This window comes from Mobula hypostoma, chromosome 26 (genome assembly GCF_963921235.1).
Source record: "Mobula hypostoma chromosome 26, sMobHyp1.1, whole genome shotgun sequence".
Classification (NCBI taxonomy): Eukaryota; Metazoa; Chordata; class Chondrichthyes; order Myliobatiformes; family Myliobatidae; genus Mobula; species Mobula hypostoma.
The window spans coordinates 33289121-33406438 of record NC_086122.1 but is presented as its reverse complement, the minus strand read 5'-3'; the positions used below and the strand labels follow the sequence as shown (position 1 = coordinate 33406438).

The window sequence follows — 117318 nt, the reverse complement described above, 5'->3', positions numbered from 1 at the left end:
ATTGGGCTTAGTTTCCAGGGGCTTAGCAGTTACCTTAACAGGACTTTCCCTCAACAGAGGATCAAACTTCAGGTATAGAGACTGCTTTCTGAAAGCAGAAGCATGAAACTAAATGAATTACAATAGAAAAAGCAGCTTCGGTTAAACTAGTTTGATTTTGCAAGAAACACTCAGTGTGCATTTGATTACTAACTTAACTAGTTGGGCACAACATTGTGGGCCGAAGGGCCTGCTCCTGAGCTGTACTGGTCTATGTTTTCAGTTCTATGTCAAGTTTACAGCATATTGCTCTGAACAACTGCTTAAGCTTCACATAAGTACAATAGTATCTGTTTTATTATTGCATTATAATTGTAAATTACTATTGTGTATATTATTATTCCGCACTTTATTATTAGTTAGGTCTGCACACTGCTCTGTGTTTTTAAATGTTGCAGTTGTAATGAAAGAATTGCCCACTCAGGATCAATAAAGTAATTATTATTATTATTAATAATAATAATTTCCAAAAGGGGATGTGGCAAACCAGAGGATGAAACTGCAGAATTGCCAGAATACAATTATGGTTTAGGGAATTAACATGAATTTTGATAGAACAACTGGGAAGAAATTAATTAATTTGGCAAATAAAGAGTCACGGATTTGAAACAATAAACTAAAGGGTTTAAGGGGAAATGCATAATTTCATGCATGCTTGGGACGTTCAAATGTTGCGCAATCAATTCTCCCCAGTGCTGCACTCTGCCAATATCAAATTAATCTTTTGTTTTCAAAATTCACATTCTAATTTTGAAGTCCCGGTTGGCCTGGCATCTTCTCTTTCCTTTGACTCTCTGTAACTTTCTTGCTGCGTCTCTAATTCAGGCCTTTAAGTCTCCGATTTTAATTTTGCCATTTTTGGTGATCGTGCCCTCAGCCCCCTTGTTCCTGTGTGCTCACTAATTAATTCCCTGAATCTGGCTGCTTTTATATATATCTATATCTATCTATCTCTCTCTCTCTCTCTCTCTCTCCTCTCCCAACCCACCACCACCACCGCCACCACCTTTAAAGTGCTCCTTATAACGTCAAAATACTTTGACCAAATTTGTTGTTGAATTTAATTTAATTTTTAATTTAATAACTCGCCTGTGAGGTGCCTTGGGATGTTTTGTAACTTTGAAGAATCTTTAGAAATAAGGGTTCTACTTTGCAATGCTGTTTCCTGCCTACATCCCTTTGAAGATCTCTGGCTATCCATCCCATAGGATGATGATGCTTCCTTTCAGTCAGTTAGTGGGATGGTACCCCGCTCCTCAGAAAGGAACAGCGTGTGCGTGAATGGATTTTAGGTGAGTAGGGGGTTGCACAGGTCCAGACCCACCCTCTCGACATCCCCTCCTGGATCCAGCAGCATGGTGGGGTTCAAGACAGCTGGGGGAGGTTCTGTTGCAGTGAATGGCCAGACCAAGCTTCGATGCAAGGGATGCCCTTTCCGCGCTTCACAGCACGTGTTTGCTAGATGGCCGTTGACCCTACGAAAGGGTTCATCCGCCCTTTGACAGGTCTTGTTTTTCGTCCTGCAGGATGTCTAGCCACCCTCCTCACCAGACAAGCCTGGTGGTGGACCATGCGACGGGTGGTGCTGGGTTACATGGTACCAGTAGCATGGTACCAGATTGACCAGTGACCTGACAATCTGACAACCTTTGAAGATAAGGGTCTGATAAACAGCAATGTATACAAGGGTATTGGCACTCTTTTTAAACTTTCGAAGAGTTGGTTGCAAGAAAACACGTAGAATATACCGTCCACATTTGATCAGCAGGGAGCAGTGACAATCAAGTTAAGGTTTTGTGCTAAGAACTCGGTTTGAGGAAATATGACAAACATTCCAAAAACTACAGATGCTAGAAATCTAAAATAGAAGCAGAAAATACGGGAAATTGTTGTGTATTTAATATTACAGTAATATTTAAGTCATCTTGTAAATATGTTGTTTGATTAAGCATTCTTTGTAGTTTATATAATTACGGGTTATATGTATAAATACGTAATTGCATACGTCATGACGCTACCACGTGATATGTGCGCGCCTCGCTTGAAATAAAGATCAGACTAACACTCGCATCTCTCGGCTCTTGTTTTCCTTTGAGATAGTTGAAAGGTTTGAAGTTACAAGACATTATAAACACGAGGAAGTCTGCAGATGTTGGAAGTCCAAGGAAACACGCGCACAAAATGCTGGAGGAACTCAGCAGCGTCTATGGAAGTGAAGAAACAGTCAACGTTTCGGCCCGGGACCCTTCAGGACTGGGAAGAAGGGGGAAGATGCCAGAATTAAACGGCGGGGGGGGGGGGGGAAACGTGACGATAATTAGAATTGCATTAATGCAAAACTCAAAAATTCCACTTTTCCACTCAATTTTCTCACCTTCACATTTTCCTCTTCCCTTTCTGATACAGTACTCTTGATCTCCAGGGGACAGACTAGCATCCACATCCACTACAAGCCCACCACCTCTCACAACTACCTCGATCCTACAGGTAGCTACCCACTTCAACTCTGCTTCCCACTCCCATTCAGATATGGCCATACATGGCCTCCTCTACTGCCGTGATGAGGCTAAACTCAGGTTGGAGGAGCAACACCTCGTATACCGTCTAGGTAGTCTCCAGCCCCTTGGTATGAACATAGAATTCTCCAACTTCTGGTAATTCCCTCCCCCTATCCCTATTTCACTCTGCCCCCTCCCTCAGCTGCCTACCACCTCCCTCATGGTTCTGCCTCCTTCTACTACCCATTGTGTTTTCCCCTATTCCTTCTTCACCTTTCCTGCCTATCACCTCCCTGCTTCCCCTTTATCTTTCCCCTTACTAGTTTTTCACCTGGAACCTACCAGCCTTCTCCTTCCCACCCTCTTCCCACCTTCTTTATAGGGCCTCTGCCCCTTCTCCCTACAGTCCTGACAAAGGGTTCCAGCCCGAAACGTTGACTGATCGTTTCCACGGATGCTACCCGACATGCTGAGTTCCTCCAGCGTGTTGTGAGTGCAGCTTTGACCCCAACATCTGCCGACTATTTTGTGTCCTGATGAAACCTCCCGCAAGGACTCTGTTCCATTCACCAATTCCTCCTCCTCTATCGTTTTTGTTCCGATAATGAGACATTCCACACAGGTGCCTGTGAGACGTTTTCCTTCTTTAACCACGGCTTCTCCTCTACCAGAGCACCAAATTACACAGAGCTCTTGGCCACACCTCCGTTTCTCACCTCTCTGCTCTCACCCCTTCTCACTTTCTACGGAGTAAGTTTACCTTCCTCTGGTCTCTATATTTGACCTTTCATCTTTTGCACTTTCCACCATCTCCAGCAAGATTCCACCATGAGACACATATTCCCCTCCCTCTCAGCATTTCATAGGGATTGCTTCTCGATTCCCGCCATTGCCTGTAAGTTCTGTCCGTGATCCTTGTGGGGTTCCTCCAGGTGCTCTGGTTTCCTCCCAGATTCCAAAGTCATGCAACTAGGATTAGGGTTGGTAACTTGTGGGTGTGCTGCGTTGTGGCCTAAAGCGTGGTGACACTTGTAGGCTGACCCCAGAACAATTCTCGCGGATCTGATTTGACGCAAATGACGCATCTCACCGGCATGTTTCAATGTGCATGGGTTTTCCCCGGGTGCTCCGGTTTCCTCCCACAGCCCAAAGAGGTACCAGTTGGTAGGTTAATTGGTTATTGTAAATTGTCCCATGATTAGACTAGGATTAAATTGGGGCTGTGTGGCTCGAAGGGCCAATTCCATGCTGTATCTCAATAAATAAATTAAAATAAAGCTAATCTTTCCTTTACATCTTCTTTGTCTACTCTTCTATCTACCACTCCACATTTTACGGCATTATCCTGTGCAACCACAGGAGGTGTACTCTGGTCCTTTTACTTTTTCCCACTCCTCAGGATTTTAAACATACATTCCAGGGTAAGCAACTATTCAATTGCACTTCTTCCAATCTTACTTACGTACTCACTGCCCATTATTCCACTGGCATTTCGGGCAGCAATGAGGCTCCTCCATCTCTGGCGGTGTTCGGGGCTTCCTTCATCGTGTCAGTAGCTTCCTCTCGATTCTCACCACTGTCAAATCATGCAAGTCCCGGAAGGAGACTCAAGAATACCGTCGCACTCAGATGTAGACGGATTCTTCATTGCTGTTTCTGTAACAATTTTGTATTACTATTGAGGGTTGTTAGCCCTGAGCTGAACCCCTGAACCTGGAGGTCTAGTGGACCACTCTTAGCCTGGCCTCTACCCTTTGACCTGTCTGGCGTGGGTGATCCTACCAAGAGCCAAAGCAGAAAGCCCTGACTCCAGCCAACATAGCTCTTTGGGTCATTAAGGCACGCAAGCCTCCAAGCCACACTAGATTGGAAGAATCTCCACTTGGGGTTTCTTCCAATTTAGTACACTGCATTCTATGCTCAAGATGGTGTCCATCTCCCCATTGTTGAGAGATGGCTTTGTGGGGCATCTGCACTCCGACTACAGACATGACCCTTAGCTCCCAGTTGCCCAACATTTTAATTCACTGTCCCATTCCCACACTGATCTCTCTTTCTGTGACCCAGTGTAACAATTCACCTCCCATCTGTGCACAATGCAGCCTTCGAAGTTTAATATTGAATTCTTTTAAGTCTGGATAACTTTCTTTCTGTTTGCATAAGAAGCATTTCTGCTTGCCATTCCTTTTTCTTTCTTCCTGTCTACAGTCTGGCCTGCTGAGCACATCTCAGTATACCACAATCGCATCAACAATAAATTATCTGTCTCACCAACACTTTACTGCTAACTTATATCTCTCTTTCTTAGGATTGATTAACTGTTTCTCTTTCCACAGATGCTTTCCACATAAGATCCACCGAGATGCAACACAGAGCGTCATAGGAAGTCATTCCTGCCTGTGGCCATCAAACTTTACAACTCCTCCCTTGGAGGGTCAGACACCCTGAGCCAATAGGCTGGTCCTGAACTTATTTCCTGGCAAAATTTACATATTACTATTTAACTATTTATGGTTTTATTACTATTTAATTATTTATGGTGCAACTGTAATGAAAACCAATCTCCCTCAGGATCAATAAAGTATGACTATGACTATGAATGCCTGATCCTCTTTTTTTTTTAGCAGTTTCCGTTTTGTTTTTGTCCTACATACTAGATCCACCAACTTAACATTAACTCATTGTGCAGACTTAGAAGCTCGATGGGCCGATAAGCACCCCCCCCGCCCCATTTTGCCAGCCAGTGGTGTAGTGGCACCCACACCGGACTTTGAGGCAAGCGATCCCAGGTTTGAATCCGGCCAGCTCCTTGCGCACTTTCTAGCTGGGTCGAGTGTCCCTAAAAAACAGACAAAATACTAAGGAAACGGCTTAGTTTGCCACCTGATGTGCCACGGGGCGCAGAGAGGAACACCAAAATGTCCCCATTAATTCATTACAACTCATCCTATAAGCCAGTCCCTTTGTTCTGCATGTCTGTCCTTCATTTTCTATCCCACTTTAACTAAATTATGTGTCTCTTTTTCTGAGTTCTGATCACAGGCTCAAAAATTGGTTGTCTATTCATAGATGCTGCCTGACCTGCTGAGTTTTCCAAGCATTTTCTATGGTAATGGGAAATACTACATTTAGTTTTTGACAAGTGACAAGCAATTAGATTCAACAAGTTGTATGTCTATTCCTTTTCCTAAATGATGAGCATGAGAGAACTTTAGATTCCATAAGACATAGGAGCAGAATTAGGCCATTTGGCCCATCGAGTCTGCTCCACCATTCCATCATGGTTGATTTATTATCCTCCTCAACCCCATTCTCCTGCCTTCTCCCCATGTGGAGTTAAGCAATTGTCTAATATCTGTGGTGCAACTGGAATGAAATGGCTACAGTGTCTACTTGTGTGTTACTTTGAATCGACAATAAGCGTATGGACATTGAGCACATCTACGTGAAACGCCGTTGCAGGAAAGCAGCGTCCATGATCGGGGACCCCCACCACCCAGGACATGCTCTCTTCTCGCTGCTGTGATCCAGGAGGAGGTAAAGGAGCCTCAGGACTCGCACCACCATGTTCAGGAACTGTTCCTAACCTTCACCCATCATACTCTTCAACCAAAATTCACTTGCCCCAACATTGAGATGTCCCCGAAACCAATGAACTCTCTGTCAAGAACTCTTCATCTCATGTTCGATATTTATTGCTTATTTATTTTTTATTATTATTATCTCTTATGATTTGCGTAGCTTGTCTTCTGAACTCTGATTGAACCCCTAGTTGCTTGGTTTGTCATTGATTCTGTTATGATTATTATTTTATAAACTTATTGAGTATGCCCACAGAAGAATGAATCTCAGGATCGTATAGGGCGACATATACTGTATGCACTTGGTTACTAAAGTTACTTTGAACTTTGACTCAGTAAAGGAAATAAACTGTTTAAAATAAGTACAATATCTTTATTCATGATAAAAAATAATATGGAACAGCAGGTGGCAGCAAAAGGAAGGGAAATGTGGATGGTCCTTAAGGTGTGGGTGGGTTGTGGCTCTACGAACAAGCAGTGAGATCTTCGTGGGCGAGGGATATGTAATGAGGTAGTTCAACATAGAACAGGGCAGGAGCAGGCGGGTGAGTGATGTAAGCGGGAACTGCATTAGCAGCAGTGAGGTACAGAAGGGCACTTGGCAAGGTTAGTCAGTGAAAGAACAGTCAAGTATAAGTGGGAAGAGGGTGTGGGTGAGTACCGACGCTCGAGTGGGCAGCTGTCGTAGGAGGGCAATAATGTAGGAGTGACCAAGTGATGTGGGTGAGCTGTGAGTGCGCCGAGAGGCTTGGCCAGGCAGGGGAATCAAACAAACAGTCCATTGGCAGTAATGATGGTGGCTGTGCTTGACTGGTTATAAAGGATCTCCAGCAGCAGCTCACTCATGTCGGCTGCTCCGATCACTGGCCTGAAAAAGAGTTCTGTTATCAGATCAGCACTGATGGTCTTCAGGCCGGAGATGGTAATTAAAACGTGGGCAAAGCGGCTGTTGTCCTTGGAAGGAAGAGGCATCAGGACCTTGTGGAGTACACACTGTGCCTCATGCTGAAGGCTTTCAATGTAATCTGGAGCTTGGAGTCCAGGTAAATCTATAAAAGATAGAAGCACAAGCAAGATCAGATGCAAAGCCCATGCAATGGAGCTAAAGGCAGCTGGCCTATGAAGAATCAGAGCATTTTATTGAAAGGATCTGACCTTCAAGTTGGTTTAGAATTTGTTTCATCTGTCCGAAATGAATATCATATTCATTTAATTTGTTTCCAGGATACTCAGTGATTAAATCCATTTTTAGGTTTAACACCATTTGACCCTGAGAGGTTACATCCAAAACAGAGTCCCTACTTGAATCCTCATTTGGGTTCGGCACCACAGTAAGGATTCATAACCAGAAAATCAGGCAGTTTAAGTTGTGCCCTGTTGATAATGCAGAGGACCCAAACACCCCAAAAGTGGTGGAAATACTGAAGAACAACGAAAGATAGGAATTTTAAAAAATACTATCTGAAATTATTAATAAATAATCACACAACCCCCCAAAACGCATAATTATTTTTGACAATATCCTTGACAAAAGTTGACAGTACCTCCAGACTGTGAACCTTCAGCTCAAACTACTGCTAACATACAGTATTATTTACTTAGTACGACAAAGAAGGGTTCAGTCCATTGAATCTGTGCCAGCCCTCAAGAACGCAATCCCAACCAAATCCCCTCTCATTTCTTTCCCCGTCGCCCTGCAACTAACTTCTCTCTCTGACACACTCTCACACTCACACTCAACTCCCTGTTGATGTTGATTTTGCCACACCAGCTAGAGTAGTTTGTATTAGCCAGTTAACCTACTGTCACACGTTTGGGATTTGAAAAGAAACCTATGGAAATTCACACGGAGAACACAGCAACTCTACACAGATAAAACCAAGCCCTGGATGCCAAAGCAGTGAGACAATAGCTCTAACTACTATGTCACCCCACTGCTAATGTTCCAGTCACAGTAATGTTACTGTTGGACTCCTGTAAACTAATTTATTTTGTGTAAACACACACAAAGAGCTGGAGGACCTCAGCAGGTCAGGCAGCATCTATGAAAATGAATAAACAGTCGACATTTCATGCCGAGACCATCTATCAAGACGGGAAAGGAAGGGGGTAGACACCAGAATAAAAAGGCTGTGGGGAGGAGAAGGAAGACAAGCTAGAAGGTGATAGGTGAAGCCAGGTGGGTGGGAAAGGTAAATGGCTGGAGAAGGAGGAACCTAATCGAAGAGGAGTGCAGACCATGAGAGAACGGGAAGAAGGAGAGGCACCGGGGGGACACGATAGGCAGGGGAGGAGAAAAGGTAAGGGGGGGGGGAATTACCATAAAGAGAAATCAATGTTCATACCATCAGGCTGGAGGCTACATAGACAGAGTAGAAGGTGCTGCTGCTCCAACCTGACAGTGGCCTCATCATGGCAGAAGACGAGGCCACAGACTGACATGATGGAATGGGGATGGGGATAGGAATTAAAATGGTTGTCCACCGGGAAATTACACTTTTGGTGGAGAGTGGAGGTGCTTGACAAAGTGATCCCCCAATTTACGTCAAGGCCACATTGGGAGCACCAAATACAACGGACAATCCCTATATTTTTGGTGTAAATATGGCACTATTACAATTCCTTTAGTTCATTACATATACTAGAATAAAGAAAAAATAAAGAATATTAAGTTACCAGGGTTGAAGAGGATTGCTCCTTTCAGATATGCATACTCTGTTGGATTCAGATCCAAGCCCCACAACTTGTGCAGACACATTTTAACTCTCTGCACACCAGCAAGCGTTGGCTGCCTCCTTTCCTCTTTCTCAGTCTTGATCAGGCCTTGCCCATTCAGCAGGATTCTCTTCAGCATACTGTGGCCTGGGGTCTCTATCACGTCAAAGCTCACTCTCTCCTGGGCCAATCCCAACAAAAACAACGGGGTCCAGCAGTTTTCCAGTAACAGCAACTGGTCTGCTCTGGGAAGGTGGTGGAACGAAGGAAGGTTCTTCATAAAACTTACTGTTTTCACCAGCACGTCGGATACCATCTGACAGGTAACCTGTGGAGTTCTCAGACAAACAGTCCGCCTAGTTTCACAGGAGCAGCTGTGATGTGAGAAGTTCAGGTGTCTCTGCTGGCTCAGGATAGTATATAAGATTGCACTCTGTCTCACTCCAGAAACGCATTGGCATTTATCGAGCAGAAGACTGACGCAAGCCATAACCTCCTCACTGCCAAGTTGAAGTCTCTCTGAACTTATCACTCAAATAGCACTACGCGATGATATTAGCAGCTCAATACAGTTATGACTTTAACTGGAATCTAAAGTCCCCAGCTTGCAACACTCCAATGCAATTGTTGTCATAGATGTGCTATGAAGGATTGGCTGAGAGAAGATCAAATATACTTGTCTCCAGCTCTCAGAACACTAACCTCCACGAGCACCGAATGAGCTGGCTATATCTGACTCTATTTATAGTCAGTTCCCCACATTGTCTAAAAGTGACCTTGGCTTCAAGAGGCAAAGCAGCTTTCATTGACAAATAAACTCTCAGCGGATAATTGGCCATGCAACTTGTTACTATGGCGCAGGCAAGCAGCAGATTTTTTTTCAGTGATGCATCGGATCAGACAGATGGAAGTGGCTTATCATGATAACCTGATGTCATGTAAATTGACTTCTCACCCACCCCGTACATTGCACCAAGGCTGCACGTCGCCATTCACAGGACTTTCATCAGGCAAAGCATGCATACTCAGTTACATAAGCATCCTAATTAGATAAGGATTGTTTCCTGTATGTAGTTTTGTAAACACCTTGAAGGAAGTGAACTCATAAACAATTTTACCTGATGTCAGATAACTGAACAAATAAAACAACCCTTCTCACTAAATAGTATTATTTATTGTCAATCTTAGCTGAGTACATTAGCATCAGAAGCTTGTGAGTTACATTTACTGTCAAGCTCTTGCATAACCTCATATATTTCAATATAATTCCTCTTAATTCTTCTATATTTAGAGATTACGGGCCTGCCGTACTCAATTGTTCCTCCAATGATGACACTTCGTCCTAGGAATCAGTCTAGAGAACACTCGCTAGAGCATCTTCAGGGCAAGTACATCTTTATCCAAGGAGTTTGAGGAGATTTGGCATGTCACCAAAGGCACTTGCAAACTTCTACAGATGTACCTGTAGGTAATGAGAGACATCGATCGTGTGGATAGTCAAAGGCTTTTCCCCAGGGCTGAAATGGATAGCACGAGAGGGCGTAGTTTTGAGGTGCTTGGATGTAGGTACAGAGGAGATGTCAGGGGTAAGTTTTTTACACAGAGAGTAGTGAGTGCGTGGAATGGGCTGCCGGCGGTGGTGGAAGCAATAGGGTCTTTTCAGAGACTCCTGGATGGCTACATGGAGCGTAGAAGAATAGAGGGCTATGGGTAAGCCTAGGTTGTTCTAAGGTAGGGACATATTCGGCACAGCATTGTGGGCCGAAGGGCCTGTGTTGTGCTGTAGGTTTTCTACGTACTGTGGAGAGCATTCTAACTGGCTGCATCTCCATCTGGTATGGGGTGGGGTGGGGGAGGTGTTGCTATGCACAGGATTGAAGTAAGCTGCAGAAAGTTGTAAACTCAGTCAGCTCCATCGTCGGCACCAGCCTCCCCAGCATCCAGGGCATCTTCAAGAGGTAATGCCTCAAAAAGCAGCTTCTTTCCCTCTGCCACCCGATTTCTGAATGGACATTGAACCTATGAACACTACCTCACTACTTTTTTATTTTTATTTTTGCCCTACTCACTGTAATTCAGTTTTTATTATTATGTATTGCAATGTACTGCTGTCGCAAAGACAACAGATTTCACGACATATGCTGGTGATATTAAACCTGATTCTGATTTTGATCATGATGTAATATTTTAGGTGCGTTCTCACCAAAGCCCTCTACGGTTTTTCAATATTTCCTTACTATTATGCACCTTGTTCTTTCTAATAAACTCCAACATTCAATTTGCGTTGTGAATATTTTGCTGTGCTCACTTGCCAATATCTCAGCCTTCAATGGAGGCCACTGGGGCGACAACGGTCAGCAGCCAGGTTGGTGGCGCTCAGACCCACATGGTCAATCTTCACAGAAGGACTATGTTTGTGTGGCTGCTCTCCTCGTATGCTGACAGAAAGTTGTTTTCCACATTCTGAGACTGATGTGATTACTGGACTGTCGGTCTCCTTCAGCGTTTCTGTATTTTCTTTCTTGAGCTGATTGGCGGCTGGGTGATCTGTAAGTATTTTATGTGTGGGGAGGGTTGGGGGTTTTGATGCTACTGTCACTGTTCTTTTCTGTGAGTTGGGGGGGTTGGTGATTGTTACTGTCACTGTTGTTTTTCTATCGGAGAGGGGTTGGGGATTTGTTGATATCGTCGCTGTTTTTTTCTGCGAGTGAGGGGGTCAAAGATTGCTACCGTCACTTGGGTTTCTGTGGGGTGGGGGTGGGGGATTTGATGCTATTGTCGTGTTTTTCCTCCGGGGACGGGGAGGGGTGGGGGAATTTTGAAGTTTGTCAGTTTTGTTTCTTTTTCTTTTACGTGCTGGAGGGGGAGTTGATGTCTTTTCTTTCAACCACTCCCATGGTCTTTCTATATTTCATGGCTATGTGGAGAAGACAAGTATCAGACTTGTATTGTACATGTACACTTTGACAATAAAATGAACCTTTAAACCTTTTTGAATCTTTTCGTTTATAACTCTGTATTGCCTCCAAACAGTTAAGTTGTTTGGGCATTTCTATTCCCAGCAAAAGGGATAATTTCCCTGCATCATACTCTGCCAGCCATCAGTTTTATCCACTCATTAAAAATGCCTGTATTCCTTTATGTCCTTACAGATTACTTCTGCATTCATCTTTATATTGTCAGCATACTTACACTTAATCTGTCATTAATATTGATTGTAAGTACTATCTAATTTCCATACTGATCCCTGAGGAAGTCAACTACTTAAAGTTTACCAAGAAGATGTTCATTCCTGATTTCTGTCTGTTAACCAATATTCAGTACACGTTAATACGTTACCCTCAATCCCACAAAATCTTTATTTTGTGCAGCTTTTATGTTACGTCTTACTGCACGCTTTGTGGAAATCTAAATACTATAAATTATTTGTCTCTCCTTTCTTTACCTTATATCCTCAAAGAATTCCAATAAATCAGTTAAAATATTCTCCTTTCATATAATTAAGTTGACTCTGTTTAATCAAGTGATGTTTTGAAAAGTGCACCACTATAACTTTCTTAACAACGGACTTTTATTATTTTCTCATTTGATATCAAGGTAGCTGGACGACAGATCCCTATTTTCTTTCTCCTTGTTACTTCAAAGTTTCAAAGGTAGAAATAATGTCAGCGAAATGTATACAGTATACATCCTGAAATGCTTTTTCTTCGCAACCATCCACGCAAACAGAGGAGTGCCCCAAAGAATGAATGAGTTAAATGTTTGAACCCCAAAGCCCCTGCCCTCCCCCCACCTGCAAAAAAAAACATCGGCAATGCCACCAAGCACGCAAGCGTGAGCAAAGCAAAGACACAGGCTTGCAGTTACCCAAAGACTTCGCGTTTCACCCGGTATTCGACATCTCACAGGTTTTCTCTCTCCCTAATAAGGGAGGAAGAGATGTCTCCATTTTCCCAGCGAGCAGGGAGACATAACAAACAACTCACTAGTTCACAATGTTAAAAGTCCGTACGTCGCTTTTCTCGAGCTCTGTGCCTGAAGATCGCAAAGATCCTATGTCTCCAGCCCTACAGTCGCAGATAACCCAACTCCCCCGATGGTACTTTTGCACAATGATACCTTAACAGAACATATTTACCTTTCTTAGTGATATTAATTGTTTTTGTGTGCTTGATTTCACTTTTTCCAAGTTTACCAACTATATTTTTGTATATTTTTTATGTGCAGAGTTAAAAAATAACATACAGCTTCCATTATTAATTTTTTGTAAGCATCCTCAAAGGAATCTTTTTCTTTTATTGTCTTCCTTTGAGCTTCAATGTCAGGGATTAAACTTTACCTGTATTATCAGTCCAGTGAGGTCACAGTGGAGTCACGATAACTTGCTTCAGGTTATAATGAATTTGCTTCAAGTTCATTATACATAATTTGCTTTGAGCCACTCTATCTGCTGTCCAGCTAGCTTGATATAAATTTTCAGAGAATGACTGAATCCATTGTTACGGAACGAATTCATTTCCTGTTCTGTTAGTTACTACCTGTTATGCCGTTGGCGTTTAGCACAGGAATGAAGGTCCTCCATCTCTGTCTGTCCTTGGCCATCTTCTCTATTGTGCCCCAAGTGTGGTTCAGGGTCCTCATTTCTGCCTCTATGGTATGATGACAAGTTGACTTTGGTGTCCCACATTTCCTCCGCCCTTCAGATGTCAATTGAAGTGCTGTCTTGATGATGGAGTTGTCCTCTCTTCTCATCAGGTACCCATTCCATCTCCAGCGTCTCCTCATGATGATTGTGGTCATGTTCTCTTCTTGGTGACACTGAAGCAGTAGGCATGGTTGGAGACCTTTCTTGGCCAGAACATACACAGGATATTCTGGAGGTTCATGGTGTGGAATGACTACACCTGGGTACTCAACTGAGTTTCCAGCTCCGATGATTCTCAAGCCAGATTTTTTTGTTTTTGTTATTCAAAGGTATCGAAGGATATGAGGCAAACACACTGGTAGGACAAGGGTATTAAAGGCTATGAGGCAGAAATATCAAGGGTAAAGTAGATATGGTAAAGGCATTGTTCTTCAGCATCTGCCCAGAGTTGTTAGTAAATTAAGTAGCCAGTTAATTAAGAGTTGATATGGTCATTCCATTGGCACAGTCCCTCTGCTGATACAGTTACTCCTTTGGTGGTGTTCTCCATTATCCTAGTCAGGAGCTCCATCCAGGCTCGTTTGAAGAAAACCCTGCCCGATTTCCATCAGCATGTAAACTGTAGCACCGGAGGTCCCAACACACTAGACTGTTGTTATACTGAGACAAGGAATGTGTACTGTTCCATGTCCAGGCTACATTTCGGTCAATCGGATCACTTGGCTGTCCTTTACGTACCTGCATACAGACAGAGGCTAAAGAGTAAAGCTCCAGACGTTAGGACAACCAAAATGTGGTTGCAGGAGGCATATCCCGGATGGGAGGCACCACCAGGAACATACTCTCTTCTTGCTGCTGCCATCAGGAAGAAGGTACAGGAACTTCAGGACCCACATCACCAGGTTCAGGAACAGTTATTACCTCTCAACCATCAGGCTCTTCGACTAAAGGGGATAAATTCATTCAATTTCACTTGCCCCATCATTGAAATGTTACGACAACCAATGGACTCACTTTCAAGGACTCCTCATCCCAGGTTCTCGATATTTATTGGCTATTTATTTGTTATTACAATTATTTCTTTCTTTTTGTATTTGCACAGCTACTTGTCTTCTGCACTCTGGATGAACTCCCAAGTTGCGCAGTCTTTCATTGATTCTGTTTTGGTTACTATGCTGTAGATATATTGAGTATGCCCACAAGAAAATGAATCTCAGGGCTGTATTTGGTGATATCAATGTACTCTGATAACAATTTACTTTGAACGTTGAACTTTCTCCTGCCTACTCCCTTGGCATGGTATCTTTACCCTGACCACTTTCTCAATGCAGTCTCCTCAGCAGCCTGTCTACCTTCCCTGCTTCCCTCCTTTTCTCAGTCTTGGAGGAGTGATGGTGGTGGTGGTGGAGGATTAAATTCCATCTATCATTTTTCAGCCCAATTTCCCAGCTGATTCAGATTCCTCTGCAAGCCATGGTAGCCTTCCTCACTGCCAACTACACCCCCGATCTTGGGGTCATCTGCAAATTTGCTATCCAGAATGTTGATATAGATGACAAACAACAATGGACCCAGCACCGATTCCTGCAGCACTCTGCTAATCACAGGCCTCCAGTCAGAGAGGCCAACATCTACTGCCACTCTCTGGCTTCTCCCACAAAACCAATGTCTAATTCAATTTACTACCTCATCTTGAATGCTGAACCACTTAACCCTATTGGCCAACCTCCCACACTGGACGTTCTCAAATGCTATGTAGGCAACAGCGACTGTCTTGCCTTCATCTACTTCCCTCGTAACTTCCTCGAAAAACTATCCAAACACATACATCTGATCCCTTAGAATACCTTCCAATAACTTTCCCACAACTGCTGTCAAACTCACCACCCCATAATTTCCTGGTTAACGTTTAGAACCTTTCTTAAACAGAGGAACAACCCTGGCTATCCTCTAATCCATGGGTACCTCTTCTGTCGCTAAGGATGATTTAAATATCTCTGCTAGGGCCCCAGCAATTTCTGCAGTTATTCTTGTAGGGTCCAAGGGAACACCTGTCAGGCCCTGGGGATTTATCCACCCTGATTTACTTATACTGTAATTGACTTACTTGTTTATTTATTATTATTATTTTTTTTATTTTATTTATTATTGTTTTTTTTTCTCTCTGCTATATTATGTATTGCATTGAACTGCTGCTGCTAAGTTAACAAATTTCATGTCACACGCTGGTGATAATAAACCTGATTCTGATTCTGACAGCACACTCCTCCTCCTCTATAATCTGTAAAGGGTCCATGAAGTTGATACCACATTGCCTCACTTCTGTCGACCCTGTGTCAGTCTCCTGAGGAAATACAGATGGAAAAAAATTATTTAAGACTCCCCCTTCTCTTTTGGCTCCTCACATGGATTACCATTCTGATCTTCCAGAGGATCAATTTTATACCTTGCAATCCTTTTGCTCTGAACATACCTGAGGAATCCCTTAGGATTCTCCATAAGCTTGTCTGCGAGGGCAACCTCATACCTTCTCTTAGCCCTCCTGCTTTCTTTCTTAAGTGTTCCCCTGCATTTCTTATACTCCACAGCACCTCATTTGTTCGTACCTGCTATGCACCTCCTTTTTTTCCCTTAACCAGGGCCTCAATATCTTTTGAAAAAACAAAGTTCCCTATACTTGTTATCTTTACCTTTTATTCTGACAGGCACATACAAGCTTTGTACTCTCAAAATTTCACTTTTGAATGCCTCCCACTTACCAAGGATACCATTACCAGAAAACATCCCGTCCCAATCCACATTTGCCTGATCATTTCTGATACCATCAAAACTGGCCTTCCTCCAACTTAGAATCTCTACCTGCAGCCCAGACTTACCTTTTTTGCATATTTACTTTGAAACTAATGAAACCTTGTTGGATTTTTTCCCTCTAACTTTGCGTGACTTATCTCTGCAATTGGGTTCACCACTTTTCTGTGCAAGGGAAGTTAAAACTGAAGAAGTTACCTAGTCAGCTGTGACAGAAAGCATGCACCAGGAAATTACCTGATCAACAATTAAACCTGGGATACTATCAGTCATCATTTGGGCCACTGATTGTTCAGTTGAGCATATATAAGAAAAACACAATCCTTGCATTTATATACTGTACTGTATACCTTTTGGTGAGCACATGGCCAAGTGGTTGAGGCATTGGACTAGCTACCTGAAGGTCGTGATTTCAAGCCCCAGCCGAAGTGACGTGTTGTGTCCTTGAGCAAGGCACTTAATCACACATTGCTCTGCAACGACACAGGTGCCAAGCTGTATGGGTCCTAATGCCCTTCCCTTGGACAACATCGGTGTCGTGGAGAGGGGAGACTTGCAGCATGGGCAACTGCTGGTCTTCCATACAACCTTGCCCGGGCTTGCGCCCTGGAGAGTGAAGACTTTCCAGGCACAGATCCATGGTCTTGCAAGACTAACGGATGCCTTTGTATACCTTTTACAATCTAAGAACATCATAAATTGCTTCACACCTAATATATTACACTAAAAATGTATTCTTTATTCTTATGGAGAGGTTCACAGCAGTCAATATTGTAATGCAGGAAAAGTGGCAGCCAATATACACAGAGTAACATTCCACTCTTGGAAACATGACAATAAAATTAATAAACGCAAACAACATACATCATTAATAAAATTAATAACCTGTTTTGGGTAATGAAACAATAAGAGTACAGAACTACAAATACAAAAGTAGAAAACCTTGAAAACACTTAACGTATCAAGCAGCATCCATGAGAAGAGAAACAGAATTGATGTTTTAAGTCAAATATCTCCCGAGTGAGAAAAGAAGTTTTTGAAGTTGGTGAGAGGTTAAGGGATGGAGAGAAGAGGGATAAAGTGCAAATAATGTCTGTGACAAAGTGTAGACCAAAGTTCTCAAGTTAATTATCCTCCAAAAGCAGCAGATGGAGATGGCACAGGAAAATAATAAACAAATTGAGACAGATGGTTAAAGAATTGTTAAAGTTAATATTGAATCCCAAGTGCCGCAATATGTCCAGACAGAGGAAGAAAGATTCCTTGAGAACTTATGATTGGAACAGTGCAGAAAGTTGAACATAGAGAGCTTAGAGTGCAGAGAATTAAAGTGGGAGGGCATTAAAAGCTTACGTTTATCCTTGCAGACTGATGGGAAGTGATCTTCAAAACTGTTTCATTGATATTGATTTTGGGAAGGGTACGATGATGAACCCCTTTTCATCTTCTTCAAATTATGCCATGGGATCTTTCAGATCTATCCCATGCAGGGACAGAGGGAAGTGTGAGAAAACATTGAAATATCTCACTCTATGTGACTCTCTTGAAGACTATCAGCTTTCCGCTGTCTACGATGATATGTTCCTGCTGAATAATTCCTTTAGAGCTATAACTTTATTAGTATATTTATAAATCAATGTCAAAACTATTCAGATTATAATGCTTGGACTCAATTGTAGGACACTACTATGCTTAAAATGAATAAAGCATCAAGGATAGTGATTTGAAAAGCCTGCGGATGCCAGAAGGAAGGAAACACTAAGAAAAATAATGTCAACATATTCTGAGGAGATAGAGGCATGCAAGGCTCCCCACCCCCATTCTAATAACTTTCTGCAGGAGCACTATTGAGAGTTTCCTATCTGGCTACGTCATTGTGTGGTACCAAAGCTGCAAGATATCAGACCACAAGACCCTACAGAGGACAGTAGAAACCACCGACAGGGTGTCCCCCTCCCCTCAATTTGTGACATTTACAGGGAGCATTGCAGATGAAAGGCCCAAGGTATTGTTGAGGATCCCCACCACCCATCTCACAATCTCTCTGACCCACTAGCATCAGGAAGGAGGTACAGGAGCATCAGGACTAGGACTGTCAGACTGGGTAACAGCTTCTTCCCTCAGGCTTTGAGACTACCCTGCCACCACCAAGCTCTTTTCACTTGGACAGTGAGCTGTTGCTGTTGACCTGTGCTGCATACATTTTGAATTATATTTTAGACTATTAACTATTAGATCACAGACTAAAAGGATGGGAGCAGAATTAGGTCATTTGATCCATTAAGTCTGTTCAGCCAGTTCATCATGGCTGATCCATTTTTCCTCTCCACCCTTCTGCTTTCTCCTGGTAACATTTCATGCCCTGACTAATCAAAAACCTATCAAATTCTGCCTTAAATACACCGATTGACCTGGCCTACACAGCCTCCTCTGGCAATTAAATTCAATAGACTTACCAATCCCAGGCTAAAGAAATTCCTCTTCATCTCCATTCTAAATGGACATCCCTCAATTCTGAGGCTGTGCACTCTGGTCCTAGACTCACAAATCACAGGAAGTATCCTCTCCATATCCATTCTATCTAGGCCTTTCAACATTCAACAGCTTTCAATGAGATGCCCCCTCATTCTTCTAAATTCCAGCAAGCACAGGCCCAGAGCTATCAAACACTCCTCAAATAATAAGCCTTTCATTCGAGGAATCATTTCATGAATTTCCAATGCCAGCACATCCTTTCTCAGATAAGGGGCCCAAAACTGCTCACAATACTTCAAGTGAGGCCTCAGCATTACATCCTTGGTTTTATATTCTCATCCTCTCAAAATGAACGCTAACGTTGCATTTGCCTTCCTCACCACCAACTCGTCCTGCACGATAACCTTTAAGAAAATCCTGCACGGGATTCCCAAGTCCCTTTGCACCTCGGATTTTAAAATTATCTGCCCGTTTCAAAAATAGTCTGAGCTTTTGTTCCTTCGACCAAAGTGCATGACCATACTTATCAATAGAAATATTTTGGTTTATGTGCAGTGTGTGTTATATGTTTTGTGGGAGCACCGTGGTCTGGAGGGATATTGTTTTGTTTGGTTGTATAGATGTACAGTCACATGACAATAACCTTGAACTTGACTCCAATCTTGTCCAGAATTGCACAGTAGTGCAAAGGATTTACAGGTCAGTAATACTATGCTACGCACCTAGTTAGAAGAGACATGATGAACTTGGGCGTTGTACCGTGTGCCTGGACCTGCCCAAGGCCTCCACCTAAGGAAGGGCTGAACTTGAAGAAGCGGCCGCGGCTGGAGGCCAACACGGCCTCGGGCTCGAGTTCGACAGGGGCGGCGGCAGGCGGTGCCAAGGCGGCCAGCGAGAACAAACTGGAGGAGAGGCTGTACTCGGTGCTGTCGCAAGATCGAAGAAGATGGAGGTGCATAGCTGCCAACCCCAGACTTGGGACGGCGCCCACTAACTGACTGAATACACTATTTGGTGAAAATGACCCATGTCAGTGTTAATACTCTACATGAGCCACCGAGCATCAATGTTTGACGTAAATTTTATTACCAAAGGACAATATATCACCATATACAACCTTGAGATCCATCTTTTTGTGGGCATACACAATAAATACAAGGAAACACAATAGATTCAATTAAAAAGCTACACACTAGAAAAGACAAACGACCAACGTGCAAAAGTCAACAAATTGTGCAAATATATAAAGACAAGGTAATAATAACAGATAAATAAGTAATAAATAATATTGAGAACATGAGTTGTCGAATCCTTGAAAGTGAGTCCATAGGTTGTAGAATCAGTTCAGTGTTGAGGAGAGTGAGGTTATTCACACTGGTTCAAGAGCCTGATGGTTGTAGGGCAATAATTGTTCCTGAACCTGGTGGTATGGGATCTACGGCTCCTGTACCTCCTCCCTGACGGCAGCCGTGAGTATAGTCTGTATCGTGGGGGTCCGTCATGGATACCGCTTTCCTGTGACAGTGTTCCTTGTAGATGTGCTCAATGGTGGGGAGGGCTTTGCCTGTGATGGGCCGTATAGACTCCTTTTTGTAGACTTTTCCATTTAAGGCCATTGATTTGCTCTATCAGGCCATGATGCATCTATAGAAGTTTTAGATGACATCCCAAATCTCCACGAACTTCTAAAAAGGTAGAGACACTCCATGCCTTCTTTGTAATGGCACTTCCTGTACTTGCTGGATGCAGAGAAGATCCTTTGAAATGATAATTAATTAATCAGGACAAGTCAGGATGAAGGGTCTCGGCCTGAAACATCGACTGTACCTCTTCCTAGAGATGCTGCCTGGCCTGCTGCGTTCACCAGCAACTTTGATGTGTGTTGCTTGAATTTCCATCATCTGCAGATCTGCGCATGTTTGTGATAATTAATTGACTTTATTTCTTACATCCTTCACATACATGAGTAAAATCTTTATGTTATGTCTCCATCTGAATGTGCAATGTGCAAATTACAGTAATGTGTAATAAATTTTATGTACGGTATGATATATAACGTAACAGTCAATATAGCTTAGAAATACAATTGTGTCAGTGTGAATTGATCAGTCTGATGGTCCGGTTGAAGAAGCTGTCCTGGAGCCTGTTGGTCCTGGCTTTAATGCTGTGGTACCGTTTCCTAGATGGTAAGCAGCTGGAACAGTTTATGGTTGGGGTGACTTGGCTCCCCAATGATCCTTTGGGCCTTTTTCTGCAGTGGATGCAAGGGCTACTGGAATGATAGACTTTGAGGCAGGTTACCCTGTTCTTCTTTGGCACTAGTATGACTAAAGCCTGCTAGACTGCTGAAGTGAGCAGTTAAAGATATCGGTCAACACTCCAGCCAGTTGCTAAGCACTGGTCTTCAGTACTTGGCCAGGTACCCCGTAGGGCCAGATGCCTCCTGAATACTCCCATTTTGGGCACAGACACTGAGATCACTGGGTTGCTGGGAGCTGTGGGAGCCTGTGAATATGCCTCTATGGTCAGAACTTGGGGTAAGCTGTTTCTTCTTGCTAATTGTGGCAATCCACAAGGTTCACAAATTCCAAGCCTATGCAGACCTCAACTATTCCCCATTCCATCACAAAAACCAAATCCCACCATGTGGATTGTCCTCATTCCCAACAGTCCCTCCCTATTATGTTGATGAATCTTCGTACAACCGCAATGCAGACAGATCCATTTTTGCCTCCCTTAGTAATAGCAAGGGGGTGGCATTTGTCTGGAAGGCTAAATTTATACTTCCAGGGCAATATCCTCAAAAGTGCTGATGATCTTGTGGTCCCTGGAAGTGATTACATGGGTTAAGAATGCATATGGCGTACTTGCCTTTATTAGTTGAGGTGTTGAGTTCAAAGGTCAGGAAGTTAGGTTGTATCTTTATAAAACCCTAGATCGCATCTGGAGTATTGCATACAATTCTGGTCACCCCCACGGCTGCATGGTAGCGTGGTGGTTAGCACGATGCTTTACAGTACAGTTCGATTCCCACCCCTGCTTCTAAGGGAATGTTAAGATTTCCTCTGGGTGCTCCAGTTTCCTCCCACAGTCCAAAGACAAAAAGACAAACTGGTTGGTAGGTTAACTAGTCATTGCAAATTGTCCTGTGACTAGTCTAGGGTTAAATCGGCGGGTGGGGGGGGGGAGCTGCTGGGCAGCTGGAAGGGCCTATTGAGACTTTGGAGAGGGTCTTGAAGGGGTTTAGCAGGACATTGCCTGGATTAGAGGGCATGTGCTATAACAAGAGGTTGGACAAACTAGGGTTGTTTTCTTTGGAGTGGTGGAAGCTGAGGGGAGATCTGATAGAGGTTTATCTGGGTATGAGAGGCAGCGATAGGGTAGACAGACAATATATTTTTCCAATATCTCGTACCAGAGGGCATGCACTTGAGGTGAGAGGGGGGAATTTCAAAGGAGAAGTGAGGGTCAAGTTTTTTTTTTAAAACACAGAGTGGTGGGGCTCTGGAATGTGCTGCCTGGGGTGGTGGTAGAGGCAGAAACATTGGAGACTTTAATGTAGGCTCATGAACGTGTGGGAAATGGAAAGCTACTGACATTGTGTAGGTAGAAGAGATTAGTTAGCCATTTGATTACTGATTTAATTGGCTTGGCACAACATTGTGGGCTGCAGGGCCTTTTTCTGTGCTGTACTGCTCTATGATAAAAAAAAAAAGAAAACCATAAGATGGAAAATGCTGGACAACCTAAGCAAATGACCAACGCCTTACTGTTACTACCTCATTCTACAGACCTAATAGCTGGAACAGTTTGCGTTGGGCTATTTCAACCAATCCTTTTCACAGTCACCCCCTTCCCCTCGCCTTCTCTCGTGTTGTGCTGTAAATTAAACAGTTCTCTCCTCCCCGGCCTGACGAAGGTTCACACCTCCGAATCGTTGACTGTTCGCCTTCCTGCAAACGCTAATCGACCTGCTCAGCTTCCCAGCATTTTCTGCTTCCATTTCAATCCATTAAGTTTATCTGCACACTGCCCGTGTTCTTAACCTACCTGCAAATATATTATTTTTTTAACCTGTTCTAAGTTCACCGCAGCAAACCGCAGTCACCTATTCCGGTGATTGCAGTTCTGTCTATTTAATACTTTCTCGTGGTTATATCACGAGTTTCGGGGTCAATGCAGTCACTGCATCACTTGGCGTGACCCGGCCTGTGCCTTCCTCCCCCGTTCCATCCACGTTCTCAGGTGAAAGTGAATCCCGGTCCGTGTGTGGGAAAGATTCCCGGCCGGGCTCTCGGATCCCCTTCCCGAATGTTCCAGTTTCCATGGCGACATCCCAAACACTCGCACTCTATTGGTCCGGCGGCCGCGGTCTGGCCCAGCTGGTATGGCAATTGGTCGACGGGCCCGTCCATCAGTCGCGGTAGCACTTCCGGGTGAGCGACTCCGGGCCTACGGCTTGCGGCTGAGTCTAAGCGAGAAGGGAGCCCGATTTCTTTTCTCCCCACCGCGACACCATGGGGGACTCGGCCGCCGAGGATCGTTTTGATGGCATTCTCCTCGCCATGGCCCAGCAGCACGAAGACGGCGTGCACCAGGTATGAGGGAAGGAGGCGACGCTGGCCGAGTGGAGTCCCTCCCTCCCGGCTCAGATCACACGCGTCTCCCCCGGCACACGCACACCGCGCCCCCGGTAAACCTGCTGCGAGGAAAGGCACCGACTTTCTATCTCTCTCCCCGGCAGCATGGTCCCTCTCTTGAAGGCACAATGTCTCTTCCGCTCAATCCGCCCCAGCACGTGGAGAGATTTCCTCCCCCCGCCTCTGGACAATTTACTGATGGGTCCCTTCTCTACCTGTCCCCGGGGATCAGCTGTCGGCCCGGAGAGTGTCTCTGATTAACCACCAAAGTATTCTCGCCCATTTCTTCCGTCTGCCCCCCTCCCTCCCGGGTGGTCCGTGCCGGTGTTTGCTCTGGTCACGTCCACACATTCCATGCCATCCGCAGTCTTTATTCTATCACATCAAGTGCCCAATCCAGCCCTCTGGCCACGCCAGATAATGTTATCCCTCAAACACGAGGAATTCTGCAGATGCTGGAATTTCGAGCAACACACATAAAAGTTGCTGGTGAACGCAGCAGGCCAGGCAGCATCTCTAGGAAGAGGTACAGTCGACGTTTCAGGCCGAGACCCTTCGTCGACTGTGCCTTTTCCTAGAGATGCTGCCTGGCCTGCTGCGTTCACCAGCAACTTTGATGGTGTTATCCCTGTAGGGATTGATTGCCTGTTTCGTGTCTTCTGGAAAGCTCCCTTACTCCTTCCAGACTTGTTGGACCCTTCCCCAAAGTGCAGAAAGATCCACTAGGGCAGGTTTTAACCAAGCTCTCATGACATTAACCGAGGGGTCCGTTGGGAACCCCTGCGTTAGAGCTTTCCCTCTTTGTCTGCAGTTAAACCTGCCCCTGACTTTGCTTGTCAGCAGATATCCTTTGAATCCACTTTCCTTTCAACGTGTGTAAATTGCCTTTCGCTCTAGTAGATCTCATCTCAGTTCTTTTGATGCCAGTGTGGAGCCTGGCATGGCCCACCTGGGCTGGCACGGGCAATCAGCTCAAAGACTCATCAGAGTCAGATGGATGAAAGAAAAAATCTTGAAGGCTGTTGTGGAGAGAAGTGTTCGATTGATCTTGGAGTAGGTTAGAAGGCCAGCACGACATCATGGGCTGAGGAGCCTGTGCTATGTTCAGTATTCAGCATCTTTGTGCACACAGTAAGGCTCTACATTGGTTGGAGTTGACCATGGACGTTGAGTCCTAGCTGACTGCGTGGAAGTTGATAGACAAGCCACTATGCAAATTGGGGAAGTACAATACAGAGAGCAAGCTGTTGTCCATGCAGCAAGCTCCCCCCTCTCCATGCAGCTGATGAATCCAGTGGAACGGCAGAGACCGATACAGTTTGGCACCAGTGGCGCCGCAGGAGTTGCCAGTCAGCCTTCATCTCAACGTGGGACTCCTCCGGATTTTTCCTCAGGGTTTACTCCCAAAGCCTTCCCCATGAATTGGTATAGCCGCAAGGCAGTGGAGGTTTGAGATCAGAGTTTTCCTTCTAGATGAGCTGCCAACCTTGGCTGAAGAACCACATCTGTCCAATGCGCACAATAATTGTTCACCTTGCTTGTATACAACCTCCGTAAACTGTGCTGAATGCGACCATTGACAGGCTAGAATATGCAGTGACTGCAACCTTTCCTAGACCCGCCAACTATTGGAAGAAACACGTTGATTTGGTGCCTATTATGACACCAAGCCATCCCAATGTTCTTTAAAATCATTCTTTTAATATTGGAAATGAATGTGCAGTAAAATCGCACCATCAGCAATGTGATAATTGAATAATTAGTGTTATAGTTCTTTGTTCGTTCATTTTGTGCCATGTCGTATGATGCGGGTGATCATGATCTTTCCATGACCACGATTGTTCTTGGCAAATTTTTCTACAGAAGTGGTTTGCCATTGTCTTCTTCTGGGCAGTGTCTTTTCAAGATGGATGACCCCCAGCCATTATCAATACTCTTCAGAAATTGTCTACCTGGTGTCAGTGGTCACATAACCAGGACTTTGGATATGCACCAGCTGTCCATACGTCCATCTGTCACCTGCTTCCATGGCTCCCCATATGATCCTGATCGGCAGGTGCTATGTCGTGCCAAGGGTGACCTGCAGGTTAGCAGAGGGAAGGAGCGACTTGCACCTCCTTTGGTAGAGATGCATCTCCACTCTGCCACCCATTATAGCTCTTAACTCTAATTTGTGGTAGTGTAATAGAGCTTTGACTAGCGGCCAGTTGGCATTTCGGATTGATTAGTAAGAGCAAGTTAAAGGCAGGCAGGGGCAAGTGCAGTGGCTGTCATCTGAGTGGACATCGAGTGGTGATCTTAAGGCTTTAGCTCTTTGAGGCTTCACTCAGAGAAAGCAAAGGAAAGAAAAGCTCAAGTTTTTTTACTTCCCTTCTTTATATCTGCTTAGCTAGGACAGTAGAGATGTCAGGCAGGATCGTGCAATGCTCCGCTTGTGGGATGTGGGAATGCAGCGAGACCTCCAGTGTTCCGGACGACTACAACTGCGAGAAGTGTATCCAGCTGCAGTTCCTAAGGAACCCTGTTAAGGAGTTGGAACTGGAACTGGATGAACTCCGAATCATTCGAGAGGCTGAAGGGGTGACCCAAGGTGCAGGACACAGGAAACTAGGTGACAGTCAGGAAGGAGAAAGGGGTTAAGGAGAGAGTGCAGAGCACCCCTGTGGCCACCCCTCTCAGGTATATCACTTTGGATACTGTCGGTGGTGGGGGGTGACCTAACAGATGAAATTCACAGTGGTCTGGTCTCTGGCATTGAGTTTGCCTCTGTGACTCAGGGAAGGGGGATAGAAGAGACACGCTGTGGCGATACGGGATCCGTTAGTTAGGGGAACGGACAGACGGTTCTGTGGGCGAGAACAAAATTCCTGGATGGTATGTTGCCTTCTGGGTGCCAGTGTCCAGGATATCTCAGATCGAGTCCTCAGCATTTTTAAGTGGAAGGGTGAACAGCCAGAAGTCGTGGTCCGTGTAGGTATCGATGGCATGGATAGGACGAGTGACGAGGTTCTGCATAGGGAATTAGGTGCTAAGTTAAAGGGCAGGACCTCCAGGGTTGTGATCTCAGGACTGCCACCCGTGCTATGTGCTAGTGAGGCCAGAACTAGGAAGATTGTACAGTTTAATTTGTGGTGTAAGAGGCAGGGCACAAGATACTTGGATCCAGGGAATGTGGGATCCGTACAGAAGGGGCGGTTTGCACCTGAACTGGAGAGGGGCTAATATCCTAGCAGGAAGGTTTGTTAATGCTGCCTGGTGGGGTATAAACTATAGTTGCAGGGAGATGGGAACCAGAGAGCCAAAACAGTGGAGAGATTGTTGGTATATGGGATAAGGTAGCTGAACTGCCGATTGGCAGGTATGTTGTTGCAGACATCACAAAATCATGGCTGAAAGAGTATAGCTAGGAGCTTAATGTTCAAGGATACACATTGTATCAAAAGAATAGGCAGGAAGGCAGAGGGTGGCGTTGCTGTGTTGGTAAAAAATTAAATCAAGTCATTAGAAAGAGGTGAAGTAGGGTTGGAAAGTATTGAATCATTGTGGATAGAGCTAAGGAACTGCAAGGGTAAAAAGACCCTGATGGGAGTTGTATACAGACCCCCAAACAGTAGTAAGGATGTGGCCTACAAATTACAATGGGAGATAGAAAGTATAGAAAATGCATGCTAAAAGGGCAATGTTACCATAGTCAGTCATTATGCAGGTTGATTGGGAAAATCAGGTTGGTGCTGGATTTCAGGACAGGGAATTTCTAGAGTGCCTATGAGATGGCTCTTTAGAGCAGTTTGTGGTTGAGCCTACTAGAGGATCAACTATTCTGGATTGGGTGTTGTGCAATGAACCAGAATTAATTAGAGAGCTTAAGGGAAAAGAACCCTTGGGGACAAGTGATCATAATATCAAATTCACCCTGAAATTTGAGAAGGAGAGGCTAAAGTCAGATGTATCAGTACTACAGTGGAGTAAAGGGAATTACAGAGGCATGAGAGAGGAGCTGGCCAGAATTGATTGGAAAAGAACACTGACAGGATGACGCCAGAACAGTAACCTATCAAATGGTGAAAGACCTCGATAGAGTGGATGTGAAAAGGATGTTTCCTATGGTGGGAGAGTCTAAGACCAGAGGACACTGCCTCAGAATAAAGGGGTGTCCTTTTAGAATGGAGATGAGGAGGAATTTCTTTAGCCAGAGAATGGTAAATCTGTGGAATTCTTTGCCACAGGCAGCCGTGGAGGCCAAGTCTTTGTGTATTTAAGACAGAGTTTGATAGAATTTTGATTGGTCAGGGCATGAAAGGATACTGGGAGAAGGCAGGAGATTGGGGCTGAGAGGAAAATTGGATCAGCCCTGGTGAAATGGTGAGCACACACAATGGGCCGAATGGCCTAATTCTGCTCCTATATCTCATGGTCTTGTGGTGTTAATGGTGAAATAAATATCGGCAAGGACATTGGAGAACACCTCAGCTCTTGTTTGAAAAGTGGAAAGTACTTTTTCATCCCCTAAGAGGGCAGAAAGGCCCTCAGTTTTATATCTCACCTGCTCTGGGCAGCAGGCCTTTAAACTCTGGCAACAAGAATGTAGATTTTCACCACTTGTCGCAGGATTGAAGCTTTGAACCGAAGACTTCCCCACTCACTCTGGTGAATCCTCTGGCACATGAGATGGCCTTTGGTATGCTAGTCTTTTAGTCCACCTGGCTCTGAGCTGCTCTGCGTTATCTCTTTGTCCAGCAGCTGCATCCTTGTTGAGCGGTGGTTTAACTGCTAGTTATGTCGGAATGGATGTTAAATGGGCTGAATGAAATACTTGGTGTTAGATCTGGTATACTAGCAGAGACTGAAATCTAACCCTTCATCGTGCTCTTCACTGGCCAGTAGTAAGCTTTTTTTTTTAAAACTACAAACATAATCAGCGTCAAATATTCTATTCTATTTAGAAATGTAGCCTGGAGGAGGCCCTTCTGCCCTTCAAGCTATGTTGCCCAGCAACCCCCAATTCAACCCTAATTTACATTTACCAATAGACCTACTAACCGATACAGCTTTGGACTGTGGGTGGAAACTGGAGCACCTGGAGAATACCCAAGCATGCATTCCACTGGGAGGACGTACAGAAACTCCTTACAGATGTTGTCGCAATTGGACTCTGAACTCCAATGCCCCGAGCTGTAATAGCGTTGCATTAATCATTGTTCTTTTTCATTTGGAGTATATTTTCAATTTTGATGTGATACTATACTGTGCAAAAATCTTAGGCACATAGATTTTTCTTTAATATAAGGTTTTCAGAGGGCGTGGCCTCCACAGAGCACTGATCCCAACGTCATCAAGGGTGTCTGGGATTACCTGGAGAGACAGAAGCAAGTGAGACAGCTGAAGACCGCAGAAGAACTGCGGCAAGTTCTCCAAGCTGCAACAACCTACCAGCCGATTTTCTTACAAAACTGCGCAACGGTGCACCGAAGAGAATTGATGCAGTTTTAAGGGCCCGGGGTGGTCAGACCAAATATTGATTTGATTTAGTTTATTACTGTTTACTGCTCTTAAAGTAAACTTTTTGATATTTAGAAACTATACATTTTATTATTTTGAAAGCATCTTCACTTTACAAATTTTGTTTTACATGTAATTCGGACTTTTGCACAGCACTGTATGTATTTTAAGTGAGATTATTTATTTGGTGGGTTCTGGGAAACCACGACCAGTTAAATGAATAAAAAGGACTTTGCTTTTATTCTTCCAGCTTGTAGATACATTCTTCAGTTTCCTGAGGCGTAAAACTGACTTCTTCACTGGTGGAGAGCAAGGAGCAGCTGAAAAAGTGAGTATAAAGGTTCTCCTACAGTCAGTGGGAGATCATACTATGCCTCCATTTCTTTCAATGCTGTTTTCATAGTACAAAGGTTCCAACCCTCTGTACAAACTAGGGGACTAAACACAAAATAATCTGCAGATGCTGGGGTCAAAGCAACACTCACAACACGCTGGAGGAGCTCAGCAGGTCGGGCAGCATACATGGAAATGATCAGTCAATGTTTCGGGCCGGAACCCTTCGTCAGGACTCAACGTGCCGGCCCGAAACGTTGACTGATCGTTTCCACGGATGCTGCCCGACCTGCTGAGTTGTTCCAGCGTGTTGTCAGTGAAACTAGGGGACTGCTGCACTGATACAGGGAAGACTCTTTGCATCCCTCCCCCACCCCCAAAGGCCCCATTTGCTCGTGGTGTCTCCCCAGTAGTCTATTGGTGTAATTTTTTTTATAAACAGACTCCTGTTTTCCACAGTTGGTCACAGAGACATTCAAGCGCCACCAGAAGTTAGCCGTACAGGCCCAGATGGAGAAAGAGGTGAAGCGGGAAGCCGAGAAAAAGGAGAAAGTGGAGCGAGCCCTCCTTACAGAGGCCAAGGAGAGATCAGTGACTGAAGCAAAGCAGCCGAAGATCAAGGAGCTAACGGATGAGGAGGCGAACCAACTGCAGAAGGAGATTGATCAGGTGAGCAGATCACTGAGGCCAGTCACTGGAGTTAGCTCAGCAAATGGTTAAGAATAAAGAATCGGAGAGATGGGGAAAATGGTTACTCATTCAGCTTTGCAGGCTGTACACTGAGATTCTTCCACAAGAAAAAATGCTAAGTCTACATTCACCCTGTCAAAAACCCGTGGAATGTTCCTGAAATCTTAACGGGCTCAGTGGCACAGCTGGTGGCGCCACAGTGTTGCAGCGACATGGGTTTAATTGTGACTTTAGATGCTGTCCGTGTGGAGTTTGCTGTTCTCCCTGAGACCACGCGGTGCTCTGCTTTCCTTCCACATCCCAAAGCTGTGCAGGTAGGTGGGAGAACTGGCCACTGTAAATTGCCCGAGTGTGTGTGTGTGTGTGTGTGTGTGAAGAATAGTGAAGCAGGAAAAAGCCAGGAGCCTACTCCTGCTCCTACCCATTATGTCCTTTTCTATACCTCTTTTTGATTTTCTTCAGCCCTCTCTACCAGTTATTTTCCCTTTTTGTCATCAGCACCATACCCTCAAATTTAAAATTAAATTGTCACTGTGTACAACCCTGAGATTCATTTTCTTGTGCGCATACTCAGCAAATCTACAAAATAGTAACTATAACAGGATCAGTGAAAGATCAACCAGAGTGCAGAAGACAACAAACTGTGCAAATGGAAATATAAATAGCAATAACTTAACAAAAGCATGATATAAAGATTCCTTGAAAGTGAGATCAATGGTTGTGGGACCCAATGCTTCAGTGCTTTTATCCAAGTTTTTTATATAAATTGTAAAGCAGAAACTCCAGCACAGTCTCTCTGGCACGTCACCTTTCAACCATATATGCCTCTATTCTCTATTTCCTGCTAACCAGCCACTGATTTTTTTTTCCCCATGCCAAAATGTTCCTTTCCCTGCAACAGCGCATATTTTTTTCACAAGGCGCCCTGGTAGGGTAGTGGTTAGCGCGACGCTGTTACATATCGGGGCGTCGGAGTTGGAATTCTAGCATTGTCTGTACGGAGTCTCTGTATGTCTTCCCTGTGGAATGTGTGGTTTTTCTCTGGGTGCTCCAGTTTCCTCCTGCACTCCAAAAACTTGCTGGGTAGGTTAATTGGGCATTGTAAATTCTTCTGTGATTAGGTTAGGGTTAAATTGAGGTTTTCATGGGTGGGGGGGGTCTATTCTGTGCTATATCACTGAATAAATAAATAACCTCTGATGCAACTTACCATGAGAATTCTGGGTGAAAAAGACAGAATCTAATAGGAGTGAGGAGCAGAGAGTGGACCAAGGAAGAAAGGGAAGGAGGAGGGCACCAGAGGGTTGATGGGCAGGTATGGAGAAGAGAAGGGGTGAGAGGGAAACCAGAATGTACATCCAATATTTGTCACTTATCCACAGTAAATGTTACTTCTCCAAAGGACTCCAAAATATTGGTGAAACATGGTTTCTAAAGCTTTGCCTTTCCCCTTTGCCATACATGAACATCTTTAACAATAGTTTCCAACTTTTCCCCTGTGATGGTTATCTGTAATTTCTTGCTTTCTGCCTCTCTCGCTTTTGAATAAGGGAATGGTGAGTAGGCTGCTGGTAGAGAGAGATGTTGTACTGGTGTTATTACGTTAGGTGTGGTGAAGGTTGTCCAGTTGGGTGTTTGATCTGACAATGTGTATTGGGATGAAGAGGGTTAGGTGTTTTTATTTGGAGATACAGCACGGAATTGGCCCTTCTTGCCTTTCGAGCCACTGCACGCTGCAAACCCTGACAACCCCGATTTAACCCTAACCTAATTTACAATGACCAGTTGACCTTTGGACTGTGGGAGGAAACCAGAGCACCTGGAGAAAACCCACGCATTCCACGAAGGGGATACACAGAGACTCCTTACAACGGATGCTGGGATTGAACTCCAAATTTCTGACACCTTGAGCTGTCATAGCGTCATTTAGCGTTTCTCTTAGGTGTTGGTGTCTACCTCATTGCCTGTGATTTACGCCTTTGCCTCCGCCCCTGTGGAAATGCATACATTTTGATGTCTGCCTTGTGAACTTTTCTTACTGTTCCGTTAAGGACCCTGATTGAAGTGGTATCAGCTCAGGGCTCTCTGAGTGGAGCCCCATGGAACATGTCTTGGCATTTGTAGGTAGATTCTTACAGCTGATGCCAGGACCTGGATGGGTACATCCTTGCCACTTGTCAAGGCATCTTGCACCTTGTCAGCTTCCGTTTCTCCAGCAGGCAAATTTGTGACAGATTTGGACCCTTAATATTGTCACCCAAGCAGTGTTGGATTTTATGGCAAAGTAACATAAGCCAGTCCTGTGAAAGTACCTAGATTTTGTTACTTATAAAATATAAATCAAGGCCTGTACAGTTTGGATGTTATCTGTACTTTATACTTTATTTTCGCCAAACAATTGATACTAGAACGTACAATCATCACAGTGATATTTGATTCTGTGCTTCCCCACTCCCTGGATTACAAATCGATAGTAAATATTAAAAATTTAAATTATAAATCATAAATAGAAAATAGAAAAACGGGAAGTGTTTTCTCAATTTGCTGTGGTCAAATTTGTCCCACTCATGCTAAAATGCATCTGATTTAGAACTTCATCACCCCTTTTAAAGTGAAATGCTTAAACAAAGAAAAGGTGCTTTGTGATATTTGTGCAATTTACATCAGTCCAAATAAATGAGTTTTATCACAAAATGCTTATAATTCAGTACTTTGATAGGCCATCAGAAGTTAAATATGACAGGAATGTTTAACTGTAGCATTCTAGAGAGAAGTGAAGCAGGTGGGATAAGTTCATTTGAACATCTTGGTCAGTCTCGATGGTTGAATGGTCTGCTTCCTGTGCTGTATAGCTCAATGGTCTTTCTTGTTGAAGGTTTCGATCCACTTATGACCACAGCCCGTGTTTTTGAGTCAGTTGCTTGCTGACACAAGTATTGAGGCTGCATTTAAACTAACTTTGCTTTGCATTTTTCATCCAGAAAAAAGAACAAGAAAGTGTTGGGGATGGAATTACAGCCAATGGGGAAAAGCCCTCGGAAAATCAGGATTCAAAGCAGGTAATGGGGAAGCTGAGTCTCTGAGATGGGTCGAGGTTTATTAAATGGGTTCCCGTTTCAATATGTCAGTTCACAACCTCCACTTTTGCCATGATGAGGCTATTTTCAGGGTGGAGGAGCAACACCTCGTATTCTGTCTAGGTAGCCTCTGACCTCATAGCATGAACATTGATTTCTCCTTCAGATGTTCTCTCTCCTCCCTGTCCCTCTTCTCCAGTCCCCCACTCTGGCATCTTACCTCTTCTCCTCACCTGCCTAACATTTACCCCTGGTGCCTCTCCTCCTCCTCTTTCTCAAATGGTCCACTGTCTCCTATCGTATTCCTCCTTCGCCAGCCCTTTACCTTTCCCACCCACCAGGGTTTCCTTATCACCTTGCAGCTAGCCTCCTTCCCTTCTTCCCCCCCCCCCCCCCACACTCCCACCTTTTTATTCTGGCGTCTTTTCCCGTCTTTTCCAGTCCTGATGAAGGGGTCTTGGCCCAAAACCTCGATTGTTTGTTTATTTTCATAGATGCTGCCTGACTACTGAGTTCCTACAGCAGTTTGTGTGTGTTGCTTATTAAAAGGGTGCATCATTTTAAAAACCCACATTTCTTATCTTCGGCTCTTTAGATTGCAGGTTTTTTTTTAATGATCTTGTCTCCGGTCCTTTATTAAATCTCTTTGGGGCTCACACAAATGTTTTTTCTTTCTGTGGGCTCAGATGACTGTATGTGCTGGATCAAAATGGATCAGAGCTTGTGTACTCTACAGTAGAAGTTATTGAAAAGGTTGTATGATTTAATAATCGTCATTGTAGATTGGATGGATGAAAGAAAGCAACTTAAAGTGTGGGTAAAAGTAATTCTAACTACATAACAGTGTGGAGAGTGAACAGGAGCATGGGCTGGCTGGTGTGAGTAGCCTGTTTGAATGTTGTTACTTGTTTCTAAAATATGCCAGAACAGAGTGTATGTGGAAATCTGCTTCTTAAACACTGTCCTGTGGCATTTATCGCAGACAATACAGTCAGGAAAATGCTGAAGTTGAGTATCCTGAGTAAAGAACACTGACTGAGACTCCCTCAAAGTGAGTGTCAGGCTTCGCCGTGCTTCCTATTATGTCCCATCTTCAAGTTCAGTATTTAAAACTTTAGTCCCTTTGGTTCATCTGGTTAAATATTTAATTCTCACTGTGCAATCTGTTAATTGGTTCAGCATGGCTGCTGCATAACCCCTGTGTGTGACTGCCTCAGTTAGTCTGTGAACTGGACACCACAACTAAGACCCTTTTGCTCGTTCGTTTTGTGTCTCGGAATCCGTGTGCCCAGTTGTGGAATGAGCCGAGCTCGCTGGGGATGCTGCAATATGAAATGTGTCCTCTTGGCCCCACGCAAATCTGTAGGCGGAGTCTGAATCTGAAGGCGAAGAGGACGAGAAGGACAAAGGGAAACTGAAGCCCAACGCTGGAAACGGTGCTGATCTGCCCAACTACCGGTGGACCCAGACTCTGTCTGAAGTGGATGTAAGTGTCAGTCATTTATCTTAATGCAGATAGGAGCGGCTAAGGCAGGAAATGATGCAACATTGATATAGAACATAGACCAGGAACAGACCCTTCAGCTCACACTGTTGTGCCGAACCAGCTAAAAAGCAAAGCAAAAGCACCTAAATACTAATCCCTCCTACCCACACCGTGTCCCTATCCCTCCATCCTTACATCCACGTGCCTATCTAAATGTCTCTTAAAAGCCCCTAATGTATTTACCTCCCCCCCCCCCGCTATACCAGGCAGCGCATTTCCAGGTATCCGCGACTCTGATTTTAAAAATCTCGCCCCTCGCATCCCCCTTGAACCTACCCCCTCCCACCTTCAATGATTGCCCTGTGGTATTAGCTATTTCAACCTGGGAAACAGATACTCCCTGTCCACTCTACGCCTCTCATAATCTTGTAAACCTCTCCGTCTCTGTCGCCAGAGAAAAGAAACCAAGTTTATCCAGCCTCTTGTGATAGCACGTGCACTCAGAACCAGGCAGCATCCTGGTAAGCCTCTTCTGCACCCTCTCCAAATGAGGAGGTAATCTTTCGACTGAGGATATGGAGAGGAATTTTGTTGCAAGGGTATGATTATCAACTGATGGTAATATTTCAAAGTATATCATTATCTATTGTTTTATGCAGCAGGGTATTTCACAATTATTCTCCTGGAGAAGTTGGAATGGAAATAAATAAGTTTTGGTTGCCGTGTAGGCTTAGACAACACTGGATGGAATTATGACTGAATGCCCTTTCTGTCATTCTTGTCGGGGTTGTGTTTCCAGCTTCTGGTACCATTCCAAGTCAACTTCAGATTGAAGAGCCGGGACGTGGTTGTGGAGATCCAGAGGCGCCACTTGAAACTGGGCCTGAAAGGCCACCCACCTGTAATCGATGGTGAGATGTTCAATGATGTGAAAGTTGAGGAGAGCTCATGGCTGCTGGAAGATGGAAAGAGCGTTAATGTCCATCTGGAGAAGGTGAGCTGGCATTGGTAGTGGGTAAAGTGAAGCCTCCTCCATATACATTTTTTTGGTCTTTTGAGGGATATGGAAACAGAAAATCAGAGCTGGAAACCTCCCAGCATCCAGTCAGTGTAGCTGTTATAACTTTGTACATTTCAGTGATGTTCCCTGTCATTCTTCAGAACTAATGGATATCATCTCCCTGAACAAGAACAGCAATGCCTCCACTTCCTAAGGAGACTGAGGCAAGCAAGGCTCCCCCTCCCCCTCCCACCACCACCATCTTAATTGAATTTCACAGGAGCACCATTGAGGGCATCCTGACAAGTTGCGTCTCCCTCTGATATGGGAGCAGCAAACATTGGACTGGAAGTTCCTTTGAGAACAGCTAGAGGATTATAGGGGGTCTCCCTACCATCCATCAGGGACATTTATCAGGAGCACTGCAAACACAGGGCCTTTAATATTATCAAGGATCCCACCCATCCCTCCAGCCTCCTCTTTGACTCTCTACCACCAGGCAGGAGACTCCGGTGCATAAAAATGAGAACGGTCAGAATAGGAAACATTTTCTTCCCTCAGGTCGTTTGGCTTCCGCACACCCTGCTGCATCACATTCGAAGTGTCACTGGTTCCATACCTTACACTACTTAATTTATGCACTTTAGTTTGCTATTTATGTGTGACTCATCTGTAGGTTTTTATCCTTGCCTTCACAAGTTATTGTGTGTTATGTGTACCACTGTGCCTTACACCCTGGTTCAGAGAAACATCTCATTTCTATATACATTATATGGTTATATATGTTATATACATGTATATAGTTAAAAGACAATAAACTTGATTTGACTTGATCAACACAGTCTTTCTTCATGTCATTCCATGGTGAACATTTTGTGTACTAACTGGGTCAAAGGTGTATCTTAGATTTGGATATTGTACCCAATACTTTGGTCTCACCAAAGTATTGTGTGGTTTCAGTAAAACATCCTTGTTCCAGTACTAAGATCCTCTTGTAATGAAGGCCAATATATTGTTTGCTTTCTTAATTACTCACTGCACCTGCATGTTTGCCTCCAGTGACTTTTGTACAAGGATACCCAGATCCCTTCATGCGTCAAAATTCCCCAATCTATCACTGTTTAAATAGTACTGTGCCTTCCTGTCAAAATGGATAATTTCAACCACATTTCTATATTGTACTGCATGTGTGAATATATATGCTCATTCATGTGAATTGTTTAAATTGCCAGTAAGCTTTTTTACAAATCCCTAACCAATCATAAATCACCCAGTTTTTGTTATCAACAAATTTCAAAGTTTTACATTTAGTTCTGTCATCCAAATTATTCGGAACAGTCTTAGCATTGATCCTTATCCCACTGGTCATTTCCTGCCTTTCGATTTTTCTTACTTTGTATTTTTTTTTGCTTCCCCTCAACCAATTTTCAATTCATAGAGCAGTACAGCACCAAACCAGGCCCTTTGGCCCATCTAGTCGGTGCTGAACTATTCTCCCTAGTCCCATTGATCTGCACCGGGACCATAGCCTTCCATTCCTCTCCCATCCATGTACTCATCCAAACTTCTCTTAAACGTTAAAATAGAACCCATGTCCACCACTTCTGCTGGCAGCCAGTTCCACACTCTGTGAGGAAGTTTCCCCCTCATGTTCTCCTTAAACATTTAACTCATGACCTCCAGTTGTAGTCCCACCCAACCCCAGTTTATTACAAGCACGAGAAAATCTGCAGATACTGGAAATCCAAAGCAACGCACACAAAATGCTGGAGCAACTCAGCAGGCCAGGCAGCATCTAAGGAAAAGAGTAGACAGTTATCGTTTCGGGCCGAGACCCTTCTTCAGGACTGAGAAGGAAGGGGAAAGATGCCAGAATAAAAAGGTGGGGGGAAACAAAAGAGGCTAGCTGGAAGGTGGTAGGTGAAGCCTGGTGGGCGGGAAAGGGCAAGGACTGGAGAAGAAGGAATCTGATAGAGTGGACCTGGGAGAAAGGGAAGGAGGGAGAGTACCTAGGAAGGTAAAAGGTCAGAGTGGGGAATGGGGGGGGGGGTAGGAAATAGTGTACCGAAAGAGAAATCGATATTCATGTCATCGGTTTGTTACAATAGCAGTGTATGATTCCCAATTCCACATGCTTTAGTTTTGGACAATTACCTATTATATGGATCTTTATTAAGTGGAACTTTCTAGAAATTCAATATGCCGCATAGACTGCTTCTCTTTTATTTATTCTTGTTGCATCTTCAAATAACTCCAGTGTGTTTGACAAATACTGTCAAATCCACTTTGACCTTGTCTAATGCTGTTGATATTTATTGAGTGTCCTGTTACGACATCTTTAATAACTTTACCATTTTTTCCTTGCAGGCTAACTGGTCTCTTACTCCTTTTTTCTGTAGAAACTGGGTTTACGTTTGCATGTCAACCCAGGACATTTGCTCATGTCTCAGTCCTTGAATTGCTTTTTAGCCTAGTAGGTGTAGTGTTTACAGGTAGAGAGTGCCCAGTTGTTGGAGGATCATTCCTCTGTAAAGAAAGGTTAGTCAGAGTTTCCTGATCTGCAAGTGAGGGTTAAAGTCCTATCCCCACTTTGTGACCTGGAAATCCATTTCTGTGAGCGATGTTTACCCTGGTGGTGGGGATGGTGGAGGTGTGAGATGTACAAGGGATTGCTACTTATTGCATTGACTTGGTGCTGAATTCCAGTTCATTTGTATGCTCTGTGTACTTCTTGTTTTCTATTTTCAGATTAATAAAATGGAATGGTGGAACAAATTAGTGACAACAGATCCTGAGATTAATACCAAAAAAATTAACCCTGAGAATTCAAAGGTGAGTATCCTTATCTGCCTCAGTCCTGACCTGTGGTGAGAAAAGAACATGCTTCCCGAACAATGCAGTGACTTTAAATTTTAAATGTTATAATTTGAGCCTTCTGTAATATGCAAAATGCCCAGACATGGTTTTTGTTTATTTTTTGTCTGTGAACTTTATAATCCTGTATATCTTTATAATCCTCTGCACTGACTAAGTGTGAATAGTTAACATCAGTTGTAATCAATTGCTTGCGGTAGTTCAGAAGAATGGGGTTCTCAGCCAGAAAGTTTTAACACATCAAATTTTAAACCCTTGCACCACATTTGTAGCAGAGAACAATTGCACATGTTTTCTTTGAGACATATGGACATTATAATCAAGAGACTATAGGAAAGGTATGTGGCATCCGGAGTTTTTCCGGTTAGCGGGCGATTTCCCTTCACGCCTCTCTGACGTAGTGGAGAATCGTGTACGAGGCAAGTTACAGCAGTGGTTTGCCATTGCCTTCTGCCAGGTGAGTTTCCAAAGAGATCACCAGCTTGTAACCCTGAACAGATGGAAAGCATGCAGGTGAGCCGGCTGGATTCGAACTCGGGACCTTTCGTCCCGAAGTCCAGCACTGATGCCACTACGCCACCAGCTGGGTCCCAAGAGACTATGAGACATAAAAAAAGAATTAGGTCATTCAGCCTATTGAGTCTGTTCCGTCATGGCTGATCCATTTCCCTCTCAACCCCATCCTCCTACCTTTTGCCCATATCCAATCAAGAACCTATTAACCTCTGTCTTAAATGCACCCAATGACCTGGCCTCCATAACTACCTGTGGCAATGAATTCCACAATTTCACCACCCTCTGGCTAAAGAAATTCCTTATCATCTCTGTTCCAAATGGACTTCCTTTTATTTTGAGACTGTGCCCTCTGGTCCTAGACTCCCCCAGCAAAGGAAACATCCTCTTCACATCTACCCTATCTAGGCCTTTCAGTATTTGATAGGTTTTAATGAGATGCCCCTTCATTCTTCTAAATTGCAGCAAGTATAGGCCCAGAGCCTTCAATCGTTGCTCATGGAACTCTTTCAGTCCCGGAATCATTCTCATGGACCTCCTAAACCCTCTCCAATCTCATAAATAAAGGGCCTAAAACTGCTCACAATACTCCAATGCCTTATACAGCCTCAGCATTACGTCCTTGCTCTTATATTCTGGTCCTCCTGAAATGAATTCTAACATTGCATTCACCTTCCTCATCAGAGATTCAACCTGCAAGTTAACCTTTAGGAAGTCCTGCACAAGGACTCCCAAATGCCTTTGATTTTTTTGAATTTTCTTCCCGTTCAGAAAGTAGTCTCTGCTTTTATTCCTTTTACCAAAGTGCATGACCATATACTTTCTGACACTGTATTCCACCTGCCACTTCTTATCCCTTTCTCCGGATCTGACTAAGTCCTTCTGCAGCCTCTCTGTTTCCTCAACACTACCTGCCCCTCCACCTGTCTTCATTTCTCCACAAACTTGGCCACAAAGCTGTCAATTCCATCATCTAAATTATTTGCATACAACATAAAAAGAAGCGGCTCCAACACAGATCCACGTGGAACACCGCTAATCAACAGTAGCCAATCCAAAAAGTATCCCTTTATTCCCACTCTTTGCTTCCTGCCAATCAGCCACTGCTCTATCCATGCTGAGACCTTTCATGTAATACCTTGGGCTCTTGTTTAGCACCCTTGTTAGAGGCCTTCTGAAAATCCAAAGACATAACATTCACTGATTGTCATTTGTCTATCCTGCTTGTTATTTCTCCAAAGAATTCCAACAGATTTGTCAGGTAAGATTTTCCCATGAGGAAACCAATCTGATTTTGGCCTATTTTATCATTTACCGCCAAGTACCTAGAAACCTCATCCTTAATAGTTTTCTCCAACTTCTTACCAACCACTGAGGTCAGCCTAACTGGCTTAAATTTTCTTTCTTCTGCCTCTCTCCCTTCTTGAAAAGTGGAGTGGTGTTTGAAATTTTCCAGTCCTTGGAATCGTGCTGGAACCCACTGGTTCATGAAAGGTCATTATTAATGCCCCCACAATTCCTTCAGCTACCTCTTTTGGTCCGTCAGATCCAGGTGACTTATCTACCTTCAGACCTTACGGTGTCCCAAGTACATCTCATTTGTAATAGTAACTGTACTCACTTCTGCCCCTTGACACTCTGAACTTCTAGTATACTACTAGTGTCGCAGTGAAAATTGATGCAAAATACTTATTCAGTTCATCTGCCATTTCCTTGTTCCACCCGTACTATCGCTCCAGTGTCATTTTCAAGTCAGCCAATATCTATTCTCTCCTTTGTTTTATTCATTATATATCTGAAAAAGCTGTTTAGTATAACATTCTATTTATAAATGATGATGCTTAGATGAAGTACAACAGCTTTAGCTCTGAGACTTTTTCCATCGTTGTTATTTGGGCCACCTCTTATTTAATTTCACTCCAGTTTGTCTTCCTTTCAAAAACATTTTGTACTCTGTTCATCATTGTTTCCCTTCCTCTTCATTAGTTTTAGTCTCCCTATTATGTAATGTACACTCTGATTAGTTTCCTCAAAGGACAATTCTACGTCCCCTTTTGATAATTCCTAATTTATCCTTGACTTTAAATAACCTCCAAGGCCTTGCCTCTTTCCCTTGAACATGTTTACTTTTTTAAAAATAACATTCATCCTCCATCTGTCATCTTTTCAATCTCATTATTGATAAGTTTGTTCCAATGACCTAGGTTTTGTTGGTATTCTTTTCATAATTCTATCAGGATATCTGCCTTCTCCTTTTAAAATCCTTTTTAAGACACTTAAAACCTGCTCAGGTTTTTGGCTCATCATCTCCTATCCTTAACTATTTGTTATTCCAGGTTGAATGTTCTTTTAATCTAGTTGTCACCACTAACAGCTGGCATGCATGAGCTGGAGATTTCTCTAGTTGAGCATTCGAAGAAAGCAAAGCTATTATGTGATTCCTGTCTGAGGTCCATCAATGCCTTTTGCCTGTTCTTTATCCGAGCAAGTAATTGAAGTTATGGGTTGTCTAGTTTTTCATTTTTACTCTGGTTTTGGTTTTCCTTTTGCCAGTCTGAAATATCTGATATTCAAAACGTTGCAGCTCATACTCTGCCTTGTAATAAATCTTTTTATTCTGGCACCTTCGCCCGTCCTGAAGAAGGGTCTTGGCCTAAATCGTTGACTCTTTATTCATTTTCATAGATGCATTTAGTGTGTGTTGCTTTGGATTTCTAGCATCTACAGACTTTCTCATGTTTATATTTGACTGATATGTCCTCCATGCATCAAGTTTAAAATATTTGCCTTTATCATAATTTATGGCCTCTCCAGCCAATGAAATTGCCATCTACTCCAGTCTACTGCTGCATTCCTTTTGATGTTGATGTCACTGTTACATTCCCAGTGGCCTCCATGCTCTGAGCATGGACAATCTGTATCTACTTTCCAAGAAAGATGATAGCAATTCATGCAATTGTATTTTTATAAAAGTTTCAAAATTGCTCATTATGTGGAGTATTTTCTGGGCCATTTTCCCATTTCATAATTTGTGAAAAGATGATAACTGTTCTTGTTGAATAATTCGTTATATTAACCAATCAAGTCTTGTTCTTCTTGATAAGAATAAGTTGATAGTTAGCACCCCACAACCATTAGGGCTCTTCAACTAACTTCACTCAACTTTACTTACCGCATCACTGAACTGTTCCCACAACCTGTGGATTCACTTTCAAAGACTCTTCATCTCACGTTCTTGATATTATTATTATTATTATTGTTTCTCTTTGTATTTGCACAGTTTCTGTCTTTTGCACGTTAGTTGCTTGCCCACCCTGTTGGGTGTGGTCTTTCATTGATTCTGTTGTGTTTTTTGTATTTACTGTGAATGCTGGAAGGAAGTGAATCTCAGGGTTGCATGTGGTAACATTTATGTACGTACTTTGCTAATTTACTTTGAACATGGAGACTTTCCCTTCTGTACCATAGTTATCAGACTTGGATGGTGAGACTCGGAGTATGGTGGAGAAAATGATGTATGACCAGCGCCAGAAAGCTATGGGACTACCCACTTCAGAGGAGCAGAAAAAACAAGACATGTTGAAAAAGTACGTACTCTTTGCAGCTAATGTAAGCTGCTGTATTTGTTAATGGTCCACCACGTCCGAGATACATAGTCTATAACATGCGGTTTGGAGACACGAGACTGCAGATGTTGGACTTTGGGAGCAGTACACTAAACACCAGGAGGAACTCAGTAAATCAGGCGGTATCAATGGAGGGAAATGGACAGCTTTAGGTTGAATGCGTCTGTAGATGCTGCCTGACCTGCTAAGTTTCTTCAGCATTTTGTTTGTTGCTATAACTTGCAGTAGTCAGGGGAAAAGATACAGGATGAATGAAACTTTTGGTAATTTGGTCATTTGGTTGGGGTGTGGCGTGCAGCCAGGTGGGTCAATGGGCATTTGTATCCTGAATAGATGGTTTCAAATATGTTTTGTGTTAGTTGGTGACAGATGGTTTACAATCCAGCAAAGCCAATAAGTGCAGATGTTTAAGCAGGTTTCTCTTCTTGTTGGAGGTATTAATGAAGACTAATATTAGAATTGAAAGGGTTACAAACAACTGAGCTGGTTTAATTAATCTGATTTGATTAGGCTTAAGGTATAGGAACCCTTGGGAGACAGTGATCATGATATGATAGAAGCTAAAGTCAGATGTATCAGTATTACAGTGGAATAAGGGGAATTATAGAGGCTTGAGAGAGGAGCTGGCCAAAGTTGATTGGAAGGGGACACTAGCAGGGATGATGGTAGAACAACACTGGCTGGGGTTTCTGGGAGCAATTTGGAAGGTGCTAGGTAGATACATCCCGAAGAAGAAGTATTCCAAAGGCAGGATGATACATCTGTGGCTGACAAGGGAGGTCAAAAACAACATAAAAGCAAAGAAGAAGAAGGGTGTCCAGAGTTGTCAGTACCACTTCCTGCAGTCTGAGTCAACTTGTACAACCACCACGGAGAAAGTTCAGAATCTGAGTTTGTTTCACAGTCACAAGTCTTGCCTGCCAAGTAGAGCAATTTCCCCCCCGCACCCAGGAAAGATATTTCCCCACAAGAGTAAGAAATCCCCTACAGCGATTAAATCTTTAGGCCTGAATGGGATGGTTAAACATTAATTATGCTGCAGATGTACTCTATAATATATTGTGTATATAGTTGAGATGCATTCTGTAGTGAGTTGGTGTTTATAGCTAAGCAGGGAGGAATGTTGTGTGTTTAATATTTCAGTAGTATTTGAGTAATGTAAATATATTGTTTGATTAAGGATTCTTATTCACTTAAATAATTAATTATGGGTTATGTGTAAAAATAAGCAAATTACGTGCGTCATGACACTACCACGTGATACGTGGTGCGCCTTGTTGAAAGTAAACACAGAGTTAGACTTGCATTTCTGACTCCGTGTCTTCCTTTTAATTAGTTGAATGTTTTAGAAACATAGAAAACCTACAGCACAATACAGGCCCTTCGGCCCACAAAGCTGTGCCGAACATGTCCTTACCTGAATGTTTTGAAGTTAGAAAAAATATCAGAATACCCATCTCCTAGTTGCTAAGTCTTTTGAGTTATTTAGGATCGGGCACGTAAGGCATCAGAATTAAGCAGATCAGTTGCACAAGAGTGCCCACTGACTCACAAAGCATGCAAGAGGAATATGTTAGATAATGTGTGCCCTGTGGAAGTGGGTTGTTTCCTAATTGGGTCAATATGTGTGTTGCAATGTGCTGTTTTTCAGATCACTAAGCCTCCTTGATGGTCAAAGATTAACAAAGCTATGAGCTGTAACCTTGCCTTTAGTCTGATTGTGGAGGCACCAAAAGGTGCTGTAACACTGAAATGAAATCATGAACAGGGTACTGATATCTCTCTCTAACCAAGCATCTCCGATTGGGCACGCAGAAATGGAACAAAAATTTTCCATTACTGTGAAATGCACAAGTAACAGAAAGGCAATAAGAGAAAAGTCCTGGAGAAACGAGAGAGGCAGTCTGCTTGAAGAGAGAAGCAGATTTAGAAATTCAGGTTTGAGCCTTTTAATTGAAACACACGCACACACAGGGACAGAGAGGCACAGAGACACCCAGACACAGACATTCACACATGCACAAACACACATTTACCTTTTCTAACCTACTGAATCTTCTAAGTTCAGACTTCTGTTCCACAGGGCAAACTCCTGGTCCTGGTCCCAACACCTACCTGCCTCCAGCTTATGGCCTGATTGAGTGTGGCTTCTGCCTGTAACTCCATCTTTGGAGTTCAAAGCTCAATTTTTGAGGCTGATCAAATCCTCTATCAAGACTAATTACCTTGCGTGGAAAGTATTTGTAAATGGTTCTTGGCTACTGTGGTTTGTTTTATTGGTTTGCATTCTCTCACAAACCATTTACTGTTATATCCTCCAGTTTTGAAAAGTAGCCATCTCCGGTTTCTCCACTCATTTTGCAAAAAAAAAAAATTTCTTTCTTCCTTCTCCTGTCTGTGAGTCTCTCTGTTTTATTAAATGTTGTTAACATCTGGATTAATTTAAATTTATAATGAAGAGTATGAGCGCACACACACACACACACACCCCCACCCACCCACCCACCCCTGAGTTTTTCCTGCCTTTTTAAGATTTTGATACATACTCTGAAACATTTTTTCCACTTTGCGCGTCTCAGAATTTTGAGTAATCTTCTATCTGCCTGTTCTCTACAGTTCAGATGATTGTCACATTAGAGGGTCTTGTTGATAATGAATTGCAAAGAGACCTCGGTCAGTCAGAGAGGGGGGCTGAGGAATGGCAAATGTATTTGAACTTCCGATGAGTGAGAGGTCATGCATTTTGAACCGTCAAACCAGCATAGGACTTGAACTGTGAATAGCAGTGTTGTGGAACAGAGGGACAAGTGCACAGTCTGTGCAAAACAGCCCTGCAGAGTGGTGAAGAAGGTGTTTAATATGCTGGCCGCCTTCAGTCAGGACACTGAAACTATTGAATACGGACATAAAGTAACAGCTATAAAAGTCATTGGTGAGGTGTACAGTTGTATGTCACCCTGTTGTAAGAAGGATACCGGACAGGCTACAAAAGAGACATATGAGGAGGCTGCCTGGTTAAAGGACCCGAGTTAAGGGAGTGGTTGGACCATACTAGATCTTTATGCTTTATACTTTATTGTCGCCAAACAATTGATACTAGAACGTACAATCATCACAGCGATATTTGATTCGGTGCTTCCTGCTCCCTGGATTACAAATATTAAATATTAAAAATTAGTAAAATTAAAGATTTAAATTGTAAATCATAAATAGAAAATTAGAAGGTAAGGTAGTGCAAAAAAAAACCGAGAGGCAGGTCCGGATATTTGGAGGGTACGGCCCAGATCCGGGTCAGGATCCGTTCAGCAGTCTTATCACAGTTGGAAAGAAGCTGTTCCCAAATCTGGCCGTACGAGTCTTCAAGCTCCTGAGCCTTCTCCCGGAGCGAAGAGGGACGAAAAGTGTGTTGGCTGGGTGGGTCGTGTCCTTGATTATCCTGGCAGCACTGCTCCGACGGCGTGCGGTGTAAAGTGAGTCCACGGACGGAAGATTGGTTCGTGTGATGTGCTGCGCCGTGGTCACGATCTTCAGCAGCTTCTTTCGGTCTTGAACAGGACAACTTCCATACCAGATTGTGATGCACCCTAGAAGAATGCTTTCTACGGTGCATCTATAAAAATTAGTGAGGGTTTTAGGGGACAGGCCAAATTTCTTTAGTTTTCTCAGGAAGTAAAGACGCTGGTGGGCCTTCTTGGCAGTGAACTCTGCTTGGTTGGACCAAGTCAGGTCATTTGTGATATTGACCCTGAGGAACTTAAAGCTTTTGACCTAACTTAAAGCTTATTCCCTGGAGCTCAGGAGAATGAGGGGTGACATCATAGAAGTTCATATCGTGAGGGGCATGGATATAGTGTAAGGTCATAATCTTTTCCCCAGATTTGGCGAGTCTGAAACCAGACTGCACAGATACAAAAGGAAAGGAGAGAGATTTAAAAGGGCAACTTCTTTGCACAGGGTAGTGAATACCTGGAATGTGCTTTCAGAGGAAGTGGTCAAGGCAGTTACAATTCCAATAAGAAGCACTTGGACAGGACCATGGGGGGAAGGAGCTTGGAGAGTTATGGGCTAAACATTGGCAGGGAGGATGCTGTGGTCAGTAGTGACCAGTTGGACTGAAGGGCCTGTTTCTGTGCTGTATTACTCTGACTAGGTTAATTGGATATACCAAGGTGTGAGCTCTGCTGTCTGCAGTTAGATAATCCTCGTTGAGGTACGGGATGCCCTGAATCTGTTCCTGATTGATGTCTAGGAGTTTGTACATTGCCATAGCACAGCCCATTATAATGGGGGAAAGTCTATTTCCTAAACACTCTTGGGACACTGGGTCTGGTTGGGGCCAGATTAATGCATTGAGGCCTCCTGTAACGTTTGCCAACAGGTTTAGTAGGCAACAAAGCAATGGGTCCATTTAAACCTGTCGCTCTGTTTGCTGAAGGCTGTGGAGTGGATAAAAATGTGAATTGTGGTTGATTATATTTTGACCAAGCTTTCCGTTAACTCTTCTGAAGGTCCTGGGCAGATGTCTACTCGTTAGGATTAAAAAAAAAATCATATGAAATAAAACTTTTAAATTAGTAGCATTAGTCCTGTAACATTTAATCTTCCTGTGCTTCCCTGCAGGTTCATGGAGCAGCACCCTGAAATGGACTTCTCAAAGGCCAAGTTCAGTTAAAGATGTGCCTGCCCTGGGGCTGAAAGGGATACTCAGACTATTGGAAGAGTTTCTGCAAAATGGTTTCATTATGAGCATTGCCTCGATCTGTGCATCCTGCATCCCGAGTTTGTTTCACCATTTGGGTTGTTCCTGAGCGCATACAGAATGTCTAACATCTGCATTGCAGTCACCACACTGCATACATCAGATGGTGTTAGCCGATGAATTTGCATTTTCTGGCTGGCCTCATGACGATCATTGCACCTCCTTAGTGTGTCAGTTTCACAGACTAGCTGTGAACTACTGTCTGGCAATGTGCAGTGCAGTTACAGTGGTCTTTATCATTTTCAAACAGGGCTCTACCCGATAATATCTCTGTCCAAATAAAATCTCCATTTCCTATATCCTTGCATCAGTCTTGGAGTGAGAGTTTAGTTCGCATCCCATTGAAGGACATGGTACGGCAGGGCCACCCAGAAAATGCTTGATAGTTCTTTATTTTTCTTTCCTCTTGAGTTTACACGAGGAGCAGTGTGTGTCAATAACATTTGGCTACAACACATTATGTATAAACCTGTGTTAGAATCTCTCCTTGTTCACTCAGCATGGAGGCTGTTGAGTAAGTGCTATGCAAACCCCCCACCTGCTGATAAAATGGAAATGGCTGAACTTGCGTTCAACCTAGTGTTTCTTGCTGGTAGCTGTGTGCTCTAGCCCAGTCATGGCCATGTTGATATACATGCTGCTCTGAGATGGGCTGTTGTGTGTTTGGTTTTGAAGTCATCTGGTTGACTGAACTGCTGCACATTTCCAGGTGAAGGGCAAAGTGTTGTAATTATGTGGGTCATCGCTCTCCCTTTCCCTGTCTGTGTTTCCAGGTCAGTAACAGGGTGCCTAGATAAATTAGTGTCTTCATCAAGCGTGTTATGTTTTTTTTTAAATATTGGATTGCATTGATGCACTGGAACGTAAGCTGAAATTCATTTCTCAATAAAGCCAAGCCACCGGCAGCTGTGTGGCAATGGTTTATAATATAAGATGTGTTCAAAAGAAAAGCGGTAAATTTAGCAGCACGGTGATCCTGCCCTACGGATCTGACACGAATGCTTTTGTTGTAAAGACTAGCAAAAGAGGTGCACCGGAAGAAGGATTCTGTTTGTGTGAAGCTGACCACAAGGATTGGGGTGCCACGGTGGCGTTGTGGTTAGTGCAACGCTATTACAGCTCAGTGGGGGGGGGGTCAGGGGTCAGAGTTCAATTCCAATGGCCTGCGTAAGGAGCCTCTTTACGACTCCCCGTTTGAATGCATGGATTTTCTTTGGGTCCTCCAGTTTCCATCCTCGGTCCAGAGACATACAATATGGTCGGTTAATTGGCCATTGCAAATTGTCCCATGATTGGGCTAGGGTTAAATCGGGAGTTGTTGGGTCACGTTGCTTAAGGGGCTAGAAGGGCCTATTCTGTGCTGTATCTCTAAATAAAATAAAAATCTGGCAGGGTGTTAGTTTTTAACCACCTATGTTTCAGTGGAAACAGGTTAAAACAGTTGATCCCCAACTGGGATACATGAAGACTTCACCAATGACAGGCAGCCTCTGAGACCTCTGATTTGTCTTTAAAGACAGCATTACAGGAGCATGATTTCCATCAAGTTAAATGGGAGAGGTTAAAGCCATTACCTAGTTCCAGTCCATTTTAGATAATATTTTAATTATTTCAATCTCTGGTTTTGTTAATTTCTCTTGTCCTTTTTCAACTTTAGTATCGGGCATAAGATATAGGAACAGAATTAGCCCACTCAGGTAATTGAATCTACTCCACCATTCAATCATGGCTGATTTATTTTCCCTCTGAACCATATTCTCTTGCCTTCTCCCTGTAACTTCTGACGCCCTTACTAATCAATAAACTATCAACCTCCGCTTTAAATATACCCACTGAATTGGCCTTCACAGCCATCTTTGGCAATGAATTCCACAGGTTTACTCCCTTCTGGCTAAAAGAGTTCTTCTGTTCTAATGAGACAGCCTTGAATTCTGAGCTGTGCCCTCTGGTCATAGACTCTTTCACTATTGGAAACATTCTCTCCACATTCCACTACCTAGGCCAGGGGTTCCAACCAAGCATTCATAGATCCCTTGGTTTATGATAGGGGTCCATGTCATACAAAGGTTGGGAGCCCCTGCTTGAGGCTTTTCAATATTTAGTAGTTTTTGATGAGGTTCTCTCTCATTCTACTGAACTCCAGTGAATACAGGCCCAGAGCCATCAAACACTCCTTGTAGGTTGACTCTTTCATTCCCAGAATAGCTTTTGTAACCTCTGCTGGGCTTTTGTCCTCCTATGTTGTGAATTGCACCCTTTCGTACATATGTGGATTAGCAAACACTCACTTAGGGAATCTTTGCTCCAACTAAGAATGTTAAGTGAAGAATCAAACTACATAAAAGTTTTCTTTTGCTGTGTTGTAGGATGTGGTGTACATTTTACTTACAACATGACAGATGAAGGGTATGTCTGGGCAGTAGCCTACCCACCATTGAAATTCTGTGTGTGCATGCATGTAGGGTGCTAGTGTAAATGATTACAGTAAAATTCTGATAATCCATCCTATTGTTTGGAAGCCTATTTTAAAACTCATTTAGATAACTGGAAAAATTTTTAAGAAGTGAATTATGAGTACGGTGTGTATTAGGAGTAATATCCAAGAGTTCAAAAATCTGTCAGTCTGATACAACCACAGTTCCAAGGGTGCTGGATTGCCAAAGTCTACTATTCGTCAAGGGAACAGAAACAGGTCGACACACAAAATCAAAGGTTAATCAGAAAATCTATAACCTATTGATAGAGGGTGGAAGAGTCAGTAATGTGCTGACAATTATTATGTTGGTAAAAGCTGACTAGAGACAAGATACCAAGCCCCCTGCACAATCAGATAGTCAATACCCACTTTACTGAACTTGTTTGAAGGCTAATTGCACTGCATTTCTTGACACAAATACTCTTCCCCCCACAGCAACTCCTTTACTGCTGCTCCTGACCAACAAATTGGAAAGATAAAAATTAAGAAAGCCTCAGGCAATATCCCTCCTTAAATTCTAAAACTAAGTTTGTCGGAAATCAACAATCTCACTATCTGCAGAGATATGGTAAGCACAATCATCTTCATAAAGAGACAAATCTGACAGTAGTAACTATAGAAATGTCTCCCTGTTGTCTGCAAAGGGGAAAGATGTGGGCAGGTTCCTCCTTAACTGCCTTGACTGAAATGTGTCACAAGGATTCCACCCGGAAGGCTATAGTCCAAGGGTTTGTTTCTGTGTTGTAGTGCTCCATGACTTAGAGGAACAATGGATGTGACCTTTGGTGGGAGATACATGGCCTCTTCCAGCTTCACTAAAGCCTATGACTTTCTCAAATTCAGCTGCCCACAGAATTTCACTTCCATCTTCCGTTGAAGGTAGGAACATTAGGATGTGAAACAAGCCAGAGCCAATGTCAACCAGTGTCCAACAAGGTTCATTATTGGTCCAAGCTTTTCTTAATAATAGAGCCAAAATTATAAAGCATAGAAACAGCCCACTCAATCCATCATGTCTATGGACCCATCAATGCTAATCTTATTTACCAGTACTTTAATGAAGTTGACATTGCCTTGAATATTCTAATGTATGTGTTTCTGTACAGTCCCTGACTGCTGTCCATTGTCTTAATCTGCATCTCTTGCTAATCCATTGCTCCATATTGTGTCATGTCTTTGGAGATTACAAAGGGAATCTGCCCCTTCGCCACTATCACCACAATTTCAACAACCAAGTTTGAAAGAGAAGCAGGAGACCAGGAAAGTGAAGATGAAGAAGAGCATGCTGCCTCATTGTACATAACATCACTTGCCACCGCTTCAAATACTGGCACTCAAATGTCATTCTCCAATATTGCACCTCACCTCCAACAGCCTGCCAGGAATAATGCTAATCTTTAGAACTTTCGGGAAACTGCAATGTACAGGAGTGATACCTGCCTGAACCTTAGTCAGTCTGCAGTATGCAAAGGAGCACTCAGAGGCTAAGTTCCAAACTACCATCAATCCACTCAGTGAAGGATACAGAAGAACTGACCTTAAATTCAACATTTGTAAGACATGCATCCTCTATCAGCCTGTTCTTGCTGTGCCTTCTGTCTACAAATGTTTAGAGCAAGATGCTGGAACAGGTGAATCATCCATTCCTTGGAAGCTGCTTCCAGAGCAGATATCTCGTCACCTTCAATGGGGCAACACAGGGGTCAGTTAATTATGGAAAAGAATATTTGTAGATCAAGACCTCAGACCCCAGTTAACGTGTAGCAGAGAATCCTCCTCTCAAGGACTTAAATAGAAGTCCTGGACTACCTACAGCAGGCATCTTCATGCACAGAGAAGAAGCTGCCAATGCCACCTCTGTCAGACTCTTTAAATTCACAGGAAGAATAAGCTCAAAAATGGTCAAGTCCTCTCCCAAGTCAATATTCCAGCAAGGATCACTTTCCTAGGTAGTCATTCTACCTGGAACACTAACCAATCTATTCTCTAGACTACACGTGTTTATCTTTGCGTTACTGTACTTTTTCTGCCTGTGTTATCTGCTAATTCTCACCATTTCTTCTAGGGTTTTTAATAGTTGATTATTCATTTCATTCACTTGATAGGATACATACTGAAGTTGCATTTCTCTTATTATTGGTTTTCTGGTTTTACTGATTCGGTTACAGCTTTATGATTCACTCATCACTCTTCACCCACTCCTTCCCATCCCCTGACACTTCCCCTTGCAGCTGTAGGAGGTGCAACATTGTCCCTTCACATCCTCTCTCACCACTATCCTTCAGGTGAGGCAGAGATTCACATTCTACTCCAACCTGGCCTATTGCATTCAATGCTAATGATGACCTACAGGTGAGATCAACAACAGGCTGGGTGACCATTCTTCAGGATACACTGGCACTCTACCTGCAAAGGTCATCTTGTGCTTCCCATTTCATGTCACTTCTTCCCATTCCTTCACTGATCTGTCTATTCTCAGTCTATATATAACTAGGGTACCTAAGACTTTTGCACAGTCAATGTGGAGTGGAGAGCAAGTTTGTATATCTGGCACGAGCAAAGGATTTTGGGAATGATGAGGGTAAAGACCCAAGGGATGGGTGTGGGACAGGTGGCTGGCATAGGTGCAGACACACCCAGCTCTCAAACCCCAGGTAAGGTCATTTGATTCCAAACAATTGGTTTATTGATCAGTGCAGAATGTCTCTAGTGCTTCCTGCTCCCTTCCCCATTTCCAAACCATGATATTCCCTCTCCCAGTCCCCTTCCCATTCTCAGTCCACTATAGAGACCCATATCAGAATCAGGTTTATCATCACCTACGTGTTTTTTTTTTGCAGTAGCAGTATAGTGCAATACATAAAAATTACAGCCATATATAACCATATAACAATTACAGCATGGAAACAGGCCATTTCGGCCCTTCTAGTCCATGCCAAACTCTTACTCTCACCTAGTCCCACCAACCTGCACTCAGCCCATAACCCTCCATTCCTTTCCTGTCCATATAGCTGTCCAATATAACTTTAAACGACAACATTGATCCCGCCTCAACCACTTCTGCTGGAAGATCGTTCCACACAGCTACCACTCTCTGAGTAAAGAAGTTCCCCTCATGTTACCCCTAAACTTTTGCCCTTTAACTCTCAACTCATGTCCTCTTGTTTGAATCTCCCCCACTCTCAATGGAAAAAGCCTATCCATGTCAACTCTATCAACCCCGCCTCATAATTTTAAATACCTCTATCGTCCCCCCTCAACCTTTTACGTTCCAAAGAATAAAGACAACTTGTTCAACCTTTCTCTGTAACTTAGGTGATGAAACCCAGATAACATTCTAGTAAATCTTCTCTAAACTCTCTCTAATTTGTTGACATCTTTCCCATAATTTGGTGACCAAAACTGTACACAATACTCCAAATTTGGTCTCACCAATGCCTTGTACAATTTCAACATTACATCCCAACTCCTATACTCAATGCTCTGATTTATAAAGGCCAGCATACCAAAAGCTTTCTTCACCACCCTATCCACATGAGATTCTACCTTCAGGGAACAATGCACCATTATTCCTAGATCCCTCTGTTCTACTGCATTCTTCAATGCCCTACCATTTACCATGTATGTCCTATTTTGATTAGTCCTACCAAAACGTAGCACCTCACGTTTATCAGCATTAAACTCCATCTGCCATCTTTCAGCCCACTCTTCTAACTGGCCTAAATCTCTCTGCAAGCTTTGGAAACCTACTTCATTATCCACAACTCCACCTATCTTAGTATCATCTGCATACTTACTCATCCAATTTACCACCCCATCATCCAGATCATAAATGTATATGACAAACAATATCGGACCCAGTACAGATCCCTGAGGCACACCACTAGTCACCGGCCTCTTAAGCAACATAACAACATTAGCTGTCCTCCAATTGGCTGGCATCTCACCCATGGATAAGGATGTTTTAAATATCTCTGCCACGGCCCCTGCAATTTCTGCACTTGCCTCTCACAGGGTCCAAAGTTACACCTTGTTAGGCCCTGGGGACTTATCCACCCTGATCTGCTTCATCAGCAAACAGCTCCTCTTCTGTAATCTGTACAGGGTCCATGACCACTGGCCGCTCAGAACGCTGTGGACTCAATCCAAGATGTCCCTGACTGTGGAATGCAGGAGGCAACATACCATCCGGAAATCTTACTCTCATGCACAAAACCTCCTTTCTTCTCCCTTAACCAATTGATCCCCTATCACTACAACTCTCCCCTTTGCCTCCCTTCCCTTCCGAGCTATAGAGCCAGATTCAGTGCCAGAGACCTGACTGCTGTGGCTTTCCTCTGTTAGATCGTCCCCCACCAACTGCATCTAAAGCAATATACCTGTTGTTGAGGGGAACGGCCATAGAGTACTCTGTGCTGACTGCCTATTCTTGTATCAAACCGTCAGCCTCCCAAATGATCCAGAGTTCACCCAGTTCCAGCTCCAACTCCTTAACACACTGTATTAGAAGCTGCAGCTGGTTGCACTTCTTGCAGTTGTAGTCATCAGGGACACTGGAGGCCTCCCTGCCTTCCCACATCCCACAAGAGCAGCACTCCAGAATCCTGCCTGGCATCACTACTGCTCCAAACGTGCAATAAGAAAGAAAGAATAAATAATAAAAAAAATATCTACCTACGGCTTACGCCTCTATGAGCCAAAGCCTCACAGCCCACTCTGACACTGGCCCATTTACACAATAGCCACTGCACTTAAATTCAACTTCTTTTTATTGGATCTTGCCAAATGCCTAATTATGCACAACCGAATGTCTCCTTGGGAACTGTGGCATGTAAAAAGTGCCAACTACCCCCGTTTGCTCTTTTAAACCCTGTCTCCCTCGGCAATCCAATGTCTCTTCAGGAAATGTAGCATGCAAAAGATTTTTCGAGCAGTTTTGATTTTGCTCTGAATTTATTTGGCCAATCGTGTTTTCAAGTGGATCTTATGTACCAGAGAAAGGTGCTTCAATTATGCATCCAGGGATGGGTTTTAATTGTTTACTGTGCCAAGAGAGGAATGGGATAATTCTATTTGCTTATTTTTTCAGCACGTAACAGGCCCTTCGAGCTGCTCTGCACAACAACCCACTGATTCAACCCCAGCCTAATCACAGGATAATTTACAATGATCAACTGATAATGCACCAAGACAGAAGCATAATTGAGTCGCCTTACATTTAGAGGAGCGTGCTTCAGTGGGTTACTGTACCCACTGAAACATGTTCCTTTAAATGTAACATGACCCATTTAAAAAATGGATTAATTAACCAAGGAAAATTACCGTGTGTTTAATAGAATGGATGAGTGTCCCAGCAAAGGGCCATGCTTGACTCTACAGCACCATCTGGCGGTTGGAAGGGGTAGCACCAGAAACACGAAAAAAACCAGACTTCATCTATTCTATCTTACTGATCTCTGCTTCTTCCTAATAGCTGTCAAAACTCACTTTTCCATAGCAGTGTCTGTCCCTGGGGTCCAGTAATTGTCCAATGATTCATGGTCAGTCCATGCGTGAATTTTGGCAAGGTATGATATGCAATTGCCCATGAAAACACAAATAAATAAATTTCTGCACAAAGCAGGAAATGAGGGCGTGAGTTACAATGATAGTAGCAATGAAACAAGTGGCGTTTCCCCAAAGGTGGGATTAACAACTCCAGGTGGAGGTCTGAACCCAAATTCCTCTGCCAGTCTACAGGATTCAGTGAGCCGTTCAGCTTCATCGCCAATGGTAGAACCCCATGATGGATGCTGATCCCAAAGATTTCACTGATACTGCGAGCTTGTCCATATCAAAATAAAGGACACAAGAAACAAAGGCCCAGTTGGAGGAATCCTAAATCATAATGTTAACTAGACCCATCTCTTTGGGCGAGTGTTGGGAGCGGAGGTCAGGTGTGGAAGTAAGTTCGAGATCACAAAGATAAAGTTTTTCGTTTTAATATAAAAAAGCAACTCATTAAAATCCATCAATATTGCCCACTACAGTCCAGCATCTCATTCAATGGAGAGAATATATTCTGGTACTCTTAGTCCACCAGGCTACACAATCACCTTTATGTACTGTGCTGTACCTCACACAGGGCATCCGCTCGGGAGACCCTGCCCTTCGCCACCGTAGCCTCAGCAGCAAATCACTACAAGTTCAGCACGTGAGGGCTGGCGTTGGGCGGGCCGCGGGTGGTAGTGTGGCCACTCAGCATTGAGGTGTGCGGCTCCAGAGAGCACCTAGGCTGGCACAGTGGGTAGACCCATTGCTGGAGGCTGGAAGCACCCTGCTCCTCGTGCTGACGGTCTCTCGACATCGCCTCGTGGATGCTGCCCTCCTGTGCTAACTGCACACTCTCCCCCAGTCCAGTGGTTGCAGGCCCACTGGTTGCCCACTGTTGCCGGCCAAGACGCAGTCCTGGGTCCTACACATCCCCCAACTCTTGGCATTGAGCCCTGGGGAAGTTCAGTGCTGGATGTCCGTGTGGTTGGCAATTTATCTCTTACATAGTGCTATAACAACAGATTATAGTGTTGATTCCAGGAGTGCTTATTCCCGGAACATACTTTGAATGCTAAGCAAGGGTACCAGTGCAAAACAAAAGTAACTGTACACACATAACCAATCATAACCCTTCCACCTGAGCGAGAACTTACCATTACCCTGGTGAAAGATCCTGTGCCCACTCACTAAGCGTGGTGGGTCCTATCTCTTCATTCCAGTCCACTGACTCTAGATCTCCTGCACCAAGGTAGGACTCCTCATCTTCAGGGTGGGTGGTTGGGGGGGGGGAGAGATGGTGAAGGTTGGAGTAGGGTGCAAAGGAGTAGAAGAATGGTTGTATTAAAGGCCAGTCGTAGCAAACTCCGGCAATTGGAGACTGTACCCAGAACTAGTGAAAGTCCCGAAGGTGTCAGCGGGAGGGAGAGAACAACACAACCTTGAAAACAGCCAAGACCCAGAGAGGAAGGGATTCAGCTCCATGTGTTCCACTCGACTCTCCTGGATCCACCCGTCATGCCCTCTGATCAATCTGCCCTCTGATCCTAGATGTAGACTTTGAGCAGCGGAGCTCCTGAAGAATCGGTCTCGGTGTCCTGAAGAGATTCGTCTTTCCGCAATTCTGGAGGAAGACAGCAATAAATTAGAGCATTTAAAACCCCGTGGAGAGTGGGCTCTGCAGTACTGGGGTCATCGACATTCTAGAGGAGACAGCAATAAATTAGAGCATTTAAAACCCCGTGGAGAGTGGGCTCTGCAGTACTGGGGTCATCGACATTATGCGCCATCCTGCACGATACCATCAAGTCCCATGACCACGATTGTTCTTGCCAAACTTTTCTACAGAAGTGGTTTGCCATTGTCTTCTGGGCAGTGTCTTCACAAGATGGGTGACCCAGCTATAACCAATACTCTTCAGAGATGGTCAGCCCGGTGTCACTGGTCACATAACCAGGACTTGTGATGTGCGCCGGCCGCTCATACGACCACCTACCACCCGTTCCCGTGGCTTCAGTCTGATGTGGTGCTACACCTAGCCCAAGAGTGACCTGCAGCCTGGTGGAGGGAAGGAGAGCCCTACACCTCCTTTGGTGGAGACGTCATCCCACCCCGCCACTCAATAACGGGGTAAAAGGTCAAAAGCAAGGACAGAGCCGACGCCAGTTTCTGGCAGAAGAGGTTCAACGGAAGGGATGTGATGATGGATGAAAGCGAGGGGCTGGATGGAGGGGAATGAGGGAGAGAAACAGAAAGGAGAACAGAGGCACAGGAGATGAGGTGCAAGGGACCTAGATGAGACTGCCAAGCATAGCAAGAGGAGAAGGAGCAGAGGCGCTGAGGGGTCGATTCTTCTCCCTGAAGTAGAAAGAAAGGTAAAATACTAGAGGACATAGTCTTACCCTCCAAGAAGACAACAACCTTGTCGTAGGGTTTGGAGGCTTGCGTGCCTCAATGTCTTGGGGAGCTACGCTGGCTGGAGTCAGGGCTTTACGCTTTGGCTCTTGGTAGGGTCAAATGCCAAATAGGTCAAAGGGTCGAGGACAGGCTAAGAGTGGTCCAGGTTCGGGGGTTCAGCTCGGGGCTAGCAACCCTGACTGGTCAAACAAAATTGCTACGGAAACAGCAATGAAGAATCCTTCTACATCTGAGTGTGATGGTATTCCTGAGTCTCAACCTAGGACTTGTGTGACTGACAGTCGTGAAAACTGAGAGGAACCTACTGACAGGAGGTCACGAATACTGCCAGAGATGGAGGACATTCGTTGCTGCCCGAAACGCCAGCAGTGTAACAGGCAGCTGATTAAAAAAAAAAGGACTCAGCTTTAAGGTAAGAAGGCTTAGAAGAGACTTATGAGATGTTTTGTTTAAAACTAAGAGTGCAGGTATCTGGAATGCAGTGCCAAGGAAGTGGTGGAAGGAAGCGGAGATGACAGCAAAGTTAAGAGACATATAGGCAGGCAGATAAACAAATGGAAGGAATGGAGGGATATGGATCAATCGGATTAGTTGGATTGGCATCGTATAGGGCCTGTTCCTATGCTGTATTGTTCTATAAGCTGACATAATTAATTGATGCAGACAGAGCAGAGATAAATGGGTCTTTCAACTGCCAGTGAAGGTTAGTGACCCCATTGGTTTAGCAGACTAAGATTGACTTGCGTTGTTGGATCTTTCCATGCCTTCTGCCGCATATCAACAGCATGATAAACAGTAATTACCTGGGCTGGCCAAACCCTGCATTTGCCTTGCCTTCAAATCGAGCGGGTCTACGACTGAAATCTCCAGGTTGAGGTCTAAGCAGAGACAAAAGTTTCAGATCACACACTACACACACAGTAATTTCCAGTCATTCTCAAGCTTCACAGATCTCCCAGCGATAATCCCGACTGCATCTCCCCCATCCCAGCTACATGCGCCGATGACACAAGCACCAGCGCATGCCTGCAGCAGCCATTGCTCTGATACAGCCCCGCTGAGATCCCGGTCATGTAGACAGCCTGGCCCACAAATGCCATTCATGCACCTCAATCCCAATTCACCCCTCGCCTTTGAGTCTCCCAGACTCCAGTGCATCCTCGGTGCCCCCAGTGCAAGTCCAATGCAGCTCCAATCAACCTCAACACCCCACTGAAACCTCAACTCCTAATCAAGGGCCAATGGCCACTGTAATCTGTCTGGGTAGCCTCCAACTTGGCAGCACCGGTAATATCTCCCCATTTCCCCCTTCACTCTTTTTTACCCCCCAGTCCCCATTCTGATTCTCCGTGAACCCCTTCCCTTCTCCATACCTGCCCACCATTGGCGCCCCTGCTCCTTCCCTTTCTGCCGTGGTCCACCCTCAAATTCCCCCTTCTTCTTCAGCTCTTAATCTGCTCCACCTATCACCTGCCAGCTTCTCACCTCTTCGCCCCCTCCCTCACCCAGCTGCTCCCCACCCTTACCTGCTTTTACTCATCCCTTGCCAGCTTGTACGCCTTCCCTCCCCCTCCCCAGCTCATTCTATCCTCTTCCCCCCTGCCATTCCAGTCCCGATGAAGGACTCTGGCCCGAAACATCGGCTGTTTATTCCAACTGAGCTGCCGAGTTCCTCCAGCCTTTTGTGTGAGCTTCCCAATGTCCTAGCCCGGCTCCAAAGTCTCATTCCCTCACCATCACTGGGCAGAAAAGTCTCTGCCTGAGGTTTGGCATCGGTGGAGGTGAGGCTAACCAGCCTCTCCTCACTCGGCTCTTGTGGGCTACGCTTCTTTTTGGGTTTCCTGGTGCTGATCCGGACTATGCCGGTCACGATCCGACACTCAGCGTCTTTCTCGTTGATCTTGTAGCCTTTGGTGATGCTGTCGATGAGCTCGCTGATCTCGCTGCTCTTGCTGATGAAGGTGGTGTCAGACGTGCACTGGGCCAGCATGTCAATCTGGTGAATGCTGAACAGCTCCAGCAGCTTCTTGTTGATGTACTCGTCCAGCTCGGCGCTGGACATCGAGCCGTTCAGTTCGTTGCTCTCCAGATCCTCCTCCAGGAAGGAGTGGAACTCATCGGACAGCCGCTTGTGAGAATTCGGTGAGGTGCTGCCGGGGCTCTCCGACTTCTGAGAGTTACTGACATGCGAGTCCTTGCGGCACGAGTCTGTGGACAGACTGTGCCTGTTCTTGTCCCAGATCACCTCTTCCCCTCGCAGCTTGATATCGTAATAATTGAAACTGTTGCCTGCCAGGTTGGTCCTTTTACTGGGGTTGGGGTCAGGGCTCAGAGTGACCCCATGTGTTGGGTTTGAAACGTATCTTAAATTGGCAGTCTCTGTAGTTTTAACATCCGTCGATGACTCTGTGGCCCTTGTACACGGATTATACCCCCCAGGGCCAAGCCTACAGATCCCACAAGTCACCACACAGCAGAACACCGCTTTGAAGGTCTGCCACGTGACGCAAGTCCCCAGGCCGCACGACTCGCACACGCTCGAGTCCTCTACAACTTCAGCCGACCGCGGGATGAACCCGATGCTTTCCGAGTTATTCCCGTTGGAATCCCTGGGGCCGGCCTTGCGGTCGTGCCTTTTTAACAGCCGGTTGCTTCCCTTCCTCCGGGGTCGCCTGTGCTCCGGCGTCGACGTGTCGTAGGCCTCCAGGCTCAGGGAGTCCACGGAGAGGGGCGGCAGGCCCGGGGAGCTGTGGCGGCTCCCCACCGCCGCCGGGTCAGTCTGCTGAGACGGAGATTTCCGCTGAGCACCTTGCATGGCTCAAGCTGAAGGATCTGTGGGGCAACAGAGAGAAAAACCATCACTTTACACCGAGCCCGGCACCAACCAGCAGCACCGAAATAACAGTTATTAAAATAGTTTAAATATATCACTCATTTGTTATGTGCTATGTCGTATGACGTGGGCAATATTGGTCTTTCATGTTGAGGAAGGACCTGAAGCAAGCAGTTCACGCAAGAAAGCCCACCAGCATCCCCAAGTTGAAGCAGCTTTGTAAGGACAAATGGCCTAGAATTCCTCCAAGTCGATGTGCAGGACTGATCAAGTTACTGGAGACATTTGGTTGAAGTTATTGCCGTATAAGGGCCAGTTACTGTAAGCAAAGGTTTGCAGACTTTTTCCAACTAACACATGTAATATTGGATCATTTATCTCAATAAATAAATGAACATGTATACTGTAATGTTTTTTTGGTGTTACTTAGTGAATCTGTGGAATTCTCTGCCACAGGAAACAGTTGAGGCCAGTTCATTGGCTATATTTAAGAGGGAGTTAGATATGGCCCTTGTGGCTACGGGGGTCAGGGGGTATGGAGGGAAGGCTGGGGCGGGGTTCTGAGTTGGATGATCAGCCATGATCATAATAAATGGCGGTGAAGGCTCGAAGGGCCGAATGGCCTACTCCTGCACCTATTTTCTATGTTTCTATGTTTCTATATAATTGGGTTCTCTTCATCTAGTTTTAGGACTTGCGTGAAGATCTGATCACACTTTAGGTCATAATTATGCAGAAATAGATAAAAGTTCTACAGGGTTCACAGACTTTCTAGCATCACTGTATATTTTAAATAGCTAAATTAAAAAAGTAGTACAAAAACAGAAATAAAAAAGGAGTGAGGTAGTGTTCATGGGTTCAGTGTCCATTCGGAAATCGGATGGCAGAGGGGAAGAAGCTGTTCCTGAATCGTTGAGTGTGTGTCTCCAGGCTTCTGACCCTGGATGGTTGGGGTCCTTAATGATGGACATCAAGCTGGAAGAAGAGCTGGTAAATCATGACTTCCTCCAAAGGTCTGTTACGGTTCCTGGCCGGTGGGAAGAGATAGAAAAGGTTGTGGAAAGGGGAATGGTTGGGAAAAGTTGAAGAGTGGATCAGGGAGTTGCGGAAGGAACAGTCCCTTCGAATACCGACAGGGCAGAGGAAGACGTATCTAGTGGTGGAACTAGTTGAATATGGCACAAATTGTGGAGGTTGACCTGCTGAGCGTGGAAACAGGTCGGGTGGAAGGCAAGGTCAAAGGGAATCCTAAGCTTGTCCTATATATGAGAGGGACTGAGACCAGAGGTTCGGGACATAGACGAGGCACAGTTGAAAACCCTGTCTACCTTGGAAGAAGCTTATCGAAAAATGTGGAAAATCCCAACATGAAAGCAAATGCATTAGAGACTAAACTAATTTGTTATAATGAAATAGAAACATAGAAAACCTTCAGCACAATACAGGCCCCTCGGCCCACAAGGCTGTGCCAAACATGTACTTACCGTAGAAATTACCTAGGGTTACCCATAACCCTCTATCTTTCTAAGCTCCATGTACCTATCCAGGAGTCTCTTAAAAGACCCTATCGTATCTGCCTCCGTCACCATTGCCAGCAGCCCATTCCACGCACTCACCACTCTCTGTGTAAAAAACATAACCCTGACATCTCCTCTGTACCCACTTCCAAACACCTTAAAACCGTGCCCTTTTGTGTTAGCAGTTTCAGCCCTGGGAAAAAGCCTCTGACTATCCACACGATCAATGCCTCTCATCACCTTATACACCTCTCTCAGGTCACCTCTCCTCCGTCGCTCCAAGGAGAAAAGGCCGAGTTCACTTAACCTACTCAAATAAGGCATGCCCCCAATCCAGAAACATTGTTGTAAATCTCCTCTGCACCCTTTCTATAGTTTCCACATCCTTCCTGTAGTGAGGTGACCAGAACTGAGCACAGTACTCCAAGTGGGGTCTGACCAGGGTCCTATATAGCTGCAACATTACCTCTCGGCTCTTAAACTCAATCCCACAGTTGATAAAGTCCAATACACCGTATGTTTTCTTTAACCACAGAGTCAACCTGCGCAGCAGCTTTGAGTGTCCTATGGACTCAGACCCCAAGATTTCTGATCCTCCACACTGCCAAGAGTCTTACCATTAATATTATATTCTGCCATCATATTTGACCTACCAAAATGAACCACCTCACACCTATCTGGGTTGAACTCCATCTGCCACTTCTCAGGCCAGTTTTGCATCCCTTCGATGTTCCGCTGTAACCTCTGACAGCCCTACACACTATCCACAACAACCCCAACCTTTGTGTCATCAGCAAATTTACTAACCCATCCCTCCACTTCCTCATCCAGGTCATTTATAAAAACCACAAAGAGAAGGGGTCCCAGAACAGATCCCTGAGGCATATCACTGGTCACTGACCTCCATGCAGAATATGACTCGTCTACAAACATTCTTTGCCCTCTGCGAGCAAGCCAATTCTGGATCCACAAAGCAATGTCCCCTTGGATCCCATGCCTCCTTACTTTCTCAATAAGCCTTGTATGGGTACTTTATCAAATGCCTTGCTGAAATCTATATACACTACATCTACTACTCTACTTTTATCAATGTGTTTAGTCACATCCTCAAAAAATTCAGTCAGGCTTTTAAGGCACGACCTGCCTTTGACAAAGCCATGCTGACTATTCCTAATCATATTATGCCTCTCCAAATGTTCATAAATCCTGCCTCTCAGGATCTTTTCCAACAACTTCTCAACCACTGAAGTAAGACTCACTGATCTACAATTTTCTGGGCTATCTTTACTCCCTTTCTTGAATAAGGGAACAACATCTGCAATCCTCCAGTCCTCCGGATCCTCCCTCATCCCCATTGATGATGCAAAGACCATTGCCAGAGGCCCAGCAATCTCCTCTCTTGCCTCCCACAGTAGCCTGGGTACATCTCGTCTGGTCCCGGAGACTTATCCAATTTGATGCTTTCCAAAAGCTTCAACACATCATCTTTCTTAATGTCTATATGCTCAAACTTTTCAATCTGCTGATAGTCATACTGAACCTGCTGGAGTTATTTCCTACAGGGCAGGAGTTCATGGGAAAAAAAATTACATCTTTCTTTTCACTAACCTCTAACTGTGGTTTAGCATTTCCTTCAATTATGAATGTAGGCAACGAACCACAGTAGTATTAGCAGTACCTGTGACTTTGTCACCAATAGAAATCACAGATATTTTCATATCACATTATATCATTTACGGCATGTTCATCACTACTTGTTATTTAACGTGTTAGTAAAGAAGCACACATATTACTATGTTGCATTTTGCATTTTTTTGGTATTTTGATAACTGTATATCAATAGAATTGGTTTCTTTTATAATCCCATCGAATTTATTTTATATATTTACATAATTATTCCGAGAAGGGGTCCTTAGGCTTCAGTGGACCCCCAAAGGAGTCCATGGCATGAAAAAGGTCGAGGACCCCTGGTCTAGGGGCTAGACAAGGAGCTAATCGAGTTCTATAGGAATACACAAAGGTTTGACCCATGGAAGAGCAGAGCCACGACTATAAATGCAAAACCGTCACAAATATATCCAATAAGAAAATTTCAGAAAATCTTTTCACCATCATCAGGGGATCAGTAGTGGAAAGAGTGAGCAGTTTCCAGTTCCTGGGTGTCAAGATCTCTGAAATCTATTCTGGGCCCGATGTATCAATGCAGTTACAAAGAAGGCACCACAGTGGTTATGCTTCATAAGGCGCCTGAGGAGATGTGTCAGCACGAATGTACTGTGGAGGGCATTGGAAGTGCGCTGATGCACAGTGATGTCTGGAACAGAGGGGCCACTGCACAGGACTGGAAAAAGCTGCAGAAAGCTGTAAACTCTCAGTCCGTTCCATCATGGACACCAGCCTCCCCAACATCCTGGACAGCTTCAAAAGTACATCCGTCATTCAGGACCCTCATCACCCTCTTCTCTTTGCTACCATCAAGGAGAGGGTACAGCAGACAGGAGACACACACTCAATGTTTCAGGAACAGATTCCTCCTCTTCGATTTCCGAATGGACAATGAACTCATGAACACTCCCTCAGTATGTCCCCTCTCTTTTTGCTCTATTTACTTATATGAAGCTCTTTATTATAATTTATAGATTTTATCTCTCTTCCCTCTGAGCTGCACGGGTGCGTGGCCGCACGGTAACTGAAATGCTCCTGTGCACATCGCCCTTGTTGCCATGCAGCTGGATAGAATGATTACACAAACCATTATTTTTATTCACTCGCTTCAGGACCTCAGCACTGCTGATAAAGCCACACCGACTGCCCTTCCCTAACTGTGCTTGAGATGGTGGCGGTCAACCATCCTTTCGGACTGCTGCATGGTGGGTAGGGAGTTCCACAATCAGATCCAGTGATGACCATGATGAACTTGTCATGTACAGTGGATTCCAGTTAACTGGGACACATCCGGACCAGTACAGTTTGGCCTAAAATTTTAAAAGATTGGCTGTTCTAATTAACCAAAGATTCATGGAAATAGTTAAAGGCTATATAAAATAGACAAATTACCATTTAACTGAGTAACAAATTATGTATTTAAATGAAATACTGAACAAATTAGAACATTATAAATACCTCTACTATAAAACTGTATTAGTTCCTAATATTTATCAATGGAACAATTCATCTGCCATGTTGTCTGATTGACTGTAAATGAACAAAATCAGTGCAGACACCTGATGCAGATACTGGACTGCCCTTTATTCAATGCTTTAGACGACTGCATCCTCCAAATCTTCATTTTCATCGTAATACTGAAGATTTCTCATGCTCGCTTCTCACTGCTTCTGTCGAGCAAGAGGTCCAGGAGCCTTGGGTCCAACACCAGCAGGTAACAACAAACAGGTATTACCCTAAACCATCAGACTCCTTAACTGACACAGAAAACTACATGCATCACAACTATAAACTGATTCTACAGCGAAGTGACTCACTTTCAGGGATTCGTTATAACTCATGTTTTCAGTATTTTTTTTTACTTACACAAGTTGTCTCCTTTAGCATATTGGTTCTTTGTCAGTCTTTGTTTTTCCTATTGCATTTCCTTATTTTTCATATAAATACCCGCAAGAAAATAAATCTCCGGGTGGTATATGGTAACATATACATACTTTGACAATAAATTTACTTTGAAGTTTGAAATCAGGTTTCTGGTTTGTTAATTTAAGTCCCTACATTACTAGATCGCTGCCACGTCTGTGAAAAGGGAGGGCTGATCACAACCTGAATGTTTTGTTCAGGTTGGAATGATATAAAATTTTCCTTTGTCAGCATTTGGCTTTACCTCATCACCAGCTCCCCAGTCCCTTCCACCTGCTGTAATTAATCCTCACGTTACATTCAAAACTGGATAAATAGAAACTTCCTACAACTAAACATATTGGAAAGATTAACACAACCATCTGTCAATCCCATAAATCATGTTTCCTTCTATTCACTGAAATCTTAGCAACTGAAAATAGACCAAACTCTTCACAACTCGCATGTTACACTCAACCACAGAATGAGTTTCAGACCATACCGTGGCATTACATAAATCATTTCTACCTCTATAACATCACCCAGCACACAGCTGCCTCACCCTAACTGCTTTGGGAAAACTCATCCTTGCTCTGTTTTTAATGAGGTCTTATAACATATGAGGAGTGTTTGATGGTTCTGGGCCTGTATACGCAGAAGTTCAGATCTCATTGAAACCAATCGGGTATCGGAAGGCCTAGATTGAGGGGATGTGGGGAGGATATTTCCTGTAGTGGAGCAGTCTAGGACCAGAGGACACAGCTCAGCATAGAGGGATGCCCTTTTGGAACAGAGATGAGAAGGAATTTCTTTAGCCAGAGAGTGGTGAATCTGTGGGTTTAACTGCCATGGATGGTTTTGGAGGCCAGGTCATTGGGTATATTTAAAGTGGAGGCTGATGGGTTCTTGATTAGTCAGGGCATCAAAGGTTGCAGTGAGAATGGAGTTGAGGGGGATAATAAATCAGCCATGATGGAATAGCAGTGAAAACTCAATGGGCTGAATGGCCTGATTCTGCTCCTTAGCCTTATGGTCTACACCTCCAAATTTACCGGCTGCAATGCTTTCTCAGTTGGTCTTATTTGTCCTGTAAACTTGAAGCCACCTCTGTAGACACTTTACCTCTTCACACATCGGCACCCATTTTATTGAACGTTATCGAACAGCCTGGCGCAGAAACACCAATGCCCACGAACGGAAAACCCTTCACAAGGTTGTGGGCCGGGGCCCAGTCCATCGCGGGTAAAGCTGTCCCCGCCACTGAGCACATCTACACAAAGCGTTGTCGCGGGAAAGGAGCCTGCATCATCGGGGCCCCCTCTGCCTAGGTCATACCCCGTTCTCACCACTGCCAGCAGGCTCTTGAACCAGTGGGGAGAACTTCATTTACCCACAACCTATGGACCCACTTGCAAGGACCCTGCATCTCACGTTCTTGAGATTTGTTCATTATTATCATTTCTTTTTATATTTGCACAGTTTCTTGTCTTTTGCCTTTCATTGATTCTGTTATGGTTACCGGATTTGCTGAGTAAGTGTGTCCACAAGGAACTGGGCCTCAGGCCTGTGCGTCGTGAGATATACGTACTTTGATAATAAATTTACTTTGAACTTTTGGCTGTGATGTGGGGAAGGGGCGGTGCTGGACGGTAACATGAATAATATCATCACTGAGATGTGGGACAATTACAAGCTGAGGCTCACACAGCTCTGGCTAAGTAAATACTGAACGGTGGAAGGTGGCAGAATTGGAGCAGAGTGAAGGGGAGACCAAATTAAAAACGATGAGAATGGAATAAAGAATAAAGTAAATGACTGGGAAGAAATCAAGATAGTCGAGGAATCCAGGGCAGATACCGATAAACACCAGCTTCAGATAAAGCAGCTCACATCTGCCCATACTTGCATTGTATACACGATACCAAACTGACAGAAATAAACTTCAGTGCCTAAATTGACAAATATTTACAATACTGCCTGATTTTAAAGTGGCAATGCACGAGTAGTTTATTCTGGAGTCGGCCTGATATTTTGACCACTCGTGCATTGCCCCATAAAAATATATTTCAGGTGGATCCCAGAATAAACTACCTGTGTATTGAGTGACGGGAAAGAAAGCTGATCAGGAGGGAAGTGAAAATCAGGAGTAGATGGGCAGGGGGGAGGAGGAGGAGAGACTGGGGGTGGGGTGGGAGACCAGGGTGGGGGGACGGTGATGTTTCCTATGGTGGGGAAGTCTAGACTGGAAAATCCTACAAAAGATAGTGGATTCAGTCCAGTACTTTACAGGCGAAGCCCTCCCAACCACTGAGCACGTCTACAAGAAACGCTTTCGAAGCAAGGTAGCATCCATCAACAGAGATCCTCACCACCCAGGCCATGCTGTCTTCTCACTGCTGCCATCAGGTAGAAGGTACAAGAGCCTCAGGACTCACAACACCAGGTTCAAGAACAGTTACTACCCCTCAAACATCAGGCTCTTGAACAAAAGGGGATAACTACATTCACTTGCCCATCCATTGAGATGTTCCCACAACCAGTGGTCTCCCGCTAAGGATCGATATTCAGTTCCCATTACTTATTACTGTCTATTTATATTTGCATTTGCAGTTTGTTGCCTTCTGCATTCTGGTCAATCTTTCATTGATCCTGTTATAATTACTTTTCTATAGATTTGCTGAGTATGCCCACAGGGAAATGAATCTCAGGGTTGTATATGGTAACACATACAATCTGTGCGGATTGGTAATAACATATCCTCCTTGCTGACGATCAACATTGGTGCACCTCAGGGGTGTGTGCTTAGCCCACTGCTCTACTCTCTATACACATAACTGCGTGGCTAGGAATAGCTCAAGTACCATCTATAAATTTGCTGATGATGCAACCATTGTTGGTAGAATCTCAGGTGGTGACGAGAGGGCATACAGGGGTGAGATATGCCAACTAGTGGAGTGGTGCTGCAGCAACAACCTGGCACTCAACGTCAGTAAGATGAAAGAGCTGATTGTGGACTTCAGGAAGGGAAAGACAAAAGGAACACATACCAATCCTCATAGAAGGATCAGAAGTGGAGAGAGTGAGCAGCTTCAAGTTCCTGGGTGTCAAGGTCTCTGAGGATCTAACCTGGTCCCAACATATTGATGTAGTTATAGAGAGGGCAAGACAGGGCCTAGGAGTTTGAAGAGATGTGGCATGTCAACAAATACACTCAAAAACTTCTGTAGTTGTACTGTGGAGAGCATTCTGACAGGCTGCATCACTGTCTGGTATGGAGGGGCTCACTGCATAGGACTGAAAGAAGCTGCAGAAGGTTGTAAATCTAGTCAGCTCTATCTTGGGTACTAGCCTGCAAAGTACCCAGGACAACTTCAGGGAGCGGTGTCTCAGAAAGGCAGCGTCCATTATTAAAGACCTCCAGCACCCAGGGCATGCCCTTTTCTCACTGTTACCATCAGGTAGAGGGTACAGAAGCCTGAAGACACACACTCAGTGATTCAGGAACAGCTCCTTCCCCTCTGCCATCCGATTCCTAATCAGACATTGAACCCGTGAACACTACCTCACTTTTTTAATATATATTATTTCTGTTTTTGCACATTTTTAAAGATCTATTCAATAAATATATACTGTAATTGATTTACTTGTTTATTTATTATTATTTTATTGTATTTATTATTATTTGTTTTCTCTGCTAGATTATGTATTGCATTGAACTGCTGCTGCTAAGTTAACAAATTTCACGTCAACATGCCAGTGATAATAAACCTGATTCTGATAATAAAATTTACTTTGAACTCAGAGGCCCTGTGGTCTAGGGGAATGGGAATGGAGACTTTGAACATAAAACATAATCATACCAGCACAAGTACAGGTCATTTGGCCCACGGTACGGTGCCACTGTTTTTGCCTACTCCAAGATCAATCTAACCCTTCCCTCTGATGTACCCCTCCATTATTCTTTCATCTTTACACCTTCACACATTTGAATGTCTCTAATGTGTCTGTCTTTACCACCACACCTGCAGGGCGTTCAATCACCCAACACTCTGTGCAAGAGCCACCTCTGACATCCCCCCCCCAATACTTTCCTTCAATCACCTAGAATTATGCCCTGTTGTATTTGCCGTTTCCACTCAGAGAGAAGGGTGCTGGCTGTCCATTGTATCGATGCCTCTTATTCCGTTAATGTTCCGAAACACCCAGTGGAATTTGCTTCCAGCAGTCCGTTTGCTAGCCCAGTTCAGATCATAACTATCTTCTCTGTGGACTCATTTCTTTTCTTCATTCCCTCCATGTTCTTTTTGCCACCTCTCCCCTTTAATCTATCGTCTACCTCCCTCTGGTGCCCCTCTTCCTTCCCTTTCTTCCATGGTCAACTGTTCTCTCCTATCAGATTCCTCCTTCGTCAGCCCTTCACCTCCTCCACCCATCACCTCCCAGCTTCTTAGTTTAATCCCCCACCTTCCCCCTCGCCTGGTCTCACCTATCACCTGCCAGCTCACAATCCCCCACCAACCCAACTTCTCGTTCTGGTTTCTGCCCCCTTCCTTTCCAGTCCTGATGAAGGGTTTTGGCCCAAAACGTCGGCCATTTATTCCCCTCTACAGATGCTGCCTGATCTGCCAAGTTCTTTCAGCACTTTGTGTGTGTGTTGCCCAGGATTTCCAGCATCTGCAGAATCTCTTGCGTTTATCATCTACTTTCTTGGCTTTTGTGACAAATGGTTTCCCAGAACCATTGTCAGCGATACTCTAAGGGGACTTAAAACAGGTTTCATTGTCCCACACAGTCACTGAACAAGATCCGTCGCTACCTCACTTTCCCTAAGTCACAAGTCTTTTAAAGTGGTAGAGCAAGTTAAAAGATTATTGAATACAGAAACAAGGAAGTTGTGCTAAACCTTACAGGTCTTTTGTTAGGCCTTGACTAGGGACCTCAGGCTCTCTGCACTACAGCTCGCGTTCTCAGTATTATTTATTTACTATTTTATTCGCTCACTTTGTCTTTTAGGCATTTGTTATTTGTCGGTCTTTGGGTGTAGTTTTTCATTGATTCTGTTTTACTGTGAATGCCCGCAGGAAAACGAATCTCGAGGTAGCACATGGTGGCAGACACATACTTTGATAATAAATTTACTTTGAACTTCGAACGCTAAAACTTGGTTGAGGTCTTAAAGAGTTACAGGTTTAATAGTGTGATCCGCCCTCCAAGAGGACCTTTCATAGGGTTTGGAGGCTTGCGTGCCTCAGTGACCCGGAGAGCCCTGTTGGCTGGAATCGGGGCTTTATGTGGCTCTCGGTAGGGTCACCCCTGCCAAACGGGTCAAAGGGGAGAGGCCAGAGTAAGAGGGGTCCACCAGTCCTCCAGGTTCGGGTGTTCGGCTCGGGGGTTAACTACCCTGACTGGTCAAAAGGAAAGCGTTACAGAAACAGCAACGAAGATTCCTCTACGTGACCAAGGGGTTTCATTGCTGCCCTAAACTCCAGCGGCATAACGGGCAATTAATTCATAGCGTGATCTACAGGCACGCGGAGAGGTTTATTCTTCTCAGAAGGCGAAGGGGAAATCTGCTGAAGCTGTTGCATCCTTTGACAGAGCACACGGGAGAAATTGTGTCCTGTGCTCCGTGAGTCAGTTACCAGAGGTGACTAGTACACGGCAGAAGAACAGGAAGGGAAGCGAGAAGAGAGATGCCTCCACAGAGAAAGTAGTTCAGGAAGCTGAGAGCACATTCCACAGGATGGATTCGGAGCACCCCATTTGGCAGGACTATGGTGAAAAGGCAGTGCGTGTATCTAAAGCAGGCAAGCTAACAAGCACACTCAGATGAGGATCCACCTTTGGTGCTGCCAGTTTGAGATGATTAATGAGGTGTACAAAGTCTATTCTGAGCTCTAATTAAGGCCCCAGGCGATCAAACTATTGCTCATCTGGTGTTTAACCAGGATAAAAATTTGACAGCACAAAAGGAGATCATTTAAACATGCAATAACTTACCCCACTTTCCGGGAAATCATGAGCGAATGTAAAACAACTATGACATACTGAGATTCCTGAAAGAATTTGCAGAGGTGATATTCAGGCAAAAATGTGAATCAAAGTCTGACCAAAAAGTCTGGTGAACGGATAAACTATTGGGTTATTTTAGGGAAGCAGAGAGGCAGAGAGAGAGAGATGTTTATACAGCACAGAAAGTGGTCCTTCAGCTCCTCCAGGCTGTGCCAAACTATTATTCTGCTGGTCCCAGCAAACCGTACCTGGAGTGCAGCCTTTCATACTCTCTTATATTGCAATGGAACTCACGTCCACCCTTTCCCGCTAACAGCTCGTCCCAGACTCGCGACACCCTCAGGTTCCCCTTAAATATTTCACCCTCTACCTATGATGTCCAACTCTAGTCTCACGCAACCTCAGTGGAAAAAAAAAACTTGCCTGCACTTACCCTAGCTATACCCCTCATAATGTTGTACACCTCTATCAAATCTCTCATTCCCCTACGCTCCAGGAAATAAAGTCTTAACTTATTCAACATTTCCCTACAACTCAGGTCTTCATGTACCAGCAACACAGGTAGCTAACCAGAACTGTACACAGCATTCTAAATTTGGACTCACCAATATCTTGTACAACTTCACCATAACAACCCAACTCCTGTACTAAGCACTCTGATTTATGAAGACCCTATCGACCTGTGATGCCATTTTCAAGGAATTATGGACCTGTATTCCCAGATCCCTTTGTTCTACCACATTCCTTAGTGCCTTACCGTTCACTGTGTCAGACCCACCCTGGATGGTCCCCCCCAAAGTGCAAAGCCTCATACTTGTCTGCAGTAAATTCCATCGGCCATTTCTCAGCCCATTTTTCCAGCTGGTCCAGATCCCACTGCAAGACATGATAGCCTTCCTTGCTGTCCACTACACCCTGAATCTTGGTGTCATCCAGAAAATTGCTGATCCACATCACCAGCAAAATCATTAATACAGAAGACAAACAACAACAGTTCCAGCACCCATCCTGCTGTCACTAGCTATCGAAAGCAGAGCCACTGACAATGGAACACAGAAAACTGGGGATTCATAGGGGGAAAAAGTTCTGGAAGAAAACAAACATTTGTAGCACCCAGTGAGGTCACAGATAGAGAGGGATACGATATGATAATTGGTACGTCTGAACTAGCTATAGATCAGGTGCTGGTAAATCATCACCATTACGTGCCATGTCGTATCAAAAGGACAATCATGGTCATTCAATTTTTTTCCTACACAAAATAGTGACATTGCCCACACATCACCCAGTGTGTGCGTGCAGGGCCGGTGTGTACACGTGCGCGCAGGTACACGCCAATATGAAAATGCAGGCCCGGTGCGTACGTGTGTACGCAGGTACACGCCAGCATGAGAGGAAGTCCCACTGGGAGAGCGGCCTGCGCCGATGAAACGGCGAGAGGCTGAATGAGTGACGAAGGTTGGCGCTGACTGGGGAGATCACTCAGTGCTAAGGATGTGCTTCCAGAAAGGAAAGCATGAATGGAATCAATGCTAAACGGTTCGTCATTACAGAGACAAGACCGTAAGATATAGGAGCAGAATTAGGCCACTGACCCATCGAGCCTGCTCTGCCATTCCATCATGGCTGATTTATTGTCCCTCTCAACCCCATTCTCCTGCCTTCACCCTGTAACCTTTGACACTCTGATTAATCAAGAACCCATCCACCTTCAGCTTGAATATACCCAATGACTGGGCCTCTGCAGCGTCTGTGGTGATGAATACCACACACTCAGCACCCTCTGGCTGAAGAATTTCCTCTTCGTCTCTTTTTCTAAATGGAGGCCCCTCTATACTGAGGCTGTGCCTTCTGGTCCTAGACTCCCCACTATAGGAAACATCCTCTCCACATCCACTCTATCCAGGCCTTTCAATATTCAACAGGTTTCAATGAGGTATAAATAAAATTCAAGGCATAGACACATTGATTTATAACTTTTTAAGATCGCTATAGAATACTAGGTTAGTGCAGAAAAATCCGAAGATCATCCATAACCTTGTTGAACGTTATAGCAGGCACAAAGGGCCAAATGGCCTACACCTGGTTCTCAATCCTAGGAATTTACAATTTCACTGCTGATGTAATAACAAAGAGGATGAATGCATGTGCTGCCCTTTGAAACGTACGTGATGAACTACCACACAGTCCTGATGAAGCCTCTCGGCCTGAAACGTCGACCATTCATTCCCACCCATGATTGTGTAGCCAAGTTTCCATCAAACTTAATATACAAGTTTGCTGATGACACCACGATTGTAGGCCACATCTCGGGTAATGATGAGTTTGAGTACAGAGAGGAAATTAAGAACCTGGTGGCATGGTGCGAAGACAATAACCTATCCCTCAATGTCAGCAAGACGAAGGGATTGGTTGTGGACTTCAGAAGGAGTAGCAGACCGCACGACCCCATTTACATCGGTGGTGCGCAAATGGAACAGGTCAAAAGCTTTAAGTTCCTCAGGGTCAATATCACAAATGACCTGACTTGGTCCAACCAAGCAGAGTCCACTGCCAAGAAGGCCCACCAGTGCCTTTACTTCCTGCGAAAGCTAAAGAAATTTGGCCTGTCCCCTAAAACCCTCACTAATTTTCATATATGCACCGTAGAAAGCATTCTTCTAGGGTGCATCACAACCTGGTATGGAAGTTGTCCTGTCCAAGACCGGAAGAAGCTGCAGAAGATCGTGAGCACAGCCCATCACATCACACAAACCAATCTTCCGTCAGTGGACTCACTTTACACCGCACGCTGTCGGAGCAGTACTGCCAGGATAATCAAGGACACGACCCACCCAGACAACACACTTTTCATCCCTTTTCCCTCCGGGAGAAGGCTCAGGAGCTTGAAGACTTGCAAAGCCAGATTTGGGAACAGCTTCTTTCCAACTGTGATAAGACTGCTGAACGGATCCTGACCCGGATCTGGGCCGTACCCTCCAAATATCCGGACCTGCCTCTCGGTTTTTTTGCACTACTTTACTTTCCATTTTCTATTTTCTATTTATGATTTATAATTTAATTTTTTTTTACTACTTACTATCGATTTGTACTCCATGGACCACGAAGCGCAGAATCAAATATCACTGTGATGATTATACGCTCTAGTATCAATTGTTTGGCGACAATAAAGTAAGATGCTGCCCGACCTGCTGAGCTCCTCCAGCACATTATGTGCATTGCTCGAGATTTCCAGCATCTGCAGTACCTCGTGTCAATGATTTACCAACCAATATCCTTGTTTTTATCCGTACCATGACTGGTCAATGCCCAACTCCGGTTGCCCCTGAGAAGTTGCAGGAGATTAATCCAGTGATGAAAGAATAACAATGCATTTGCAGATCAGGACGGTGGGGATGTAAATCTTGTATGTGCTGTCCTTGCCCTTCCAGACAGTAAAGGTTCTGGGACTGGGACAACTAGCCCTAGTGAAAAACTGTAGATGTTGCACACTGCGGCCAGTGCCTGAATTTCAGGGGGAGACAGGCTGCCATTTTAACAGGCTGGATTTTGACAAGTTTCCCAAGTGTTTTTGGAACTGCACAAACGCAGACAAGTGGAACGTATTCCATCTCACTCTTGACTTGTGCCTTGCAGGTTGTCACAACGCTTTCTGGAAATCAGAAGGTGAATCAGTCATCAGAGAACATCGTGACTGGCTTGAATAGAGTTTAACCTCTGAAATGAAGAGTCATGGTGGAAACTACTGATGATGACTGGGCTGGGGATACTGACCCGAGGAAGACAATGTCCTGGAGCTGAGAAATTGATCTCCAGAGTAGCAACCATGCCCACTATGTGATGTATGACTACAGTCACGGACAGCACTTCTGTCATTTTCCAATGTTTTACCGGGAATCCTTTGCACCAAATGTTACCTTGTGGTCAAAGTCTTCGCTTGATCCAGTTCCAGAGCTCAGTCTGGTTGTACTTGTTTGGGTGAAGGTCCAGAGCGAGTGGTTTTGGCAAGACCCAATCTGAGCTTCATGAGTTTGTCATTGACCACCTGATACTTAACAATCTGCTTTTTAGGTTCTCCATTAGGAAGGGAGTCAATGGCTACAGGGAGAAACAGCAGAATGCAGTCGAGGAGGAAAATAAATCAGCCAAGATCAAATGGCAGAGCAGACTTGAGGGGCCCAATCGCCTAATTCTGTTCCCGTTTCTTACGGTTGGTAACCTTGTTAATAACACCACCCTGATGTAGTTAGCTTCATGGAACTTGTAAACACAGATGCTGGAAATCCAAAGCAACACACACACACACACACACAGACACAAGATATTGCAGGAACTCATGGCGTCAGGTAGCTTCTATAGAAATGAATAAATAGTCGATGTCTTGGGCCCAGAATTTGTTCTGCTTTTTGCAGGACAAGACATTCCTGGATGTTCATCCAAGATTCAAGATTGTTTAATGTTATTTCATATACAGAAATGTAAAGGAGAACAAAATAATTGTTACTCTGGATCTGATGAAGCACAAAAATAAAAACACAATAAGATAAAGATGCAATTATGTTAAAAATCACAATAAGTATACATATGTAAAATAGCTTAGATTGATTGTATGTTCATAAAGAGAGACGAGGCACAGGAGTGTCTGTACATAAGGTGACTGACAGGAAATGATAAAGTAGTGGTGGTGGGGGCTGTGGAGGGGTGGGTTAGCGGGTGGATACGTATAGGATACATATGGAGTGTGGAGGGGTGGGTTAGCGGGTGGATATGTATATTTTACATATGGAGTGTGGAGGGGTGGGTTAGCGGGTGGATGTGTATAGGATACATATGGAGTGTAGAGGAGTGGGTTAGCGGTTGGATACGTATGGAGTGTGGAGGGGTGGGTTAGCGGGTGGATATGTATAGGATACGTATGGAGTGTGGAGGGGTGGGTTAGTGAGTGGATATGTATATTTTACATATGGAGTGTGGAGGGGTGGGTTAGCGGGTGGATATGTATAGGATGCATATGGAGTATGGAGGGGTGGGTTAGCAGGTGGATATATAGGATATGTATGGAGTGTGGAGGGGTGGGTTAACGGGTGGATATGTATATTTTACAAATGGAGTGTGGAGGGGTGGGTTAGCAGGTGGATATATAGGATATGTATGGAGTGTGGAGGGGTGGGTTAACGGGTGGATATGTATATTTTACATATGGAGTGTGGAGGGGTGGGTTAGCGGGTGGATATGTATATTTTACATATGGAGTGTGGAGGGGTGGGTTAACGGGTGGATATGTATATTTTACATATGGAGTGTGGAGGGGTGGGTTAACGGGTGGATATGTATATTTTACATATGGAGTGTGGAGGGGTGGGTTAGCGGGTGGATATGTATATTTTACATATGGAGTGTGGAGGGGTGGGTTAGCGGGTGGATACGTATGGAGTGTGGAGGGGTGGGTTAGTGAGTGGAGGTGTTGATCAGCCTTACTGCTTACCACTCCAGCCACTGTTGTAAACACAGTGAATATATAGAGCTATTTCTGCAACACAAGTTTTATGCATACAGGAAGAATGTTCACAAGATCACAAGACAAAGGAGCAGAAGTAGGCCTTTCGGCCCATCGAGTCTGCTTCGCCATTTTATCATGAGCTAAACTATTCTCCATCTAGTTCCAATTTCCGGCTTTTTCCCCATATCCCTTGATACCCTGACTAATTAGATACCTGTCAGTCTCCTCCTTAAACACCCTCAATGATCGGGCCTCCACAGCTGTATGTGGCAACGAATTCCACAAATCCACGACCCTCTGGCTAAAAAAATTTCTCCTCATCTCTGTTTTAACTGGGTACCCTCTAATTCTAAGACTGTGGCCTCTTGTCCTGGACTCACCCACCAAGGGAAACAGCCTTTCCACATCTACTCTGTCCAACCCTTTCAACATTCAAAATGTTTCTATGAGATCCCCTCTCATTCTTCTATACTCTGATGAATACAGTCCAAGAGCCGACAAACGCTCCTCATATGTTAGCCCCTGCATTCCAGGAATCATCCTCGTAAGTCTTCTCTGAACTCTCTCCAACATCAGAACATCCCTTCTAAGATAGGGGGCCCAGAACTGCACACAGTATTCCAAATGAGGTCTCACTAATGCCCCATAGAGCCTCATCAACACCTCCTTACTCTAATACACTATTCCTCTTGAAACAAATGCCAACATAACATTCGCTTTCCTTACTGCCGATCCAACCTGGTGGTTAACCTTTAAGGTATCCTGCACGAGGACCCCCAAGTCCCTTTCACTTCCGATTTTTGAATTTTCTCCCCATCTAAATAATAATCTGCCCGATTATTTCTTCTTCCAAAATGTACAACCATACATTTCTCAACATTGTATCTCATCTGCCATTTCTTTGCCCACTCTCCTAAACTGATCAAGTCTCTCTGCAACCTTTCCGTTTCTTCAACGCTTCCTGCTCCTCCACCTATCTTGGTGTCATCCGCAAACTTAGCCACAAAGTTAAACTGTCCCACGGTCTCTGTCGTCCTTTAGCATTGCGCAGCATAAAACTAATTGGCCAAGAACCGCCTTCTGGAATTTTTTTATATTTTTAGAGATTTTTTATATTTTATTTATATTTTTTATTTATTTAGGAATGAAGGAAAGCACCCTTCATTCCCTTTGAGCTGTGCCCCCAGCAACCCCCGACAATCCCCAATTTAACCCTAGCCTACTCACGGGGCAGTTTACATGACCATTTAACCCATCCAGTACATCTTTGGACTGTGGGCGGAAACCGGAGCACCCGGAGGAAACCCACACATTCCACGGGGAGGACATACAGAGACTCCTTACAGACGGCACCGGAATTGAACTCCCACCTCCAGAACGTCCCGATCTGTAACAGGCTCACGCTGACTGCTAGGCCACCGTGATGGGTACCAAGCCTGCAGTGCTCTGATCTGATATACAAGTTACGCGATCACTCGCTGCTCTGGCCATTGAAAACTCCTTTCGCCGTTCGGTTGGAGCAGGTTGGTGCCTGAAAACAACACCAGAGAGGCAAGAAAGGACGCACACAAAAATGCTGGAGGAACTCAGCAGGTCAGGAAGCATTTATGGAAATGAATAAACAGTTTTCGGTCGAGACCTTTCATCAGGACTGGAAGGGAAGTGGGCAGAAGCCAGAATAAGAAGGTGGGGTGGGGAAAGAGTACAAGTTGGCACACACAGGCTTGACCCATTGCATACCAGATCATAGTCCTTCCTCTCCCACTCCTCATCCTGGCCTCTTACCCCTTCCTTTCCCGTCCTGAAGAAGGGTCTCGGCCTGAAACGTCAACTGTTTATTCCCCTCCGGAGATGCTGCCTGGGCTGCCGAGTTCCTCCAGCATTTTGTGCGCATCGCTCTGAATTTCCAACATCCGAAGAAACCCTTGTGTTTCAAGTTCCAGTTTATTGTCATCTGACTGTACATATCTACAACCAAACGAAACAACGTTCCTCCGGACCTCAAAGCAGAAAACACACGGAGCACGTAAACTAATATATGACCATAAATGAAACATACTTCAAAGTGCACGCTGCCCAAGTTCCGTATACCATACAGCATGCTGACCTTGGGTGTGTTTATAACATGCAGGGGGTGCTGAATCTTCGAAATTCTCCACACGGGGGCGCTGTGGAAGCTGGAGGCACAAAGTACTGCAGATCCCGGGGCCTGCAGCCAAAGGTAAACCCTCTGGGTAAACTCAGCAAGTCAGGCAGCGTCTGAGGAGGTAAATGGAAGGCCAACACTTCAGGTCAAGACCCTGCTTCAAGTCTGGTGTAGGGTTGTAGTTCAGGGTCTCTGCTGCCGCAGGTGCTGCCTGAGCAGTCGAGTTCCTCAGGCCATTTTGTTTTTTTGTTCAGTTCCTTGTACTCCAGAATGAGACCAGCTGATACTTAGATATTCTGAGACACAGGTATGGTGCAGAAAGCAGATAAAAGATCAGGGAGAGCAACAGGAGGCCAGATAAATTACTCCTGCAGAACATTCTTTTGTACAACGACGCCAGGTCCTTTTGAACAGGATTCCGCATTCTCTCACCATTTAAAAGCCCTCAGCAGTTCCATTTCTTCCCCCCAGTGAAGTGGATAACCCCACAATTTTCTGCATGCACGTTATCGGAGACGTTGTTGCTCACTCACTCAATTTGCTGGCATCAGTTGAAGCCTCTTTGCATCACAGTCACAAATCATATTCTAGTTTAGTTTGGTGTGAATGAAAATTTAAATAATTATACAACAATGCAGGGACCATCAAGGAGCAAAGGGTGGGGGGGAGGGAGTGAGATGGGGGAAGAGCGAGGAGGGAAATGACCAGCTGATGTCTAAATTTGGACATCCCACTTTAAGAAGAGGTACAGATTCAGAGAAGACAACAAAGGAATCTGCTGGAACGATTTCAACGATGAATCGCAAGGCTGTCAATCAGCACGTTGCTCTCCTCACGACCAAGAAATTCAGAAGCCGTTCAACAGCATGAAGGGTTAACCCAGGGTAAGTAAAGGGAACTGGCCTGCAAGAGGTTACATGTGGTAATCAAAGTATAGCTTCAAGACAACTGACAAAGGAATCGGAGAAAAATACAAGCAGCAGAGAGAATTTAGAGCGCAGTGCCGCAGAGGAAGTGGTTCAACAGTAACTTTGTGAAAGGAAATAGATAAATAACCACAGGACAAGGGGAAGAGTTAACCGGACCGGTCTTTGAAAGACCTGGTACAGACTTGATGGGTCAGATGTACCTGTATTGTAGTACGACTCTAACAAGAATCTCTTACATTTCTAAAACATTTTTCACATCCTCATTACCAAAGCACTTTTGATCAGTGGTCACTACACCTTAGCTTTTCCTCTCTGTAGTCTTTGCCATCTCACACCCCCTACCCTCCCCCACCCCCATACAGACTGATGTAATGAAATTTTAAAATGTTTCTGCCATTCAGGGAAATGCAACGGCAAACAGCACTGACACGTCGGTAAAAATCCTTTCACAGGTGGTCTCAATCTTGTCCAATTATTCAAATATTCAAACTGAGCTGGGCTTTAAAAACCAAAGATTACAGACGGAACCAACATGGTAGGACAGGAAAGGAAGCAAAGGCAACAGCGCCACATCCCAAGCAGATGCACAGGCTGCTGAGGGAGTCCAACGCAGCAGCTGAAGATGCCCAGCCGCATACGAGCCGCCACGACGTGGCATCCTGCCCTACCATACAAAAAACTCCTCCACACCGAAAAACTGCTCTACAATAGCAATCAAACAGAGAGGTGATTCCTATCAGGAAAGATTGACTAGTGTCCAAAGTTCAAAGTACATTTATTACCAAACTTTGTATATTACATACAACCCTGAGATTCGTCTCCTTACGGGCAGCCACAAAACCAAGGAGCACTATTAAAGAAACCCATTTAAAAAAAACAGCTGCCAAACACCCAACGTGCAAAATCGAAGAACAAATCGTGCAAATGATTACAAGTAAGCAAATAACATTTAGAACGAAAGGTCACGGAAGTGAGTTTGCAGCCCAGAAGCCAGTCATCACCGCGGCCCGTCCAACAGCCACAGCGTCAGTTCCGCGCAGAGACGAGGAAACCAAAAGCAGAGCACGATAGAACACAGGAACGAGCCCTTTCGACCCGTGATGAAGATTGAGGGATTTCTGATAACAAACGGGCTCCTGCGGATGGCACAGATGCTTCCACTTACAGGGAGTCTGTCATCGTTTTGTATTTACGACACAAGAGAAACTTCTCTATCCAGGGATGTACATATCTGGGTGCCAGGTAGCACAGTAACTACCGCTGGGGCACTGGAGTTCAGAGTTCAATTCCCGCGACTGTCTGTAAGGAGTTTGTACGTTCTCCCCGTGACCGCGCGGGTTTCCTCCCACAGTCCACAGACCAACTGATTGGTGGGTTAATTGGTCATTGTAAGCTGTTGTGTGGTTAGGCTGGGGTTAGATAGCTGGGTTGCTGGGCAGTGTGGCTCGCTGGGCTGGAACGGTCTGTTCTCTGCTGCATCTCTAAACAAGGCCATAAGATATAGGAGCAGAATTAGGCCATTTGGCCCATCGACTCTGCTCTGCCATTTCACCATGGCTGATCCATTTCCCTCTCAGCCCCAATCTCCTGCCTTCTCCCTGTGTCCCTTCATGACCTGACTAATCAACAATTTATCAACCTCTGTCTTTAGTATGTCCAATGACTTGACCTCCACAGTTGCCTGCAGCAACGAATTCCACAAATTCACCACTCTCTGGCTAAAGAAATTCCTCTTCATCTCCGTTCTAAAAGAACGCCCCTCTATTCAGAGGCTGTGTCCTCTGGTCTTAGACTCTCCCACCATAGGAAACATCCTCTCCACATCCACTCTCTCAAGATCTTTCAACATTCAATAAATTTCTATGAGGTCACCTCTCATTCTTCTGAATTCCAGTGAGTACAGACCCAGAGCCATCAAACATTCCTCATACAACAAGCCATTCAACCCCGGAATCATTTTCACGAATCTTCTTCGGACCCTCTCCAGTGTCAGCACGTCCTTCGTTAGATAAGGGGCCCAAAGCTGCTCTCAACAGCACTGCAATAAGCCAGGCCTCACCAGTGCTTTATAAACCCCCAACGTTACATTCTTGCTTTAAATGAATAATTACTTTAATAAATAAACCACTGTAACAAAGAGCAGCTGGGGGAAATAGCAGGGGCACCTTTAAAGGGAAGTTGAATTTACACAATGAAAAGCAGTGCTGGGAGGATTAGAGACAGAGAGAGCTTTGGACAACACATCAACTCCAACACCAAGCAAATGACTCAAATGGCCTGTTCCTCAGCATAGGAGACACCGGCTACATCACAGAACCAGCTCTCTACTCTGAGGAAGGGCAAGACGGGAGAACACGCTCCAGTATTCAGCGGGGGTGAACGAGGAAGGGAGCAGAAGAGATTTGAGGGCAAAGAGAGGGAATGGCAGGGGTTGGAGAAGCCCCTGACAAAGTCTAAGTGACAGTGGCGGAAAGAGATGAACAAATTCAAATTCCCTGGGTGTCAACATCTCCGAGGGTCCACCCTGGGCCCAATTACAAAGAAGGCACGCCTGCAGCTACACTGCATTAGGAGCTGCCAACACTTGGTGTGTCACCAAAGACCCTTGCCAAGATCTACCCACAGAGAGTATTCTGAATGGCCGATCGCAGGCTGGTACTGAGGCTCCAATGCCGCAGAAAGCTGTAAACTCTGCCAGTTCCATCGTGGGCACCGGTGGGGGCATTCTCAGAAGGCAGAATCCAACATTAAGGACTCTGACCAACCTGGACATGTTCTTTCATTACCGCCATCAGGGAGGAGGTACAGTACCCGCCCTCAATGTTTTAGGAACAGCTTCTTCCCCTCCGCCATCTGATTTCTGAATGAAATCATGAACACCACCTGCTATATCTTTATTGCAAGTTATGGACACTTTTAAATTAGTCTGCATCGCACTGTCGCAAAACAACAAAACTTCACGGCAAATGTCGGTGACAATCAGCCTGATTCTCGATCTCATCAGAGAAAATGCTTCACGGATCTCCTCAGAGCTTCCTGGAAAAGCTGTAGCAGCCTCGCCGCCCCAGGACCGCTCGGGAAAGTACCGCGGCCGGACATTCTGCCCGCAAGCAATGGGGGGCCACGGAGCCCAGACAACCCTCCCACCACTGCATTGGCCGTGGTCAGGCGACCCCCTCTACCCCCTACCCCTGCCCTGCCCTGGCTAGTTGCTGGCCACGTCCCCCACACCACAACATCGAGTAAAGTTTAAACTTGTTTTACTTGCAGCAGAAAAAAAGTCACAACACGCTACAGAAAAGTAAAATCTCTGACTTAGACCTTGTCCCAGGCTTCTCCCCAACCCTACCGTTCGCTCTCTGGCCCCTTCCTTGTTGACTAATCTTCCTGCTTCACTCTCCTTCCCTTCACGCTCACTTACATGCCCTCTACTCCCTGTCTCTCTCTCTTTCTCCTCCACACTCTCTTCTCTCGCCCCAGCCTTTGCCAACATTCCCCGGGGAGTTAAAAAAAAGTTTCAACAGCCAGGAGAACTTCCCGGGATCTGCGGCCGGGCCTCGGTTTCCGGGTCCTTACCATAACACACGCTCCTGGGAGGCGAGGCCCCGCCGAGGTCGCCTCCTGCGACCCGCGCTCTGCTCCGGACTGCAATCCGATCCCTGCCCACTCCCCGCGATCCCGTTTCTCCCTTGTCGATCCCTTGGACTCTCTTCCCCCGTCCCGGCAGATCCTCACCTGGACCAGGTGAGCGCTGACGTCACGAGGTGCTCCAGGAAGGGGAAAAAATGAAACAGGAAACGCGGGGTTGGTTAAACTTGTAATAATTAAATTGTTGCCAAATATTTACAGCAGGGGACTAAACCACTTACTCCACCTTGTTTACAGACCGGCTGCCTCACAACACCGCCAAGTTAATGTGTTATTCCAAAACACAGCGCGGATTTAAAGGCAGATGTGAGCACATCTGCGGTTCTGGAGGTGCAGCGGGGACGTGAGATGGAATGGCAGGAGGGTGCAAAGTTCCGGGACAAATGACAGCCACGCACCCCCTATGTCGCCAGTGGCAAGAAACAGAAAGGAGATGGTTAAATGATCCTGGGCCCTCAGCCTTTGACCTTGTGAAAGTACAAGGTACAATAAAGGGGTTTTGGTGAAGGGCAGCCTGACCACAGGAGATGGTGATGCTCGTATGAATGAATCGAGACTCAGTGGGGCCTACCCAGGTTACGACAGGGGCCCGCAGGTTTCACAGGCTGGAGTTGGGCGATGAATTTAATGAAGAGCGCAGGGCAACATGTAGTTAAACAGGCCTGTTAGCTATTCAGACTTCTCTGCAAGATGCGCCCGCACTGCCACAGGGCAGGAGATGGGGCAGCTGGCAAATCCAGCCTGGCAGCCTCCCGAAGGCCCACTCGTGTGTACGGGCTGTAGGCGACCTGGGGAAGGGGGATCTCTATCCACAACCGTAGAGGTTTATTCACAAGACAGCACCCTAGTTACATTACCCTACTTACCACCATTCAGGACCCCAGACAGCCCTTCCAGGTGAGGCGACACTTCATCTGTGAGTCGACTGGGGTGATATACTGCGTCCGGTGCTCCCGATGTGGCCTTCTATATATTGGCGAGACCCGACGCAGACTGGGAGACCGTTTCGCTGAACACCTACGCTCTGTCCGCCAGAGAAAGCAGGATCTCCCAGTGGCCACACATTTTAATTCCACATCCCATTCCCATTCTGACATGTCTATCCACGGCCACCTCTACTGTAAAGATGAAGCCACACTCAGGTTGGAGGAACAGCACCTTATATTCCATCTGGGTAGCCTCCAACCTGATGGCATGAACATTGACTTCTCTAACTTCCGCTAATGCCCCACCTCCCCCTCGTACCCCATCCATTATTTATTTAAATACATACACATTCTTTCTCTCTCTCTCCTTTTTCTCCCTCTGTCCCTCTCACTATACCCCTTGCCCATCCTCTGGGTTTCCCCCCCTCCCCTTTTCTTTCTCCCTGGGCCTCCTGTCCCATGATCCTCTCATATCTCTTTTGCTAATCACCTGTCCAGCTCTTGGCTCCATCCCTCCCCCTCCTGTCTTCTCCTATCATTTCGGATCTCCCCCTCCCCCTCCCACTTTCAAATCTCTTACTAGCTCTTCTTTCAGTTAGTCCTGACGAAGGGTCTCGGCCCGAAACGTTGACTGTACCTCTTCCTAGAGATGCTGCCTGGCCTGCTGCGTTCACCAGCAACTTTGATGTGTGTTGCTTGAATTTCCAGCATCTGCAGATTCCTCGTGTTTACCCCAGTTACATGTTGAATTGCTGAGCCCGTGACGGGCAGCACCGTAACACAACGCCATTACAGTGCCAGCAACCCGTGTACAATTCTCGCTGAGTTTGTACGTTCTCCCCGTGACCGCGTGGGTTTCCTCCGGGTGCTCCGGTTTCCTCCCACAGTCCGAAGACCGGGAGAGGGAAGTGGAAAGGTTTAGGAGGGTAATGAGCCACGTGGGTGTAACTGGATGGTCTGGGAGAACCTGTTATTACATTGTATCGCTGAAGCCGTCAGCGCAGGAGTCGAGTGGGCGAAGTGGTCCTGACCCTCCAGCAGACCATTGCCTTTGTCAGAGCTGGGCAGCAGCCAATACCTGCCAAAAGAACATCTGCAGGCATTCTGACCTCTGCAAGGGACTGGCAGCTGTTGGTGGACCTCGAACGGCAGCTGAAGTTCCCCAACCATATCGCAGCCACCACCCTGCGACCAGACATTGTCCTAGTGTCTGAGTCGACTAAGCAAGTGGTGCTGCTGGAGCTGACGGTCCCATGGGAAGATAGCTTGGAGGAGGCCTTTGAAAGGAAGCTCTCCAAGTACGCAGGACTGGTCAGCAACTGTCAGCAGGCTGGGCGGAGAGCGAGGTGTCTCCCAGTGGAGGTTGGATGTAGGGGATTCGTAGCCCGTTCTTTAGTTAGAGCCTTCAGCATTTTGGGCATCGAGGGAGAGAGGAAGAGGAGAGCCATCCGCAGTACCACCGATGCGGCAGAGAGGGCCTCAAGATGGCTGTGGCTCAAAAGAGGGGAGCCATGGAGTCATAAGTAGCTAGTCATCTGGACACAAGCTGGGGTCTGATCAGCCCCGGCTGGGTCACCTGGAGGAGGTTGTATGATGTTGAAAGACCCGAAACACCCAATGATTCCAGGAACATCACTGAAGATGTGTCCAGAGGCATCAGTAGATGTACGTACACAGCGAAATAAATAAAAAGTAAAATTATACAAACTTTAACATCATCATATCACATGACCCTGCTGTTCAGCAGGAACACACGCACAGCAACACGCTGCATGTTTAGAGATACCTACAGAGGCCGATCGACAAGGTGGAATGTAGCAGACTGGGGCAGTGTCAGCACCCACTATACTTTAGGGTTAATTATTATTCTCAGCACACACGAGCACGAGCCTTTATCTCATCCGCCGAGGGCCAGTTTTAAGGGTAACCCTGGAGCCAGAGAGGGGGTGCATGGTGAGGGTCCAGTCTTTATCGTACAGGTAGGAAAGAGTGACAAAGGCAGAGTTTAGAAAGAGACTCAGCTGGTTGTTCTGGTTAACGCTGAGTTCCTTAAGCAGAGCTGCCCCAACCCAGTATTCCAGCAAGCTCACTGCACAACGTGACCAATCCATCCTCGTCCCTTGGTGCAGTGTTCAGTCTTCAGCCTATTACCCTGACACATCGGAGTGTAGTGGACAAACATCGAGCGGAGACACACCTGTTACTCCAGTCAGCGCAGCGTTTAGCACGACGCTATTACAGCTCAGGGGGGTCGGAGTTCAGAGTTCAATCCCGATGTCATCCGTAAGGAGTCTCTGTACGTCCTCCCCATGGATGTGTGGGTTTCCTCCTGGTGCTCTGGTTTCCTCCCACAGTCCAAAGGCATACCGGGTAGGGTAATTGGTCATTGTAAATTGTCCCGTGATTAGGCTGTGGTTAAACCGGAGGGGTGGCTGGGCGGTGTGGGTCAAAGGGCCAGAAGGGCAAATTCTGCTCTGTATCTCAATCGGTCAATCAATAACTACAATTAAAAACACTATCCCCAAACACTGCTTCTGTCTGGACCAACATTTGGGTTGCCACGCAAGGATAGTTTTTATTAATGCTAAGAGAATATAGACAAGGGATTAGTAACAAGTTAAGTGAAGGGATGATTGATTGGTTACCAGTGGAACCAAAATGTGAAGTACAAAACTACACCCTAATGTAACTTCCTCTCAACTTTGTAAAGTGGCAGTGATACATTAAGAAACTAGCCCACTTTATTAAGACCCCAAGTCTCAGAATTCTAATAAATTGTTAAACAATAAGACTGGCTAGTCCGGTCCATTCAAAGAAATCCCCAGTGATGTCCATGCCTCTATATGAGCATTAGGATCAATCAGATCGACCCCTGCTCTGCCTGGTTCTCTCAGGATCTAATACAAAGACGTAGCACAGTTGCTGAAATAGAAGGCAGCTGTTGGTGGTTTTGCATCCCAGTGCCTGTATGGGGTGGTCAGCCGGAATGAGTCAGACCTAGGCTGAGATATTGATGCAGCTCTGTCTCATTTGAGGACAATTGACAGAATAAGAGAGAGGTGGGTCTGGGAAACCAAATTTAACTCCTTACTAAACCCCAGAATGCTCAGAGAAAGCAGGATGCCACAGATCCAAGACTGAACACCTGGCATTGTGCTTATATTTCAACTTTGCAATTAAGAGTATAAATAAAGTTAAGTTTGCCTTTTTACCAGTTATCAGCGGCATGTCTGTAATAGAAGTGAGAATTCAGCACCACATGATAACTGCATTCTAGTGGGCTGAGGGGGGCTGTGCAGCTGAATAATGCTACACTTGACCTTGACCGTGACAATCACATTGTGCAGTATCAATGCAACTTCTTCCCTTCCACCACCAGGCTCCTGAATGGACAGTGATCCACCTCAGTATGTTTGTATTTCTGTTTAGTCTACTTATTTAACTTTAAACACATTTCCTATTGTAATTTATATTCTTTATTATGTGTTGCAATATCCTGCTGTTGCAAAATAACATATTTCATGACATATGCCAGTGATTTTAAACCTGATTGTGATTTGATTCTGAACAGTAGTTATGATTTTTAATGGTTTGTGTACAAGGATTAACTTTCACTTTCAATTGAATACCAGTGGCTGAGTATAATGTTGACAAATAAATGCCAATCCCTTTGAGGGTTATGGACTGTTATTATTTTTTTTCAAATTAAGCCATCCTGCATGCATTGTAAATATCTGTTTTGCACAGTCTGGACTGGCACCAAATCTCGGTGTCTTGAGCACTAACAATAAAGTTCCATTCTCGCGCATTTGCAGAGTGGAGTGTGTCCGTTATCCTGCAATGGGACTGTCTGTTATCCCGCAACGGGTCTGCTTGTTATCCTGCAGTGGGACTGTCCGTTATCCTGCAATGGGACCGTCCGTTATCCTGCAATGGGTCTGTCCGTTATCCTGCAATGGGACTGTCTGTTATCCTGCAATGGGACCGTCCGTTATCCTGCAATGGGACCGTCCGTTATCCTGCAATGGGACTGTCTGTTATCCTGCAATGGGACCGTCCGTTATCCTGCAATGGGACTGCTTGTTATCCCACAATGGGTCTGTCCGTTATCCTGCAATGGGACTGTTCGTTATCCTGCAATGGGACTGTCCGTTATCCTGCAATGGGACCGTCCGTTATCCTGCAATGGGACTGCTTGTTATCCCACAATGGGTCTGTCCATTATCCCGCAATGGGACTGTCCGTTATCCTGCAATGGGACTGTCCGTTATCCCACAATGGGTCTGTCCGTTATCCCGCAATGGGTCTGTCCGTTATCCTGCAGTGGGACTGTCCGTTATCCTGCGATGGGTCTGTCCGTTATCCTGCAGTGGGACTGTCCGTTATCCTGCAATGGGTCTGTCCGTTATCCTGCAATGGGACTGTCTGTTATCCTGCAATGGGACCGTCCGTTATCCTGCAATGGGACCGTCCATTATCCTGCAATGGGACTGCTTGTTATCCCACAATGGGTCTGTCCGTTATCCCGCAATGGGACTGTCCGTTATCCTGCAATGGGTCTGTCCGTTATCCTGCATGGGTCTGTCTGTTATCCTGCAATAGGTCTGTCCGATATCCTGCAATGGGTCTGTCCGTTATCCCGCAATGGGACTGTCCGTTATCCCGCAGTGGGACTGTCCGTTATCCCGCAGTGGGACTGTCCGTTATCCCGCAGTGGGACTGTCCGTTATCCCGCAATGGGACTGTCCATTATCCTGCAATGGGACTGTCCATTATCCTGCAATGGGACTGTCCATTATCCTGCAATGGGACTGTCCATTATCCTGCAATGGGACTGTCCGTTATCCTGCAATGGGACTGCTTGTTATCCTGCAGTGGGACTGTCCGTTATCCTGCGATGGGTCTGTCCGTTATCCTGCAGTGGGACTGTCCGTTATCCTGCAATGGGACTGTCCATTATCCTGCAATGGGACTGTCCATTATCCTGCAATGGGACTGTCCGTTATCCTGCAATGGGACTGCTTGTTATCCCACAATGGGTCTGTCCGTTATCCCGCAATGGGACTGTCTGTTATGCTGCTGTGGGTCTGTCCGTTATCCCGCAATGGGTCTGCTTGTTATCCTGCAGTGGGACTGTCAGTTATCCTGCAATGGGACTGTCCGTTATCCTGCAGTGGGACTGTCCGTTATCCTGCAATGGGTCTGTCCATTATCCTGCAGTGGGTCTGTCCGTTATCCTGCAGTGGGACTGTCCGTTATCCTGCAATGGGTCTGTCCGTTATCCTGCAGTGGGACTGTCCGTTATCCTGCAGTGGGACTGTCCGTTATCCTGCAATGGGTCTGTCCGTTATCCTGCAGTAGGACTGTCCGTTATCCTGCAATGGGACTGTCCGTTATCCTGCAATGGGTCTGCTTGTTATCCTGCAGTGGGACTGTCTGTTATCTCACAATGGGTCTGTTCGTTATCCTGCAATGGGACTGTCCGTTATCCTGCAATGGGTCTGTCCGTTATCCTGCAATGGGTCTGTCCGTTATCCTGCAATGGGACTGTCCGTTATCCTGCAATGGGTCTGTCCGTTATCCTGCAATGGGACTGTCCGTTATCCTGCAATGGGACTGTCCGTTATCCTGCAATGGGACTATCCGTTATCCTGCAATGGGACTGTCCGTTATCCCGCAATGGGTCTGTTCGTTATCCCGCAAAGGGACTGTCCATTATCCTGCAATGGGACTGTCCGTTATCCTGCAATGGGACTATCCGTTATCCTGCAATGGGACTATCCGTTATCCTGCAATGGGACTGTCCATTATCCCGCAATGGGTCTGTTCGTTATCCTGCAAAGGGACTGTCTGTTATCTGCTTTGGCACGGTATAACAGACCCATTTTCTTGACAATGAAGAGCCTGTTTTTCATGCATTGTTAGAACATGAAGAATGACGTCCTATCTTGATCTTGATCTTGACGCAGACAATCACATTACGCAGTATCAGTGGGGCACAATATATAGTGGGATCAAGCAATGTGACTCTCACGAAGAGCAGACCCCGACGAGTTGAGACACTACCATTGTGACATAGACATATTATATGTTCCTTTACAGAGAATTCAGAAAAGAAACTCAAGCCAGTTCCATCATGGATACTCGCCTCCCCAGCAACGAGGACACCGTTACAAGGCAGTGCCTCACAAAGCTGGCATCCATCATTAAGAACCCCCCAAGCCCTCTTCTCACTGCTACCGTCAGGGCCAAGGTACAGGAGCCTGAAGACCCACACTCAACGATTCAGGAACAGCTCCTTCCCCTCCATCAGATTTCTAAAATGGACCCACGAACTCTACCTCAATACTTCTTCTCTCTCTTTTTACACTGCTTATTTATTTTAATTTTTAAATATATACTTCTTATTGTAATTTACAGATTTTATTATGTATTGCAATGTACTACTGCCACAGAACAACCAATTTCATGACATATGCAAATGATATTAAACCCGATTCTGATTCTGAAAAGTAGTTATGATTTTTTTAAAATGGTTTGGCACAAGGATTTACTCTCACCTTTAGCTGAATACCAGTAGCAGCGTGGAATCCGGTCAAATAAATCATTCTGATTGGCGTGAAACTGCAGAATACAATAACCCAGACAGTTTATTACTAGGATCACACGAGTCCGATCACATTAATGCTTGTTCTTCTATTGGGAACCATTTTCACCGGATAGACCATGGAAGCCGGCTAATGACTGAAGGCTGATTACTGACGACAAATTATACAATGAGCAAAAAAGCAAATTAGTTGAGGTTTATTGGGGTGGTGGTTCCTCGGGCGGGCTGGTTATTGAAGTTCAGCCGCTTGGTACACGCTGCAGGAGTTGGTGACATTCGCACTGCTGATGTGAACGTGGCTGTGCGTTTAGAGTATCGGGATGTAGCTGTCGATGCGGGCACGGTGCCTCTGAGCGATACACTCTGCGATCCACACTATGTTCCGGCACTCCTGCTCCTTCAGCTTCATGTAAGCGTGAAACACGCCGAAGTGGAACTGGCTGTCAAACGCCAGCACGTTCAGCTTCACCTGCGGAGTGTGAGCGTGAAAGCGTTAGACCGTTCGCCTCGTTATCCTCAGCCAGAATCTCTAACCAGCAATGGCAGCTCCACGCCCCCGTCGTTCTGAACCGGCTCACGGCCTCAACCCTCTGCCCTGCACTGCGTCCTGCCCAGGAGATACGCCCAAATTGAACAAACGTGCGAATCTAGGACCAGCTCAAATGTTACAGGTTCAAAACACAATTAGCGTGATGCTATCCCATCTCGGGGCGTCGGAGATTGGCGTTCAGTCCCAGCGCCCTCTGGAAGGAGCTTGTACGGTCTCCCCGTGACCACGTGGGTTTCCTCCGGGTGCTCTGGTTTCCTCCCACAGTCCAAACATGTATCGGTTGGTAGGTTAATTGGTCATTGTAATTGTCCCTTGATTAAGCTAGGATTAAATCTGGGGTTGTGAGTGGCACAGCTCGAAGGGCTGCAAGGGTCTGTTCTGCTCTGTATTTCCAAATAAATAACAATAAAATGTGCCCAGGCCTAAACACAGCATTATTATTTTTTTTCTCTTTAGAACTGCATGTTTTTCTGAAATTACATCCATTTGTGCTGTGTGCTGTTGGTAATATGTTTTTCACTTTGGCCCCAGAGGATCGCTGGTTCTTTCGGCTGCATTCATGCAGGGATGAGTGATTAAACTTGAACTTAATTAAACTGGGACGATGGTTGATGGTGTTAGGCAGGGGTTGGGCAGGCATGGCGGAGAAGAGTGCGTGCAGGAACCAGGGGAAAGAGGAATAAAAGGGAAAGGTGAAACGAGCGGGACAGGGAGAGGTTGTAGGACATTGGTTAATGAGTCCTACGTAGGACGAAGAGCATTTTGAGGAGACGGAAGTAGGGAGATGGGGTGAGAAAAGGGGTCGGTGGTAGGGTGACTGTGTGGGGGAGTTGTGGAGGAAACGCTGCAGGATTACAGAGCAGACTTGACAGGCTGAACTCTGCCCCTATGTCTTAAGGCAGGGCACTACGTTCCAAGTAGATGAGATGGGGTGAGTAGGAGGCCTGGGGTAGCAGAGGTAAGAAAGGATGAAAGTTGATAGTGCGTAGAGGATCAGGAGGAGTAAAATGGAGGTCAGGGACGAGCGTGGACGGTGGCCTGAGGGGATAAGAAGGATCTTTGACCAAGTGGAGGAGTAGCCTTTACCTCATATTCAAAGAACTTGTCCTCAAGCGTCTTCTCATCAGAATCCTTCCCTGCATTTTCAAACAAGTATCTATACTCCTGTTGACATAGAGGAAGGAAGAAGTCAGAAGTTGGTATTATTTGAGGTGACTGGACACATGGGTTTGGGATCACACCCATTGACAGTGATTGTCAATCATCACGGATGTGAGACCATTGAAATTTGGGAGGAAACTTGAAGGCAGATTGCATGGCATGGATACAGTACTGGTCAGTGTGTGCTTGAGGAGGTGGGGGGGAGGAGTGGGCTTTTAGTGGTCTTAGCTGAAGGGGAGTAAAATTTTGCAAGTTTCATACACACAAAATTTCATACGCAAGTCAGGCAGCATCTATGGAGAGGAGTAAAAAGTCATATTTTTATGCCAAGAGGAGGGACTCTGCAGCCTGAAATATCAACTGATTACTCCCCTCCATAAATTACTGCCCGACATGCTGAGTTTCTCCAACAATTTGTGTATTTTGCTCAGGGTGTGCACATCTGCAGAATCTATTGTGTTTTAAAGTTTTTTTTTGGCCAGAGTCTCCTCCTTGTAACAGACAAAATGCTGGAGGAACTCAGCAGGTCAGGCAGCATCCATGGAGTGGAATAGAGTCAACGCGTTGGGCCAAGGCTCTTCATCAGAACACTTCTCCAGCCATTAAGAAGAGCAACTCTTTCACTCCCTGGCCAGTGAGATCCTTTCATCGTCTTGGTGACTCTCTCTGGGTATTTCCCTCAACTTCCACTGAAATTAAAGACCAATCTTTCAGCCACATAAAGAGATCAAGAAGCTATGAGTCTTTGACTAAGCATTAACCCTCTTCTTCAGCTCAACACTTTTCAGCACTCATAGCCTGAAATGTAAGTATAGCGTATTGTTAGTGGGGTCAATGAGAAGCTTCAGGAAGAGAACTTACCACGTAATATGCAGCTACTGCACGCACATGCTCAAAATCTTCTGCGTTGGACAGGAGGGTTAGACCGTCAGGGTGCAGTCGGCCGCAGCATGGGTACAGCGCAGATCGGTCCTCTCTGCTCAGTTCCGTCCCAAAGGAGTTCAGGGTGATGATAAACGCACGGCGGTCAGCCTCAAACTACAGGGAGAAGTTACTGGGGAGTAAGGCGGAGGCCCAGAAGGAGACACCACCCACAGAGAGGCCCTCAGAATCCCTCGCGGAAAGCACAGCGCTGAAATGCTGCTCTGTCCCAGTGTCTCTGCCCCACATAAAGCCTCATTCTAACTTCAACCACCAACAGCAATCCATTCCCACCCACACTCTTCTTGCATTTCCAATTACGCAACGGCATTATTCACCTCAGCCCACCCTTTTCGACTGTGATTCCCACACGCTCACCACTTTCCGGATAAACAAGATCCTGCCAAGTTCTTTAACCTACATCGTTGGGTACTGCCTTCTAAATCTACCCCAGTAAATCCTTTGATATCATTGTGAAAAGCAAATCTTCTTTGCAATTTCACCAGTTCTGTACCTGAAAGTGCACAGAACCTGTTACATTACCAAACCAAGCCAAATGATCTGTTCCCAGTTCTACCACTATAGGTATCCCTGTGGTTTTGTTTGCTCTTTGTGGGCTGTTATTCATAATTAATTTGAATGATTTCATCTGATGAATCAGGAGCAGGTGTGGGCCATTTGACTCTTGAAGCCTGTTGTCATTCACAGTCACTCAGTATGATTGTGTCTGAACTGTGGGTAACCTCTTTTTTTTAGATTAGATTAGATACAACTTTATTGTCATTGTGCCGAGTACAGATACAAAGCCAATGAAATGCATCTGACCAGAAATGCAAAGAATAGTGTTATTTACAAAATAACTGCGAATAAAAAAGGGCTACAGCACACAAATATAAAAGTACTGAGACAGTACAATATGGGTGCAATACTGCTTAGCGCTGTGATGAGAGGTTCAGCAGGGTCACAGCCTCAGGGAAGAAGCTCTTCCTGTGCCTGCTGGTGTGGGAGCGGAGGCTCCTGTAATGCCTACCAGATGAGAGGAGAGTAAAAAGTCCATCGTTAGGGTGAGATGCATCCTGATAATGCTTTTCGCCCTGCCCAGGCAGCGTTTATGGTAGATGTTCCCAATGGTGGGCAATTGGGTGCCAATAATCCACTGGGCAGTTTTCACCACACGCTGGAGTGCTTTGCGGTCCGATATGGGACAATTGCCATACCACACTGAGATGCAGTTGGTGAGTATGCTCTCAATGGTACAGCGGTAAAAGTCTGTTGGTATCCTGGGACAGAGGTGAGGTTTCTTGATGCTACGCAGGAAATAAAGGTGCTGTTGTGCCTTTTTGATCAGGTTAGAGGAGTTCAGGGACCAGGTGAGAGCCTCGGAAATGTGGACACCAAGGAATTTGAAGCTTGATACACGCTCCACTACAGCTCCATTGATGTAGATGGGGACGTGAGTGTGACTCCTGGCATGCCTGAAGTCCACAATGATCTCCTTGGTCTTCTGGGTGTTAAGGGCCAGGTTGTTGTTGGCACAACACGTGGCCAGGTGCTGGACCTCCTCCCTGTAGGCCGTCTCATCATCCCCCCTGATCAGGCCAACCACTGTGGTGTCGTCTGCGAACTTGATTATGGAGTTAGAACCATGTACAGGAATGCAGTCATAGGTGAAAAGGGAGTACAGAAGAGGGCTCAGCGCACAGCCTGGAGGCATGTCGGTGTTCGGGGTGAGAGTGGAGGAGGAGAGGTTGTCCAACTTAACTGATTTGGGTCTGTCAGTCAGAAAGTCCAAGGTCGAATTGCAGAGGGATGAGCTGATACCAAGCTGGCGAAGTTTGGCGATCAGCTTGGAGGGGATCACAGTATTGAATGCTGAACTAAAGTCAATGAACAGCATTCTGACGTAAGAGTTGGGGCTGTCCAGGTGGGTCAGGGCAGAGTGAAGTGCCGTGGTGATGGCGTCCTCTGTTGACCTGTTGGTGCGATAGGCAAATTGATGGGGGTCCAGGGTAGTGGGCAGACCGGATTTCAGATGTGATAGAAGCAGTCTCTCAAAGCACTTTGCAGTGATGGGGGTGAGTGCAACTGGGCGGAAGTCATTCAGGCCCGTGGCAGTGGAATGCTTCAGCACTGGCACGATGGTGGCGATCTTGAAGCTTGTGGGGACAACTGCCTGGGCCAGGGACAGATTAAAAATGTCCATGAAGACCCCAGCCAACTGCCCTGTACAGACTCTGAGCATACGGCCAGGTATTCCAAACGGACCAGCTGCCTTCCGTACATTACGCTCAGGGTGGCGTAAACATCGGAGGTGGAAAGTGAGAGAGACAGTTCACCAGGTTTAACCCCTGCTACCCCTTCAACTCTTTGCTTATTGAGTATTTCATTTCTTCCCCTTCTTAAACCCACTGGGGCAGAGGCCACTGACAGAAGTTTGCCAGAGTCCTCTGTCCTGGACTTTCAGTCTTCCAATCTTTCAAGGTGTAGCCCATTGAAGATCCTTCCTCTCCCAGGAATGAGGTCTTCGCAGGTTCTGTTGGTGTTTCCGTAGCTCTGGGTTTTTATGAGATGGGGTTGCTAGCCCCAAGCCCATCCTTCCTCCTTTTGTAGCCGGGCTCGAGACTGTCCATAGCAGAGTTTATTTATTTTCCTCTGCTTTAAAAAAAGACCCTGCTTTCATGGGCCTTTGAGGAAGAATTTCACAAGACTCACAATCCTCTTAAAGAAAAAATCCATCTCATTTCTGTCAAAAATAGACATCTGCATATTTTTTAACCATGATTCCTTGTTCTAGATCATCTCACCAAAGTAAACACCATCCCTACTTTCATTCTCGGGATCCTAAATATTTGAATCCAGACACCTCTTTCTTTTCTAAACCAGTGAATGCAAGCCTAGTCTACTCACCCTTTCCTCATAAACAACCTGCTTATTCCAGGTATCAGTCTTGTAAAACTTCTTTGCACTGTTTCCAAAGCACTAATATCCTATAATAAGTCGACCATTACTAGATGTGGTCTCACCAATACCTAATATAACCATGGAGTGTATGGGGTGTCAGGGAGGGGTAGCACCTCTGGTGGGGGAACATGTCACGTCCTTTTCAAGGCGGTTTGTCCACCTTTGGTCCCCATCTGGCACTCAGCTGTCACCTGTGGCTCCCTGTAGCTGTTTGCATGCGACAGCAGCCACCCCCCGGGCAACGACTTTGACAAGCCGACTAAACCAGGTGAGGGTAGCCGCTGGGTCTCAAACCCTCAGTGAGATAGGGAGTTGTCTATCCCAGCATGTGACGACAGAATCCAGCAGACTGAGCGGACGAGACCAATGGAAGGTCCAACGGTCAAGAAGGCAGTCTCTGCAAGCGTTGTGGAATGTGTACAGCAGGACAAGACACAGAAGACGTCCTGGTCATCCACTGCGCCTAGTCCCATCTCCAACCGTCTCGACTCTGTCTTGCCACTGGATCCAGATGGGAATTGGGAAGAGAGAGTGAGGCTGACGCTGTGCAACTCTCCCTCACTTAAATCCAAGTCACGCGCTAGTCTCGACACCATCAATAATGGTGTCAAGGTCCTCATCGACGATGATGGACAAACACAAAAAAGAACATAATTTTCTTTAGTATTGAGTTCCACTTACATTAAAGAAACTAGACTGTGAGTTTTACAATTATTTTCTGTACTTACACACAAACCTTTTGAGAATCATGTAGATTCATCTGTGTCTCAGAGCACCACTGTCTCTCACCAATTATATAATACGCTTAGCTTTCTCTTTTTTCTGCTGAACAATAGATCTATACTGCAGTTCATTTGTAAATTGATCATCCATCCCTCAAGTTTATTAACGTGCTTTTAATTTGTCACATCTTTCCTTAGTTGCAATCACAAATGGTAATTTAGTGTCCTCTGCAAATTTTCAAGTTGAGTTTCTGATTCCCGAGCTCAAATTGTTAATGTAAATGAAGAGTAAAGTAGTCACTGATTAGATGTTGAGGTCAATAGGGGACATGGGGGTTGGATTGGAAAGTGGTTCTGGGGCACTAGATCAATGGTAATCTCATTAAATGTCAAAGCAGGATGAGAGGACATGGTCCTTTTTGTTATGTACTTGACAGCCAGTGAGTCCTGCACTGTTTATTGTGAGTCAGTACTTCTGGCATCTCCAGAGAATTCTTCCTTTTCTGTTTAATAGGCAACCCAGCTGGCCGGTGGTGTAGTGGCATCCACACCGGACTTCGAGGCGAATGGTCCTGGGTTCGAATCCGGCTGGCTCCCTGCACGCTTTCCGTCCGTGCTGGGTTGAGTGTCGAGCTAGCAACTCGGCCTCGTAAAAAAACAGACAAAAATGCCAAAGAAACAGCCAGGTTGCTGTCTGGTGTACCACGAGGCACGGAGAGGAACTCAATCAACAACCTCCTTGTGCATGCTAATACTCTTACCCTCATTATGAGTCTATTCTCTGGTAAACTATTGAAGATCTTTAGGAAATTCACTAAGATTCCATCCACTACTTCACCCTAATCCGAATGGTTGCTTCAAAGAATTCAGCATGGGCATCTTTTTTTTTTGAAGTCTATACTGACAGCACTTGTCAAAGATTACTGCATACTGATTACCCCTACCGCATTTTCTTCCCTTTATAAGTTTCTTTTTTGTCATATCTTTCAGTAAAGATTAATTATCAAGCATCTGGTCTTTAGTTTCCTGAAGATGTACCCTCTTCCTTTTCGAATACAGGAATAACATCAATGTCCAACAATCCTGTGATACTATTCCCTTCTGTAATAAATGAAATAGCTACACTGCAATTTATTCTTCAGCTTATTTTAATTATCCACCTCAACCCCATTCTCCTGCCTTCTCCCCGTAACCTATGACTCCCTGACTAATCAAGAGCCTTACATTATACCCAATAACTCGGCCTGCACGGCCATCCGTGGCAATGAATGTCACAGATTCACCACCCTCTGGCTAAAGAAATTCCTTCTCGTCTCTGTCCTAAAGGTACGTCCTCGTATTCTGAGGCTCTGCCCTCTCGTAGACTCCTCCTTACATCTCGTGGTATATTAACCACAATAATTAACAATGTTACATGGCAAAGTCTTCCAGAAGTGGAGTTTTCTCTCCAATGAAGAGGAGGTGTCTGCTCTTCTTTGAATAAGATCACAGGTGAACTTTTTCATTAGTTGTCTTATCTCCTAATTAAGTTCCGCCAATCTATTGGTTTGGTCTTTGTCTCAAACCCCAAACATAGACCCAGAGTCAGGCAATATTTGCTGCTGAGTCAAGTGAGAGACATGGAGAACTTTAAAAGTCACCTCCACACCCACTTATGGATTTCACCCCAAAAAGGCCATCTCCGAGCTTCCCACGACTGCATTCAAACTCAAGCCTCTACTTGGCTCAACACCTTAACAACCGTCCCAATGGACTCAGGATCACCAGGCCAGACTGCTGGACAATTCGAGTAGAAGAGATTGATGTTCCTACCTCCAGAATGGGACACATCACCTGCTCAGTCTGTCCGCCCTGCTCCTTACAGAAATTGTAAAATGATTCTAGATACGCCTGAAAAGCAAAGCCGAGGTTCATGAGGAGGAAATAATTGATGATGTCTAGTGATGCCCAAGTAAATTGAGAAAATAAAATTAATTTAACTTGGATTTATGTGAAGGTTTTTATATGGGGGGGGAGCGGGAGGGCGTTCCCCCTTTTATATGGAATAATAGGGACCTAGAGTGAATAACAGACTGTGTCCTATTCAAAGGAGTCAAAAGATGTTTAAATAGAATAACATACACCAGGTAGAGATTGATGTTAGATGCTGGAATCTACCTTCAGAGTCTGCGGTGATTCTGCACAACATCTGAAACTTTGACAAACTTGTGTAGTGGAGAGTGTATTGACTGGCTGCATCATGGCCTGGTATGGAAACACCAATGCCCTTGAATGGAAAGTCTTACAAAATGGCCCGGTACACCACGGGTAAAGCCCTCCCAGCCACTGAGCACATCTTACAGGAAATGTTGTCGTAGGAAAGCAGCATCCGTCGTTAGAAATCCCCACCACCCAGCTCATGCTCTTTTCTCACTGCTGCCAGCAGGCAGAAGGTACAAGAGCCTCGGGACTCACACCACCAGGTTCAGGAACAGGTACTACCCCTCAACCATCAGGCTCTTGAACAAAAGGGATAACTACACTCACTTGCCCATCCATTGAGATGTTCCCACAACCACTTTAAGGGCTTTTTATCTCACGTTCTCGTTACTTATTGCTATTTATTTATCTTTGCATTTGCACAGCTTGCTGTCTTCTGCACTCTAGTTGATCTTTCATTGTATTCTATAGATTTGCTGAGTATGCCTTCAAGAAAATGGATCTCAGGATTGTGTATGGTGACATATATGTACTTTGACGATAACATTTACTTTCAACTTCGAACTTTATGCTCCTGCCATTACCTTGTAAAGTTTGTTTCGTAATATTTCAATGTTGACTTCATCGAGGTCGTTCTCTGAGATGCAGTCTTGAAAGAAGGAAGCTGAGAATTGAAAATTACCAAATTTGTGTTCAGGGTTAACCATACCGACATCTCTAGAAAAATTGTCACATGACAAGTGCATTTAGTATCAGAAACACTGACCACAGGAAGAGCCTCAATTCCCCAACACTGACCAGCTACACAAGACAAAAGACCCGTTCCATTGCTCTGACCAGTCACACAGAGAGGTTCAGCAATTTCTGCATGGAGCCAGATCCTCAGCCTCCCGATAAGGTAGAATCTTGTTGCTCAAAGTAGGTAACAATTGGAAGGAACGAGGAGAGAATAGACTCAGAGAGAAGTGTTAAGATATTTTAATTGAAAGCTGTGAGGATGCAGGTACATCTTGCAAATGACAAATAAGAAGTGTTTTCACAGAGCTCAGAATATTTTTAAGACTGCGAATTAATGTACTAATGGAGAGAAGAACTTGGATATGATCAGATTAGTGAAAAAAGAGCACGTTTTCACTATTTTCAGGTTATTTGTACAATATTTTGGTATGAATTTATGAATTAATAGTGGAAGTATTGTTTTGTAATTCTGAGTGTCCCTTTCCATTATTTCTAACGGCTAAGGAGAATGATATGTCAAGAATAGATTTATGAATGGTCCATGAATCATTAATCACTACACATATATCAGAAATATGTATATATAAAATGTACAGTATATATGTAGTGGTACTATTCTATACTGAATATGTATGCAGATATTGTAAATTGTAGCATATGTTATGTATTGGACTGTACTGCTGTCACAAAACAACAAATTTCACAATGTATGTCAGTGATATTAAACCTGAGTCTGATTCCGAAATTTGTTTCCCATTATTGCCTTTAAATTAGTAAAAATCTACACAGTGTGGTGGGAGAGTGCAGGTGAGTGAGGTATAAAGGGATCCGGGCGTTCTTGCACTTGAAGTACAAAGAATACCAATGGCAAGGCTGATGGCAGAGTGGTTTTTACTGCAAAGCAGCTGGAGGTTAGAAATAGGGAAATCTTTGTTACAACTGTACTGGGTGCTGGTGAGGCCACAGCTGGGGTACTGAGCACAGTTTTGGTGCCCTGATCTATAAGATAATATGGCAATGTCGAAGGCTGTCCAATTCCTGGGATGAGAGGACTGTCCGATCAAGAGAAACTATTCTTTGGAGTTTCGAAGAATGAGGGGTGAGTTTGTTGAAACATAAGGTCCTAAGAGGGAATGATAGGGTAGATGTCGAGAGATTTTCACTACCAGGGGAGTTTCAAATGGAAGGTCATACTTTCTAGATAATGGGTGGGTCAATGAAGACAGAGGTACACAGAAATTCCTTTCCACAGAGATTGGGGCATCTCTGGAATTCTTTCCCCTCGGAGAAATGTAGAGGCTAGATCATCATGAATAACTAAAAAGGAGGACGAGGAATTTTTGAAAGCTCAGGGAATTGTAGGCAATGAAGATCTAACGGAAGTGTTGAGCCTGGAAAGTCCAGGACCAGAGGGCACAGCTTGAGAATAGAAGGATGTGCCTTTAGAACAGAGATGAAGGGGAATTTCCTTAATCAGAGAGTGGTAAATCTGTGGAATTAACTGCCATAGACAGCCATGTCATTGATAGATTCTTGATTAATCAGGGCATGAAGGGATACAGGGAGAAGGCAGAAGAATGAGGTTGAAAGAGATAATAAATCAGCCACGATGGAATGGCAGAGCAGTCTCGATGGGCCGAATGGCCTAATTCTTCTCCTATGGCTCATGGTCTTATGAAAAAATAAGTTAATTGCTCTTAACCAAAAGTTGTGTTAAATTTTAGTCCCCCTACTTAAATTCCAAAACTCTCCACACAGTTCTGATGAAGGGTTATTGATCTGAAATACTAACTCTGCCTTTACCCCCACACCGTTGCCTCTGCTGCCTGCCCTGTTTCTACTCCAGCGGCCTCTATAATGGACACCAGGTCTTCCCTTACCTAGTGGTGTGTCAACCAGGATGGCATTGTAGAGTTCAGCAGGAGTCTGGGCAATGTGAACAGCTTCCATCTGCTCAAAGCTGCCCAAGGGGTGGCATTTGGGAAGGAGTTCGGAGATCGGACGCTGGCGCAATGTGCCCGTAATCAACAGGATGACGTTGTCAATCATGTAGCTGTACCTTTAAAATAATGGGCGCGTGTTACACTGGGCACATGTTACATTGGGGAACATGTTACATTAGGCACGTGTTACACTGGGCACATGTTACATTGGGGAACGTGATACATTAGGCACGTGTTACACTGGGCAGGTGTTACACTGAACTCTGTAGCATTTCATAAAGTCTGTCTGTCTAGGTACCATATCCGATGCGGACTTTGGTGACCATGGTTTCCCATATAGATCTATCCTTCGTTTTTTGGATGACTTCCATTTCCTCGATGTGTAGCCACCTGGCTATGCTTTTGATGTACATAAGCCAAGGTCTTCCTCTAGGTTTGCTCCCCTCGATCTTTCCAGAGAGTATGAGTTTTTCTAGTTCATCTTTCCGCATGATGTGTCCTAGGAATCTGAGTTGTCTTTCTCGTATTGTTGGTATGAGTGAGCGAACTGCTTGGGCTCTTCTGAATAATACTGTCATTAAGTTGAGCTCTGAATTACGAGTTTTGAAGCTAACATTTAGAGTTGGCGCTGTAGCCTAGTATGTGTAAATGAATGGGGGCCTAATACAGTTAGTCCAGTGCAGCCTGATGTAGCCCAGTTACTGACTGTCAATGATGCACAATTATTCTTTGATTAATCTTTAGGGCAAGGTGATAGTGTAGTGGTTATCACAACGCTTTACAGTGCTAGCTGTATATTGGAGATCAATTCCCACTGCTGTCTGTAAGGAGTTTGTACGTTTCCCCCTCCCACCCCCTGACCACGTGGGTTTTCTAGATTCCACCCACATTCCAACAATGTACTGTCATGTTTCGTAGCTTCAAAACATTAAGCTATTTCAAATGAAATACGGGTTTAACTTCGAGTTTACTCTTAGCACACGTGTCACGTGGTGACGTATACAATTAATGTATATTTACAGATGTTGGCGCGTGACCAAGTGGTTAAGGTGTCAGTCTAGTGATCTGAAGGTCGCTAGTTCGAGCCTCAGCTGAGGCAGTGTGTTGTGTCCTTGAGCAAGGCACTTAACCACACATTGCTCTGTGACGACACCGGTGCCAAGCTGTATGGGTCCTAATGCCCTTCCCTTGGACAACATTGGTGTCATGGAGAGGGGAGACTTGCAGCATGGGCAACTGCTGGTCTTCCATACAACCTTGCTCAGGCCTGCACCCTGGAAACCTTCCAAGGCGCAAATCCATGGTCTCACGACACTAATGGATGCCTGTATTTACAGATAGCCCGTAATTAATCATTTAAACGAACTGGAAAGCTTAATCAACCAATACAGAGACAAAATTACTCAAACCTAACTGGAATATGAAATACACAACATGTACGGGTTAGGGTCGGGAGTTGTAGGCACGCTACGTTGGGAGCGTGGCGTCACTCACGGGCTGCCTCGCCGATTTGATTTGATGCAATGGTATGTTTCAATGTACAAATAAAGCAAGTTTTTAATCTTTGATTACTTGCTCGCCCACCGTTGCGTTTCTGGGTAATGAATTGCAATTTATTCAGGCACCCTTTAGCATTACAACAGTACGAAGTCCTGGTTACTAACGTGATGTAATCCAGGAAGGTGCTGAGTGGTGGCAATGCGTGGTTCCTCAGGTAGACAAATTCCAGCAGCAGTTTCTGTTTCAGTTTGTCGTCAATCACCGACACCGTCAGAGGGCCAGTCTCGTTAGACAAAAAGCTACCATAATCTGTGCTCTGGAGATGGAGCTTCAGGTCTGCAGAAAGACAATTAGACAGCAAATCTATTCACAAAACACTAAACATCAGATGAAATTTAATTAAGAGCAAGACTGACACCGGAACATCTGTGATTTAAAGCTCAAAGTAAATTTATTATCAAAGTCAGCGTCGGTGTGTGTGTGTGTGGGGTGTCCGGGGAGGGGTAGCACCTCTGATGAAGGGGCTTGTCATGTCCATTCCGGGACAGTTCACTCATCTTATAGGTCCCCTTTGGACACCTGGCTCTCACCTGTGGCTACAAGTAGCTGCCTGCATGTGACAGCGGCCACACCCTGGTACACTGCTTCGACAGGCCGGCCTAGCCAGGTGAGGCCTCGTACCCTGGTGAGATAGAGACATGCCTGTCCCAGCTTGCAAAGTCTGCTCCCGCAGACTGGGCAGATGAGATCTACAGTGGGATCCAACGGCCAGGAAGGTAGTTCTGCGACACTTTGTGGAGGGGAAAGGGCATGACAAGGCACAGAAGACATCTTGGTCATCCATTGCAACCAAGAAAGACCCCAGTTTGTGACACTTGTTCGTACCACTGGGTCCGGACTTCCAAGGTTGAGAGAGTGGAACTGCCCCAGGGCAATGACTTTTCCACTTTAAAAACTCTCCCACACAGGTTTCCTGTCATCGTCAGATACGGTAGACAACCACCACGTCTGTATGTCACCATATACAACCATAAGATTCATTTTCCTGTGGGCATTCACAGTAAATACAAATAAATAAATAAATAACAATGATAAATAAATAAATAAATAAATAAGCAATAAATATTGGGAACATGAGATGAAGAGTCCTTGAAAGTGAGCCCATAGGTTGTGGAAACAGTTCAGTGTTGGGATGAGTGAAGTTGAGTGAAGTTATCCCCCACTAGTTCAAGAGTCTGATGGTTGAGGGGTAATAACTGTTCCCAAACCTGGTGGTATGAGCCCTGAGGCTCCTGTACCTCCTTCCCGATGGCAGCAGTGAGGAGAGACCGTGCCCTGCTTGGTGGGGGACCTTGGTATGGGATACCGCTTTCCTGCGATAATGCCCCATGTAAATTTGCTCAGTGGTGGGCTGGGTCAAGGAATTAAGCACTTATTTTGGCTCCTCTATTTAATGACTCAATTAGTCCAGGTAAAACTAAAGATTAGCATTTCAAAATCCTTTACATGACGTTGGATTATTTAAAAAACAGCTTCTAATCAATGGGCCACCGTTCACCTATGATGATGTGATCACAATTGTATTGGGGGAAACTCACCCTATCATGAGAGTACAATAATGACCAGACATACATTTTTAAGGGTATGGATTGCAGGTTAAATATCGACCAGAACTTTGGGGACACCTCCTCTGCTCTTTGACATATGCCTTGGGAACTTTGTAAAATGAAAATGACCGATGAGAGTAAATGTGTTTCCCAAAAAGACAAGAGGAGGAAAGATTTCTAATATGGAATAAGGACATTGCAGAAAAAATGGTATGGTCATGCACCTTGGTAGAAGAAATAAAAGCATAGAGTATCTTCTGAACAGAGAGAAGCTTCAAAAATCTGAGGTGCAAAGTGACTTGGGAGTCTTCATGCTGGATTCCCTAAAGGTTAATTTGCAGGTTGAGTCGGCAGTGAGGAAGTCAAATGCAATGTTAGAATTCATTTCAAGAGGACTAGAGTATAAAAGCAAGGATGTAATGTTGAGGCTTTATAAGGCACGGGTGAGGCCTCACTTGGAGTACTGTGAGCAGTTTTGGGCCCTTTATTTAAGAAAGGATGTGCTGACATTGGTGAGGATTCAAAGGAGGTTCACAAAAATGATTCCGGGATTAAAAGGTTTGTCATATGAGGAGCGTTTGAAGCCTCTGGACCTGTACTCACTAGGATTCAGAAGAATGCGGGGTGACCTCATTGAAACCTATTGAATGTTGAAAGGCCTCGATAGAGTGGATGTGGAGAGGATGTTTTCTATGGTTCGACAGTCTAAGACCAGAGGACAGAGCCTCAGAATAGAGGGACAACCTTTCAGAACAGAGATGAGGAAGAATTTCTTCAGCCAGAGAGTGGTGAATCTGTGGAATTCATTGCCACAGGCAGCTGTGCAGGCCAAGTCTTTATGTATATTTAAGGCTGAGGTTGATAGATTGATTGATCAGGATATGAAGGGATACCGGGAGAAGGCAGGAGATTGGGGCTGAGAGGAAAATAGATCACCCTTGATGAAATGGTGGTACAGATGATGCCAAATGGTCTAATTCTGCTTATATTTTTATGGTCTTATGGTCTAAATTATGCAAATATTTTGTGTATATTAAAAACCTGCTGGAGATGGTTGGGATGTAGAGAATGAGGAACTAAAGGACTAATTAGTCCCAATACAAAACAGATCTACAGGCAGTCCCAGGTTACTTCAGGATACCTATCCACAAGCCAATTTCTTCATGTCAGAAATGCCTGTTTCCATAGAAACCCATACATAAATGCTCCATGTATGCTTGCTTAAATCTACATGAAACGCTATCACAGGAAAGCAGCATCCATCATCAGGGATCTCCACCACCCAGGACATGCTCTCTTCTCTCTACTGCCATCAGTTAGAAGGTACAGGAGCCTCAGAGCTCACTTCACCAGGTCCAGGAAGTTACTACCCTTCAACCATCAGGCTCTTAAATAAAAGGGGATAACTTCACTCAACTTCACTTGCCCCATCACTGAAATGTTCCCACAACCAATGGACTCACTTTCAAGGATTCTTCATCTAATGTTCTCTTTATTTATTGTTTATTTATTTATTACTATTGTTTCTTTCTTTTTTGTATTTGCACAGTTTGTTGTCTTCTACAGTCTGGTCAAATACTCAAGTTGGAGGGTCTTTCATTGATTCTATTGTGATTATTATTCTATAGATTTATTGAGTATGCTCACAAGAAAACAAATCTTGGGGTTGTATATGGTGACATATATGTACTTTGATAATAAATTTAATTTGAACTTTAGATACCATTGAATAATTGCCCTAGCACATATCGTACCCAGTCAATAATGAATAACATGAAATATTTAATTATGATTGCTGGATTGAAAAACACATTAAAATATATATGGGAGAATTTGTGTAAAGTTGGATTTCCTTAAGTCAGGTCATTTGAGAAGCCTCTGTCCTGCAGAAATTGGTGAAAGTTGAAAAAGTCCCAAGGACTTTGGAAGAGTGGCTATGGGATATGGTTTGGGTGCCAATAAATTTGAGTACTTCATCTCAGATGGGTTCATCCTTTGAAGTTGGAACTTCACTCAGTGTACTCCTGACGTGTAATAGTGGAAAGACACGGGGTACGGGGGCTGGAATCAGGACATGAGCTACATGACACCTAGTCGGTGCCATACTTACAGCACTATTTACATAACTTGTCCAGTGACTCTCACAATGTTGGTGGTGGTGTTTGGATAATGTCATTGAGCCCCTGGGGACTCTGTGATGTTAAACATGTATCACACCAGAAAGCAGTTAGAAAACAAGAACGTGAAGAGCACGGGGAAGACGCCATGTTCCTCCTTAATTCCCTTCCACCTTTCTATTCGATCATTGCTGATTGACTGTTATTTTCCATTCCCACTCCTGCCTGCTGACCATTAACTCCTGGTTACCCTAAAAACCAAACACTTCTGTCTCAAATATAACTAAAGAGTCAGGCTTTGCAGCTCTTTGGGATAAGGAATTCGAAAGATCCATAACTCTGAGAGGGACAAAAAACTTACTCATTTTAAATAGTGATCTATTATTCTAAAGTGAGGACTAACTTCAGATATCCCACAATGTTAAGTTCCCTCAGAATATTAAATTTCATAATTGGTAGGGTAGCTTTCCAGTACCATTGCTGCCTGTGAAGAGTTTGTGTGTACTTCCTGTGACCATGTGGGTTTCCTCCGGGTGCTCTGGTTTCCTCCCACAGTCCAAAGACGTACCAGTTGATGGGTTAATTGGTCATTGTAAATTGTCCCGAGATTAGGCTAGGATCACATCGAGGGATTGCTGGGTTGAGTGTCTCGAAGGGCCTATTCTGTGCTGTATCTAATGAAAATATATGTACTGTATAAATAAGCTTTTACTCTTGCAGACTCCAGCGAGTATACATCCAATCTGCACCTTTTCATCCTGAGGTTGACCAACAAGCATGTACTGAACTGTCTCCCATGCAAAGAACATCCTTTTTTATGAAAGATGACCAAAACTGTTAATAGTCCTTCCATTGCTGTCTCCCCAATGTACATCTACAGCAAGACTTTCCCCAATCCTTCCCCTTCATCCATAAAGACCCAACTTCCCATTTCTCTTCCAATCCCTGTATGCTATTTTTAAAATACTGAATTCCTAGATCCACCTAGACTGTAGAATTCTACCATCTTTCTTGGTCTGAAAAATATTCTGTTTTTTTCTGTCCTTCTTTCTAAAGTGGATAACCTCATACCTCACCTGCCACATCTTTGCCCGGTTACTTACATCCCTTTGCATAATCCATGCCCTCCTCACTCCCTGCTTTCCTGTCCAGCCCATAGGGTCCTCCCTTGCGACATTCCCCCCATTCTGCCCCAGGCACTTCTCCCTCTCATAGCCGCCAACATTCAGAAGCTAATCCACCGATGAAGAACTATAGAGGAAAGAGTTACTTTGCTGGAGAAAGTGATTCTCACCTTCAGATTCAGGTGCGTTTATTTATCACATGTACATTGAAACATACAGTGAAATGCGCCGTCTGCGTGAATAACTAACAAAGGGATGTGCGGGGGCCAGCCCACAAGTGCCACCAGACACTCCGGCGCCAACGTGGCGGCCTGACAAACTCTCCCAGCGACAGTGGAGTGGAAAGCAGCAGGAAAACTCACCTTCCAGAGTGAGGCATTGCACCAGGTTGAGGAAATCCGCTTGCTTCAGGATCCCACCTTTAAATCCTCTGACCAAACCCTCCAGGTAACCGTTGTCCACGTTAAAGTAGAACTCCGCGAAGCTCATCGCTCAGCTTGTCGCCGTGTCGAGCCGCTCTCCTCTCTCTCAGGTGCTGTGTGCACTCTGAAGGTCAGCACCAACAGAGTCCTTGGTGAAATCCTTGCTGGGGCAGGTAATTCCGGCTGTTTGTGTTTGACACAACCTGGCTGGGTTGGCCAATCCTCACTCCTGCCCTGAACCTGCTGGAGATTCAGTCCTTCTGCCTCTGTATGTTGTTACAAAACAGAGCCTTTGAAAACACAAGAGAATCATGTTGCACATTAAACAAAAACCCTCAAGTAGAAAGCCAAACCTGGGATGTGTTTAAATCCACCCGTGTCCCTCCTTTTCAGAGATTCAATATCTTCCTTTCTCACACACACACACACAAACTCGTTTCTAGTTTCACTTATTCCTGTGGCGAAGTACTGCCCTGACCTTCAGTAATTCACTTAGTGCACAGTCTTTGATAGAGAGTTGAGCAGATCCCTGTCACCAGAACAGTTGTTTGCAGATTCAGTCCTGTCTCCGACTAGTTCTGTTCAGCCAACACTGATCCAAAAGGACTAGGCAGACTGGATTCCGCCTGAGACAGCCACATTATTCTGCTCAGTGTGACTCTACGAGAAAGGAACAGGAGTAGACCATGTTTCTATACGAGCCTGCTCCACCATTTATCATAGTCAGGGCTAATCCTTCACCTCACTATTCCCACTATCCATTAACACAAAATAACCTGCAGATGCTGGGGTCAAAGCAACACTCACAACACGCTGGAGGAACTCAGCAGGTTGGGCAGCATCCGTGGAAATGATCGGTCGACGTTTCGGGCCGGAACTCTTCGTCAGGACTGTAGAGGGAAGGGGGAGAGGCCCTATAAAGAAGGTGGGGGGAGGGTGGGAAGGAGAAGGCTGGTAGGTTCCAGGTGAAAAACCAGTAAGGGGAAAGATAAAGGGGTGGGGATGGGAAGCAGGGAGGTGATAGGCAGGAAAGGTGAAGAAGGAATAGGGGAAAACACAATGGGTAGTAGAAGGAGGCGGAACCAAGAGGGAGGTGATAGGCAGCTGGGGGAGGGGGCAGAGTGAAATAGGGATAGAGGAAGGGAGGGGGAGGGAATTACCGGAAGTTGGAGAATTCTATGTTCATACCAAGGGGCTGGAGACTACCTAGATGGTATATGAGGTGTTGCTCCTCCAACCTGAGTTTAGCCTCATCATGGCAGTAGAGGAGGCCATGTATGGACATATCCAAATGGGAATGTGAAGCAGAGTTGAAGTGGGTGGCTACTGGGAGATCCTGTCTGTTGTGGCGGACGGAGCGTAGGTGCTCGACGAAGCGGTCCCCCAATCTGCGTCGGGTTTCACCGATGTAGAGGAGGCCGCACCGGGAGCACCGGATGCAATAGATGACCCCAACAGACTCACAAGTGAAGTGTTGCCTCACCTGGAAGGACTGTTTGGGGCCCTGAATGGTGGCAAGAGAGGAGGCGTAGGGACAGGTGTAGCACTTGCGCTTACAGGGATAAGTGCCAGTATCCCCACTATCCATTTTCCTGCACTATCCCCATTTCCATTGATCTGGAAATCTATCAGTCTGTTTTGAATGAATGAATTGACAGAGCCTCCACGAAGTTCAGTGTGCCTCCTGTCTGTGAGCTTCACACCAACATGTTCCTCTGTGTGATGAACTGAGACTATGGCCCACTCCAGCTGCACCGGGCTTCGGGTCTGTGGACTCAAGGTCGCTCTAAATTCTGTTGCTTACTTTATTGTTTGCATTTATTTGTTTTTTTTTCCACTCTCTTTGCACATTGGGTGTTGATCTTTTTTTAAAATTGGTTTCTTTTGGGTTTCCTGTTTTCTGGCTGCCTGTAAGCGAACAAATCTGCTTTGATAATAAATGTACTTTCAATCTCTGAAGTCTAAAGTAAATTTATTATCAAAGTACATATATGTCACCATACACAACTGTGAGATTACTTTTCAAGTCAAGACAAGTCAAGTTTATTGTCACTTAGCTATATACATGTATACCCTCAAATAAGACAACATTTCTCTGCGCCAGGGTGTAAAGCACACATAACACACAATCACTCAGGAAAGTAAGAATTAAATCTACAAATAAATTACCCATAGATAAACAAAGTAAAGTGCATAAATTAAATATTATAGGGTACAGCATAAATTATCTGGTGCCACTTCAAATGCAATGTGGCAGGGAGTTCAGAAGCCTATTGGCCTGAGGGAAGAAACTGTTTCCCATCCTGACCGTTCTTATTTTTCTGCATCGGAGTCTCTTGCCTGATGGTAGAAAGTCAAAGAGGATGCTGGATGGAGGGGTGGGATCGTTGATAATGCTAATGGGTCCTGTATACCTAGCACTACTGATAAATGTCCCCAGTGGATCATAGGGAGACCCTATGTTCCTCTCGGCCATTCTCACAGTTCTCTGTAGGGGCTTCAGGTCCGATGCTCGGCTGCTCCCCTACCAGAGGGAGATGCAACTTCTCAGGTGCTCTCAATGGTGCTCCTGTAAAATGCAGTTAAGATGGTGATTCGGGAGCCTCACTTGTCCCAATCTCCTTCTTGCAAGCACACTCAATAAACCTGTAGAGTAATAACCACAACAGAATCAATGAAGGATCGTCCAGCTTGGGCGTTCAGCCAGTGTGCGAAGGACAACAAACTATGCAAATACAATAAGAAAGAAATAATAATCGTCAATAAATAAGCGATAAATATCGAGGACACGAGTCCTCCAAGGTAGAGAATTTTAAAGATTCACCACCGTCTGATGGAAAAAATTTCTCCTCTTTCAGCCCTGAAGGCAATCCTCAGCTCTACACTCCTCAGTCAGGGGAATCATCCCCCAAACATGCAGTCTGTGGGATCCTGTAAGAACTTTGCACTTCCTCTCACTCGTATGAACTCTGTAGAGGCTCGGTCGACTAACTGCTCCTACGATTTATTTTCTCGTGCATGGGGGGTGGGGTTCGATGGCCTTGTTGCTGTTTGCACAGTTTTGTTTTGTACATGGGGGGGTTGATGTTTTTCTTTTGTTTCGTGGCTGTCTGGAGAAGACGAATCTCAGAGTTGTACACTGTGCACACACTTTGATAATGATTGTACTTTGAATAACCTTTTTAGGTAAAAGGGCCAAAGTATGCTCAATACTCCTGATGCAGTTTCACTACGACCCTTATGAAATTGCAGTAAGACATCTTTACTTTCATACTTAAATCTCCTCGTTACAAAGGTCAACATGCTGTTTACTGCACCTGCATGTTGGTTGTCAGAGACTCCCAAGTCCCATTGAAAATCAATATTAACCAATCCCTCACCACTTAAAAATGATCTGCTTTGGGAAAAGTGGATAACCTCGAAATCTTTTCCACATTAGAATGCAGCTGCTTCGTTCTTGCTTACCCACTTGTCTATATACACCTGAAAGCATCTTCAGTTCCCCTCCCTAGTCCTACAGGTGACCAACACAGTGGAATAATAAATTGCAGCAGGTAGAGAGACACTGAAAGCAGTGGATGCAGAATTGTTTTATTCAACAAAATGAGACACTCTTGGAGGAACAGACCTGTTCAACCCATTATCACATTTTATATGCTAAAGATCAAAGGTAACTGAAGGAGAATTCTATAGTTACAAAGTATCTACAATGCTTCCTTTGAATCACATATAGTTTTCACACCTCCTTCTTCGCACCCACACTCCAGACTCCCAAACAGTGCAAATCAGAATTGTCTGGTTTGCAATCAGTTGGTGTCCCCATCTCCAGGGACACTATTGTTCCGGGCTGCATTTTAAATTTAATCTACAATCCATGTTCATGTCTGAAGAATGGCTGCTGCTGATACTGTTGCTGTGGTATAATATTTGTTATCTGTCCCAACAGCCGTGATAGAAAGAACGCCAGAGAAGGGCAATGTGACAAATGGAATCAATAAACATTGAAGAGACGGCCTGGCAATAGAAAATAGAACAGAATGACAGTGTCGTGTCACACTAATTAAACTGGCAATTAAACACATAGCTAAACAAATCTCTTTTGCCTACCCAACGTCCATCTCTCTCCATTCATTGACATATCTGATAGCCATTAAAATGCCTTTATCGTATTTACCTCCACCGTCAGGCCAGGCGGTGCATTCCAGACACCCAGTCTCTCTGTGTAAAAAGGCTTGCCTCACACATCTCCCTTGAATGTTCCCTCTCTCACCTCACCTCCCTCTCTCACCTCTAGTATTGCAGATTTCCAACCCGGGAGAAAGTAATAAGCTCATGTATTAGAGAGGATGTGGAAGTTGCCGAGGATCTGGGATTCAAGTTGGTGTCGAAGATGTTGTGCTAGTGAGCGACTTTCTGGTCTGCTCCCTAATCAAGTATCAAGATATTCAGTTTGTGTACATTCCTGAATTCTATCCTGACTTATGGAAGTGAATGTTGGACCATTTCTCCAGAAATGGAAAAGAGACTAGAAGCAGCTGAATTACGGTTCTACAGGAGAATGTTAAAAACATCATGGACCACACACACATCAAATGAAGAAATTCTCAGAAGAGCCCAAGCAGTTCGATCACTCATACCAACAATAAGAGAAAGATAACTCAGATTCCTAGGACAACACATTTTAATTCCACATCCCATTCCCATTCTGATATGTCTATCCACGGCCTCCTCTACTGTAAAGATGAAGCCACGCTCAGGTTGGAGGAACAACACCTTATATTCCGTCTGGGTAGCCTCCAACCTGATGGCATGAACATTGACTTCTCCAACTTCTGCTAATGCCCCACCTCCCCCTCGTACCCCATCCGTTATTTATTTTTATACACACATTCTTTCTCTCACTCTCCTTTTTCTCCCTCTGTCCCTCTCACTATACCCCTTGCCCATCCTCTGGGTTCCCCCCTCCTCCCCCTTTTCCTTCTCCCTGGGCCTCCTGTCCCATGATCCTCTCATATCCCTTTTGCCAATCACCTGTCCAGCTCTTGGCTCCATCCCTCCCCCTCCTGTCTTCTCCTATCATTTTGGATCTCCCCCTCCCCTCCCACTTTCAAATCTCTTACCAGCTCATCCTTCAGTTAGCCCTGACGAAGGGTCTCGGCCCGAAACGTCGACTGTACCTCTTCCTAGAGATGCTGCCTGGCCTGCTGCGTTCACCAGCAACTTTGATGCGTGTTCCTAGGTCAACATCATGCGGAAAGATGAACTAGAAAAACTCATACTCTCTGGAAAGATCGAGGGGAGTAAACCTAGAGGAAGACCTCGAATTATGTACATCAAAAGCATAGCCAGGTGGCTACACATCGAGGAAATGGAAGTCATCCAAAAAATGAAGGATAGATCTATATGGAAAACCATGGTCACCAAAGTCCACATCGGATATGGTACCCAGACAGACAGATTCCAGCAGTTCATCCATTTCGAGTTCTGTACTGATATTGATTTGTCTCGTGTATGTATAAAGTTCCCCAGAAACTATTCATTTATCAACACCTACTAATCCCCACCGCTACACTCAGAGCCGAAATGATTCTACAAAATATACCAGAATGTGTGGACTACCCGTCCTCAGAGAGCCGCGCCCACCCACACCAGCCCCGCCCACCCCGCTCCTGCCAATCACACACGTCCCGCCCACTTCATTCATGCCCACCCATACCAGCTCCGCCCACCCTGTCCTGCCAATCACACACAAGTCCCGCCCGCCTCATTCATGCCCATCATGTAGCAGCCCGCCCACCCCGTCCCGCCCATCCCATTCATGCCCATCATGTATCAGCCCCGCCCACCCCGTCCTGCCAATCACACACGTCCCGCCCATCCCATTCATGCCCATCATGTAGCAGCCCCGCCCACTCTGCGACACCTCCGCCCCCGCAGCGCGATCTGCGCCAGTTCCGCGGTCGGACCTGGGGACCCGCAGCCGGCTCCGCTATGGTGAAGCTCCGGGATAAGGTGGCGGCGAAAGCAGCCGCACGAACGGCTCCGGACGCGAATGTCGTGAAGGACGGGGAGGGCCCGGAGGGCGAAGCGGTGTCCCGGGCCATGACGCCAAGCAGCAGCGTGGAGTTCGCGGAAGCCCGGCGGAGACTGCTGGAGTTGGAGCGGCGGCAGCGCCGGGTCCGGGAGCTGGAGGTCAGCCTGCAGCAGCTGCACGATATGCTGGTGCGGGCCGAGCAGGAGGCGGTGGAGCACGGGGAGCTGGTTAATCGGATCCGGCTTAGAGCTCAACAGGGAGAGGTTGGACTGGCCGCCCGCAGCCAGAGCATCAAATCCCGCCTGAAATGTAGGGGACACCGGACGCCCTTCCTGGTCGCCGCCGCCTTACGGCTCCGCGGCTGTGTCCCCTGGGCCAGTAAATGAAGATGAGAACTGAATGACCGGCGGCATTGCGCTATGGGTCCCCCGAATCCTATCGACATTCAGAATGTAAATCAAATCGAAAAATAAATGTATTTAACGCAATGACTTTGAGGGAGCGTTTGTCTCTGTCTAAGTTGGGATGTGCGATCTTTGCGAGTGATGGTAAGAGGCAGATAATGTGTGAATTTGGGGCTAGTTAGAACCTATCATGGAGGGGCAGGGGATTGAATTGGAGATTGATGCGGTGCGTTCCTCCTCAGTTACCTACATCTTGTCAGCTTTAACGCCTTTTCCCCGTGGGGTTCAAAGTAGCTTCTCTCGCCACCTGCATAATGCTGTTTTTCCAAATTAATCACTTGCTGGTCACGAGTCAATTCCCCGTCGCCTTAAGATCTGGCTGACGTAGTCAAGTATCTTTGCGGTGTCCTGATCTTATTTACAATTTTCAGCTGGTTTCAAACACCTCTCCTTTCAAACGAGTGTAGTGTAGTGGTGAGCACAACGCTTTGCAATACCAGCGACCCGCTTTCAGTTCCCGCCGGGGTCCCGTGAGGAGTTTGTACTCTTCCCCCCCCCCCCGGTGGAACGCGTGGGTTTCCTCCGCGTGCTCTGGTTTCCTACCACGCTCCAAAGACCTACCGGTTAGTGGGGTTAATTTGTCTTTGTAAATTGCCCCCGTGATCAGGCTAGGGTTTAGTTGGGGTGTTACTGGGCGGTGCGGCTGAAAGAGCCAGAAGTTCCTGGGGGAACGTGTGCGTTGCCTCCGGGTGCTCCCGTTTCCTTCCACGCTCCAAAGACCTACCGGTGGGTGGGTTGATTAGCCACTGTAAATTGCCCCGTGGTCAGGCTAGCGTCACACCGTGGCGTGGCTAACGGAGCCGGAAGGGCCTATGCTGGGCTGTATCTCAATAAATCATAATGTACAGGATTCAAGTCTATACTTGCGGAATACTTTAGTCTCGAAATGGAGCCAAATCTCTAATCTATGTCCTTTTATGCAATACCAGTTGCCACAAGCCATGATTGTATTGTAAGAGCTGAATAATATAAATGTGACCTAAACCCACCTCATCCACGTCTGCCGTAGTATCCATCTACACTAATCTCATATCAGAATCAGGTTTACTGACCCTGTCATGAAATTCGTCGTCTGTGACACTAGTACAGGGCAATATACAAAAATTACTAATAACTGCAACACGTAAAGTGCAAACAGAGCAAAATAGTGAGGCAGTGTCCCGGAGGGTGGGGGTGGTCCGTGGTGAATGGCGCCTTCCCGAGGCATCGCCCTTTAAAGAGATCCTCGATAGTGGCGAGTCTAGTGCCCATGATAGAGCTGCCTGTCTGATAAACATGAGAGATTCCGCAAATGCTGGGAATATTGTCTCTCTGTCTCTCACTTACAATGCTGGAGGAGCTCATCTGGTCAAACAGCATCTATGGAGGGGGATTTCAGGCGGAGACCTTCCCTGAGGGTTTGATGTTTATTCCCCTCCACAGATGTTGCTTGATCTGCTGAGTTCTCGCAGCATTTTGTTAAGTGTTGGTTAAGCACGTGTAACACTAG

The 117318-nt window shown here is 45.1% G+C and overlaps 5 protein-coding genes across 6 annotated transcripts; 2 read left to right on the top strand and 3 right to left on the bottom strand.

Moving 5' to 3' along the window:
• Positions 1–6531: 6531 nt before the first annotated feature.
• On the bottom strand, positions 6532–9408 carry LOC134338119 (nuclear receptor subfamily 0 group B member 2-like). Its single transcript, XM_063033668.1, has 2 exons — positions 8795–9408; positions 6532–7167 (listed from the first exon to the last, which is right to left on the bottom strand). The coding sequence occupies exons 1-2, from the start codon at positions 9321–9323 to the stop codon at positions 6884–6886; spliced, it is 813 nt and encodes a 270-aa protein (XP_062889738.1). The 5' UTR covers positions 9324–9408; the 3' UTR covers positions 6532–6883.
• A 13760-nt stretch (positions 9409–23168) lies between these two features.
• Positions 23169–48190, top strand: nudc (nudC nuclear distribution protein). The gene is made up of 9 exons (XM_063034055.1): positions 23169–23359; positions 29151–29228; positions 29693–29902; positions 32905–32982; positions 34367–34486; positions 35286–35480; positions 38235–38318; positions 42342–42460; positions 47120–48190. Exons 1-9 carry the CDS (start codon positions 23279–23281, stop codon positions 47169–47171), a joined length of 1017 nt encoding a protein of 338 aa, XP_062890125.1. The 5' UTR covers positions 23169–23278; the 3' UTR covers positions 47172–48190.
• Positions 48191–48330: 140 nt separating this feature from the next.
• kdf1a (keratinocyte differentiation factor 1a) lies at positions 48331–83943 on the bottom strand. Of its 2 annotated transcripts, XR_010016201.1 has the most exons (5): positions 83762–83943; positions 59416–60513; positions 58485–58559; positions 56421–56887; positions 48331–51415 (listed from the first exon to the last, which is right to left on the bottom strand). XR_010016201.1 is itself a non-coding variant. In XM_063034054.1 (4 exons), exons 2-4 carry the CDS (start codon positions 60494–60496, stop codon positions 56811–56813), a joined length of 1233 nt encoding a protein of 410 aa, XP_062890124.1. In that variant the 5' UTR covers positions 60497–60513; positions 83762–83943; the 3' UTR covers positions 53514–56810. The 2 variants fall into 2 exon arrangements, 1 of the variants encoding a protein (XP_062890124.1); XM_063034054.1 differs by lacking the exon at positions 48331–51415 and having other exon boundaries at positions 53514–56887.
• Positions 83944–91113: 7170 nt separating this feature from the next.
• On the bottom strand, positions 91114–109615 carry LOC134338058 (V-type proton ATPase subunit d 2-like). Its single transcript, XM_063033587.1, has 8 exons — positions 109272–109615; positions 104226–104397; positions 102499–102677; positions 100465–100544; positions 99494–99571; positions 93939–94115; positions 93003–93080; positions 91114–91835 (listed from the first exon to the last, which is right to left on the bottom strand). The coding sequence occupies exons 1-8, from the start codon at positions 109396–109398 to the stop codon at positions 91674–91676; spliced, it is 1053 nt and encodes a 350-aa protein (XP_062889657.1). The 5' UTR covers positions 109399–109615; the 3' UTR covers positions 91114–91673.
• A 5593-nt stretch (positions 109616–115208) lies between these two features.
• Positions 115209–115851, top strand: LOC134338154 (TMF-regulated nuclear protein 1-like). The gene has a single exon (XM_063033746.1). The coding sequence runs from the start codon at positions 115323–115325 to the stop codon at positions 115749–115751; it is 429 nt and encodes a 142-aa protein (XP_062889816.1). The 5' UTR covers positions 115209–115322; the 3' UTR covers positions 115752–115851.
• Positions 115852–117318: the final 1467 nt, after the last annotated feature.

Bases quoted from the DNA above. Each gene is read 5' to 3' on its own strand.
- LOC134338119 (XM_063033668.1), bottom strand. From the start codon at position 9,323: ATGGCTTGCGTCAGTCTTCTGCTCGATAAATGCCAATGCGTTTCTGGA. The intron at 7,168-8,794 runs GTAACTTAATAT...TATCTTTTATAG, and splicing joins AGCAATCCTCTTCAACCCTG to ATTTACCTGGACTCCAAGCT.
- nudc (XM_063034055.1), top strand. From the start codon at position 23,279: ATGGGGGACTCGGCCGCCGAGGATCGTTTTGATGGCATTCTCCTCGCC. The intron at 29,903-32,904 runs GTGAGCAGATCA...TTTTTCATCCAG, and splicing joins TGCAGAAGGAGATTGATCAG to AAAAAAGAACAAGAAAGTGT. The intron at 34,487-35,285 runs GTAAGTGTCAGT...TTGTGTTTCCAG, and splicing joins AGACTCTGTCTGAAGTGGAT to CTTCTGGTACCATTCCAAGT.
- kdf1a (XM_063034054.1), bottom strand. From the start codon at position 60,496: ATGCAAGGTGCTCAGCGGAAATCTCCGTCTCAGCAGACTGACCCGGCG. The intron at 58,560-59,415 runs GTGAGGGAATGA...GTCTCTGCTTAG, and splicing joins GACTTTTCTGCCCAGTGATG to ACCTCAACCTGGAGATTTCA. The intron at 56,888-58,484 runs GTAATTACTGTT...GTCTTCCTCCAG, and splicing joins GCAGGGTTTGGCCAGCCCAG to AATTGCGGAAAGACGAATCT.
- LOC134338058 (XM_063033587.1), bottom strand. From the start codon at position 109,398: ATGAGCTTCGCGGAGTTCTACTTTAACGTGGACAACGGTTACCTGGAG. The intron at 104,398-109,271 runs GTGAGTTTTCCT...GTCTTTCTGCAG, and splicing joins GCAATGCCTCACTCTGGAAG to ACCTGAAGCTCCATCTCCAG. The intron at 99,572-100,464 runs GTAATGGCAGGA...TTTGCTTTTCAG, and splicing joins TACGAAACAAACTTTACAAG to GCGTATCTAGAATCATTTTA.
- LOC134338154 (XM_063033746.1), top strand. From the start codon at position 115,323: ATGGTGAAGCTCCGGGATAAGGTGGCGGCGAAAGCAGCCGCACGAACG.